This window comes from Stegostoma tigrinum, chromosome 7 (genome assembly GCF_030684315.1).
Source record: "Stegostoma tigrinum isolate sSteTig4 chromosome 7, sSteTig4.hap1, whole genome shotgun sequence".
Classification (NCBI taxonomy): domain Eukaryota; kingdom Metazoa; phylum Chordata; class Chondrichthyes; order Orectolobiformes; family Stegostomatidae; genus Stegostoma; species Stegostoma tigrinum.
In genome coordinates this window covers 42774315-42918493 of record NC_081360.1, presented here as the reverse complement: position 1 = coordinate 42918493, position 144179 = coordinate 42774315, and the positions used below count along the sequence as shown (strand labels likewise).

The window sequence follows — 144179 nt, the reverse complement described above, 5'->3', positions numbered from 1 at the left end:
GCAATAGGAGAATTAGAAATTACAATGTGAGACAGTGGTTTGTGGAGCAACCCCGAGTTGGAGTTCAGCGGTAAGTGACGAGACATTGGGGTCTTCTTGGAGCGAGCGTAAAATCCAACATGGGGAAACTTTAACAAGCTCAGTAATCCAGGCTGTAAAAGCAAGAAGATAAAAAAAATTACTTGCAGCTGAAATAAAGCAATGCTACCACAATGAGTGAACATCACCTGAGACAGTGAAAGGAATCAAAGTATGGGACCATGAAGGAAGTATTAATCTGAGGTTTCAGACTTTGGAAGATTGTGAAACCAATAATTGAAAGGTTAATGTTTTTGGCAGGTTAAACAATGTGCAGACCTGGTCCAAAGACGTTTGTGTGATCTTTCTCAGGCCACAGTGAAGGTGGAGGATCCTTTATAAAAAGTCAAGAGAAAATAAGGAACCATTTACGTGAACCATGAAGTGCAAGCATTGAACAGCAAAATTAGATTAGAAATCATTTATTTAAGCCACAGGGAGTGGGATTCATACTGAGAAGCTGTGTAAAAAGACTACACATGAGGGAAGTGCATCTGGCTACAGCTCCCGGGATCCGTATTAGGGAGCTGGAGCTGGATGCACTAAGGATCATCTGAGATGCTCAGCACATTGTAGGTAAGAAATTTAGTGAAGTGGTCAAACCTCAGGCACGGGCAGAGAGTATCTGGGTGACCACCAGGAAAGGCAAAGGAAGTAGCCAGAGAATGCAGGAATGCCCTGTGGCCAATTCCCCTGGAAAACAAGTGTACCGTTTTATATACAGTCGGGGTGGATGACCGTTCAGGGGAAAGTGGCAGTAGCCACTGTGGCACCGCAACTGGCTCTGGGGTGTAGCAGGGAAGGGTAAAAGTAAACAGAACCTTCGTGAAAGGAGACTCGACAGTTAGGGGGACAAACAGGAGATTCTGTGACCGCAAGCGGGAATCCAGGATTGTGTGTTGCTTACTGTGAACCAGGGTTCAGGATGTCTCGGAGCGGCTGCAGAATGTTCTCAAGGGGGAAGGTGAGCAGCCAGAAGTCATTGTGCACTTTAGCTCAAATGGCATAGGTAGAAATAGGGATGAGGTCCTACAGAGTGATTATAGAAAGTGAGGAAAAATGTTAAAAACCAGGAGGTCGACTGTGGTAATCTCCAGATTACTTCCAGCGCCATGTGCTATTGAGGGTTAGAACAGGAGGATATGGCAGATGAATGCATAGCTAAAGAGTTGGTGCAGGGGGGAGGGATTAAGATTCTGGTATTATTGCAATCTGGGGCAGAGGTGACCTGTTCAAGAGGGACGTGTTCCACTTGAACTGGAGGGGGACCAATACCCTGGTGGGTAGATTTGCTCGTGCTACAAGGGAGGATTTAAACTAGATTAGTAGGGCGGCACAGTGGCTCAGTGGTTAGCAGTGCAGCCTCACAGCGCCAGGGACCCAGGTTCGATTCCATCCTCGGGTAACTGTCTGTGCGGAGTTTGCACATTCTCCCCGTGTCTGCGTGGGTTTCCTCCAACAGTCCAAATATGTGCAGGCTAGGTAAATCGACCATGCTAAATTGCCCATAGTGTTCAGGAGTGTGTGGGCTATACGGGGAATGGGTTTGGGTGGGATGCTCCAAAGGATGGTGTGGACTTGTTGGGCCGAAGGGCCTGTTTCCACACTGTAGGGAATCTAATCTAAAGTAGGGGGTTGGGATCCTCAACAGCAGGGAGGCAAGTCTGAGGCTGGATGGAGATTCAATAATCAGATATAGCAAGTTGAAGAGACAGGCCAGGCTGGAACAGGGCAGGGAGCAAGGAATGCCCATTGGATTAAATTGCATCTATTCCAATGCATGAGGCCTGACAGGTAAGGCTGATGAATTCAGGGTGTGGATGAGGCTTGGATATTATAGCCATTACAGAAACATGGCTAAGGGAGGGACAGGACTTGCAGCTTTATATGCCAGGGTACCTGTGCTTTAGGCGGTACGGAGGTGGAGGAAAGAGGGGAGGGGGAGTTGCATTTTTGATTAAGGGGGGTACCACAGCAGTAATCAAAGATTAAATAACTGAGGGACCATCCAGTGAGCTTTGTGGGTGGAGCACAGAAATAAGATAGGGATGGTGACATTATTGGGGTTGCACTATAGGCCCCCAAATAGTCAACAGGAATTAGAGGGACAAATGTGCAGGGTGACTGGGGAGATTTGCAGGAGAGATAGGGTTGTCATAGTGAGGGATTTCAATATGCCTGACACAGACTGCCATTGTGGTAAGACCGTAGATGGAATGGAATTTGTGAAATGGGTTTGGGAAAGTTTCCTCAAAGTAGTATGTAGAGGGTCCTACTCAGGAAGGGTTGAAACCCTATCCACCCTTGGGAAATAGTGCAGAACAGGTAACAGTGGGGGAGTGCTTTGGGACAGTGACCATAGTTCTAATAGTTTTAAAATCGTCATGGAGAGGGATAAAACTGGTTGACAGGTTCAAGCCCTAAATTGCGACAAGGTGAACTTTGATGGAATTAGGCAGGAGCTTGCAGGGGTGGTTTGGAGTAGATTGTTTACAGGCAAAGGGACCTCCGGCAAATGGGAGGCCTTTAAAAGTGTGATAGCTAGAGTTCAAGGTCTTGACATGATCCTGTGAGCGTGAATGGCAACGTTGGCACAAGTAGGGAATCCTGAATGACAAGAGATATTGAGGCTTTGATCAGAAAATAGGAGGAGGCATGGCTCAGGAGCAGGCAGCTGGGATCAAGGGAATCCCTGGAGGTATATAGGGGATACAGGAGTTTATTGAAGAAGGAAATCAAGAGGGCGATAAGGGGGCACGAGGTAGTTTGGTCTGAGAAGATTAGAGTAAATCCAAAGAGATTCTTTAAGTATATTGAAGGAAAAAGAATAACTAGAGAGAGAATAGGACCCCTCAAGGACCAAACATGTATGTGTGGAAGTACAGAAGATGGGCATGGTCCTCAATGAATATTTCTCCTCTGTGTTTACTGTGGAGAAAGATATGAAGACTTGGGAGCTTGGGGAAGTTAGTGACGATATCTTGGGCACAACCCATATCACAGTAGAGGAAGTGTTGGAAGTATTAGAATGTATGAAAGTGGATAAATCTCCTGGTCCTGACCAGATATATCCCAGAACCCTGCAAGAGGCTAGGAAGAAATTGCAAGGACCCTGGCTGATATATTTGCATCATCGTTAGCCAGGGGTGAGGTCCTGGAAGATTGGAGGGTAGCAAATATCGTGCCCTTAGTCGAAAAACCTGGGAATTATAGACCAGTAAGCCTAACATCTGTGGTAAGTGTATTACTTGAGAAGTTTCCGAGGGCTAAGATATGCATACATTTGGAAAGATAAGGTTTGATTATGTATAGTTAGCATGGCTTTGTGTGTGGGACATTATGCCTTACAATTTTGTTAGAGTTCTTTGATGAGTGACCAGGAAGGTTGATGAGGACAGACCAGTAGACACAGTCTGTATGGATTTCAGTAAGGCCTTTGATAAGGTTCCACATGGTAGGCTGTTCTGGAAGGTTAGATTGCATGGAATCCAGGGAGAGCTGGCAAATTGAATACAGAATTGGCTTGATGGTAGGAAACAGAGAGTATGATGTTTGTTGGACTGGAGGCCCATGACTATTGGTGTGTCCCAGGGGTCTGTGCTGGGTCCATTGTTGTTACTTATCAATATCAATGATTTGAATGAGAATGTACAAGACATGATTAGTAATTTTGGGGATGGCACTAAAATAGGCAGTATCATGATCATTGAAGAAGGTTATCACAAATTGCCACAGGATCTTGTTCAGCTGGGGAAGTGGGCCAAGAAGTGGCAAATGGAGTTTAATATAGATAAGTGTGAGGTGTAGCATTTTGGAAAGTCAAATCAAGGTAGTGGTTTCATGATGAATGGTAGGGCCTTAAGGAGTGTAGTGGACAAGAGGGACCTTGGAGTTTTCACACACTATACTCTGAAAGTGGGGTCATAGGGCAGTTAAGAAGTCTTTTATCACACTGGCCTTCATCAGTCAGGGCAGTGAGTCTAGAAGTTGGGAAGTTATGTTGTAGTTGTGCAGGACATTGGTGAGACTGCATTTGGAGTATTGTGTTCAGTTTTGGTCATCTTGCTTTCAGAAGTATGTTATTAAACTGGAAAGAGTGCAGAAGAAATTTACGAGGATGTTGCCAGAACTCAAGGGACTGAGTTGTAGGGAGAGGTTGGACAAGTGAGGACTATTTTCTTTAGAGTGTAGGAGACCGAGGGGAGAGTTTACAGAGGTGTATAAGATCATGAGAGGTATGGACAGGGTGTATGCACTCAGTCTTTTTCCTAGGGTTGGGGAATCATGGACTAGAGGGCATCTGTTTAAGGTAAGAAGGGAAAGAATACACGGGAACCTGAGGGGCAACTTTTTTACACGGAGGGTGGCATGTATATGGAATGAGCTGCCAGCGGAAGTGGTTGAGGTGGGTTCATTAACAACATTTAAAGGGCATTTGGATGAATGCATGGATTGGAAAGGCTCAGAAGGATATGTGCCAAATGCAGGGAAATGAGGTTAGCGTGGATGGACATTTTGGACGGCATGGATCTGTTTGGGCCGAAGGGCCTGTTTCCATGCTGTAGGACTCTATGACTGTAGGAACACTATCCCTTGACAGGGAAATGCAGGAATCCTCCATTTTCACTGCAAATATTGGAAAGGTCTCTACTACAGCAGCAAAGAGCCTGAGAACTGCTATTGCTGTGAAAAAAGCCTTTCAAGCAAGCAAAATTTATAATTATAACAAGAATATAGAACAAAAACACTAATAATACACTTTCTGAAGCCATAACCTTTTCAAGCTACCAGTGTGACCAATGTTCGAAGATTCAAGATACTGTCAGAAAAAATTGCTTGTTTTGGAAATTCAGGGTACTGCAAAAAAAAAATCGCCTGTTTCAGCAGGGAATACATCTTTTGCAAAAGGAATCCAAGAGATTAAAGGTCGTTTGGTTTAAAGGGACCAACAGACCTCAGATTGTCAGGAAGAGAATCAGAGACACTGTCATGATGACATTACATTGCTAACGCTCAATGTCAGCATATTGTATGATATGATTGCACTCATTGTTAGGGAAGCGACGGTGTTGCTACCCTTGCATGTGTGGCTGTAAGATCTTGCTGCACATTTGAAAAGGAATTATCTCGCTGTAAAACTCTTTATAACATCCGAAGAATGTTAAACAGCTTGTACAAAAGCAAGTTCTTCATTTTAAAAGTTAGCCCTCTTGGGTCTTGAGTGCAAAATGATTTGGCTTAGATTCAATAGTGATGGTCTCCCAGATTCAATGGAATGCATACATTCATCATGCAGAGGCTCCAGGTGAAGAAGGTCCTTCAAGACAAGTTATGACAGCATTTGGCAGCACACCCAGAACAATACTCACAGTAACAATCACTATCCTTAGGAGGGGAGAGACAAAGATTGGGAAAGTGATTATATATTATACTTGTGTTTATTTTTAATGAAAAAATTGAAGGCATTTGTGCCAATTAACATCAAGCAGAAACTGAATTTGCACTAAATTTTCAATGCAGTTAAGGCCCATCTTGTTGCCCCAAAGAATGGTTAAAATTTTGACTGGAATTCAATAGATACTATATATGATGGAAAGTTGTCATCATTACTGTTTATAACATTTCAAAAAGAGATTCATAAATAGTTTTTCCTGTTTTAGAATTGTGGTATAGGTGAAGACTTCAATTGCAATTTTGGTTGCACTGTCCTTTCTTTCAGATAACTGACACCTAATAGTAAAACATGGTGATGGAGGGGAGGGTAGCCCCAGATGGTGAAACTAGAACTGTAGAAACTGCCCATTTACATTAGAATCTAGTCACTGCTCCCCCTCGGTACATGTGGAATAAAAGAGCAGTTGGTTTGGAAGTATGTTACAAGCTGTTCTATCACCTTAGGGCTGCTGCTGACTGCGTAAATCGTGAAGTGGTTTGCTGTTATGGCTTAGGACCTACTGTGGATTTGCAGACGTGCAATCCACACTCCCCCTACTCTCCAATCCAGTCAGTTTTCTTTTGTATCTTATGAGGGATGCAATTATATTAAAAATGTGGCTACGGTTTGCTGCAAATCATAATGATCCTGCTATATGTGGTTAAAAAGCATTTAAAGAATACAACCAGCCCACATTGAGGAGAAATATCCTTTGTGAACTATATTGGCCAGTCTGTTAAATAATATTACAATGAGCATTGAGGAATTTCATTTACATTATTAGTTTTGAGAAGTTAAGGCAGTTCTCTTTGGAGAAAACAAGGGGATTTGGTAGAATTCTTCAAATGATGAGGAGTCTGGACAGAACTGATAGGAGGAAACTGTTCCTGTTGGTTGGAGGTTCCAGGACAAGACAACACCAATTCAAGGTGATTGGCAAAAAAAAAGGAAAATGAGGAAAAACTTTCTCATGCTGCCAGGATCTCAGATGGAATTCCTTTAACGTGATGGGGTCGGGATCACGTTGAATCATGGCTTTTGAATTGGAGTTGGATAATTATTTGAAAAGCAAATGTGCCATGGGGGAAAGATGAGGGAATGGAGCTAGACAAGGTGTATTTGCATCGGGTGAGCCCGACACAATTGTCTTTTTCTGTGCTGTAATCATTTTATGACTCTATAAATTATTAATGACTGCCTTCAGTCAGTTTGCATTTAATGCAAAGAAAAGCCTGCTTCATGACAATTAGAAACTATGTTGCATTTCTCATGGTGATGGGGTGAAGTACACCCACAATATGATCATGCTTATCCTTATACAAGAGTTATAAATCTGATTACGAGGTATATGACAAAAATGCCAACAACATCAATTATTTTATAACAGTGTGTTAATGGCAACTCCAAGTATCGGGATTGTTCTTCTAAACCCAGCCCAAGTGCAATTTACATAAAAATACTTTTAAAACACAAAGTCATCATAATTAATTACCCTTCCTTACTCAAAATGTCTACCACCTCGAAGGACAAGAGTAGTAGATGCCAGCACTGGAAGTTCCCCTCCAAGTCATACACATTCTGACCTAGAAATGTATCAATATTTCTCCGCTGTTGTTGAGTTAAAATCCTGGAACTGTCATCTTTATAACACAGTGGGTATAGTTGTACCAGATGGACTCCAACAGTTCAAGAAGGCAGCTCACCAATATCTTTGCAAGAGCAAGTAAAGATGGACAATAAATACAGTGCATCATTTAAAAAAAAATGTGTAGTTCATATTTCAACAGTCACACAATGCTCTAAATCAGTTGTATTGCACAGTAGGGACTGAATCTTTCCAGGAATTTTGCTTGTCTCATTTTTTAGAAACTTCCCATGCAGTTGAGTCAATTTCAAATGAGAAAAGCACAGCTGTAACATTCCACGACTGAGTTCACTAATAAACCAGTGTAAATTTAGCTGCAGCTATTAGTGGTCTGCATAAGAAGTTAAATTAACATTTCTTAATTTAGATTATCTACATATGAATTGGTTGGTATTGATTGGCATAAAGCACATTTAAATTAAAAATAAGATGCTATAGCACATAGCAATTAGAGTCAAGGCTTTGAAAAGGCAATAGTATTTTTAAACCAGGGAGCAAGACCTAAGAAATAAATGATATGTATTTCATTCAGTGAATTGATTGCCTTAGCTTAACACGACATCTTGTGGGTGCCTTTATGCTATTTTACAAGAAAATTATGAATATTTTGCTATCAAGGCACATTTGATAATATGAGGCATCAAGGAGACTTAGTAAAATTGAGTTAGGGGAGACATCAGGTGGAATTTTACAGGGGCCTGAGGAATCTGGGTTATAATGAGATTTGTGACCGAATTGCACAAGAGGTATGGGGAGGCCTATCTTGAGATTAAGAGCAACTAATTGTATTTTATGTATTTGCTGAGGGGTGAGGCGAGTTTCTAGCTGGGTAGCAGCAAGTTGCCAATTAAGTCAGCTTAGAACCTATTAAACACCTTACTAAAGCCACATCTCACCATATTAACATTCAGTGGATACCTAGCCATATTAGCTCACTGCATGCTCAAAAGGAGCTCCATGTTGGACACTGGACATCTTACATCTCACTGGGGTACACATTGGAAATAAAATCACATAATTGCCCAAGATTTTATAAAGTATGCAGAATTTCCAAATTATCTGCATTTCAGACCTATGTTGACAGAAAGCTTGGAATAATTTTTTGCACTTAATAAAAATTACCTTTTTAAAACAAGTAAATAGATTTTAGCTCCAGGTCAACAATTATGAAACGTTGGCATACTAGCTATTAGTTAAAACTCCAACTCCCTTATAAATTCCATCTCTACAAGCATTTAAGACCGACACAAAAAATTAGGTGTTATGGGCAGAGAGAAAGACTGGGAAGACATTTCAGGGGTTCCTGACCACAGAGTTTGCTGAAATGATTGAAAGGGACCTAAGGAGAAACTTTTTCACATAGAGGGCGGTTCAAATATGAAATGAACTGTTGGAGGAAGTGGTAGATCCAGGTACAGTTACAATGTTTAAAAGATATCTGGACCGGTACATGAATAGGAAAGGTTTAGTGGGATATACGTTAAAAACAGGCAAGAAGGACTTGTTAGTTTGGGACTCTGATCAGCATAGACAAGTTGGACTGAAGGGCCTGTGTCCATGCTGTACGACTCCATGACTCTATGATTCTTTTACTCATCAGAATGCTGCTCATTCTCCCTTTCTATACACAGTTTCATTCATTTCCAAGAGGGACTGGGCGACTCTTTCACCATTATAAAGGTCTTTGTCTTATTAATTAAAGTCACAACTTACAGCAACTGATGAGGGGAAATAAATTGCCTTTTTTTAAGGCTTGAGTTGTTTCTTACTGCAGAGCAGAAATAGAGTTCCTTTGCTTCCAGAGGTCCCAACTGCTTTGCTAAACCACTATACCACTAAGCTGTTCAACTGTCTGGTAGCCAATCATATAGGTGTTGACAGGCAGAAGACCTTGGCCATTGATAACTGGTCCCTATTCCACAGACCAATCAGCCATTTATTGCCAGCCAAAGCTCCATTCATACACCCCGCTTGGCTCCAACCCATCGACAAGTTTTCCCTCATGACAGTATAAACGGCTCTTACAATGAGTGTCAGGTTGCTCGCTTATAAAGTGTATTGCAATTATTCGACAGTCCTTGTGCTTTTAAAATTTCTGTTCCTATTTCCAAAACTAGTCCAGGGCCTTGGACATGGCCAGACTGACACTTGGGAGCAGTCAGAGACCTCTTATGAAGTGAGGATTTGAATGTCAAGATGCCCACCACCCATCTTGACCCTTTCTGTCCTATTATGGGCTGCTTTCCTCCTGGAATGAGTGAGAGGCAGGTATGAAGGGAGATAAAAGTTGGTGCCACGGCTGTTGCTTTTGAAGCAGTTGGTGAGTGAATAGGCAGCAGTGAGAGGCAATGCAGGGTTAGTAGCGCCTGGGGTTGGGATGACAATGAGTGTGGGAACATGTTGTGGGTAATAGTGAGAATGGTGGAGTTGAGCCCTGGTGTGATGTAGGTATAGTTGCAGAGATAGAGTGAGTGTGAGGTATCGGAAAAAAGATATGTAAATGGAGTGCAGAAGGTTATTGACCTTCTTCCAGTGTTGAGTGCATTCCTCCAAATAACTGAGATTGCACTGGCTCAGGTGGCAACCTCTAACCAGGCTGGCAGGACCTAGTGTCATGGTCTGTGCTGGTCCTGGCAGAAGCCGTCTTCCTGCCTAAGCACCATCCCATCCAGCAGGACGTGCAGATTGCTGCCATCAAAGTGGGCATCAAATTTCCCTTATTTGATATGTACGGAACAAATGTCAGGAACTGTGCAATGCTGCTCCAGACCTATCTGTGTGCACAACAGGCATTTTAAAGATTGTGCCAACACCGAGGATGCCAGCTAATTTCAGGATATACCACATTCTTCAAAGAATGGTGCGTGGTCAAGTGGGTTTTGAATCAAATGAGACAAATCCAATGGGTGTCGCAGGTCATTAATGAAACAAGTTTGGCAAGATATGGCAATAAATTTCATTGGACTTAGCAATGAAAATATCTCAAAAAACCTGACTCAGCTCACACTTATCCAAGGCAAGTGTGATTCAACTCACTGTTAAAATGATTGAGTCATACCTAGCACGAAGGAACCTGTTGAAGATCTGTGGATGCCAATCATTTCAGCTCTCAGGACAGCATCTCATGAGTTCTTACAAAATGCATCCTAGGTCCAACTAACTATGACTGTTTTATCACGAGATTTGCTGTGACTACAAAGTATTCACCTTCTTTCAGAATTCCCCAGATAATGCACTGGATCGTTCCTGCATGCAACAAGACCCGGACATTATCCAAACTTGGACTGATAAACAGCGTGGAATATTCATGCCACTCAAGCTCTAACAAGAGAGCTTAATCACCTCCCCTTGGTATTCACTAGCATCACCTTAACAGACCCCTCCACCACCATTAATCTGAGGTCACCATTAATTGAAATTGAACTGAACCAGCCAAATACGTGTCATGATAATTGAAGTAGATACAAATAATTTGCTTTGATCCTCAGGAACTAGAGGAGCCTTGTTATAAGATATGGATTTTTTTTACCATTATGTAAAAAAGCTAATACTTCCTTTAGATTTCCAAACTAGTAAAATGTGATGCTGAAATACAAATTATAATATTTTTATGATTTTGAAGAGATTGTTTGTGAATGACTTCAGATGATTTTCATGTCATACAGCCTTATTCCAAGAATGTTTCATGTTCAGTAATTGTACACATTGCTTATTTACATTAATTGCCTGTAAACTTTAATGCCTGTACGACAATCAATTTCAATACTTCTTAAGCCAAGCAACTTCTGTATGTTCCAAAATAAGCAGAGTTAAGCAATTATGATTTGAAGCTGTAATTGTAAAGTAAGTATAGGAACAAAATCTTTTCAAGTTGGTGTTTAGATTTCCACAAACAAAACAGCTTTGAAGACAAAAAGCTTATTTCAATGATAAGCCTCCAGAAAGTACTTTCTCACAGGAAGTCAGAGGTTCATTATTGTGCAGAAAGTGTTGTCACGAAAACGTATGACCTACATTGTACAAATCAGCACTTGTCCAGCTCCAACAACACTCAATTATCAATGCCAACCGGAATAAAGTCCACTTTTTTTGTCATCCATTCACAGCCTTCAACAATCACTTCTTTCAGCGTTGACGTACTTTGGCTGCAATGTGTAGTACGTACAAGATGCACTGCAACAACTCATCACAGTTTCTTCAATAGCACCCCTCAACCGTACAGTCCGCACCACTGAAACACACAAGGAAAGAAGTGCAATAAGAACACCATCACCCTCAAATCAATACTGTCAGGGTTTGAACACTTCACTGCCCCTTCAGTGTAGTGAGATCAAACCCCTGGAGTTACTTGTTCCACAACATTGTGGAAGCTGTCTCACACACAGACCGCAGTCATTCACGAATAAGGTGTACTACCATCTTATGCACAATGAAAGTTGTACGAATTTGTTAAAAGGTATTTCACTGAGGTGAAAGTGGTTGAGACAGTGTAAGATGGCAGCAGAGAATGACACAAAAGCAATGGTGATACCACCATCTTCCAGGGATTTCCTGCTCCGTGTTATACTGCCCCACGCCTCTCATACTTGGTCAGCAATTCTTTACTCCCACACATCACCTCATATAATTTCACCAAGGACTGTCTGGGCTTTGGGGGATGCAGGGGTGGTGGAATTAGAGATTGTTTGCATTTAAAGCTAGCCTGCACTTCTTAAAGGGAGATATGTTCCAAAAATTAGCAGGCAACTTTGAAGAAATCATATTGGATGGACTTGAAATTTTAACTCTATTTGTTAGTCCACACATGCTGCCAGACCTGTTACATTTCTCCTGCATTTTCTGTTTTTATCTGCAAGCTGATATGATGTACAAGCTGCTGCTGGCTTTCCACTCACTGCAGTTCCCTCATGTCAAATCTCTTCTCTGTATTTATGCTTTCTGGTGGCCTTGAAATGCCTGCAAGTGAGGCAGTGCTGCCTGAGGGTTAAGGCTCAGAGTTAAAGCAAATCTTTGAGAAGGAAGAATTTGAGAAGAATTTGCATTTGGCAGTGCTTAATAAACAAACCTTAATGCTATATCAATGTCAAAGAGATTTCCCAGATGATTACTCTGTCTGCACCTCATTCAGAAACAGAGTTTGCAGCAACCATGCCTCACAAGAAAGTACGCACAAATCATATCTGCAGTGTCCAAGCAGGGCAAGGGCTATGTCACTGGTGTTCAATTCTAGCCTCGGGCGACTGTCTGTGTAGAGTTTGCACATTCTCCCTGTGTCTGCATGGGTTTCCTCCGGGTGCTCCGGTTTCCTCCAACAGTCCAAAGATGTGCAGGCTTGTTGGATCGACCATGCTAAATTGCCTGTAGTGCTCAGGGGTGTGTGGGTTATAGGGGGATGGGTCTGGGTGGGATGCTTCAAAGGGCAGTGTGGACTTGTTGGGCCGAAGGGCCTGTTTCCAAACTGTAGGGAATCTAATCTAGTCTAATCTAATCTTACCTGACAGTATAACCTCACGCTACTTATCGTTCACACGATGGTCCCAAACTTCTCAAATTTTCACTCTGGAATCATACGAAGTCTGATGCATTAAAACAAGATCACATCAGGATTACAAGATAATAAAGTGTGGGGCTGGATGAACACAGCAGGCTGAGCAGGATCATCTTAGGAGCACAAAAGCTGATGTTTTGGGCCTAGACCCTTCATCAGAGAGGGGGATGGGGAGAGGGTTCTGAAATAAATAGGGAGAGAGGAGGAGGCGGACCGAAGATGGATAGAGGAGAAAATAGGTGGAGAGGACAGTATAGGTGGGCAGGAAGGGAGGGGATAGGCCAGTCCGGGGAGGACGGACAGGTCAAGGGGGCAGGATGAGGTTAGTAGGTTGGAAATGGAAGTGCGGCTTGAAGTGGGAGGAGGGGATAGGTGAGAGGAAGAACAGGTTAGGGAGGTGGGGACGAGCTAGACTGGTTTTGGGATGCAGTGGGGGGAGGGGAGATTTTGAAGCTTGTGAAGTCCACATTGATACCATTGGGCTACAGGGTTCCCGAGCGGAATGTGAGTTGCTGTTCCTGCAACCTTAGGGTGGCATCATTGTGGCACTGCAGGAGGCCCAGGATGGACATGTCGTCTAAGGAATAGGAGGGGGAGGTAAAATGGTTCTCGACTGGGAGGTGCAGTTGTTTATTGCGAACCAAGCGAAGGTGTTCTGCAAAGCAGTCCCCAAGCCTCCGCTTGGTTTCCCCAATGTAGAGGAAGCCACACCGGGTACAGTGGATGCAGTATACTACCTTGGCAGATGTGCAGGTGAACATCTGCTTAATATGGGAAGTCATCTTGGGGCCTGGGGGTGAGGGTGGGGTGTGGTGGGGTTGGAGGGGAGTGTGGAGCGGACAAGGGAGTCACGGAGAGAGTGGTCTCTCCAGAAGGCAGACAAGGGTGGAGATGGAAAAAATGTCTTGGGTAGTGGGGTCGGATTGTAGATGGCGGAAGTGTTGGAGGCTGATGTGTTGTATCCAGAAGTTGGTGGGGTGGTATGTGAGGATGAGGGGGATTCTCTTAGGGCGGTTACTTAGGGCGGGGTGTGAGGGACGTGTTGCGGGAAATGCGGGAGACATGGTTGAAGGCGTTCTCGACCACTGCGGGAGGGAAGTTGCAGTCCTTGAAGAACGTGGACATTTGGGATGTGCGGGAGTGGAATGCCTCATCCTGGGAGCAGATGTGGCGGAGGCGAAGGAATTGGGAATAGGGGATGGAATTTTTGCAGGAGGGTGGGTGGAAGGAGGTGTATTCCAGGTAGCTGTGGGAGTCGGTGAGCTTGAAATGGACATCAGTTTCTAGCTGGTTGCCTGAGATGGAAACAGAGAGGTCCAGGAAGGTGAGGGATGTGTTGGAGATGGCCCAGGTGAACTCGAGGTTGGGGTGGAAGGTGAACCCTTGGGAACCCTGCAGCCCAATGGTATCAATGTGGACTTCACAAGCTTCAAAATCTCCCCTCCCCCCACTGCATCCGAAAACCAGCCCAGCTTGTCCCCTCCCCCCACTGCATCACAAAAGCAGCCCAGATCGTCCCCACCTCCCTAACCTGTTCTTCCTCTCACCTATCTCCTCCTCCCACCTCAAGCCGCACCTCCATTTCCTACCTACTAACCTCGTCCAGCCACCTTGACCTGTCCATCCGCCCCGGACTGACCTATCCCCTCCCTACCTCCCCACCTATACTGTCCTCTCCACCTATCTTCTCCTTTATCCATCTTCGGTCCGCCTCCCCCTCTCTCCCTATTTATTTCAGAACCCTCTCACCGTCCCCCTCTCTGATGAAGGGTCTAGGCCTGAAATGTCAGCTTTTGTGCGCCTAAGATGCTGCTTGGCCTGCTGTTTTCATCCAGCTTCACACTTTGCTATCTTGGATTCTCTAGCATCTGCAGTTCCCATCATCTCTGATCACTTCAGGATTACGTTTAGAAGTGCTGATCTAGTTGCAAAGGAGTAGAATCCTTTGCTGTTTTGCTCATCTCCCCACTCAGATGTGATATCTAATGACCTATGTGCATGCTTTCAATGGTTTTCATGCATCATTGGGAATTTAGCTTTCCCGACAAAGTCTCATACTGACTCCTTCTGCTTCAAAGAAAGGTATGAATTAATTCCTGTCCACCGTAGCTTAGGACCTCAATGACCTTCCAGACACTGCAATGGATAGCCAGCTGCAAAGTTGGTCATATTGCTGGCTGCAGCCTGGAAAAGTTTGTTAGTGTTGAAGTTGAAGATCACTATAATTGCGAAGACCGCCAGTGACAGCCCTTGCCCTGCTTGGACACTGCAGGTATGATTTGTGCGTACTTTCTTGTGAGGCATGGTTGCTGCAAACTCTGTTTCTGAAGAGGTGCAGACAGAGTAATCATCTGGGGAATCTCTTTGACATTGATATAGCATTAAGGTTTGTTTATTAAGCACTGCCAAGTACAAATTCCAGGCTGTAGCCAATGTAACATTCCCTGCCAAACAAGTTCTGATCGTTTTACATTCTAACAGCATGTGTGTCTTGAACACATGCACGTGGTGTTCTGAAGAAGGGCTACTGGACCTGAAATGCTAACTCTGCTATCTCACCATGGATGCTGCCAGACCTGCTGAGTTTTTCAGCAATTTCTGTTTTGTTTCTAATTTCCAGCTTCCAGTTTGTTTTTTTTCAAAAAATAGCATCGCAAATGTTTCTCTTAATAAGCATTCCTGATGAGTTTCATCAGGATAAGGTTAGGTAACATATGCTGCCATAAGAAACAGAAGTATATGGGTAGAGCAAGGCCTGCAACTATACATAAGAGCATGTGGTCAGATGTGGAGGGATCAGTCACATGGAAGCATGTGGGAAAAGTGTACCACGGGGTTCATCCTTACAAAAAACCAAGGGAACACAAAGTCCTGATTCGATCATACTTGGAATACTGTGAGCTGTTCTGAGCATAATACTTTAAAAAGGATATCTTGCACTTGAAGGCCAGGCAAGATAGATTTACCAGGACCGAACGAGACCCTAAGGATTAAATTAAAATACAAGTGATCAGGCAAACTAACCTTGAATTTCCTGGAATTAGGGCTTATCATGAAAGGTAATGGAAACTTGAAACTCTCATAAAGATCAGTTGGTGCTGTGTCGACTGTCAATTTTAAATCTGAGATTAACAAATTTCTGCCAACCAAAAGTATTAAAGGCTAAGGTTATGAGTATATGGAGTCAGCCATGAACTCGTTTAATGGTGAAACAGGCTCAAAAGACTGTTACTCTGTTGCTATGCACGCTGTTGGCCTCAGTGTTAATTTTTTAAAGACATTGAAGGTAAAGGGTGAGAGTTTACTATGGTGCATGGTAATCTATTGAATTTCATTGTAAAGGCTCCCTTGATAATTGTATCCGAGGGCAACCATGCCTTTGCAACTGTATCCCAGTAGTCAATGCATTAAAGAGAGGAGTTGGCAGTAAAATCAGAAGAACAAAGCATTTTAAAAAATGATGGGCTTGTGGTCAAACTTACCTCCCTACTACTCTGATAAATATTTGTTCTTATATTAAGCAGTTGTCTTATTTATTTCACTTCGTTCAAATAGAAAATGGATTTGTTCCTGTAAATAAGAAAAATAAGATCTTTCTTTTCAAACATTAGAAACAATAATTGCACTGTTTAGCATATCAGTAACTTTGGTAACAATCTTTCATTTACAAATCTTTTAGGAGGACAAATTAAAAATACATGGAGAAAAGGTAAATTTTTGACTAAAAAGATGGAGACCATAACTTCCATGTAATTGAAAACAATAAGCTAAATTATGAAAATCAATCAGCCAATATATTGTACATTTCAGACTATGCCTCACAAACTAAAAGTTACTTAAATTCCACGATTGTAAAGTATAATAAGAGGCAAAGCAATGTTATGCAACAACACATTTTTCAAAAATATATTTTTAGTTTCATGATGTCACGAGTTCTTCTCACATCTTTTCTAATTAACTGCCTGTTAATGCATTGTATAGGGCAGGATTTTGAATTCAGTGTGAGGAACCCTGACACCTAAAGCATTTCTGTATCCTGACCAATATGAAATAAGTGACTTTTTAAAAATTTATTCATGTTGATGTGGGCAACAATGTCCAGGTTAGCATTTATTGCATATCCTAATTGCCCTGGAGAAGGTGATGGTGAGCTGACTTCTTGAATTACTGCAGTTCCTGCAATTTAGGGACAGCCAAAGTGCTGTTAGGAAAGGAGCTACAGGATTTTGATCCAGTGATAATGAATGAACAGTGATAAACCACCAAGTCAGGATGGCATTTCAGAGATAATAGGAACTGCAGATGCTGGAGAATCTGAGATAACAAAGTGTGGAGCTGGATGAACACAGCAGGCCAAGCAGCATCTTAGGAGCACAAAAGCTGACGTTTCGGGCCCAGACTTTTGTGCTCCTAAGATGCTGCTTGACCTGCTGTGTTCATCCAGCTCCACACTTTGTTATGTCTTAAGTCAGGATAGTGTTTGTCTTGAAGAAGAGCATGTAGGTCGTGGTGTTCCCATGCATCTGTTGCCCTTGTCTTCCTCAATGTTAATTGTTGTGGGTTTGGACGGTGTTTATTGGTGGAGCCTTGGTGACTTGCTGCAGTGCATCTTGTAGATGGTACACATGGCAGACATTGTATGTTGGTGCACAGAATGAATGTCAAACGTGATGGATTGGGATCCAATCAAATGGGCTACTTTATCTTGGAAGGTGTAAAGTTTCTTATGTGTTGTTGATATTGCATTCATCCAGAAAAGCAGAAAGCATTTTGTTGCATTCCTGACTATGGTGAACAGTAAGTGAGTTGCTTACATGTTCTCTGACTGCTCTTGCAGCAATAGTATTTATATGGCTGGTCCATTTCAGTTTCTGCTCTATAGTCTCCCCAGGATATTGATTGTGGAGGATTTCGTGATGGTAATGTTAATGAACATCAAGAGCAATGGTTCAATTCTGTCTTGTTGGAGATGATCATAGTCTGACAGTGGAGGGGTGCGATTGTTACTTAGTATGTCATTGGGCTGGAGGGATGCTCAGCTGAAGGTATCAGACCCTACCTGGGCATTAAAACTGTTTCTGGAGGGCGATTGTCAAAGGCAGAGGGCAAATATGACTGAACACTCAATTGTCTTACTGAATAGAAAGTGTAAAAACATAGAAAGTAGGGGCATGAGTTTGGGTCCACTCAGTCTGCTCAGCCATTCATTATGATCATGTCGGATCATTCAACTTTGTATCCTGCTGAAGCTTTCTCCCCAGACCATTCGATTCCTTTAGCTCTAAGAACTATCTTTAACTCATTTTGTGAAAACGTTCAGTGTTTTGGCCTCGACATTTTCTGTGCTAGAGGATTCCACAGACTCACCATTCACTGGGTGAGGAGCAGATAGGAGAGCAGAGAACCAGGAATCCCTGCTCAACATCTTGTCAAATGCCTAGCTATTGGATACTAATACGGCCTGCTGAAATAATGGGTGTTTCATAGTACAGCTCAAATCCCTCAGAATTTCCCTTTCCTCTAAAAAGACTTCAAATCAGCAACAACAGTCAATTATGGCTGCCAATTATGCACAAGACATTTTTACTTTCAGCTTTGAGAATTTCATTCTGTCCTGCTCCAGTTTAAGAGCCAGTCTACTGGAGGACAGAGGTTTGCTAGCTCCATCTGCCCTCACTTTGAAAATTACAGCAAATTCTAGGGGCATCAGCAAGCTAACATGCCATTCAGACATTCTATTTTCAAAGTGTACTCACACCCAACATGGCCCTCAGAGGCACTTAAAACCTCAGGTTGTTCTTTCCATGCCCTTACAAATAAAAATTGTATCTTTAGGATGTTTTTGGACGCAGTGCATATCTGTGTAAATAACTCTTGTACTTTTGCTATTTTTAACTAAGAGATATGTTGCATTTAGGTTTCTTATTTAATATTTTACATATAAACAGACAATGTAATCTTTTAAGATTTTGTTGCAGGAGGATTTTCTGTGTTTCTCAGAGTTACAGATAACATTTTGCCAGACCAAAGGAAGCTACAAAAGGATATTGATAACATCAGGGACAGAGATAAAAATTGATGCATTTTCATTTAAAAATGAGCACTCTGAATAAAGAGTGAGAGAGGTTTGTTCGTACAGAACACTAATGGCAGTGCATCATTTGCCAAGACTTTACTTTGAGAGGTTACTGAAAGTTGAGAGAAGATAATGCACTGTTTCACAAGATGTTGGCTAGAATCAGAAAATATTAATGGAAACAAAGACTTAAAATGGAAGCCTTTCATTAGAAAAAACACATAATAAAGGACGTGATACAGTGTTTAAAGTTATAAATGGATACAAGACAGTATTTGAACCAAACGGTTTATATTTGGCTCTGTGTCCTGAACATTGATGAGAATGTATTGGCCTTGGGAAGAAATACAGTGTACACTGATACTCAACTTCAAGGATTAAATTATGAAGTCAGGTTGAATAGGCTTGAATTCCTTCATATATTGAAAATTATTTGGGAAACTAATTGAAGTGTTTGAGACCAATAGGGTATTTGGATAGATTTTAGTGTTTCTATTGGATTAATTTTATATTTATACGAATTCTTGCATTCTGTGCATCCTCGCACAATGTATTCAAACTCCATGTATCTTTTGTAGAACTTGTGTAACTTCCATATGCATTTACACACTTTACTTACTCTACATCTCAGGACCTGTTTTTGGACCCCGAACACTCTCAAGAACCCTCCTTTATAACTTGCACAGTTTGAGCAAACCCTGTAGATCCTTACACTATTTTGCACTCAACTCACATCCGTTAAGACTTGCACACACTTCTGACTCTCATTGCAATCTGGTACATTCCCCCTTAAAGCCTATTGCATACATTTGTAAGATCCTTTACACTGCCTAAATACCCTATGTGATCAGAAGCCTACCTCAGGAAATGTAGGGAGACTATCCTGTAGGCCAACATTTGACCTAGTATGATACCAAGCAGCCTAGCAAAACTGGAGTCAATGGGAATCAGAGGGAAAAACCCTGCTGGTTGGAGTTATACCAAGAACAAAAGGAAGGTAGTTGTGGTTGTTGGAGGAGGTCAATCATTTTAGGCACAGGACATCATTGACAGAGTTCCTAAAGGGGTAGTCCCTAAATTCTGAGGATTACAGCACTTAAAGAAGATACCCTATCACCTTGTTCTTAAACAAAAACAGAAATTACTGGAGAAACTCAGCAGGCCTGGCAGCATTTGAGGGAAGAAAACAGAGTTAATATTTCGAGTCTGGTGACTCTTCATCAGAATCTCCTTCTTAATGTTAGTGACGGATGGGTAATTAATGCTGGCCTGATCAGCAGTGCACACATCTCATAAACAAGTAAAAGGAAAAATCCCTTGAACTTTTCCATCACAAATTTAATAGCTATTCTATACAGTTATTCCATTTAGTTTAATATTTCTTGTGGGTTCATTTCATACTAAAACGAATACACAGAATACAGTGTAATCTCTTGACTCATCTTTGGCCTAGGGTGCTGCAATACAGAGTGACCATGATCTCTGGTCATGTGATGACACCTTGACCTCTGGCCTATCTGCAAAATGATGTCTTAAAGCATAATCGCTTTAACAGCGTCAATACCAAATTTTATATCGCCGATCCAATTTCATATTCATTAATATATTTATCTAACAATTTCAGTTCTGACATTTTAAATACTCAACATCTTTTTAAGGGAAGAAATTTCAGATTTTCATTATCCTTGACATGAAAAACTGCTCCTGAAATTATTCAGAATCGTCAAACTCTCATTTAAATGATGCAGCTCTCTATTTTGGAATCCTCTATCAGAAGAAGCAGTTTCTCTCTAACTACCCTAACAAATCATGTAATCATAACTCCTCAAAATTTCACCTCGTAATATTAATGATCACTGAGTTACTTGTTTAAATCTAACCCTGCACCCAATTCTTAGATCCAGTACTTCCTCAATCATTTTGCCCCGGTTAACTCTTGCACACTTCTTTCCTTTCAACTATGTGCAGATTCCTCAATGAATTAATAAATCAAATCTGGAACGCCTGGCTCTCAAATTATATTTTTGTTGGCAGAGGTTAAAACTGAGCCAACGGATTGTCATTTACTGCCACTTCAATTATTTTATAAGTGAAAATAACTTCAAAATATTAGAACATGAGGATACAATAATAAAAATATATCCAGAACAGAAACATCTTCACCGATTAAACTGAAATTTTGTCAAAAGAAAAACAAATTTAAAATGCTGAAAGCAAGTAACATGCTAAATGGCATTTTTGGAGATGATCAAAAAGGCAACATTTCAAGTCTGTCAACCCTTCATCAGAGCTGGAAGAGCTCATTGAAAACCTGTATTTATAAGGGATTAGAATGAAGACATAGCAGAGGAGAAATCACAACACGTACTGGAAGAGAAAAAACACTGACATGTGCTGTATTGCCATGGACAACAGAAGCCAGCCAAATGGCTGAAGTGATTTATACATGAGAATTTGTATGTTCATTCTTTCACGTGCAGGCAGCCTGAAGGCAGCTCCTTGGCTCCCTGTCTGCTGACACTTCATCCAGAGTCATTTCCTTTGCAGTTTTTGTCAGTGGTTGCTTACTATTGGCTTCCTCTGTTAGAGTAGGACTAGAAGTCAGGTCAAAAGTTTACCCCAGACAGAATGGCGATCAAATCCAGTCTGTTGGAATTATTGTGAAGCACATCGTAGCTGACTAAGCTAATTGACTTTCTAAGCATGAGAATATATTTGGTAGTAGAATAAAAGAGATGGATGTTAATGGTTTAATTCTATATTTTTCAATTACTTACTGCCATAGAAGTTATCTATTTAACAGCAAGTTGTTATATGTTAAATAATTTAACCTTTTGATCTAATTTTTCTCCTTTGTTTCCATACAAAGCAATAGATTCGTAGGGAATATCCACATAGTGAATATGTGTATCATAGAAAGTAATAGACACATTGGAAACCATGATTGAAATGTTAGTTCAGATTTGTTGCTTTCTGTTCAGAATGAAAGATGTTCTATTCCCACTTTCAGCTGCTCTATACAATGTCAGGAAGTCATATGCTGCAATACCTGGCTGACAACAGTGCTGTTTCGGTTTGGAACGTGGGGTGTGATGCCACTAATTGTGTGTCCATGGCATAACATAGCTTTTTACATCGATGTGGCATAATTAGTCTCTCTGGTGTATTTACTGCCACAGTTAGTATCATTTTATTGCTTAATAAAATACCAGCAGTCACTCTCCTGCACAATTATTTATGCTATCTTCCCCATGGCATTAATCAGCAGCACAATAATCAAACCCAGCTGTCAAAGGATTTTCAGAAGACAAAAATGACATCTGACTGGGGAGATCTTTAAGAAATAAAGGAGGGGTACAATCCTGCAGGATTTATGGATTGTGAATTTATTTTATCTGCTGGAAAATTCCGCATGGGTTTCGATTTTAAAGGTACATGCTGTAAGGGTGGATAAGGGGAGAACACACAGGCTGCCACGAAGCATAACCTCAGTGAAGTGCTGCTTTTAGCCATGAAAAATGCTAGGTGGAATTTTCCCCTCCCTGGACATGCGGAGAGAGGTGACAAAAAAAGGGGAAATAATTGGACAAATAAAATAACTGCACAGAGGCCAGCATTCCATCACCAAGACCCCCTTTATTTCCTTGTGCACAATTGATTAGTTATGGCCATCCAGCTCTGAGAAAGTTGCCTGAGCTGAGGAGATTCTAATCTCCTGGTTATACCTTTCTTTCCTCCAACAGACCACTACCAGGAAAAACACCCATGTGACCAAAGAACCAGCATCAAGCAGAACCCCTAGGGATCTCCTTTTTATGAGTAAATAGCTTTATTAATAGTCCACCCACTAGAAAAAACACCCATGTGACCAAAGAACCAGTAGCAAGCAGAGCCCCCTGGGGGCAATGCCTATGCGAGTGAAAAGGTGAAGGGGTGGATAGGGGTCTAAACAAAATGGAATTAGAGAAGGAAAGAAAACACTCCACAGCCCGCGGTGCCCATCTCTCCCAAAAGATATCGAGAGAATTGGTGGGCGCTGTGTGCTCCTTGTCCAGGGACACCCGCGCACGGGCGTAGTCAGCCATAATAACCCCTCCACCACCCACTGCCTGCACCTATTAATGGCCCAGCTTGGCCAGGCCCAGGAGCAGACATACGAGGAGATCCCCTGTCTTACCCACTGCCCTCCGCGCCGGGTGCCCAAAGACCTGGAGCGTGGGGCTGAAGTGCAACCAGAAACACAAAAGGAGACCTTTAAGATAACTGGAAAGGGAGTACAAATGCCCACACCCAATGTATACATGGTCCATGGACTCTGCAGCATTACAAAACAAACAGTTGGGTTGGGAGAGCGTGAACCACCACAATGTGCACTTACAAGGGACTGCTGCGTGCAACATCCTCCCCCTCAGATCCCCGAGGGAAAGAGGGAGCACTCCTAAATAGAGAGCCCTCCACTGGGGATCCGTGCTGCCTGGTGGCAATGGGCACACCAAGGTGTGCCTGGGCGGTGGATGAAGGAGAAGAGGTGGATGGTGTGCAACAGCAGTTTGTACAGGGCCCGCTGTTTTGCATTTTTAAAAGATACAAAAGTAAAATTCCGGAATTGGCTCAGGTTGTGGGGCATAGGCTCCTAGGGGAGGTACTGGACCCTGGGACTAACGTGAAATTCCATCTGAGCAGGGGAGTGCACAGACAGGATTCGACCATACTGCTGAGCATCCTTCAACTGGTGCACAACATCGGATCCGAGCACTGCTGCGTTAAGGCGTTGAATGACGGTGGCTGTGAACCAGATGTCTACCGCAGCCCTGCACGCCAATTCTCCTGGTTACACTGGTCAGCCAGGGCTTTCCTGATTGGCTCAGGGTAACAACCTGAGTCACTGACCTCATCATCAATGAGGTCAACCTGGTTCCAATCACTACAACCCTACCCCCACCCAAAGTCTGGGGATGTGGACCTCATGTAGCATCTCCTGCGATGTTTTCACTTCAAGTCCTGTTCCTCTGATTCATTTTCTGACACAGGAGGCTTGTACTGGACTGTAGCCCTCTCTTGTGTCCAGAGTGTCTTGGGGGAGTTTCCTTCTCTTCTTCTGGTAGCAACAATATTGAGGCTGCATCCAGCTTAGCCTCTGAGGTTTGCTTGACACTAGATGGAGGGAGAGAACCCATGGTTTTTGACAGGCCTTCTAGCTATTTTGAGGGCCAGTTATGCACTGCCCCTGCCCTGTTTGTGAGCTAACAGCTTTCAGGTGATCCCCCTGTGTTTGTTCAGGATTGTGTCACCTACCCAAACTTTGTAAGTGACGGGACCTGACCTCACATCAACCTCACCTTGTACCCATCCGGGGCCATTCCCCTGGTTCCAGCACCAAACTTTGTCCCCTGAATTAAACAGTCCCTCTCACTTACTGGCAGCATGCTTATGGTATTGGTGTTTCTGCTGTTGATTCACATTCCCCCCATGTCTAAACCAAGGAAAGACCTGAGCCCTGGTGCAGACTTGGTAGACGAGGCTCCTTTGATCACCCTCAGTTCATCTTCCAAAGGGTGTACCATGGATTTGTTGATTCTGTAACCCAATAGGTCACATCGGATGTCTGGGACATCCATTTTTCCTTCTAAGATGTACGCCTCAGAAGGGAAGTGTTTAAGCACTATGTCTTAGTTCTCTAAGTGCTCTTTATTGACCTTCCAAGTTATTAGCACGTCATCCAGATAAATGGCAACCTGGGGTAGCCCTTGTAAAATGTTCTCCGTGGTCCGCTGGAAAAGGGTGCAGGCTGATGATACCCCAAATGAGAGTCTTGCGTATTAGTATAAACCCTATGGGTACTACTTGTAGCATATTTCTGGGACTCCTCATCCAGTCACAATTGGAGGTAGGCATGGCTCATGTCTAGCTTTGTACAGGACAGCCCCTCTGCCAACTTTTTGGGTATTGGGTATTTACCCCGCTACAAGAAGCTGTTTCCAATTTGTGTAAAATCCCCACAAAGGCAAAATGAGCAGTCAGGTTTCACAATTGGTATGAACGGTGCTGCCCATTCCACAAGCTGCAGTGGTTTGATGATTCCTTCACCTTCCAGCCTCCTGATTTCTCCCTCTACCTATCCCACGAGGCAAATGGCATTGGGTGGGCCTTGCAAAGTCATGCAATTGCTCCCAGGTCAACGTGTGAAGTGGCTTTGAACCCTCTGATAGTCCCAAGCCCTTCCTGAAATACTCCTCAGTATTCCACTAGGACTTCACTGAGGCAGCCATTTTCTATTCTAAAATAGTTGAGCCAATCCAGGTGAATCTTTCTCAGCCAATCCTGTCCCAATAGGCTTGGGCCCGAGCCTTTTACTAAAGTCAGTGGGAGCTGCACCAACTGCTTCTCATCGGAGACCGGAACTGAAGTCGCTCCCTTAATCTGCAACGGTTCCCCAGTGTATGTTCTCAGTCTGGCTGAGATCCTGCTCAAACTTAAAGGTTGGAGACCCAAGTGAATCTTGTTAAAGACCAATTCTGCAACCACAGATACAGCTGTGGCAGTATTGACCCAATGGGAACTGGGTGACCATTTAACCAAACATTCATTTTAATCAGTGGTAATGGGAACTGCAGATGCTGGAGAATCCAAGATAATAAAATGTGAGGCTGGATGAACACAGCAGGCCCAGCAGCATCTCAGGAGCACAAAAGCTGATGTTTCAGGCCTAGACCCTTCATCAGAGAGGGGGATGGGGTGAGGGTTCTGGAATAAATAGGGAGAGAGGGGGAGGCGGACCGAAGACGGAGAGAAAAGAAGATAGGTGGAGAGGAGAGTATAGGTGGGGAGGTAGGGAGGGGATAGGTCAGTCCAAAGAAGACGGACAGGTCAAGGAGGTGGGATGAGGTTAGTAGATAGGAGATGGAGGTGCGGCTTGGGGTGGGAGGAAGGGATGGGTGAGAGGAAGAACAGGTTAGGGAGGCAGAGACAGGTTGGACTGGTTTTGGGATGCAGTGGGTGGAGGGGAAGAGCTGGTCTGGTTGTGTGGTGCATTGCGGGGAGGGGACGAACTGGGCTGGTTTTGGGATGCAGTGGGGGAAGGGGAGATTTTGAAGCTGGTGAAGTCCACATTGATACCATTGGGCTTCAGGGTTCCCAAGCGGAATATGAGTTGCTGTTCCTGCAACCTTTGGGTGGCATCATTGTGGCACTGCAGGAGGCCCATGATGGACATGTCATCTAAAGAATGGGAGGTGGAGTGGAAATGGTTTGCGACTGGGAGGTGTAGTTGTTTATTGCGAACCGAGCGGAGGTGTTCTGCAAAGCAGTCCCCAAGCCTCCGCTTGGTTTCCCCAATGTAGACGAAGCCACACCTGGTACAATGGATGCAGTATACCACATTGGCAGATGTGCAGGTGAACCTCTGCTTATTATGGAAAGTCATCTTGGGGCCTGGGATAGGGGTGAGGGAGGAGGTGTGGGAGCAAGTGTAGCATTTCCTGCGGTTCCAGGGGAAGGTGCCGGGTGTGGTGGGGTTGGAGGGCAGCGTGGAGCGAACAAGGGAGTCACGGAGAGAATGGTCTCTCCGGAAAGCAGACAAGGGTGGGGATGGAAAAATGTCTTGGGTGGCGGGGTCGGATTGCAGATGGTGGAAGTGTCGGAGGATGATGCGTTGTATCTGGAGGTTGGTGGGTTGGTGTGTGAGAACGAGGGGGATCCTCTTTGGGCAGTTGTGGCGGGGGCGGGGTGTGAGGGATGTGTTGCGTGAAATGCGGGAGACGCGGTCAAGGGCGTTCCCGACCACTGCAGGGGTAAAGTTGCGGTCTTTGAAGTACTTGGACATCTGGGATGTGAGGGAGTGGAATGCCTCATCGTGGGAGCAAATGCGGCGGAGGCGGAGGAATTGGGAATAGGGGATGGAATTTTTGCAGGAGGGTGGGTGGGTAGAGGTGTATTCTAGGTAGCTGTGGGAGTCGGTGAGCTTGAAATGGACATCAGTTACAAGCTGGTTGCCTGAGATGGAGACTGAGAAGTCCAGGAAGGTGAGGGATGTGCTGGAGATGGCCCAGGTGAACTGAAGGTTGTGGTGGAAGGTGTTGGTGAAGTGGATGAACTGTTCGAGCTCCTCTGGAGAGTAAGAGGCGCCGCCGATACAGTCATCAATGTAACAGAGGAAGAGGTGGGGTTTGGGGCCTGTGTAGGTGCGGAAGAGGGACTGTACCACGTAACCTACAAAGAGGCAGACATAGTTGGGGCCCATGCGGGTGCCCATGGCCACCCCCTTTGTCTGTAGGAAGTGGGAGGAATCGAAAGAGAGGTTGTTGAGGGTGAGGACGAGTTCGGCTAGGCGGATGAGGGTGTCGGTGGAGGGGGACTGGTCGGGGCTGCGGGACAAGAAGAAGCGGAGGGCCTTGAGGCCATCTGCATGCGGAATACAGGTGTATAGGGACTGGACATCCATGGTGAAAATGCGGTGTTGGGGGCCAGGGAATTGGAAGTCCTGGAGGAGGTGGAGGGCGTGGGTGGTGTCACGGATGTAGATAGGGAGTTCCTGGACCAAAGGGGAGAAAATGGATTCCAGATAGGTGGAGATGAGTTCGGTGGGGCAGGAACAGGCTGAGACAATGGGTCGACCAGGGCAGGCAGGTTTGTGGATTTTGGGAAGGAGATAGAAGCGGGCTGTGCGGGGTTGGGGAACAATGAGGTTGGAGGCTGTGGGTGGGAGCTTCCCTGAGGTGATGAGGTCATGAATGGTGTTGGAGATGATGGTTTGGTGCTTGGGTGTGGGGTCATGATCGAGGGGGCGGTAGGAGGTGGTGTCGGAGAGTTGGCGGCTGGCCTCGGCGATGTAGAGGTCAGTGTGCCATACTACCACTGCGCCAGTTCTGATTTGGATGTTGCTGAACGATTTCATTGTTCCAACCCACAGGTAGGAGGACATCCCAGGGTGTGCACTCTCCTGGGTAGCAGCCTACAAGTTTTCTTACTCAAGTTAGGCCTTGTAGGACTCCTTTGTCGTCTCGAGTGCCTATGCCAGTGACAACTGCAATGGTTCACCAGCACATGTCCTGAAGAATGTTTTAACCACTTTTCCAAGGCTTGGCCTCATTGTGGGGCTCTGCTGTGGGCTGGGCCTGGGGTCCCTCCGCTCCGACTATGCCCTGCATGAGGCTCTGTGATTGCCAGCACTTTAGTGGTGTTTCCCCAAGCTCAGTCGACCAGGTGAGGGTATCCACTTCCATTGGGATGCCCTGTAGTTCCCGTGCTCCACGCTGTTTTTTCTAATGACAAAGCCCAGTTGTGGTGCCAGTTTGAAGCCCAGTTGGGCTTCAGCCAATAGGTGCTTCTGCACAGTTACAGGTTATCAAACCGTCTCTCAGCTTGTCATTCAGGGTCATTCCATAGCCACATGCCTCTGCCAGTCGTCTCAACCTCATCAAAAATCCGAATACGAGTTCCACCGGTACTGTAACAGCTGAATAAAATGGATAAAGTCCCAGAATTACGGGAGATTTGGAGCCATAATATTTCTTAGCCAACTGCGTCAACTTTGATAACGTTTTAGCATCTGGTGCCCCTGGGAAGGTTAAGCCCCTTGTAACCAAGAATGCTACGGGTCGACAAGCAGTCAGAAGGATTACTTGTTGGTTTTCATCTTCCACGATGACATTTGCCTGGAAAAAGTATCGCATTCTTTCCACATACTGGGAACAGTCTTCAACAGCAGGATCAAATGAGTTAAGCTTCCTAAATAAAGGCATGATGCCAGACATGCTTACCCCAACTCTAAGATGACTGTACGAAGCAAACGTTCTTCAGGCACGTCCTGTTTTTCTCTTGTCACTGAAATAATTGCACAGAGGCTGGTATTCTGTCACCAAGTTACCTTTTATTTACTTGTGCACAGTGTAGTGGCTATGGTCAGCCAGCTCAGAGTCAGTACCCTGAACTGAAGAGACCTAATCTTCTGTTTTTTTTAAATTTCCTTCACACAGCATTTTCAGCCTACACACGTGGACCATTTTCGGCCTATGCATGCAGAGCATTTTTGGCCTATACGTGAAAAGCATCTACAGCTCACTCATGCAGAGCATCTCTGGCCCACACACACAAAGCATTTTTGGCTTACATGTGGCGTTTTCAGCCTACACATGGTGTTTTTGGCCATCACACGGCACTGTTGGCCTACACCCCATGCAATTGACCCACAGACGGAAGCCCAGTCCGAGGCTTACATGCTGAAACAATGACACTGAGGCTGGGTCCTGTCACAAAGTCACCATTTACTTTCCTAGTACACCAGAACATTGGCTGTTCTCAGGGCCAGTCCCAGTGGCCTCAATTGAAGAGATGGAATCTCCTGGTTATATTTTCCTTCCTTTTTATGACATTTCCACCACCAGGAAAAGCACCCATGTGGCCGGTGAACCAGTATGCTTATGTGAAAAAAATGTGAAGGGGAGGTTAGGGATCAAATCCGAATAGAGTTAGAGGGTGCCTATCTCTTCTCCTGGTTATACATATATATATATACTTTCCCTTTTTTCTCTTTTTTGTACTTTTTTTGGAGATTCTAATCTCATGGTTATATTGGTCAGCCAGGGCTTTCCTGACTGGCCCAGGTTAACAACCCCAATCAACGATCTCATAGTCAACAAGATCACCCTGGTTCCAATCACTACAACAAATTTGCCCTGAGTACAAACCTGCCAACCTTTTGCTATCTCTACAATTATACTCTGTGCAATTTTCTCGATGAGCCACAAATTAAGGCCATGAAGTCAATTAATGACCCAACTGGGAAACCTTTGTGACCTGTCTGTCAAGGTTGAGGGGATGGGTCGGGGAGACTGTGTGGAGAGTGCTTCCAGTTGCTCAAACCCAGAAACATTTGGAGGGACGGATGGCGAGGAAGATGTTGACCTCTTGTAGTCACCCCCTGTCCTTTCCTCTGATGTCCCTGATATCCCTCTCCTCAACATCCTATGAGAAAAAGGGGAAGAAAGAACTTACCTTCTCGCCACTGTATCCCCTCTAGAATAAGCATCAACTGGTGATTGGTTGGCAGCCTCTGGCATGGCTTTGCCAAGGTACCAGATAGGGTATGATACCTACCTGTCTGTCAATGAATTACCTTCATGCCAACTCCAGCTGTTGCCTTGCTGCTGGTCAGTTGCAGTTGCAATGCTTACTTCGTAACCCTCCTCTCGTCTTATAATTTCTGGAAGCTTAAACCTCTCTCAAGAAATGCACATGTGCAGACCACTCGCTTTGCTACTTCTGCACACCTCATGACAACTGTGGATCAGAAGATGGCATGTCTCTCAGTTGTGTACTCAGCTGATTGAATAACATGGCTATGATGGGCTCCCCACTGTGTTACTGCCTCCTCCTAGCTGGCCTGTTTCAAATCCATCATTTGGGCAACCGTTGTGGTCTATCCCTTAATGAACTGACAAGCTCATTAACAGACTTAATTCATCATTCCTCAGAGTTAGGTGGATTGCTGGGTTTGCCTTCCTCTCTCATGACTGTCGGAATGATCCTGGGATACAGGCCAGAGCCCATCAAATGATGTGCTCACTTGTCTCATTTGGCCAGCACAGTCTTTCCCCAAATGTTTGACAGAGTTTACAATATATCACTCTTTTCCATAATAAATCTCACCTCTTACATTCTCCTCATGTTGACAGCTGTGCATGGATGTAATCATACATGCAATTAAAAATCTGTTCTAAGTACTTCCTGAATAACTCAAGTTGACAGTCTCAAATCATTTTGTGATCAATAAGAAATCATGGCGAATAAAGCTTCAAATATCCCATCAGAAAAACTAATTAAACTGTCTTATTTAGAGAAACCAGAATGATGTTGAATTGAATTGGTAATGTTACAGCCTCACAAAGGGGACCGTGAGTTCTTTTGAAAGGTTAGCATTCAGGTGCTGTATGTTATTAACAGCAGAAAGAAGAGTCTTTGCTGTTAACCATGCTCTGACCTGCAAAATTATTACTGCAAATTGCTACAAAGCAGTTCACTCCCTTGTACTTCACTGCCATGAATATTTATGTCAGTTTCTTTGATTGAATTTTGGCAAAGTTCAATTTAAAACCAAAAGAATTTTGTTTAAATTCTTAAACTTAGTGATGTCATTTTGTTACACTGATCATAGAAATTTGGCCTGTCAGATAATTGGAGGTTCAATTTTTCCGACAATAATTGGCCTTCATATGAGCTCAACGGGAAGCAATTAATGAGTGGCAGGTCCAAAGCCTGAAAAGGGGACTCAAGGAACTCTGCAGTGGAGATGTCTGGCTGAAACACCTGACAAATAAACTGAAAATCTTTTGCTACAAAAATCAAGTCTGGAATAACTACACTTCCAAACCTTCTTCAGATTAATCAAAGAGATGGGATGAGATGCCTTAGCTAAACACAAAATAGGTTTTAAAAACTGAATTGAATTGAGACACTTTCTAGAATAGACATATAGAGATACACTTGTTGGAGAGGGACTAAGAAATAGGTGTTAAAATGGGAGCCTTATATGAACAAGGGAAGTGTAGTGTATCATGAACAACTATAACAAAAGAAGTAAATATATTTCATCCAGAACATTTTGATCTTGTCACAATCTACAGAACAGACTAGATTTGAATGGACACAGCTCCCTGGACAGTTTGTCCTGTGTGACAGGAAGAGAAGTACAAACAAAACGGAGGCCACAGAATAAGGTGTCTATAGATCACTGATAGGTATCAGAAGATTGTGGGCTCTCACATGAGCACACTTCGTACCACCTGGGAAGAAGTAGTGGCAACCTAGAAATGAGAGACAGAGACTACAGTGGCATCAGGCATGACAGGTAGGAAAGAAGATGAAGGGAAGTGTGTAAGGCAAAGCAAGAAGAAGAATAATTAAAATATGAGCTGGGACATGTGGAAGAATGGAGATGCAGGCACAGCCCAATGACTGAAAACCAAAAGAATTAAATAACACTCGCTCAGATTGATCAAAGTGGGGGGATGTGATGAAGCAAGTTGGTTGAATTCAAAAACTGATGAAAACCTGAATTGTCTTCTCATTGGAATAAATATATTACATTGATCTCTGATGGAATGATATAGCATCCGTGTAATGTCACCTAATTTGAAAAGCATCATTCTCCGAAGAAAGAAAATAACTAAGAAAAAAATGGTCACAATAAATGTAGAAAGCCCCCATACAGTTATACAGGAATTAATGTTCAGATCTACCAGTAACCGCAGCTGTCAGAGTGAAGCAAGTCATGTGCATTCTGAGGTCAGCTGGTCATGTAGGACTGAGCTGGTTCCTGAAAGAATTCCAGTCTTCAGGCCTACCACTAACTCTTGCTGCTTTGCCTTGGTCTTTATTAGCCAAGGGCAGTTCATCTTTCTTTTCAAGTCTTTCCTTTTGATCAGTGTTATGAAGTATCTGCTGAAATATCTGCCATTGCTCATTCACTGACTTTCCCTTTAGTCTAATTTCCCAGCCAGCTTTAGACAATTCTCTCTTCATACCTCTGTAATTGCCTTATTTAAGTTGAGGACATTGGTTTGAGACACAAGTTGCTCTCACTCGAGCTGAAATTAAAATTCTATCAAGTTGTTATTGCTAATGTCTAGAGGTTCCTGAACTACAGGATCTTTTACTAATCCTACCTCATTGCAAATTATTTGATTTAAAATAACCAACTCCTGGATTGATCATGCAACGTACTGTTCTAAGAAATAATCTCTAATGAATTCTACAAATTTGTTTTTCATGTAACCTTTGCTCATCTGATTTGTCCCTTCAATTTGCAGATTAAAATCACCATGACAATTGATTACATGCCTTCTTATGTACCTCCATTATTTCTGATTTACACTTTGTCCTACGTTGAGGAAACTCTTCTGTGACCTATAGGTGACTCCCACTCATGACTTCTCTCCCTTGCTATTCCCTATTTCCACCCTGACTTCACATCATGAACTATTGCATCCATGCCACTATTCACCACCACACTTATAGTATCCTTTATTAACAAAGCTATCTCATATGCCTTTCCTTCTTACTTATTTTTGTGCAGCATCAGATACCCTTGAACATTGAGTTCCCTGTCCTGATGCAACCAATGTTCCCTCGAAGCTATGCACAACCTTTGGGAAGCTCTGCTCACATCAGTTGAAGTGCCAATGAACAGCTCACACTTCCAGAAGATGCTGCTGTACATAAGCCTCAAAGGCCCATGCAGCAGTGTGAAAAAATTATAGGGAACATTGCCTGTAGTCATGTCTCTGTAATAGCTACCAAGCCATGCCATTTTATCGAGTTCTATTTGTGCTATCTACTCATCTGTCTTGTTACAAATGTGAGAATTTAGATGAAGAGCCTTAAATGTTTAATTTTTATGATTCTTAATTTATTTTGGTTCTAATTTCATCTGTATTCTTTTACTTTTATTTCCTGCCCCTTCCTGTCACAGATCAATATTCAATTAGGAGCAATTATTTTTGAATGTCAAAACGAGATTACCAAGTTTTAGACTTTACAGAGAAGCAAACCTAAATAGGATCCCAAAACATGAACTGAAATAATGAAATCCAATGGAGTAATGGGAGTTGAAGCATCTCAGTTACTTTGGGTGTGGGCTTTTACTGACCTCAAGTTTTCAGTTGTAGTTCTTATTTTGTCTTTTCAGTTTTTTTGGGGACTATTTCAAATCTCTTGAAACGGTTTGTCAGCTTTTCTGAGTTGTATACATTAGCAGGTTTGAGGATTAATAATTATTTTCAGCAATATCTCAGTTATCCTCCAAACATTGACATTGTGGCTCTGGCCTTCTTAATACTGAGAATTGTTCTCCTTTCTATGGACATAACTTATCTGCAGAGTTTCTTTCAGAACTGGATGCCAAAACTTTCCTCTTTGGGAAACCACCCTACATTTTCTTTGGGGGCTGACATTACCTCTCTCAATAATTTGATAAGTCAAGTAAGCTGGCAATTTTTATACAAGAGCTAGAAATATAACACAAGAAGTTACAAATTGAAAGCACCAAAAGGGCCGTGATAGCTAGAGAGGAATTAAGCAGCTTATCACCAATGTGTGTTGACAAGCTTCCTTTGTATACCATAGCCAAGTACAATAAACAAGATAACAAATTGGGATGACTGTTAACATACACCCCATGGTTGTGAATACAAATCACACTGTCTCATCAGTTAAGTAACATAATGGCAATGCCATCTCTGACCCCATTGAGATGAACAGAATGTTTGCCAACTACTAGACCTTGCCATTTATATTGAAATCCCATGCCAATCCAACCTCCTCCTCCTCCAAGTTCTTCTGAGAAAGCACTCAGTTGCCAAATTTCCCAGTGAGATCCATCTGGCAATAAGATGCCTTCAATCTGGAAAAGTTCCAAGGGCTGCTGAATTTTATGATGCCTTTTAATGCCTTCTTCTGAAATCACTCCAATCTTACCTCTTCCACCTATTCCCGATACTACAAATCAAGGTCCCAGCAGAATAACTCGAAGATAAGTGGTATAAAGGCATCTTTCTCAGAATGGCAGCAGATGACTGGTGATGTCCAGTAGGGGTCAGTGTGGTGATCACAACTATTCACATAGAACATAGAACATAGAACAGTACAGCACAGAACAGGCCCTTCAGCCCACAATGTTGTGCCGACCATTGATCCTCATGTATGCACCCTCAAATTTCTGTGACCATATACATGTCCAGCAGTCTCTTAAATGACCCCAATGACCTTGCTTCCTCAACTGCTGCTGGCAACGCATTCCATGCTCTCACAACTCTCTGCGTAAAGAACCTGCCTCTGACATCCCCTCGATACTTTCCACCAACCAGCTTAAAACTATGACCCCTCGTGCTAGCCATTTCTGCCCTGATACATGAACAATTTGGACAAAGAAACTGAGGGCATTTTTGGTGAGTTTGCAGATGACAAAAGATAGCTGGAGGGACAGGCAATATTGGGGAAGCGTGGAGGCTTGGACAGCCTAGGAGTGTGTGTAAAGAAGTGGCAGATGAAATACAACATGGGAATGTTTGAGGTTATGTACTTTGGTAGGAAGAATAGACATAGACTACTTTTCTAAATGGGGAAAGGCCTCATAAATCTGAAACACAATGACATTTGGGACGCCTAGTTCAGTATCCTCTCAAGGTTAGGATGTAGGTTCAGTTGGTAGTTAGGAAGGCAAGTGCAACATTAGTATTCATTTTGAAAGGGCTAGAATACAAGATGTGCTCCTGATGCTGTATAAGGATGTGATCAGACTTCATTTAAAATATTGAGAGTGGTTTTGGGCCCGAAGGAAGGATGTGCTGGCTTTGGAGAGAGTCCAGAGGAGGTTCACATGATTGATCCCGGGGATGAAGGACATGTCATATGAGGAGTGATTGAGGATCGTGGCTCTGTACTTGATGGAGTTTATGAGGATGAAGGGGGATCTGACTGAAACTTATGGAATACTGAGAGGTCTAGATAGATTGGATGTGGAGAAGATTTTTGCACTAAAAGGAAAGATGGAGGACCTGAGGACACAGCCTCCGAGTGAAGGGATGACCTTTCAGAACTGAGATGAGGAATTTCTTCAAACAGAGGGTGCTGAAGCAGAAGGCTATGGAGGCAAAGTCATTGAGTGTATTTAAGACAGAGACAAATAGGTTCTTGACTAGTAAGGGGATCAAGGGTTATGGGGAAAAGACAGAGAATGAGGTTGAGAAATGCATCAGCCATGAATGAATGGCAGAACAAACCCAATGGGCCAAATGGCATAACTGTCCTCCTGTACCTTATGGTCTTACTGTGCACAGCAGGTAATATTTCAAAATGAATATTCCTTTCTAGTTGTCCAATATTGAAATCAAGAAGTTGTTCATGTTTTCATGAGTTATGACCCCAGGCCAGCGTATGTTAGAACTAGATGAGAGCAATGTCATAGGTGCATGGTCGGTAATGAGCTGAGCTTCCCAAGATACAGTGAGAAAACCTGTTAGGCCTGGTGGCGAAAAATCCTCAAAAAGGAAGACACAATTTGCATTATGACAAAACATTCAGCCCATGGGAATTTTTAACATTCACTCCAAGAGAAAGATTTGCCACAGTTTAATGTTTCATTCTGTGAGACTTCCATGGTATGTCAGATTACATACTGAATTTCAACTGAAACACATGACCCTATGTCATGGAGGTGTAAGTGAGTCAAGTTGACACCTTCAAAGTATCTAGCTGAATGTTTGTTGGGCTTATTCGCTGCAGGCAGTTGAGCTCCACTGCATACATATACATGGCAATACATTGTATTGATTGTAAGGCAGTTTGATTCTCCCTGCAATTGATGTGGTTGAATTGTATCCCATTTGCAGCAATTGATTGTTAGTGTCTGCCTGGGATGGTGGAATTACCAGATGGTCTTGGGGCATATTCTTTGAGACTCACATACCACAGAAGACCCACTCCACCAACCCTACCCCTGCCAACCCTATACCAAACCAGCCTCCGACGAACAACAATCGATTCAACAACTATGTGCAATCCATAAACAATCAGTAACAATAGCACGTGCACCCATGTGTTCAAAATCTACCATAGCTTGGGAAAACAAAAATGTGAAAGGCAGTGGAAAGTCCGGAAAATGTAATGATTAAAAACAAAGAATGGAAAGGATTGTTACAACTGAGTTGTAAAGGAATGGGGTTTAAATAAATTGGAAAGGTACATCAGCATTCAATAACAGATCTTAGGTATTTGATAAAAATGGCTTTAATAAGTGATTGAGATCAATTCACAGTAGAAGCTAATGGAAAATGAAGGGAAGTTCAGTATATATTTAATGAATAAACCAATGACGTATTTGTAATTCAAAGATGAAGAAACACATTAATGAGGGATAGCCAGCTTGAATTTAATAACAAACTTTATTTAACTAACCTGATTGAGTGTTTCAATAAAGTGACATAGCAGACAGGTGAAGGTCATGAAACAGATGTATTTACATATGGGGAGAATCAAATCACATGTGACCGGGTCTAGTGGTGCTAAGGGAGAGTCTCTATGTATGGGATCCAGTCTCATTTTCCTTGGAGGTATGTCTCACAGGTTGATTGGAAATCATTTTTTTTTCAAAAGGCATTTAATAAGGCACCCTACAGCAGACTTATTCAGGAAATAGAAGCATGGTATTAAAGGGATAGCGATAACTTGGGTATATATAATTTGCTTAAGGCCAAGAGGCAAAGGGAGCAGTGAATTGAGTCATAGCACTATAGTAATCATGTCATGTAACGTTAGGACTCATAGGTGTTAATATTGGTCCATTTCTTGGTTTTATATATATTGAATTGGGCATAGGGTGAACAGTTTTGAACTTTGTGGATGATATGAAACTTGGCAACAGAAAGTAAATGAACAGGATTAAACCAACTTTCAGAGCATAGACTGGTAAATAAACAGGCTCATGGCAGATGCAATTTAACATGGTTAAGTGTGAATGATGCACTTTGGACACAACTGAAGAGGCAGTATAATCTAAGTAGCATTATACCAAGCAGGAAGTAAAGGCAGCAGGAATTGAGGCTGTATATTTCCAAATCATTGAAGGTGGCAGTACAAGTTAAAAGGCCTTGAAGAAAACATATGGGATAGTTTACTTTGTAAGTAATTGAATGAAAAAACAAAGAAGTCACGCTATTGCTTTATAACACATTGCTTAGGTCTTGGCTCAAGTATTGTGTACAATTCTGGGAACCACACTTGCAATAGATGTCAAGACCAGGGTGAATATAGGGGAAGTTTGCAACAGTGCATATTTGTATAATGTCTTTCATGTAATAAAATATCCCAATTGTCATCCCAGAACTGTTCAACAAAATTTGACATTAGGCCCCTTTCTAAACAAAGTATTTTATGGGTGTGGATGTCACCAGCTATTTCCAATCCTTTAAAAAACTATCAGGGTAGATGAAAAGAAATATTTTTCTAAAAAAACTGATTTTCAGAAATATCTTAAAGGAGGAAAGAGAGAGAGGCAAAGAGGTTTACGGGAGGAATTGCAGAACTTAGAACAGTGACAGCTAAAAATAAGGCCACCAGTGGTGGAATGATTAATAGGGAATAGTCAGGAATCCAGAGTTGGAAGAATACAAAAATCTCAGATTGTCGTAGGGTGCAAGAGGATATTTCAGGGATAGGAAGAGTGAGAACATGAAGGGATTTGAAAACAAGGATGAAAATTTGAGAATGCCCATTAGATTAATATCAAGGACTTCAGTTATGTTGAGATTGCAGAATTGATCTCTTTAGATTGAAGGGATAAAGGGGACCTAATAGGGAGATTCAATGTTAGAACAGGTTTTTACACATCAAGTAGGAACTATTTACTCTATCAAATCAGGCATAGGCAGGGTGGTAGAATTAAATAATAAGTAAATGAAGCAGAGTGGAAATAAGGTGAAATCATTTCCCACTGAGAGTTGTTATGATTTGAAGACACTAGTTGAAAGGGTTGCAGAAGTTAAATTTCAAAGCAACTTGCAGAAGGCACTGTATGTGCACTTGATGAGAACAAATTAACCAAGTAACGAGAAAAAGCTGAGCTCTGGGTCACGTGTAGATGGACCTTTCAAAGGCAAATTCCAGCAAAGACACAATGGATTGAATGGCCCCTTTCTGTGCTCTCCTGTACTGAGATGCTGTTGGTTGAAAGTGATGTAATGTGCCATTGACAATGTGATCAAGAAGCACATTTGATCTAAACCTGCTCACTTTTGGGTTTATCAGGACTGATTGGCTCCAATCCGCATTACAGGTGGGGTTCAGACATGAAGAAGAATTACATTCTCGAAGTGAGGTGAGAGCGAGAGCGAGAGCGAGAGCCCTTGATATCAAGGTCACAATTGAATGAACATCTAACTAAGAAGCCAGTAACATTGAATTCAATGTGAATCTGGGGACAAACTCTCTGTTGGTTGAAGTCATATCTAGAACAAAGGAAGATGGTTGTTGGAAGTCAGCCATCTCAGCACAGGGCCACCTTTGCAGGAGTTCCTCAGGACTGCAGCCTAGGCCCAACTATCTCCAACCATTGTGGGAAAGGTTGCAAATGATTCAGTTTCATTTACAACTTCTCACTACGTAGCAGTCTGTGACAGCCTGGATAACATTCATAGTTGACTTATAAGGGGCAAGTAATTCCAAGCAGTTATAGAGAATATAACAAAAAAAACTGAAAGAACTGCAGATGCTAGAAATCTGAAAGAAAAATAGAAATTGCTGGAAAACCTCAGCAGATTTGGCAGCATTTGTTGAGCGAAATCAGCGTTGATGTTTTGGGTCGAGTGACCAGTCTTCAGAACTGACCCTTCTTCACGATCTATGAAGCACACGTCAGGACAGAACAGAGATGGAATGTTCCCTGTGGAAGTATTTGTTCAATACTTTTATCTTCCGCACTTTTCTCCCAGTTCTCCTGGACATCATCATCAACATTTGGCTGAGGTCATGTGATGCTTGGCCATCCATTCATTGGCCTGGCCATTACTGTTAGAAGGTATGGTGAGTTGTAGAACAACAGACACAACTTCACCCAAGTGAATTTGTTTAAGACATTTGTGAGTAGAAAAATGTGCTCAGTGATCTTACTGCTGGGTTAGTGGAAATCCTAAAATCCATAGCAAGGGGTCCCATGTTGGGGTGAAATCACCTCTCTGTTTTGGCCAAAATATACCTCTCATAATTGATAGCCATATCAATATCAGCAGCAGGTCAGGCCAGTCAGCTTTTCTCTCACCTGGTTTCCCGCTTCATCATGGGCTGCTGCCAACACAACACTTGAGGCTGTTGGGAAGGATGAGTTGCTTCATCTTTCATCTCTCTTTCTCTCTCTGTCTCTCAGTGAATTGGAGTCAGATGCTACCCTTGACTTGAGGCATGGCCATGACATCAGTGACAAATCCTTCCAGCCAGACAGTGGTTAGTTCCTCCTGTGGTCAGCATTTACATGACTTTATTCTGACCTGTACCAGATCAGTTGGCATGACCTTTCAAGAGCTGTGATGGTGCAGTGATATTAGGGTTCACATTAATACACTTTGAGTATGAGGAGCAGAGTCAAAGGCTCCTGTGCCCCATTTGCCAACCTCAGAATGTACTGCTCTTTGCAGTTACCACACATGTCTTCTAAGGAGGTGTCTTACCTTGTTTGGCGCCAACACCGCATATTTGTTTTAATATAATTATGGAGAGGGACAAAACTGGTCCACAGGTTCAAGTACAAAATTGAGGCAAGGCAAATTTTTGATGGAATTAGACAGGAGCTTGCAGGGGTTGATTGGAGTAGTTTGTTTGCAGGCAAAGGGACCTCTGGCAAGTGAGAGGCCTTTAAAAGTGCGATAGCTAGAGTTCAAGGCATATATGTTCCTGTGACAGTGAAGGGGAATGTATGCAGAAATAAGGAAGCCTGGATGACAAAAGATATTGAGGCTTTGACCAGAAAAACAGGAGGAGGCATGGCTCAGGAGCAGGCAGCTGGGATCAAGAGAAACCCTGGACGTTTATAGGGAATACAGGAGTTTACTGAAGAAGGAAATCAGCAGGGCAAAAGATGGTTTTGACTGAGAACATTAGGGTGAAACCAAAGAAATTCTTCATGCATGTTAAGGGAAATAGAATAACAAGAGAGAGAATAGGACCCCTCAAGGGCTAAGGTGAACATGTACATGTGGAACCGCAGGAGATGGGTCAGGTCCTCAATGAATATTTCTCCTCTGTGTTTACCATGGAGAAAGACGTGAAGACTCGGATACATGGGGAAGTTAGTGATGATATCTTGGGGATAGTCCATAACACAGTAGGGGAAGTGTCGGAAGTATTAGATTGAATGAAAGTGGATAAATTTCCTGGTTCTGACTGGATATATCCAAGAACCCTACAAGATGTTACAGACAAAATTGCGGGGTCCTTGGCTGATGTATTTGCATCATCAGGTGAGATCCCAGAAAACTGGAGGGTAGCAAATATCATGCCCTTAGTCAAAAAGGGCTGCAAAGAAAAAAATGGGATTGATAGACCAGTGAGCTTAACATCTGTAGTAGGTAAGTTACTTGAGAAGGTTCTGAGAGATAAGATATTTATTTTGAAAGCCTAGGTTTGATTAGGAGTAGTCAGCATAGCTTCATGTGTGGGAGATTATGCCTCACAAATTTGTTAGAGTTCTTTGATGAAGTGACCAGGAAGGCTGATGAGGACAGACCAGTAGACACAGTTTGCATGGATTCCAGTAAGGCCTTTGATAAGGTTAGACCATAAGACCATAAGACATAAGAGTGGAAGTAAGGCCATTCGGCCCATCAAGTCCACTCCGCCATTTAAATCTTGGCTGATGGGCATTTCAACTCCACTTCCCTGCACTCTCCCCGTAGCCCTTGATTCCTTCTGAGATCAAGAATTTGTTGATCTCTGCCTTGAAGGCACCCAACGTCCCGGCCTCCGCTGCACTCCATGGTCATGAATTCCACAAGCCCACCACTCTCTGGCTGAAGAAATGTCATCTCATTTCAGTTTTGAATTTACCCCCTGTAATTTTAAGGCTGTGCCCATGGGTTCTAGTCTCCCCACCTAACGGAAACAACTTCCTAGCATTCACCTTTTCTAAACCATACATTATCTTATAAGTTCCTATTAGATCTCCCCTCAACCTTCTAAACTCTAATGAGTACAATCCCAATGGTTCCACATGGTAGATTGCTCTGGAAGGTTAGATCGCATGGAATCCAGGGAAAGCTGGCAAATTGGATACAGAATTGGCTCAACAGTAGGAAGCAGAGCTTCCACTGTGGAAGGAAGCTTGTTGGACTGGAAGCCAGTGTCTAGTGATATGCCTCAGGGGTCCGTGCTGGGCCCATTGCTGTTTGTTATCTATATCAATAATTTGGATGGCAATGTACAAGGCATGATTAGTAAGTTTGTGGATGATGCTAAAATAGGCAGTATCGTGGACAGTGAGGAAGGTTATTAAAAATTGCAACAGGATCTTGATCAGTTGGGGAAGTGGGCTGAGAAATGGCAAATGGAGTTTAATATAGATAAGTGTAAGATGTTGCATTTTAGAAAGTCAAATCAAGGTAGGAGTTTCATAGTGAATGGTAGTGCCTTAAGAAGTGTAGTGAAACAGAGGGACCTTGGAGTCCAGGTGCACATTTCTCTGGAAGTGGAGTCACAGGTAGATAAGGCAGTGAAGAAGGCTTTTAGCACACTGATCTTCATCAGTCAGCACACTGAGTATAGAAGTTGGGAAGTATGTTGTAGTTGTACAGGACATCGGTGAAGTTGCACTTGGAGTATTGTGTTCAGTTTTGGTCACTTTGCTATAGGAAGGATGTTATTAAACTGGAAAGAAATTTACATGGATGTTGCCATAACTCAAGGGACTGAGTTATAGGGAGAGATTGGATAAGTTAGGGCTTTTTTTCTTCAGAGCGTAGGAGGCTGAGGGGAGATCTTATAGAGGTGTTTCAGGTCATGAGAGGCATGGATAGGGTGAATGCACTCAGTCTTTTTCCCAGGATTGGGGTATCACAGACCAAAGAGCATCATTTAAGGTAAGAGGTTAAAGAATACATAGGAACCTGACGGGCGACTTTTTTACACAGAGGGTGATATGCATGTGGAATGAGTTGCACTTGAAGTGTTTGAGGCAGGCACATTAATAACATTTAACATTTGGACGAATACAATGATACAAAACGTTTAGAAGGATATGGGCCAAGTGCATGGAAATAGGGTTAGCATGGATGAACATTTTAGTTGGAATGGACTAGTTTGAGCTGAAGGGCTTGTCTTCGTGCTATGGGATTGCATAGCAAATGTGGTTCCCCTGTTCAAGAAGGGGAGTAGAGACAACCCTGGTAATTATAGACCAGTGAGCCATACCTCAGTTGTTGGTAAATTGTTGGAAAAGGTTATAAGAGATAGGATTTATAATCATCTAGAAAAGAATAAATTGATTAGGGACAGTCAGCACGGTTTTGTGAAGGGAAGGTTGTGCCTCACAAACCTTATTGAGTTCTTTGAGAAGGTGACCAAACAGGTAGATGAGAGTAAACCGGTTGATGTGGTGTATATGGATTTCAGCAAGGCGTTTGATAAGGTTCCCCATAATAGGCTATTGTACAAAATGCAGAGGAATGGGATTGTGGGAGATATAGCAGTTTGGATTGGAAATTGGCTTGCTGAAAGAAGACAGAGCGTGGTAGTTGATGGGAAATGTTCATCCTGGAGACCAGTTACTAGTGGTGTACCGCAAGGGTCGGTGTTGGGTCCACTGCTGTTTGTCATTTTTATAAATGATCTGGATGAGGGTGTAGAAGGATGGGTTAGTAAATTTGCAGACGACACTAAGGTCGGTGGAGTTGTGGATAGTGACGAAGGATGCTGTAGGTTGCAGAGAGACATAGATAAGCTGCAGAGCTGGGCTGAGAGGTAGCAAATGGAGTTTAATGCAGACAAGTGTGAGGTGATGCACATTGGTAGGAGTAACCAGAAGGCAAAGTACTGGGCTAATGGTAAGATTCTTGGTAGTGTAGGTGAGCAGAGAGATCTCGGTGTCCATGTACACAGATCCTTGAAAGTTGCCACCCAGGTTGACAGGGCTGTTAAGAAGGCATACAGTGTTTTAGCTTTTATTAATAGAGGGATCGAGTTCCGGAACCAAGAGGTTATGGTGAAGCTGTACAAAACTCTGGTGTGGCCACACTTGGAGTATTGCGTACAGTTCTGGTCACCGCATTATAAGAAGGATGTGGAAGCTTTGGAAAGGGTGCAGAGGAGATTTACTATGATGTTGCCTGGTCTGGAGGGAAGGTCTTACGAGGAAAGGCTGAGGGACTTGAGGCTGTTTTTGTTAGAGAGAAGAAGGTTGAGAGGTGACTTAATTGAGACATATAAAATAATCAGAGGGTTAGATAGGGTGGATAGGGAGACCCTTTATCCTAGGATGGTGACGGTGAGCATGAGGGGGCATAGCTTTAAATTGAGAGGTGAAAGATATAGGACAGATGTCAGAGGTAGTTTCTTTACTCAGAGAGTAGTAAGGGAATGGAACGCTTTGCCTGCAGTGGTAGTAGATTCACCAACTTTCGGTACATTTAAGTCATCATTGGATAAGCATATGGACGTACATGGAATAGTGTAGGTTAGATAGGCTTCAGATCCAAATGACAGGTCGGCACAACATCGAGGGTTGAAGGGCCTGTACTGTGCTGTAATGTTCTATGTTCTATGTTCTATGACTCTATCATCACAGATATTCACAGTTTCCTTACTTCCACTGATGTATGAATAGGACCATGAACCTCAGCTATGAATAGTTTGATTGAAGACAGATAAGGAAAGTTAGATGTTGCCATGTTAGGAGATGTCCAACCTCTGTGAAGCAGAGACCTGAGTAAGAGAAGGGACATCAATCAACTCACACCCATCAGCAAGATGATTTTGAAAAAAAAACTAGTAATGGTCGACACCTAGATAACAAGGTGTGGAGCTGGATGAACACATCAGGCCAAGCGGCATTTTAGGAGCAGGAAAGCTGACGTTTCAGGCCCAGACCGCTGACACCTGTATCAATTAGGCATAATGTTTCAATGTTGACTTATTCGCACTGTCTGTAGGACAAATCCTATCATCCTACATTAGACTGAGCTTCTTCCTGAAGGAACTTGGCCAATCTGGCTTTCAGCAAGACACCCAGCTATTTAACATCAGATGAGAAAGGAAGACCATTGTACTGGATGGGTCTCTTTGTTTTATTGCAGTGGGTGGTTGTGCTTGATGAGAGCTCTCTTGTTTTAAGTGCCCAGTCCAATTATAATCCAACACAGCTTTAGCGTGCCCTTTGGAAAGAATTGGGTCATGCGGATTACTGTGGAGATGGGACAGCAAGGACTGGATCTGTGCTTATTGTGCAACAATCAGTTCCATCTCCTTCTTGGGCCTGAGATCTATATCATTTGTTTCCAGATCAATTCTAAGATTCTACGATTCTATGACTTCTTTGAACATTTGTATTTCATTCCAGCATTTCATGGCAGGCTTTCCCAAGCGAGATTTTCCATCGCAAATGCCTCTTGCTGGTTTACATTGAGGTCCCTGGATGCCATAAGAAACTAAGAAACAGGAGCAGGAGTAGGCAAGCTGGCCCTTCGAGCCTGCTGCACCATTCTGTGAGATCATGCTCATCTTCTCATGGACTTAGCTCCACTTAACTGCTTGCTCAGCGTAACCCTTAATTACTTTACTGTTCAAAAATCTATCTATCTTTGCCTTAACAACCATGATCAGCTCTGAACTTCAATCCAATCTTTGCTTGCTAGATCATTGTGTTTTTGGTCTTTCTTTGAATCTGTCCATGATGTGGAGGTGCCGGTGTCGGACTGAGGTGGGCAAGTTCAAAAATCACACGACACCAGGTTGTAGTCCAACAGGTTGTTCAATCTGTCCAGCTTCCTTCCTGTTTGACAAGTGGAATATCTGATTTGGGTACCACTTCCTTCCTCCATAACACCAAGGGATTCACATGGGGAGCCTTTTTATGGGTTTGACCAAAAGGTCCAATTTCCACCAAAGGATGCCTGAGCACCCAATCGTCCTAGAATAGCTTCAGCCTTCCTCACCAACTTTGCCAGTTTCATTTCCTCAACCCCATGCTCCATCAAAGCTAACCTTGTCCACCATGACTTGCATGTGCTGTGGAATTCTGTCAACTGTGGCTGTGATGTAACATGAAATTTGGATACATGGATAGCCCAAATATCATTGTTTCTTACATTAGCACCAGATGATTGCAAATTTGAAGGTAATTCAGGTTAATTTGGGAAGGCACGTTGTTTATGTGGCATCAGGTGTGCAGTTTATGTTTAGTTAGGAAATCCTCTGTCTGTCTGATTCTTCTCTTCATCGGCCTCCTTTCCCCAAGAACAACTTTCCTTCAGGGAGGAACCATTCGACTGCTTGAGCAGCCCTGCTCGCTGCTCTGCCTGAACATCATCACTGGCTGTTGGAGGTTCTGGCACACTGCCAAGGTCAGAAACGTAACACAACATCTCCAAAGACATTCTAATTTCAAAAATAAAGTGTCTTCAAAATGAGAGAAAATGGGAACTGCAGATGCTGTCTCAGTGCTCCTGAGATGCTGCTTGGCCTGCTGTGTTCATCCAGCTTCACACTTTATTATCTTGTCTTCAAAATGACCTATCTGTCAAGTTGGGTGCTGTTCCTTTTAAAATAAGATTAGTTCAGGGCGCATCCTACAGGTCGACGCTTTGTTCTTTGCAGAATGATGGATGAACTTATTGCTTGGCCCAAATAAGGTCATTCAGCATCACATTAGCCAACAGATTGGGTATCATCCTTCGTTTGTTTCCAGGACATGGTAGGTTGCTGGGACAAAACCCTGGAACTCCCTTCCAAACATTACTGGGTATACCTTGCCACCAGGGTCTTCCGCATTTCAAGCAGATGTCTTATCACCAGCTTCAATAAGGCAAGTAGGGATGAGCAATGTTGCAGCCAGCAACTCCCATTTCCCAGGAACAAAAAAAAGAAAAATGCAACGGCACCAATATGGGCACCATTCTCAAGAAGGCTGACTGTGTGGGCTGTGCTGAAAGCAGTTGGTGGCATGACACTCTCATTCAGAATGCTAATGCATTAGAAACCAAGTTAGTGCCCTTCGAATGCAGGATACAGCTCAAGAACAGAAATAAATGCCTCAGAAAGTATCAGGGGAAATTTTAAGCAGAAACTTCTCTATTTTCAGTGCATTATTACTTATTATGGTACATTGCAAATTACAAATGGTGAGCAAAGATTATGGATCCAGACACAGAAGCTGTGCTTTGAGTAAACAGTTTTGTTGTATAAAATTGCTTCACTTAATATTGAGTCTAAGCGTGACTCTCGTCTGCAGTAAATTTTGATCCACTTTGCACTGGTTGAACCATGAGTTGCAATTTTAGCAATGACTACAATTACACAATGCACCAAATCAAGTATTTGGTATAATTGTACCTTTGATTCCATAAGAAGCAATCTATATTAACGTATTTATAACTGATATTCATTAATTGGAATAAGTACGTGAAGTAATGCTAGGGTGTAATTTTTTGTGTTGAAAAATAATGATTCTTAAGTGAATAATAAGATTGCAATGTCATATGTTTCTGGTAAAGGGAGGTTTCGTAGAACATAGAACATTACAGCACAATACAGGCCCTTCGGCCCTCGATGTTGTGCCGACCTGTCATACCGATCTCAAGCCCATCGAACCTACGCTATTCCATGTACATCCATATGCTTATCCAATGACGACTTAAATGTACCTAAAGTTGGCGAATCTACTACCATTGCAGGCAAAGCGTTCCATTCCCTTACTACTCTCTGAGTAAAGGAACTACCTCTGACATCTGTCCTATATCTTTCACCCCTCAATTTAAAGCTATGCCCCCTCGTGCTCGCCGTCAACATCCTAGGAAAAAGGCTCTCCCTATCCACCCTATCTAACCCTCTGATTATTTTATTTCCTTTTTAAATTTAGGTTAACATAAGATGTGAACTCAAAGCCAGTTGATTTTGTGGTTTTCCATCATGTGTCTTACCTCGGCAAATTTGAATTCCCGTAAATGACATTGTAGATATAGTGGTGTAAATAGGATTTTGCTTTTAGTTATTTAGTTTACTGCTGAGCAAATCCAAACTAATTAATTCAAACTAAATAGAATTTGAAAATGTATTTTGAAGTGATCTTAAGTCAAGATCAATCACGACTAGTTTTCATACATGTAATGAATTGATTGCTGCAGCGTAAATGACATGTTGAACAAGTCTGAACAAGTCTACAAATTGCTTTATAACAAAGTAATTAAATTAATAGTGTATGAAACCCTGTTACAGTTACACTCAAACTAATAGGTTGATAGGTGGTACCAAGCTGGGACAATTAAATTAGGTACTGAGAAGTATGTATTTGCTGACAGTCAATCAGCTAAAAATTAATGTGCTTTGTTAATAAGAGAGCATTGTACGATGCTTATGAGGAGTAGACCTTAAAATATATGACCACCAGGTGGCACTGTCTAGATGCAAACAGAGAAACATTTCTCACATTATGTGCTTGTTTTGTCATGTTCCTCCTCAATTTGAAAATGCTATCCACAAGGGCCTTTAAATGCTTCCTGAGGGATATCATTGTGCCTGCAGTTTAGCAGTCAAATACTGACATAAAATAGATGCTGCACATCACAACAGCTGTTAAGTGCTCTGATATGGTGGTGTTGTGACTTTTGAAAATTCCCTGTTACTCAATAATTTTAATTGCCGAAGGTAATCTATGTGGAAATATTTGTTTTTATGCCCTATATCTATGTAATCTCCTGATTTTTAGGAAGGAAAGATGATAAAATTATTTAAATTACATGTACAACGGACTTCTCAAAACAGATTTCAATTTTGATCACTTCTGTTATGTTCAAGTTTCAGTTTGATTTAATTTCAGTCAGTTTACTAGAAGCATTTAAATCACCATTTGTTCTCGGTTGCGGTGGTTTGATGTTGTGAAATGGTGAGGGGGCTGGGGCAAGTCCGATTGGATGGCACTTCCAATCGGTGCTTGTTTTACGAATTTACATTCTGGATCAGATTTCAATGATCTTTATTTTATAATTGAGTTCCAGCAGTGTGTATGGCTTTGCAACTGATCCAGGTGGAAATGCTTCTCAGCATGATGGTACAAGCTCATCACATCCAACTCCATTTTGATTTAGTCCTCTCCCTACTCCCCACCCTGACTTTTTTGATGTCAGCATTGCCCTTAGCAGACTTTACTGGTTAATTTACAATTAGACACGCGAGTGTTTTCCTGGTAGTGGAAAAATATACAGTATTAAGTCTATTCACAACAGTACCTTTTCTTTCTGCCTCACAATACACACAAGCTCATCCCAATAATGCTCCAGTGGGTTTTTTTAAAATTCATTTTTGTGAGCGTCGCTGGCTGCCAGCATTTATTGCCCGTGCCTAGTTGCCTTGAGATGATCGTGGTGAGCTGTCTTCTTGAACCGCTGCAGTCCACCTGCTGTGGGTTGACCCACAATGCCAAGAGGGAGGGAATTCCAGGATTTTGACCCAGCAACAGTGAAAGAACAGCGATATATTTCCAAATCAGGATGCTAAGTGTCTTGGAGGTCAACTTGAAAGTAATGATTCCTTTGTGTGTGCTGCTCTTGTCCTTCTAGATGGAAGTGGTCTTGGGTTTGGAAAGTGCTGAGTGAGGATCTTTGGTGAATTTCCGTGGTAATCTTGTAGATAGTACACGCTGCTGTTCCCAAGTTATGGTGGTGGAGGGATTGGATGCTTGAGGATGTAATGCCAATCAAGTGGGTTGCTTTGTCCTGAATGGTGTCAAACATCTAGAGTATTGTTGAAGCTGCACCTATCCAGGAAAGTGGAGACTATTACATCACACTCCTGCCTTGTGTCTCATAGATGGTGGACAGGCCAGAGGGAGCCAGGAGGTGTGTTACTCAGTCCAGTATTCCTAGCCTCTGTTCTGCTTTTGTAGCTAATATGTTTACGTGGTGAGTCAGGTTGAGTTTCTCACCCCAGAATGTTGATAGTGGGGGATTCCTTGATGGTAACACCATTGAATGTCAAGGTATGGTGGTTAGATTGTCTCATAATGGTGATGGTAATAGTCTGGCATTTGTGTGGCATGAATGTCACTTGCCACTTATCAGCCCAAGCCTGAATATTGTCCAGATCTTATTGCATTTTGACACGGACTGCTTCAGTGTCTGAGGAGTCACGAATGGTGCTGAACATTGTGCAATCATCGGCAAATATCCCTACTTCTGACCATATGATCGAGGGAAGGTCACTGCTGAAGCAGCTGAAGACAGTTGGGCCTAGCACACATTACCCTGCAGAACTCCTGAGGAGATGTCCTGGAGCTGAGATGACTGACCTCCAATGACCATAATCATTTTCCTATGTACCACACATGACTCTAACCACCAGAGGATTTGCCTCCAATATGCTTGATTTCAATTTTGCTTGGGCTCCTTGATGCCATCCTTGGTCGAATGCAACCTCCAACACCAATGGCAGTTTCTGTCACCTCACGTCTAGAATTCAGATCTTTTGTTTATGTTTGAATCAAGGCTGAAGTGAGGTCAGGAGTAGAATGCCCTGGCGGATCCCAATCTGAGTGTCACTGAGCAGGTTATTGCTGAGCAGGTGTTGCTTGATAGCTTCTTCCATCACTTTATTGATGATCATGAGTAGACTGATGAGGTTGTAATTGGCCAGATTGGATTTGTCCTACTTTTTGTGTACAGGACATACCCGGGCAATTTTCCACGTTGTTGGATAATTGTCAGTGTGCAACTGTACTGGACGAGCTTGGCTAAAGGAGTGGCAAGTTCTGGACCATAGGTTTTCAGTACTACTGCTGGAAAGTTGTTAGAACCTGTAACCTTTTCAGTATCCAGTGTCTTGATATTTTCTTGCTATCATGTGGATTGATTGAATTGGCTGAAGACTGGAATCTGTAAGGTTGGGGACCATTGGAGGAGGCTGAGATGGATCACCCACTTGGCATTTCTGGCGAAGGTAGCTGCAAAAGCTTCAGCCTTATCTTTTGCAATGGGCTCTCCCATCACTGAGGATGGGGATATTTGTGGCGCCTCCTCCTCCAGCGAGTTGTTTAATTGTCCACTACCATTCACGACTGGATGTGGCAGGACTGCAGAGCTTAGGTCTGATCCGTTAGTTGTGGGATTGCACTATCACTTGCTGCTTTCGCTGTTTGGCGTGCAAGTAGTCTAGTTTGGTGTCTTCACCAGGTTGACACAACATCTTCATGTATATCTGGTGCTGCTCTTAGCATGCTCTCCTGCACCCTCCACTGAACCAGGGTTGATCCCCTGGCCTGATGGTACTGGTTGAGTGGGGATATGCCAGACCATGAGTTTACAGATTGTGCTGGAGTAGAATTTTACGGCTGTTGACAGCTCAGAGCACCTCCTGGATGCTAGTCTTGAGATGCTAGATCTGTTCAAAGTCTTTCCCATTCAGCAGTGATGGTAGAGCCCCTAACTCTGGACCAGGAGGTCCAGGTTAAAGCCCCAACTGCTGCAGAGGTGTTTAATCATGTCTATGAACAGGTTGATTAGAAAATATCTACAGCTCATTCCAGTGCTATTGCCTTTTAAATCATAGATCTTGGTTCTGAGGTCTGCTGTCTGTCGTGATCTAAAAACTCCCACAGGTTGTAGCATTTACGTCAGCGATACCTGAAGTAAACTCAGTGATTTTTTTTGTTTGGGAGCAAGTGTGCCTTCATATTCATTAGCTGGGGTCATTGTTTGTCATTTTGTAAAACACTTAGCGATTGTTCACTGATGGTATCAGAAATACTTACAGTGATAAATGAAAGTCTTGTCCTTTTCACCTTGATTTTTTTATAAATGGCCATATGAGCAGAATCCAGCTTGGAAGAAAGGGAGCAGGCAGAAGGTGAAATATTTCAGAAACAACATGAAGTGAAAATGGATGGAGTAGTAAATTTGCACTTCTCTGTCATCCTCATTGTCCTTTCAGGGACATATGAAGCTATCATTATGATAGAGAAATGTGACATGATTATGCTCGTAGCCATTGGAGAGTACCATCTGGACAATCAATGTCAGATTCAAGCAACACCATCCTGTCATTTTTTTTCCCTGAAACTTTGTAGCAGAAGGTGTAGGAGAGATCTTATAATCATTTGTCTGGATTTCCATTGCTTTTGGCAAAGATCACAACCAGTGCTAGTTTTGCGAACTTTTTGCATGAAGGCTAATTAGGTTCACTTTACTCACAGGCAGCAGCAGCTAAAAATGACAATAAAGCAACAGATCTAAGCATTTCCCAATGCATCAAGTTAAAGAGGAATCTCTTCATAAGATATTATTTTCTATCCTAAGGATTATGATACAAGAACGCAATTTAAAATGTGTGATGACAATGATGTAATGGATTGTTGATGCTTCTATAATTTTAGAAGAGCAAATAAGATAGGTAATACACTGTGGGCAGACTTGGATGGATACAGCAGAGTAAATTTCTACCATTTAATCAAAATTGGCTGAACCTCTGATGTATTGTTGCATTTGACACCTTCCCCTGAAATGTCTGGGCTTAAAATATATAAGGAGTGACTTTGATAGTCAGAAGTGAGGTAAAAGAGAAAACAGGTTTTATTTACATTAGAAGTACAACATGGAGAGCTTTTTGGTAACGCCTGCTCCATGCCACCTTAGATACTTGAGTTTGGAGTACATGTCTTCAGCCTACTTCCAAACTCAATTGATTTTTGAGGCATAGACTGGAGACCAGTTCAAAAGCAGGCCATGTTTACTCGTCTAATTGTGTTCTTCTTAGCTTATTATAAATGGTTTTGAAGACGCTCCATGTGCACTGCTTGCTCATCCACAGCTGCCACCTTATGAGGCTCAAGCCTCTGGTTCTGTTAGGACTGGTCATTCCATTTTTCTCTTCTTCTCCTCCGCTCCCTGCTCAACCTCAGTAGTGCTCAAGGTAGCACAGTGGCAATGTCACTGGACCGATAACCCAGTAATCCAGTTTGATGTTTTGGGAACACAGCTTTGAAACCCACCACAGTAGATGGTGACATTTGAATTCAGTAGAAATCTGGAATTATAAGCTACCTAATGGCAACCATGTAACCACTGTTGATCGTTGAAGGAATCCATCTGGTTCACTGATGTCCTTCAGAGGAGGAAACTCTTATCCTTACCTGGTCCAACTTACACACTGACAGCGGAAACATGGCATGTGGCTGACTCATAACTGCCTCCTGGGAAATTAGCGACGGGCAGTAAATGCTGGCCTAGCCAGCAACACTCATGTTCCATGAATGAATACAATAAAATGTTGCTGGGTTAAGTTGGTTAAATTCCTGGCATGGAAGTATTGATCTGTGAAGGAACATGAAGAATAAGATGCTTGCCATGTTAGATTTTGACATAGTCAAAATACTGCTTGGGCCCTTATCAGGTTGCTCATGAGTGAAAATCTGCCCTGCATTTACAGCTACATGGTAAGACATTCTCCAAAACTCTTCACTTCTTTACCTTTTCCACATCCTGCAATGAGCAAAATACTTTTAACCTTAATCGTTATCTTGCTTTCCATATATGTGGCAATTAGCTCAGTCTGATTTGCTGTGGCCAACATTCTCCTCTGATAAGCCGAAAATTCTGTGAACTTACAGCCTACGTAATGGTTTCTCTTCTGTGTCCTTCAGTTTCAGATTCAGGGGCCTATGAATGTTCCTGTACAGCTGTATGTGGAATTAAGCACTCCACCCCTGCAACATCACCACCACTGCTGGTCAGACTTAGTCTTTCATCTCAGAGTTAAATAAATCCTGTGACATGATTGGATGTTGGTTTCGGAGTTCGTTAGAGCTTATTCACCTTCATTCCATAGTGCATGCTCCTCTTGAATGCTAAGGCCTTAAATCAATTCTCACCCAGTTGCATATTCCAGTTTCCATTTCAAATCTCTAAGTTAGGTAAATTTGGCATGTGCAGAAACACACACAAACACATCTCAGGCTCTCCTGTTTGAAACTGCACTTCCTTTACCAGGCCTTCTTTCGCAAGATGGTGAAGGAGACACAGCTGAAACGTAGCTTCTTCGTTTGATTCATTCACCACCTCTGCAGTGATCACTGAGCCTTAGAGTCATCCAGCACAGAAATAGACCCTTCAACCCAACTCATCCATGCCTACCAAGTTTTCCCAAAATAAACAAGTCCCATTTGCCTGCATTTGGCCCATATCGCTCTAAACCTATCTTATTCATGTGCCTGTCCAAATGTTTTTTAAATGTTGCAACTGTACCTGTAACTACCACTTCCTCTGGCCATTCATTCCACATATGAATCACCCCCTGTGTCAAAAAGTTGCCGTCAGATCCATTTAAAATCTTTCTCCTCTCACCTTAGAATTATACCTCTAGTTTTGAACGCCCCTCCCCTAGGGAAAAAGACCTTTGCTATTCATCTTGTCTATGTCTCTAATGATTTAATAAACTTCCATAAGGTCACCAGCCAACCTCCTATGCTTCAGGGAAATAAGTCCAAGCCTGTCCGGCCTCTCCCTGTAACTCAAACCTTCTCGTCACTCTTGAAAATTTTTTCTGCATCCTTTCCAATTTAATAATATCCTTCCCAAAGCAGAGTGACAAGAACTGTACACAGTACTTCAAATGTGGCCTCACCAGTGTCCTGTACATTGCAACATGACGTCCTAACTCCTATGCTCAATGCTTTGACTGATGAAGGCAACCGTGCCAAATGCTTTCTTCACCACCGTGTCTAACTGAGATGCTATTTTCAAGGAACTGTGTACCTGAAGCCCTATGTCCTTCCATTCGACAACACTCCACAGAGCCCTACCATTAACTGTATAAGTCCTGCCCTGGTTTGTCTTACCAAACTGCAACAACTCACATTTATCCAAATTAATCTGTTACAATTCCCCAGGTCGGTGTGCAAGTCACCTTCGACAATTAATGCTGCCTCTAACACATTATTTCTTCCAAGAAACTAGTTATCAGATCAGTGCAGAGCTGGTGAACTTTTAATTAAGTCATCCGGCCCCTTGTAAAGTCTATCCATTGGTGCTCATATTTTGTGTTTTTGGAGAATAGTTTTCCTATCTGCACAACATGAGTTAAGCAATACAATTCTTTATCTACATGGGCTCAACAATCTAGCTAATATAACTTGGATGTTTAAGCCATCTTCCGATTAAAAATTTAACAGGTCAGTGTTCTTTTGAGGAAACTAGAGTGACTTGACTGTATCTCATTACTAGGAGACAAAACAACTGCAGACGATGGAAAACAGCCCACTGGTGTATCGCTGGTGAAGCACAGCAGGTCAGACAGCATCCAAGGAGCAGGAGAGTCGATGTTTCGGGCCGAAACCCTTTGCCAAGGCTCTTATCTCATTACTAAGTCAACTTCCTGATGCTGATAACAGCGATGTTTATGTACTTAATTAATAGTGCTGAATTTTCTGGAGAACTAACGAGCAATTCATACATGCTACTGGCATTGTTAGTGTGCAAATAGCCTAGACATTTCGTGGCAAGGAAGAGATATATCATGAGTTGACAATCACTACAAATTCTTGAACTATTTTTTTGACTCTTCTGTGGGTCTGATACGAACCACTCACTGTCAATTTGCACTCATGTTTCAATCTATTTATGAATTTCCACCTGTTTGTGAAATATGAGGACCCTGTTGATGTCGACTTTCAGTCTCTATTTTTCTCTCTCTCAATCCAATCTTTCTCTTTGTCTTTTTATTTCACCCTCTTTATTTAAATTATAACTCTAACTTATTTCCTTCATTCTGCCTCTATTTAATTCTCCATTCTTAAAACTGCTGAACAAAGAAACGGGCTTGCTTTGCACCATTGTTCTCTAAAATGCAATGTTGATGTCACTGTACTGTACACAATTTCCACTTCCTACAATTTGCAGTGCACCGGATGTTCAAGCTGAAAGCAAGGAGAAAGATTCTAACAGGGTCAGCAAGTATGAAATGCCCCATTGTAGAAAATTCTGGGCCCTTATCTCTCTATATTAACCTACATCTTATTGGACACCAATACAACAATACATTTCAGCATGCTGAAAGACGTATGGTTTGTCACAATTTTTATTCATATTTTTAAATTACTTTGCAATTATTTTAATGAGCAAAAGCATGCAGCAGTTACCATTAAGAAAACTGGAATCAACTCTAGTTTGTATTCTTGCTAACGTTGTTGAGGGGATAATTATTGCAATAAAAACTTCCAGTCTATAAATCCTGAATAAAAGTTTTATAGCAGGAACCTGTCAGGACCATATTTTCATGTTGCATTCTGCAAAAAGGTTATGTTTTGGTTATTCTAATGTTAGTGCAGAAACTTTGTCTTCACCCAAGGATAACATCAAACCAGGTAGCTAGACAGTATATTGGTGTTCATAAATTCAGATGTAATCTTAGAAAAACAGAGTTAAAATCATTGGCATGCTCATGCAAGCTGGCTCCATGTTTATGAACAATGTCAACAAAAAGAAATAAGAGGCCAGGGATCAAAGCTTGGAAAGACAGTTAAATGGCCATATGAGGAGTGGTTGGAAAGGAAATATGTAGTTTGATATGAGGGAGGAGTGGAGAAATGGGTTTCGTGCCAAGGAGTTGGGCCAGAGAATGTGATGATGAATGAGAATGGAATCCTTGACAGGCCAAACTCTGAAGAAAAAGAAAGGACAAGAATGGAGAACAAAACACAGTCGCACTTAGAACCTCGAATTTAAAGGAACACACTTTTCATTTTAATTCAAGGGACTATGCACACCAAAATCAAGATATACCCCGTGTGCTACCTCTCTTTCCCCTCATGTCTGGAATGGACAGGGACTTCATAATCCACGGGGATATAGTCTACTTGGCATGATCTGAGTTCAAGGCTTTTACTTCATTCGACATTGATGTGGATGAATTTAAGACAGGCATTGCTTGAAAATATTTTAATTGCTTGAAGCTTGCTATTCTATTAATCTCCTCCTGTTCGACACAAACTAATAGTTTATTAGGTTAGAGAGCTGCTTCCTTTTCTGTAAAAGGTCATATGATGAATTGTAAATTCTATGACCTTGTGCAACTTCTCTGACTTTGAATAGGAATATCATCCTTCTCAAATGACTTCATAAGCAAACATCTAAATATAATTATCTTAAACTTATTCCAGGGCAACAGCCTGCAGACTTGTTGAAGGATAATGAAAGGACTGAAATGTGGTCCAATAACTGGGTCAGAGAGGAGTAGCAGGCCGTTTCCTTTTTGCTAATTGTCTAATTAATCTATGAAATGGTGTTATCCTGCAGAGAATAAACTCTGTGGCTGATCAAACAAGGTGCTGACAAAAATATTATCCACCTGTTTTCATAAGCAAGGATGGATGTCCTTCCAGTACAGCTGCATGAAGGACAATAAATTCCTGTTGGTGATCAAAGGAAAATGCACCATCTGATACCTCTGATGCCTGTAGTTTGGAGGAAAGAGGGGGTTAAAACATGACCCATTTCCATGCATAACACACTGGTTCAGTTAGCATCAACCTGTCCGAACCCAGCAGATTTCTAGGTGATAATAAAATGTGAGGCTGGATGAACACAGCAGGCCAAGCAGCATCCCAGGAGCACAAAAGCTGACGTTTTGGGCCTAGACCCTTCATCAGAGAGGGGGATGGGGAGAGGGCTCTGGAATAAATAGGGAGAGAGGGGGAGGCGGACCGAAGATGTAGAGAAAAGAAGATAGGTGGAGAGGACAGTATAGGTGGGGAGGTAGGGAGGGGATAGGTCAGTCCAGGGAAGACGGACAGGTCAAGGAAGTGACCTATCCCCTCCCTACCTCCCCACCTATACTCTCCTCTCCACCTATCTTCTTTTCTCTCCATCTTCGGTCCGCCTCCCCCTCTCTCCCTATTTATTCCAGAACCCTCTCCCCATCCCCCTCTCTGATGAAGGGTCTAGGCCCGAAACGTCAGCTTTTGTGCTCCTGGGATGCTGCTTGGCCTGCTGTGTTCATCCAGCCTCACATTTTATTATCTTGGATTCTCCAGCATCTGCAGTGCCCATTATCACTGATACAGATTTCTAAGTGAGTCAGCATTACAATAAACCTCTTTATCATATTACTGGCTTCTTTAGATACATTTCGTGAGTGCAGCAAAATGAAATTAATCTTCCATAAACTAACTTGATCAATTAATCTGTCCTCCTCAAGAATCTTCCCTTGGCTAATTCACACTCACTTTATCACTGCCAATGCAGAGTGACATCACCAAGATGAATGGACTACCACTCTGAATCAATAGATCTACCCCCTTCCTAAGTTACTAGGCCTACATCCTGTGTGGGCTTCCTACTCCATCATTGTGGACACCTTCTCAGTTTTGCAGCTTCAGCACTACCACTAACAGTTCTTCCATTCACTTTCGCCTCACTCAATTCCTCTCTTTGTCTCATTGCAGTAGCAAATGTTTCATAACTGGGCAGAAAGGACGATGTTTGTTTCTCACACCCTGAGGAGCGATAAATGGCTGTAGAGGATTGTGATTGGTATTGCTCAGATGTTGAGAACTTCATGTTGAGGCAACCCAGGAAGGTTCAATGCGCTGTGCTGCTGTCCCATTACCTTCACTGTGAATGTGTTCTAGGATGCTGAGGAATGTATTGCTATTGCACAACAATGGCCTCTCTTCTTGAGCAGGCATCAGCAACACCCTTGCCCCCTCTGCCTGAAGGGACCAGCTCCTTCTCCCCTTCAGAGGAAGAAGCCACAGGTCCCTCAGAGGTTATACCAGCAAGGCTTTCTCCTGCATTCTCCATCAGCACAGAGACATGTGCCTCAACAGGTTATTTTTCTCATTTGGATTCAAGTGCACTATATAATGATTGAGGTTGAAGTTGTTGGTTGGTTCGCCAAGCTGACTGGTTTTCATGCGAATGTTTTGTATCCCTTCTAAGTGACATTGTCAGTGCTGTGTAGCCTCTGTTGAAACACTGTTGTTCTATCCCACTCTGGATTTATATGGTCTGGTCTGTCATGGTCTGTCAGCCTTGTTTCCAACTTTGAACTGTAGTGGTATGTAGATGGGGTCTACTTCAAAGAACAAAGAACAAAGAAAATTACAGCACAGGAACAGGCCCTTCGGCCCTCTAAGCCTGCACCGATCCAGATCTTCTATCTAAACCTGTCACCTATTCTCCAAGGATCTGTATCCCTCTGCTCCCTGACCATTCATGTATCTGTCTAGACACGTCTTAAATGATGCTATGAGTCCGCCTGCACCATGTCCTCTGCAAAAGCATTCCAGGCTCCCACCACCCTCTGTGTAAAAAATTTTCCACACATATCTCCTTTAAACTTTTCCCCTCTCACCTTAAAATTGTGATCCCTAGTAATTGAGCCACCCACTCTGAGGAAAAAGCTTCTTGCTGTCCACCCTATCTATACCTCTCATGATTTTATCGACCTCAATCAGGTCTCCCCTCAACCTCCGTCTTTCTAACTTAAATAATCCTAATTCACTCAACCTCTCTTCATAGCTAGCATCCTCCATACCAGGCAACATCCTGGTGAACCTTCTCTGCACCCTCTCCAAAGCATCCACAGCCTTTTGAGTTGTTGTTCCTGCAACCTACGCTGGTAATGTGGCGACCAGAACTGTACACATTATTCCAAATGTAGTCAAACCTATTGCAACATGACCTGCCAACTCTTGTATTCAATACCCTGTCGATGAATGAAAGCATACCGTATGCCTTCTTGACCACTCTATTGAACTGCATTGCCACGTTCAGATAACAATATACCTGAACACCCATCAGTTTTCCGCAGGGCGTTTCCATTTACAATATAGTTCGCTCTTGAATTGGATCTTCCAAAATGCATCACTTCGTGTTTGCCTGAATTGAAGTCCACCTGCCATCTCTCCACCCAACTCTCCAATCTATCTATATTCTGCTGCATTCTCTGACAGTCCCCTTCACTATCTGCTACTCCACCAATCTTAGTGTCATCTGCAAACTTGCTAATGAGACCATTGATACCTTCCTCCGGATCATTTCTGTATATCACAAACAACAGTGGTCCCAACACGGATCCCTGTGGAACACCACTGGTCACAGTTCTCCATTTTGGGAAACTCCATTCCACTACAACTCGCTGTCTCCTGTTGCCCAGCCAGTTCTCTATCCATCTAGCTAGTACAACCTGGACCCCATGCAACTTCACTTTCTCCATCAGCCTACCATGGGGAACCTTACCAAACAGGTTACTGAAATCCATGTATATGACATTTACAGCCCTTCCCTCATCTATCAACTTTGTCACTTCCTCCAAGAATTCTATCAAATTGGTAAGACATGACCTTCCCTGCACAAAACCATGCCGCCTTTCACTAATAAACCCATTTTCGTCCAAATGTAAATAGATAATATCCCTCAGTATCTTCTCCAGCAGCTTCCCCACCACTGATGTCAGGCTCACCATCCTATAATTACCTGAATTATCCTTGCTACCCTTCAGAAACAAAGGGACAGCATTGGCAATTCTCCAGCCCTCCAGGACCTCACCCGTGTTCAAAGATATAAGTTAAGGCCCCAGCACTATCCTCACGCACGTCCCTCAATAACCTGGGACAGATCCCATCCGGACTTGTCCACCTTAATGCCTTTTAGAATACCCAACACTTCCCCCTCCTTATGCTGACTTGACTTAGAGTAATCAAACATCTATCCCTAACTACAACGTCTGTCATGTCCCTCTCCTCGGTGAATACCGATGCAAATTACTCATTAAGAATCTAACTCATTTTCTCTGACTCCTCATATAACTTCCCTCCTTTGTCCTTGAGTGGGCCAACTCTTTCTCTAGTCACCCTCTTGCTCCTTGTGTATGAATAAAAGGCTTTGGGATTTTCATTAACCTTGCTTGTAAAAGATATTTCATGACCCATTTTAGCCCTCTTATTTCCTCATTTCAGATTGGTCCTACTTTCCCGATATTCCTCCAAACTTCATCTGTTTTCAGTCACCTAGACCTTATGTATGCTTCCTTTTTCCTCTTTTCGAGTCTCACAATTTCATCCATGGTTCTCTAATCATGCCCTGTCTATCCCTCATTTTCACAGAGACATGTCTCTCCTGCACTCTAATCAACCTCTCTTTAAAAGCCTTCCACATATCAAATGTGGATTTACCCTCAGACAGCTGCTCCCAATCCACGTTTGCCAGCTCCTGTCGAATCTTGCTGTAGTTGGCCTTCCCCCCATTCAGCACTCTTCCTTTAGGACCACTCTCGTCTTTGTCCATCAGTATTCTAAAGCATGCAGAATTGTGATCACTCTTCCCAATGTAATCCCCTACTGAAAATTCAACTATCTGGTGTGTTCATTCCCCAACATGAGGTCCAGTATGGCCCCTTCCCAAGTTGGACTATTTACATACTGCCCTTGAAAACCCTCCTGGATGCTCCTTACAAATTCTACTCACTCTAAACCCCTAACACTAAGTTAATTCCAGCCAATGTAGGGAAACTTAAAATCTCCCATCACCACCACCCTGTTGCTCCGACATCTTTCCATAATCTGTCTACATATTTGTACTTCTATCTCACGCTCGCTATTGGGAGGCCTGTCGTACAGCCATAACATTGTTACTGCACCCCTCGTATTTTGGAGTTCTGCCCATATTGCCTCACTGCTCGAGTCCTCCATAGTGCCTTCCTTCAGCACAGCTGTGATATTCTCTTTGACCAGTAATGTAACTACTCCACCCCTTTTACCTCCCTCTCTATCCCACCTGAAACATCTGTATCCTGGGATATTTAGTTGCCAATCTTGCCCTTCCCTCAGCCAAGTCTCAGTAACAGCAATAACATCATACTCCCAGGTACTAATCCTAGCCCTAAGTTCATCTGCCTTACCTACTACACTTCTCGCATTAAAACAAATGCACCACAGACCACCTGTCCCTTTGCGTTCATCATCTACTCTCTGCCTACTCTTCCCCTTAGTCATACTGACTTCATTATCTAGTTCCTTACAGGCTTCATTTACTATCTCCTTCCTGCCCACTAACCTCCTCATTTGGTTCCCATCCCCCTGCCTCATTGGTTTAAACCCTCCCCAACAGCGTTAGCAAAAGCAATCCTTAGGACATGTTCAACATGTTTGTTAATTGCAACAGGCACACTTCATCAGTTTCTCTCAAAGATGAATGAACCCACACCCGCAATGAGCATGACAAATGTGATATATAAAATACCATGCAGCAACTGCGAGAAACACTATGTAGGACAGACGAGCAGGAAACTCGCTACCAGGATACGTGAACACCAACTTGCAGCAAAACGACATGACCGACTCTCCCTCATTTTAATACACTCCAACATAGAAGGACATCAATTTGATTGGGACAAAGTTACGGTACTAGGGCAAGTGAGACAAAGACAATCACAAGAATTCCTGGAAGCCCGGTTTAACCAACATGTTGAAGTATGGCCAGGTGCAGCAGAATGTGGCTGCTGGAAATGCGTATGGACCTGCAGGGACTTTCTCACTGCAGGAACTGATGCCCAGCCTTAGTGACATGGTGAGGGTGGGGTGACATGGGCCTTGAAACTCACTCCATGGTGCTCTTTCCTGTCATTGAGGCAGAATGGGTGATAGGCAGAGGACGAACCACACGCCCAGGGCTCCCAGAAGTTTCCTGTCAGTGCATTTCAGAGGTGCCCAGCCACCCCACCTGAAGAGGTTTCAGCTGAGGAAGGTGATTAATATCTGTTCAGGACATCCACAGCATATCTAGCCGAAATATCCCAGGGTCATTGCTCAACTTGTCCAAAAGAGTCCACTGCAGAGTGTGCTGTCTTCACCTTAACTACAGACCCGACTGCGCAGAGATGAAATGGGAGGGTCAGGAAAAGTAAATGCTCTGAGGACACACAGGTAGACGTTATATCATTGCAAATTGACTTTCACTTCTGTGAGTATATACATGCACTTTTAATCATCACTTCTGACTATCATTATAGCTGTAGGACTTTGTTCAGTGGCTGCCATTGTTAGAGTTAAGTAGCCTTTTCATAGATTCTAAGGATGATAGAAGTTATATTGTGGAGGCAATGCTCACAGTGTAAAGCATCCCCAACAGCAGCAAATGTTAGGAATCCTTTAACCCTTATGTTCATGAGGATAGCAAAGACTTAGCATTTTAACAACAGGTTACAGAGGCCATTTAAGCACCTTGTAACTGTGCCTTGCCTATAGTCATGTTCTACAAATATAGCCACTTTGTGAGTGTGTGTACATGGAAATTCTTGCATACATCCTTCTCTGGAGCTTCCTGCTAAGCATTTAACAATGGAACACACAATCATTCAAGGAGGGCTTTGGACTAATAATCAATTAACATCTCAGCTCTGCCTCATGGTACAAACATGTCCATTCCACTCCAACAAGCACAAATGGAAACTTGTGTTGGCAGCCACATTTCCTTACTTGTTCTGAAGTTGAGTTTCAGTCGAGATGAAATTTATCAAGTTCATGCTCCTGTGACTAAGTTATATCCTTTGCCTGATTGCCAAAATATTCCACCTAGCCTTTACCTTGCATTTTGTATTGCTGTCCTTGGTAATTCTATTACCTTTCATTCCCATCTAATCATTTTCTTTGATGGTTAATATCCCCAGTTTTTTCCTTCAAACCTTAACTTTTACTACCGTTTCCATGGTTTGGGATCTACTGTCCACACATGAAAGCCAATGTGGTGTGAAAGACCCTCCCTCCCTGGGAGTCACATATAGGGCCCTGGGTCCTCCTATGTGTACGAGTGAGCAAAAAATCCCTGTCATTTAGAATACTAGACCAAAACCCTGGATTTTTTAACAGAACTTTTAAACCAAATAAGAAAGGTAGATGGGCTAATTTCTGGAATACACAGTCACGGGAATAGTTGTCTAGAACCATGGTTTAGTCAGAAATCCTATTGGCCCTAGAGGAACAATGAACCAGACCTAAGACAACAACCTCAGACACCATGGGCTCTTCAGAGATACCAAGGCATTCAACTCCAATTAATATTTGTTAGCAGAAATACTGGACCTTACACTAAATCAAAACACATTTACACCACTCTAAGCTATCAGGAAGCCAATTCTGTTCAAAGGGCACAACAGAAACGCTATGCATAAGACAGATTTGTGAGATGATAATGGAGCACACAGTCGGTATAACTGCTGGCCCTGATCGCGGAAAGAGAGAGAGAGAGCCATCCCGGAAGCTACCGACAGAAAAGGGATTCCAGACAGCTACTCTCCCTGAGAACTATCTGTACCGCTATCTCTCTGAAACTTATCTACACAGGGCTGTTCAGTTCCAGGGGGACCAATGGCAAACGACCACGACCAGCAGGTCTAATGACCGACGACTTCTGAAAGCCACCGACATGACTGTCAAGGATTCAAACACATCCTGAGGTGAAAAGCGGCTCATAACACCACCACAAAGTAAGAAAACCCAAGTTCTCAAACGAGACTGAACACTGTCCAAAGTCCTCAATGAAGCACAAGCTACTGCAAGTGGGAACAACCAGCTGTATTTCAAAATGGTGTTTATTCCAAGTGGTGAGCCTATTTCCTCAAGACCCATAGTGTCCAGCCAAGCTATCAGGGAAGGGAAGGTGGGCTGGTGATAGTGCAGGGCACCCCAAGATCAGGAAGTCCGATTGAAGTGTCTGTGTTTGAAACTACTATTTAGTTTCTCATAGTAATTAGCCTGTGTTAAGTTAATTACTGATAGTGTCAGCTTCACTGTTTTGGATTGGCCTTTTTAACTCTTGTGTTTTTATTTACTTTTGTTTTATTTCCCTGTTTATCACTTCTGCCATTTTTTATTTTTTCTGATATACTCATCTGTGCATTTACTAAACGCAGAGATTCTTTGCCCTGAAACACCTGTCTACTGTCTTCTTCACTTCATATTCCTAAATTACGTCCAGTGTCAGAACCAGGGATCTGGGGATGATTTGAACCTAAAAATCAGCAGATTACTGATCGTAAACCAGAATCCCTACATATGCTGTATCAAATTCCATCCACATATTTGGGAAGGGTCTAGGTCCGAAATGTCAGCCTTCCTGCTCCTCTGATGCTCCTTGGCCTGCTGTGTTCATCCAGGTTTACACCTTATTATCTCATATTTGGGGTTGAGCACATTCACTGTCATTGACACCTCAGTATCACAACATAATGCAGCACATCCTCGGACTTGAGTTTTCCCAATTCCTATAACAGGAAATGGACTGCTCCCTCATAAGGCCCTTTGGCATATACTTACCTGTGAACTTCAGGCTGGTTGTGCTTGGCTTGAAAACTGACAATGGCTCAATGCCCAGAGAGCAAGAACACAGATCCCTGGAACACAGTCACACAGGGAGGCAATGGCCTAGTGGTGTTTTTGCTGGACAGTTAATCCACAGAACCAGATAACGTTCTGGGGATGAAGGTTCAAATCCTACCACAGCTGATGGTGGAATTTGAATTCAATAATATATCTGGAATCAAGAATCTAATGACCATGAATCCATTGTCAATTGCTGGAAAAACCCACCTGGTTCATGAATGGCACTTAGGGAAGGAAGTTGCCATCCTTACCTGGTTTGGCCTATATGTGACTCCAGACCAATGACAATGTGGTTGACTCTTAGCTGCCCTCTGGGCAATTAGGGATGGGCAATAAATGCTGCCTAGCCGGCAATGACCTCATCCTGTTAATGAATGAAGAAGAAAAAAGGTGCCTGACAGACTTTGGCCCAACCCCGATTGAAATCAAACAATGCCCTTAACTGAGTGCTGCAGCAACTCTGACTGACCACAGTTACCTTTCACCCTACTAAGGCCTAGTCTCCTTTCACTTTCAGACATGCTGTTTCGGCTGAAGCACATGCAGTGTGTTTGCCACACCAGCTGCTGGCACGTGCTGCATGTGTGACCTTCATATAGCTGGGTGCAATACAGCAACACGCCTCCCCTTGAACCGTTCATTGCTGGCAACCAGGTCAAGCTTTCTGCCCTTTTGTCTGCACTAAAAGTCAAGGCAAACAAGAGATCCCATGAGCCTCCAAGTAAGTGCCAAATCAGTTAGTACGAAAGAAACAAAGGAAATGTCAAAAAAGGTGTCCTGTGCAGATGCATGAGATGGGGATGTGACCTGTGCACAGATTGACCTGGTGTGAGCATTGCCACGTGAGCTATCCATATGCTTCAAGGTGCAGTGGTGAAGTGTATTATGAGTTGTCCAAAATCAACCAGGATGATGTGGCACGGTTGGTGTTTTGCCAATGCCAACTTCCATGGATGAAGATGGCTGCTGTCTGTTGAGCATTCAATGAGATGTTGGTGAATGGACTTTAAGATGGAAACCCAGTGAACAAATCAGCCGAGTAATCAGCCCTGAATTCCAGTGGATTTCTTGGCAGTGCCTGAGGGAATTGTGAGATACATATAAATTCGGCAAGATTAGTTAATAATGAGATACTAATGCAATGCAGAGAAATAAAGTAGTTGCCACTTATTAGCAAAATTCAGAACTCATCATTGAAACACGAAGGGGATTTTATTTTCTTGGATTCGGAACCAGATTTTTCCATTCTCTGCATATCTCCTGAAGTTCCTGCCCATTGTCCATGTAATGTCTGGAACATTTTGGACCTAAGATCTCAACTGAAAATACATATATTTGTCACCTTTTGAGATCGGTTGAATCACTGCATTGTGAATCTTTTACCAAATTGATACCACAGTCTGAAGAAGTGCCTAGACCCGAAACATCAGCTTTCCTGCTCCTCTAATGCTGCTTGTCCTGCTGTGTTCATTCAGCTCTGCACCTTGTTATTCACAAACTTAGATTTGTTGATTACCGCACAGATGATTTAGTGAAACAGTTACCGCTGAATTGTGTTAGCATCAACCTTTTCTTCTTTGTCTCACTGTAGCTTCACTAACGGTGCTGCTCATACTCCAGGACTGGAAAACAAGGTTAGTATACCACATTGACCTTGCTTGCCATGTTGAACTTGGGAACATAGTGTGAAAGCTGTTTGAACAAGCACAGCAGTCACAATCAGACAAGAGCAAAAGTTCACTTAGTTTTGTTATGAGAGTCAAGTTTCAAAAGAGAATATATCAAATTAGTATGATTGGAAATGTTCACAGTTAGAGATGAAAGTGAAACAGAGGTCATGAATGCACTTCAGAGAAAACTGATGAGTAGTTTTATTTAGTACAGATGGTGAAAGGAAAAGACTAAATTTAACAGTTTTCTGGTTAAGTGTTGTAAAACAAGACAGCAGGAGGTTACTGATGCTTCGCTAAGGCTTTTCTTCAAGTAGTAATGAGGTGCATCAGTAGATACAACACATTCATTACTAAACTGTTGAGTTTGAGATAATTTTAGTGGTGTCTTGAGTAACAGCAGATGGGTGAATATTAATGTATTTTTCAACATTACCTTATTTGAATATTACTGATCCATTACGTTAATGTCAATGCTGTTTCTAACTATGGCCATTCGATACTTTTTTTGCAACATTGTCTGCCAATAAATTTGTGACTTTCTCCTTGGGCAGAAGTCACATCATATTTCAACGTTTTTTTAAAGATCAGCTTCCAAATGGAACGTGTGAAGTTCAAGAAAAAACCTCTGCAGACTGGGAAAGAAATTAACAGTGGGTGAAGGGACAAAGAGCTAACGACTAGCCCCCAGTTATTAAGAGAAGTTTGCTGAGTTTAATAACCTCAAGGCTACAGATAAGGAAGATGAAGAAAGTGGTTATCTCAATGAAGCAACAAATGTTCTTAGTGTAAAAGAATTTGATTGTATCAAAGGTGACAAAAAGACTGGAACTGACCACATATGGACAAACACAAGTAAATGGCAGACATGAAATTGCAAAGGTGCATGAATCTTGAAATTAAGAAGTGGAATGCTGGAAAAACACAGTAAGTTTACCAGTCCCAAGATTAAGAAAAAACAAATAAATGAATTAACAGCCACTGATAATTCTTCCAGAAAAGCTTGTAAGAAATTAAACATTTGTTAACAAAATGGAACTTAATTAATTCAGTTGGAAAGAAGCCCATCAAATCATTACATGGATCTTTATTTTTAAGTCACATGTCCTTGATGTGTGACTTGTCTAACACTAGAGCTGTAGCAGCAGATGCTTCATCATGAAAAAATAAAATTAAAACATTTCAAATTGAAAAGCAGAGAAGTAATATTGTATTGCCTCTGTTTGTGATCCATTTTAATGAGATTTTGGAGACACCAATGGAAATTAAAACAAAGTATTTACCAATTTACAGAAAACTCCAGTATTTGTGAAGTAACTGTAGAAAGTTATACGATGACTGGAACGCCCTGCAGTCATTGACCACTTCCCCTCTCTGACTCTGGGCTGCGGTTCCTTCAGAACTGTGCCCTGCTTGACCAGAACCAAGACTGTCAATCAGACCAGCTTTCAGACTGAGAACCTATTTTAAAAAATAACATGCTGGGTTTAAAAGCCCTCCTGAAATCCACCGGTACACAGACTGTTGACCCCCTGCCTACTATCACTTAGAAATCAATCATAGTTTATATCAAGTCCTAATCTCTTGCTGCTACATAATGCCACGACAGTACATCCACCCCATCTAATATTGAGTTTTGTCTTTCTATCAGAAAGAGTGCAAGACACAGGCAAGCTGCTGAACCTGATGGCATTTTGCCCAGGGCAGGGGAATGCCAAATAACCTGTCACTATTTGATGTGAAAGGTAAATGTTGGCCACGTGTAGATGTAATTAGTTAGTAGGATGATAGTCCATAAAATGCACCGGATATTTTCACTGGAAAAATCAAGGTTGCTACATTTTCAGTCAGTACAAATGGGTAATAGTAGATTACCCTTAATGTTGCTCACGAATTGTCTTGCATTTAAGCCAAACATAGACATACACGGGAATTCCAAGAGTCATGGTTCTCCACCCATACTTCAATCAACAAACATATAGAATTGGACCCCATGTACAAAGCCATAGAGATCAAAACCGGAAATGAGAGTACTCACCATGATGGACTGGACAATATGAATTCCAAGTGGAGTAGAATAACATCATGTCATCGGAGCCTTCACTGATGATGTCACCTAGCATGGTGACAAAACATCTGAACAAAAGCAACCCAGCTCGGCAAGCAAGTCAACAACCCCATCCACAACCCGAGCTACAGATCTTTGCCAAAACTTTAAATGAGCAACGAGGGTCCATGGGGGTATAGGATGACATGGTGGAATGTGCAGTAATGTGGATTGGGTGGAGGGTATGAAATGGATGGGGCATGTTAAAGTGTGTGGGCTATGAGGGGTATAAGCTAAAGGACATTTGACGTTTTATTTGGTTGCGATTGCTGACACCAGTAAAAGGATTGAATTACACGTATGCAAGGGCCTATTAAACAGTCCGTATTACACTAGCAGGTTTTGTAGCTACCTCTGACCTTTTCTCCTGGGTTGTTTATCCAAGCGGTCACCCCACCTGCTGTAGGATTAAAATATTTTTCAATCATTAATTATCTTCTCTCGAATAAGTGAGGAATTAAATTAGTTCCTGCTTAATTCTAGCCAATGTAGGATGCTTATGCGCCATGTGACCAACACATCTTGTAACCAACCCTTAGTTGAAAGATGACATCCTACTCCACTTATTTTTCAAGCACAGAACAAGAACATGCAGCCTTTTGAAGGTGAATGAGGAAGCTTACCTCGTTTAACATCATTGAATGCTTATCAAGCATCCGCCACTAACATTATCAGAGGAAAGCTGAAAAGACATATTGTGTGGAGAGTTAAATAGATAATTAACAGCCATGTTCTACTTGGGATAGTTTTAATCCATAGTGTTTTAGAGAGAGAGAAAGAGAAGCAAGCACATTTTGCTAAATATATTACTTGAATAAAAACTAAGTTTGGTAGTAATGTGATTAATTTGTGGCTGTATAGTTCTTTACTCAAGATTGTACCAACTGAATGCACACACGGATTGTCATCCTCCATTTGTGTTTTATGCTTATGTGTATAGTTTTTAAATACTATCTACTTTGTAATCTTCTATTCTAGTTTTATCCTGTTTAACTTTAAGGTTATATGAAACTACATCACTTATTTTAGAAAAAAGTGATTCTTCCAGGTACTAATAGGAAGTTGTCAAAATACAGTTCTAAGGAGATGACTTCTAAAAAGAAATAGTCTTTGATGGGATGTTTGATTTGACGAGAGCCTCTCACCAATTAAGTCAGATTCAATGAACTTAGGGTCTTTGTCAAGAGGACATGATAGCATATAACCTCTGATACTGAACTCGTAAGTAAAGATGATATCATATGATCTTATTATTTTAGTGAGAAACTATAAAAATAACGGAAACCAAGATGAAGAGGATGTTCTCACGAACAATTGGCATCTTAGGAAACCAGTCAACAGACAGTATGCTTATGGGTAACTTTCAAGTAAATCAGGAATTCCCCACCCACTGTGGTTGGCAGAGCCCTCAACAGCATCTGACCTGTGCTTGCACCCTTGCCCTTTCCCATCATACAACAGCATGATTGGGTTCCCCTTGACTTCAATTTTCATCCCACCTGCCACTGCATTTAAAGGATCATCCTCTGCCATTCAGACAACTCCAGCAGAACACCACCACCAAATACATCTTCCTGGAATTCCCCCTGTCAGAATTTTGCAGGAACTGTTCCCTTTGGGGCACTCTTGTCCATTCCTCAATCACCAACACCACACCCCGCCGTCCCATAGCACCTTCCCATGTACCCGCAAAAGGTGCAACACCTGCCCCTTCACCTCCCCCCTACCCACCATCCGAGGGCCTAAACAATCATTCCAGGTGAAGCACCATTTTACCTGTACTTCCAATCTGGTCTATTGCAGTCACTGCATCCAATGTGGCTTACTCTACATTGGAGAAACCAAACACAGAGTGGTTGACTGTTTTGCAGAACACCTCCAGTCTCTGCACAAGCATGACCCCAACCTTCCCATGGCTGGTCATTTTAACACAGCGCCCTGCTCACATGCCCACTTGTCTGTTCTTGGCATGCTGCAATGCTTCAGTTAATCTCAGCGCAAACTGGAGGAACAACATCTCATCTTCAGACAAGGCACTTTACAGCCTTCTGGACTTCATATAATATTGAGTTCAGATTGGGAATCCACTCCAATTTCTTCCCTTTCTCTCAGCTTTACTAGATGTATTCTCTGTCACCATGTCTTCTCTCCTCTCCCCCAATTCTAGTGCAACTGCCTGTTCTTTCTAGGCTGGCAGTTAGACACACCATTGTTCTGCCATTTTCACATTCCAATAACTTAATTGGCACTACCAATGTTCTTTCTCCTCCAGCACTCCACGTCTCCATCAACAATTGCAGAAATGCTACCCTCTGCATCTGATGAAGTGTCCCCTGGACGCGAAATATTAGCTTGTTCTTTCTCCATGGATGCTGCCCGACCCATTGTAATCTCCAGCATTTTTTGTTTTTGTTGGGCATACACTGTTTAGCTGACCAGAGATTGATCATGGAATGTTTCTGCACTAAAAGGTTAATTAGATTTCAGAAGGTATTCGATATTCAGAAGGTAACAATCGATAATGGTTAGTAAGTTTTAATAAGGCCTGGTTTCTAAAACATAGCATACAGAAGAAAAGTCAAAAGGAGGATAACAGAATATTGGAAGAAATGACACCCTGTCAACTGAAAGTTGAGATCCAGTATTCCATTGTGAATTGTAAGTGCCAACTCTTTTGTATTCGTTTAATAAACTGAGTAGTTGCTATGAAACTTGTGAAAATGTACTTGTCTGTGGATTGTGCATTGTAACTTGAAAACCTTTCAACTGGCTGTCTGAACTCAGTCAACAATTGAATTTAAGTGAACCCCAAAATCTTAGACATCCTCCTCTGCAGCACAAAATATCTTGCCTCCATCATTTTGTCCTGAACCAGATGAGTGAAGCTGGAAATTTTCTCAATATCTATTACTAACAATCCCACTATATTTTTTCTTTCACTGTGTGGCCTGCTGAGGCCCATGCATGGCAGCTGTGTCTGGAAGTGGAAGCCATGTATCAACATGCCAATTGGTTTGAGAGGGAACAGAGTCTGTTACCCACTTCTAGGATGAAAGTCCAGATCAAGAATGCTTGCAAGCCATTGAAATGCTCACAAAGCTTTTAAAAAGCCATTCAAGAAAGCACTTAAAAAACATTGCCCCTCTTGCATTCTCTTCAAACTGTCAATCAAAGTCAATGAAATTCCCAATTAAATCACTACTTCTGTCTAAATAAACATGCAGGCATTGAGAAATGGTTTCAATAATGAACAAATAGTTGTAATGTAATAAATCAGCCAATCAAACAAAAATAGCAGAGCCTGTTTTGGAAATGTGTGTACAAACCCCTGCCAAGAGGTGTTCATCAGTAAATCTTGGAGCTCCTCCAAACATTCATACTGATGCCATCTGGCAACTGTATCCATAAAAGTAAGCTAAACAGATGGCCAGATGGATGGAGGCATGAAAATCAGGCCAAAATCTGTCATGAACCATAGCAATCTGGCAGCTGCATAAATGTAAGTTTAATGACCAATTGCATCAAATAACATTTCTTGACATATTTGATATAACCTTCATGCAGGAATTGGCACAACATGATTAATATAGCTGAACATGGGCTTAATTCAAAAACAATCATTTTAATTCAAGTCAGTTTTGCATTTGTGCATAACTGGAGTATAAATTACTCAAAATTACTTTTAAAAACAATATGTTAGTTAGATTTACAATAACAAGTCACCTAGCAAGTTTTTAAAAATCAAAAACTTGTTTTAAAAACATAGCAAAGTACCCAAACCCTAACATAACCAGCTTACATTCACCTTGAAAGCATGCAAGTGAGTGCACTCAGTGGAAATCCCCAATGGTGATTAATCCATTCTAGCAGACGAGGCTAGATTTGTAGGTGCAGTCAGAGAAATTTATTGCCCATCATTAACTGCCATGGAGAAGGCTTGTGGTGAGCTGCCTTCTTAAACTGCTGCAGTCAAAAATGTGCTGTAGGTTGACCTCTAATACCGTTGGGGAAGAAATTCTGGGATTTTGACCCAGGAAAAGTGAAAGAGCAGTGACATATTTCAAAATTGCGATGAGTTGTGTCGTGGACGGGAACTTCCAGTTGCTGGTGTTCTTATGTACCTGCTGCCTTTCTCTTTCAAGGCTGTAGAAGTTACGTAGGTTTCATAGATTTTATTTTTCTTTATTCATTCACAGGATGAGGGCACCGCTAAATAATCAGCATTTGTTGCCCATCCCTAATTGCCCAGAGGGCAGTTAAGAGTCAACCTTTAATTGACTGTAAATCGACTTGTAGTCACATGTAGCTCAGACCAGGTAAGGATGGCAACTTCGTTTCCTAAAGGACATTAGTGAACCAGATTGGTTTTTCCGACAATCAACAATGGATTCATGGTCATCATTAGATTCTTCATTCCAGATATTTATTGAATTCAAATTCCGCCATCTGCTGTGGTGGGATTTGACCCCGGACCCCAGAACATTACCTGGGTCTCTGGATTAACAGTCCAGCGATAATACCACCAGGCCATTCCCTCCCCAGGTGATGTTTTAGGAGCCTTGGAAAGTTGTTACAGATCATTTTGTCAATGATGCACACTGCTGTCAATGTCATCATTGAAAGAAGGAAATAATGTTGGTGGTGATAGGAGTGATATCAGCCAAACAAGCTGCTTTGGCCTGGATGGTATCAAGATTCTTGAGTGTTTGTCGGATTTGCACTCATCAGTACAGGTGGACACTATTCTATTACAATCCTGATTTGTGCCTTGAAGGCAATGCCCAGGCTTTCAGTTCAGCACTGCATTAAGTTAGTTGAACTCTCAAACTCTTTGTTACTTCCAATGAATTGGAATGAATTTCGTGAATTTGTTTGTTCATCTTTAAGTTGTTGCTAGGCAGACTTAGGCTCCAGAAGTTCTGGATGATTGAAAGGGCTTGGTTTCATTTTGGAGCTAAGGGCTTCCCATTTCGCTGGATAGCTTTTTATTCACACTTGTACTTGTTTAACTTGATGGGCAGTCTCTAAGGTTTGAAGTTCTTATCTAACTATATCAAGTTCATGTTGATGTTCCTTTTACATGACTGTAACTGTATGGTGCATCCAATTGGCTCATGCATCTTGCATCCTGCCTAAAGCTTCAAAGTTCATGTATTTGAATAGGAGCTGTGAGCCCTCTTTCTTGCATGATTGAAGATTGCTTTCTAGCTTTATTGTCTAAAACATCTCAGCTATTGATGTAATTTTTCTGGTTGTAGGACATTTTGAAGTTTCACTTGTTTCCACCTGTGACAGAACTGTTATAAGGTCTTCTTCCTTCCTCCCTGTAATGGTTCAGCTTTCAAGACAGAGAGGAATTTCTTCATCTATCTGTGGTTATAGGTTTTGTTGCTGTTGGCACATCTCTCTGGTAGATGCTGTGAGATAAGTAGACAATTTTACCACTGTTTTACCTTCTTTAACAAAGGGTTGACTCTCTGAATGAGAAAATAGAGACTTCCTGAACAGAGCCACTTGAATTCAAGAGCTCAGGAAGGTTTAAGGTTACTGTCTTCACCACATCAGCTATACAATTGGTAGGCTCCATCTCTGTCACTGTATCCTACTCCTATCCGAGTGCTTATTACTTCCCAAGCCAAGAAGCTCTCTGATTTATGATACCATTGCAGTCACTGTGACTAGTTGCTTTTGTTGGAAGCTTGCTGTGTTCCCTGATGTCGGCTTTTTGAGCATTCACATGGGTTTATCCTCTCCATGGTTTGCTGTTGAGATGGGCCTTTAAGTCAAACACTCACTTGTTCCTGTTGTTGCTGAACTTACTTTCAAGTAGCTTCACCAGTTCTGTGGTCAGACTGTGGGATAATCTGGTTTTTTCACCTGTTGTACAATTGTTGGTGGGCTTTGCGTCAAATTACACTTTCCATCAGTTCCATTGATTTGTTCACTGCTGCTACAATGTAATAGGGCGGGGGTCCATCATCGATTGACAAACTTTATTAAACATAATTATTTATAAAGCATTTCAAGTTAGGCATCTTCTGAACCATCTAGACTCTGGCTCCAGTTTCATGTGATCGGACCTGACTGTGACATAAGCCCCTTCCTACATGCTCAGCAGCTATTCTTATAGGAAGGTATAAATAATATCTTCTAACATGATGCTTTTTAAGCTACCACAAAAGATCACTGAAATCTGATTCTCTCAAAATGCAATTTGTGCTTAAAATTACATGGTGTATTGTGCTGGTTACATTAATTTCGCATGAATTATGGTGAAAACTAACACAACTGAGCAGAGTCTCTAAATGCTAGTCTTCAAGAGACTGTTGATCAAATGCACTATTTTAGACATCCTGCCTGAAAATAATGACTGAGATTGATACAATATTGCAGTATTTCTAGGCTCCAGGATGAGCAGATCAATAATCCACTTATTAGAGAATTTATTTTCTCTCATTGCAGGCCATGACCTGGGGTCACCCCAAGCTGCACAGCATCCTGACTGGTAGGGAGTTAGTTTAGGTCTTTGTGGAGTGGTATCTTCCCAGTCATAGTCATAGAGTTATACAGCACTGAAACAAACCCTTCACTTCAACTCGTCCGCATCGACCAGACCCCTAACCTGACCTAGGCCCATTTGCCAGCATTTAACCTACAGCCCTCTAAACTCTTCCTCTTCATATACCATCCGGGTTTGCTGCCAGGAAGCAAAGGATTGGTAAAAGGACTGCCAGAAACTAAGCACCTGGGTACTCGAAAAAGATGCAGCAGTGAGTTTAACACCAAGTTTTTTTTTAAAAGGAAGGAAGAACCGCAGATGAGGAAAGAATTCACTGTCACATCTCTTCTAGGTATGGCCACCTTGAAGATGTTGTGCTCCTCTCTGCAGCAGGACTTATGTTCCAATCTTTTTTCTTGTTCATTGTCATTCATTTACTCCTTATCCCCTCCCCCCAACCCATTTTCTGCATCAAAACTCATGTTTTACAAGCTATCATCAGTTCTGAAGAACTGGACACTGGTGCTGGAATGTTAACTCTGATTTCTCTTCATAGATGCTGCCAGACCTCCTGAGTTTTTCCAGCAACTTCTGTTCATGTTTCTGATTTACAACATCTTCAGTTCTTTCAGTTTTTTTTTGTAAATTGGACATGTCGTTTACATGAAGCAGGGGCTGCCTGCCAGAGCACTCTTTGAAACATTAAGCTGTCCTCCTCTTGTAGATACCATTTACAGTCAATGTCCTGAATCCTAGCCTCATCTTTGTCCTCAGAGGATTGATATTGATCCCACAATTTTGTCAATATCCAGGACTTTCTCCCTTTGTCAACTCAGCACAACATTCCACAGTCATGTGGGACACCCATACTGGCCGGTACTACAGACCTATGCCAGAGGGATCTAGCTATCAAAATCTTGTCTTCAGGAGATCTACAATCTGTTCTACCAACACTGTTGAGAAAAGTTGCACCTTTATTCCACATTTATTTGTACATTTCTTGCAGGTCATAAACCACTTATCTTCTCACAGCCATCCCTATATGAATTGATGATTTTAGAAAGAGGTAGGCACCTATCAATATTTAACTTGTTGTGGAAGCTCCCAAGGTATCTAGTACATGCCTCCAAAATGTGGATTTGATGGCCATAAATTAGTTGAACTTCAAAGGATTGGAATGCATGGCTCCGCATTAGTGCTACAAGTTCTATATATTCAACGATATAGATAGAGACCTGGCTGTCACAATGTGAAACAGCTTGTCAGGAACATGCAAGTCCTGGCTGTCCCTCATCTCCAAAGTATGTGCTTGAAGTCCTGAAAAAATGGCAGAGACAGGCTGAAGCAAGAATGATGATGTTGTCATGCCGGTGCTTTGCTCGTGCTGAGTTGTGTGGATGATGGTCCAGGAAGACCATGGCCATTGACCACGAGGAACCTTATGTAGAAGAAACAGTTCCATGTAAACAGAAGGTCAGTAGCTGACACATTCTGTGAGCTGCAATGGATGCTGATGAGACAAGTTCAGAATTACCTGCTCTGTAAGTCCGAGTCAAGTATTTTTTCAAAGATCCTGACTTGCAGAGAAGAAGATTGGAGTATGATGTTAGTATGGTGAGTTGGACTAAAAATAAGGTATAAATTCATAGAAATCAGCTTCTCAGTATCTGATAGCGACATTCTGAACTTGCCAATTAAGGTATGAGGACTCAATCATGACAGATTTTCTCAACATTGGGAATCTGAATTTTGCACTCAACACCTTGAGTTATTTTACTTGCCATTGTTCTCACCACATCAGAGACGTGAAAGTTCCACACTTTATGTGGTCCAGTATCACATTTTTTTTAATGACCCCATGAAGCACCTTGGGCATTTTATTATTTCACATAAATAAAATGTGCTTTTGTGTCACTAGCCAGGAAAATGACGTGGATTACGAAATGTAACCTAGTATTGTGAAAAAAACCACGATGGAACTGTCAGTCAACTAATTTAGCTACCCGTGAATTTGAAAAAATTTCATTACTGATGCCAGGAGTGTAGACCTTGGCATGCTAAGTGTCTAGGCACTGTGTAAAGAAAGTGTTATGATGAAACATCACATTAGCTTATACATTTTCAACATTATTCAGGTATTTTGACAGTTTCTCAATTTTAACACCTAACCTGTCAATTTGATTGCAAGCACTTCGAATTTCCTTCTAAAAAGGTGAGAATTATGTCTTCAATATGACCTGTTGGAGGTGCAAATGAACAGTAGCATAGCATTACCAAAAATTGCAATAATTATTGCAATAGTTACAACATACGGATAAAAAGGACTGATGCATTTTGATTGAAGTCTACTGGCAGTGTGAAACTTTACAGTTGTACAGACTGAGAACCATTAATGGGAAGGTTGTGTCTCAACTAGAAAATTGAAATTGTAAACATTGGGCACGTCAGATGATTTGGACAAAGCAATCCATAACTCTTCTACTACTCGTGTATTGAATAATGAAATGAATTGCTGTAGGAAAAGATTTACGTTCTAGAAGACCTTTAAAAATTTATTGTAATCCCCAGAAAACGGTCTTGACATGAACACTGAAGCAATGTTATTAGACTGTAGCACATGGATGATGAAGACTTCTTCAGTAACACAAAACGGAGATTATATTCTTACAATTTTAAATGGAACTGTTGCCTAAAATTAACAAATCCTTTGAATTTTTGGGAACTGCCAGTCACACAGGACTTAAAATAACATCAGAATTAGCCTGGTCCAAAAATGATCACCAAATCACTGTCGGCAGAAATCAATATTGAACTCGATCGGGATTAAAATTGCAATTAGGAGGTAGGTATGTTCTACTATGTCAGAAGTGCTGGAATATCATGTTGGACTTCTGTTGGAGGTAATGCAGGAACACCTTGTTAGAAATAAATTTTATTAGCATTCCTACATTTCTTTTCAGCATTGACTTGGTTCCCCTGACACCAAAATGTATTAGGAGATCAAATGTATTAAGAACGTCTATCACAGTCATGGTCAATTGGCCACAAGCTGCAAGTTAAGAGTGGAATGTATTTAAAAAGCAGTTGAATTGTTCATTGATCTAAACTTTGAGGCTGTAATAATATCTTTGTCTTATTTTGCACACCGTAATAGGTCACTTAAATAAATATCAAGAATTTCATCATCAATGGCAAATAATGGCCCTTGGAAACAATAGTGATGAGTTTTAATGTACTTCAGAATTTAAGATGTTTATAATTTGAAGTTATTTGAGTAGATTACTGATAATTCAAGTATTTGGCTTGCTCTCATCTGTTCTCTGGGTTCCCTAAACTCAGGCGTCCAAGGGTTTCTGATTTGGCAAAATGAGGCGAGAATCAACTTGCTGTAATGGCTTTATACTGGCCTATGTGCATTGGAGATATAAGCCAATCTCATCCTTTGTAGGAAACCCTGCAGCTCTACTTGAGGAGCAGAGTTTCAGTGAACTGAATTTCTTCACCTTTGTGATTGAGAAAGTACGTTTCCTATGGCAGTGAGTAGGGAAATTGGCTTCATTTTCATTTCAAAACTTTTTATTATGATTAAAATCATTCTGTAGTTTGTGATTTTGAGTGCATTGCTTGACATTTTGCTGTTCTGTCAAAACGAGACATACAGGGTATATTTTTCTATTTCATTAATTTGCTCCAACAACAGCAAATATGCCAAAGTCTTGGCAAGTTTCCATACTTTGGGCAATGTTCCTAAACTTGCAATAAGGAAAATAACTGAAGGCTTTGGCATCATCTTAAACTTCCTGTGAACAGAAATGCCTTTCTGCCAGTGGGAGTGGGCAGCCAAAAAATGGCAACCAGATGGCCGCATGTTGGCTACTTCAAGAACATCACAGTTACAGCTCCTTTGTAATGCCACAGTGTCTCCATCAGTTTCCCAAGCCTCCAGGTTATTTATGTAACTGAAAGAAAATGTTTCACTCAAAACACAGTCATATAACTTCCAACAAATTATTGGTAAATGATTGTAAAAGCTATTTTATTTTAATAATGCTGATTAGGAGATGAATTGTAAAGCATTGATGACCAATATAATGCAATGTCAGCTGCATAATTGTTTCTTCCTATTCTCAACTCTGTTTCTTCTCCTCTTATTCAGCCTCTTCCCAGTGCACCCATGACTCTCTCAATGCCCTCCATAGTTTCCAGTCTTTGGCCTAACTGTCTCCTTGTCATCATTGATTTCCAAACTTTCTACACTTGCACCACCGTGATTGTCTTAAGCATCTCTGCCTACCTCTTGAATGCAGGCCCAAATATTCACCATCTACCACAATCTCCTTTACCGGGCTGAACATTTTCTCACAATGAACGACAACTCCTTCAAGCCCACTAGCATCCTTCAGATAAAAATTGTTGAATGGGTAACAGCACTAATTTTAGCTATGCCTCTTATTATGTGGAATACTCTTTGTTTCATGTCCTCATCTGGGAGACTGATATCTGCTTTGTTGCTTTTTCCTACTTGTGTTTTGAAATGGGAAAAAAATCATATTTGCTTTCAATTTTCGTCCTTCTGTCACCTTTACTGGTCTATCACTTACACTTGTCTTCATCAGTTGTTGTCTCCATTTCTGAGGAAAAGCCTTTTAACCAATATTCAGTAAACAAACAAAAAAAAAATCAGAACTGCAAATGCTGGAAATCTGCAATAAAAACAGAAATTGCTGGAGAAACTCAGCAGGTCTGGCAGCAGCATCCTAGAAGAGAAAATAGAGTTAGCTTTTCAGTCCAGTGACCCGTCTTCAGAATTAGCTCCCGTAAAGCATAATGGCAATATCACACAGTACAATGGAAGGCATCATCAATGTGAAGATGCGATTTTGTCTCCACAAAGAATGTGCACTAGTCACTCCTACAAACATTATTGTGGAAGATGTGTTTACTACAGGTGGATACTTGAATGAGTTCCAAGAACATGTTTCTCTCTTGCTAGTTCCCTTAGCACTTGTTGCAGGCTCAGTCTAAAAGCTACTTCATTTAGGACTTGACCAAAGTGGTCTGTAGTCAAGTTTCTGAGCCCTTCTTGGTGATGGACATTGCAGTTCCCAACAAGGAGTACATTCTGGTTCATTACTATCCTCAGTGCATTGTCCATGCAGCATTCAACATAGGGAAGAACTGATTCATCAACTGAGGTAGGGAGGAGGACTCATTGTAGGGGTGCATTGTAGTGGTGATCAACAGGAGGTTTTCTTGCTCATGTTGGACATAATGGCATGAGACATCATGGGGTCCAGAGCCAATAGTGAAAACTCCCAGGGCAGTTCCTCCAGACTGTTTAACATTGTCCTGGTGGTGGAAGTGCATTCACAGGGACGGTGATTGATAGGATGTTGTCTGAAAGCCATGATTCCATGAGAAGGATGATGTCAGGCTTATTTTTTGATCGGTCTGTAGATTTGTTCTAATTTAGGACCACACCACCATATCTTAGCAAAAAAGACTTTGCAGGGTTGACAGGGTGGTTGTGCTGTTGACAGTTCCAATGCCTTGTTTAATGCCAGGCATTCCATCCAGTTTTGATCCATTTATCAGACTTTGTAATAGCTTGATACATCTGAGTGGCTCTCTTGGCCATTTCAGAAGGCATTTATGAGTCAACCACATTGCTGTAGATCTGGAGTCACATGTGGGCCAGACCAGATAACAATGGCAGATTTTACTTCCTTAATGGACATTTAGGGAACCAGATGGAATTTTAGATAATCAGCAATATTTTCATGGTTTTCACTGCATGAGCTTTTAATTGAAGCATTGAATTTACATTTTGCCATTTGGTGATAATTGAACTTATTCCTCCAGAACATTTGTCTGGGTCTTTGCATTGCTAATCCAGTGATGATACCACTGCCAGTGTCTCCTCTTCTCTAAATATCACCTATTCATTGAAAAAAGGAATGCACCTGAATCTACATGCACTACCATTTGCAATTACCCAAAATACATGGTCAACAAAGGAAGTTTTCATTCATGAACAATATTTGTGTCCATTCTATTCAGTCATACTCTTGCCAGTCTAAGGAAATGCGCCCCATACATAACTTCTAAAGCATTCCTGACTTTTGGTGGCATCTATACCATAGCTGTTTTTTTGGTATCTGCTTGGGGCAATGTTTCTTCTCTGGAGTGTGTTGTTCCCTTAGTAAGTACTTAAGCTTGACGAAGGAAGATGCTTGTTTTTCAGATTCAATGTTGCTGCTGATTTGATGATTTCCAGATCATGTTGAGCTGCTCCTTTTCATTGAATCTAGAAGATGTTAAACTATGTCAGTATCCCCCAACTTTATTCAGAGGGAGTGCAGTTCTTGATAGCATGTTGGTAATGAACATCAACTCCCCTTGCTTGCATGTCACATCCAGATAATATCTCTGCAAACAAAGTAACATTCTTTCCAGATACAAAAACAAATGTTACTGGAAAAGCTCAGCAAGTCTGGCAGCATCTGTGAAGTGAATTCAGAGTAAACGTTTCAGGACTAGTAACCCTTTCACAGAATGGTCACCAGACCTGAAATGTTAACTCTGATTTTTCTTCACAAATACTGCCAGATCTGTTGAGCTTTTCAGTGACTTATGTTTTGTTTCTGATTTACAGCATCCACAGTTCTTTTGGTTTTTCTTTCCAGATACTTTGAAGCTGATAGAAGCAATTTGAAATAGTTTCTTTCAAGTGGTTTGCAGTCAAACTCCACTCTCACTTTGTCTTTCCCCAATAGGTATTGATTGAAACGCTCACAAAGACAATAATACTCTTTCTCAATCTGTGTGTAAGTAGCATGACTCAGTCTGTGTTCGTTCCCTGGATGCAAATGTAACTGGTTGATCTTGCTGCATCTGAGTTCCTGTCATCACACTACATGGTGAGTTCTTCATTGAAACTGTAATACCTCAACACTGATGTTGTCTTCAGTAACTGTTTGATTCTAATAAAGGCTGCTTCTTGTTCAGTGCCCAAGTCTGACTGCATGCACCTGGCAGTAGCTAACATAGAAGTTCACACTCTGATAACAAATTAGGGAAGAATTTTGCAAAATAATTCACAAATCAAATGAATCATTGCACTGCTTTAACATCTGTTTGTTGCAGCACCTCTGCTACAGCTCTCACCTTATCAAGATCTAAGTGAAATCATTTGGCTGTCAGCATGTGACCTATGTACTTGATGTCAGGTATCTTCAATTCCAGTTTTTCTTGTTCAGCTTCAGGAGCATCTGGTGAGCTCCTCTCATAGTCACACTAGATTCTGATTGCAGTCTGTGTTAGTTTCTTCCAATGTGTCTCTACACACATAGACCATACAATAGTTTTTGCTCAAGAAAAATCACTGACTATATCATACTGGCTGCATTTAATACTTTCTGAAGCTGTGAAAGTTCCAAATGACATGTGCAACCATCTGTATCTTGGAATTAGAATTAGAATTAGCTTTATTGTCACACGTACCCACATGAGTACACATAGAAATTGTTGCTTATGGCATCATCTAAGACACAAAGGTCCCTAGGTACAGCTTTTTAAGTTACTGTTCTTGGAAAAATAGAGAAGTGAAAAAGTCCAACATTGCAGACTTTGGAATAAATTATAAAATGGAGGAAAAAAGTTCAGAATTCAGAAATTTTTCTGACTCAGTCTATGCTGATACCCAGCCTCCAGCCCGCACAGGGCCTTGACTCTGGGCTGCAATGGGCTTCACCTCAGGGTGGTCACGAGGCCGGGAGATTGCTCTGCAATCACCTTGAGACCAGAAGCCCACCCTGTGGCCATGCCAGGCCGAGAAACCACCACGTACTGGCCGATGACGTTGATGCTGGACCACTTGGAGAGGGCTATGCCAGGCCGAGAGAATACTACATTGGGCAAAGAGGACTGCATGCTGGACTGGCAGACTGCCATGCCGGGCCAAGAGACTGCCATGCTGGACCGGTGCTGAGACTGGGAGCTCCAAAGCCGAGACCTCTGAAAAAGCAAGACTGGAGGCCAGGAGCTCTGAGGCCAGGAGATTGGAGACTGTGAGGTCCAAGGCTAAGAAGAGAGAAGAGGAAGAAGAAAAGACAAAAGATAAAGAACAAGAGGAAGATAACAAAGGAACAGAAGGAGCTGATGAGCTCCAGCTGAAGAGACCTCCTTTGCCACCATCTTGTACCACAGATCTGTATCTCCGTAAAGGCATCCTGAATGTAATTATGAAGTTACTGCATTCGAACAGCTTCACAGATCAGTAATCAGGGCTAGTAAAGTCTTATCCTTGGCAAGTCATGGCAAAGTTTCCTCAATGGTTGGTATAGGGTAGTGAGGTCTCTTCAAAGCTTAATTGAAATCATTTAGATTGAAGTGAACTCTGTTTTCCAGATTTCTTCTTCATTGCTATCTTGCTGCCAAACCAGTCTGAAGGAGTTGTCATCCTTGATTACTTCTTTAGATGTAATTCTTCTTTCTTGCCTTTCAGGCCTGGACTTCAGGGCAGCTAGAATTCTCATCAACAGGTGCAAAGTTGGTATCACACTTTTATTTTCCTCAAATGATATTCAGCAGGCGGACATGCAGGACCTATAAAAACATCTGCAAAATATTACAAGTCTTTTCTGGCATGTTTAGGGATATGGGTCCAAGCTTTACACTTACTTCAGCTGAGATGAGTTGATTTATCTTCACATCTATTATCCTAAACTCAGGATCTTCATTCTTCACTTTGGCCATAAGATGTAGGAACAGAAGCAGGCCATTCAACCCTTTGCATCTGCTCTCTTGTTCAGTGAAATCATGGCTGATCTCATAATTCTCAATTCCACTATTCTGCATTTTCTCTGTAACTCTTGATTCTATTACTAGGTAAAAATTTGTCTCAATCTTGAATATTCTTAATAATTCAGCAGCCCTCTGCAGCAAAGAATTCCATGATTCACTATCCTCAGAAGAAACTCCTCATCACCTTTTGTGATCCCTTATTTTGAGATTATGTGTTCTCAAAAACTTTCCCACAAGGGGAAACAACCTTTCTTGTCAAATCTGTTAAGAATCACACATATTTCAATAAGGTCACCCCTCACTCTTCCATATTCTAATGAGTACAGGCCCAACCTACTCGACTTCTGCTCTTGAGGGACTCTGATCATGCTTGGTATCAATCAAGTGAACCATCTCAGGATTGCCTCCAATGCCAGTAGATCTTTAATTAGATAAGGGACACAAAACTGTTCACAGTATTCCACTTGTGGACTGAATAATACCCTGTATAGTTTTGGAAAAACTTCCCTACTTTTATACTCCATTTTCCTTTCAAATAAATGACAACATTCCATTTGCCTTTCCCATTATACACTGAACTTATATGTTAGCTTTTTGTGATTCATGGTGAAGGATTCCCAAATCCCTCTGCTCTATAGCCTTCTGCAAATTTCCTAATTTGAATAGTATTCAGTTCCTTTAGTTTACATTACATTATGCTTATGTTATCTTTATTTATGTATTGTGTATATGTAATATCAATAAGATACTCTTCTTCGATTATAATACTCTATTCAAGTCCAACACAAAATGCTGAGATAAATAGGTTTTAATAAACATCTACTCCTGGAAATCCAAATCAATGTCTTCCCATTGCATTGACCCCACAACTTTAGTTGCCCACTTGGGATGTATTTTGCTCCATCACATAACCTCAAACATACCTGTGAGGGCTATGTTGTCTGATCACCATCATCAGACACTTCCCACAGATCTGTGAAGCTCATGAAATTATAAGAAGCACCTGTATCTTTCTGACGTTTCCCATTCACTTGATGCTTTCCTTCTGCAGTCAACATTCTCACAGGCACAAACCATTTATCTCCTTCAGATCTGATGATGACAAGCTGTTGATTGATGTACAGTGAGTTTTTAGAATCATGGTCTGATATCACAAAAGCAGAATTTTTACAGCTATTGCTTTGCCTCTTCTTAGGTAAACACTCATGCTAAATGATTCAGCTTATTGCAGTTAGAGCATTAATTTTCACATGAAGGCCATGCCTTCACTCTATGTGTCTTATGTCCTCCATAATACATATATTTCCATTATGTTCCTGTTTGGCCTGAACTGTATCTCAGTCTAATGTCTGTTCTCCAACTAATACACTCCAGCAGGTAATTGACATTCTGTGTATGCCAATAGTTTTCTTGAGTGTAAATTTCTCTTCCCTCAGCAGATGTGCTCTCATGATTGGATTTCACATACTAATTCAACCCTATCGCTGCTGAGACAGTCTTTCAATTGTCTAAATTCACAAGTGTAGGCTAGATATCCGCATTTTTATATGCTGATCAAATAAATCTGTCTTGTATCATTGTTCATTCCACAGCAACAAGAACGGGAGAGTTCACAGCGATTTTACTCACCCAACATTTCAAACCTATGGCATACTGTCATCATTCTTCAATGTTGTTAAAGAGTCATAGAGACTTACAGCACAGAAAGAGGCTGTTTGACCCATAGTGTCTGCACTGGTCAGAAACAACACCAAACTATTCAAAGATAGTAGGAACTGCAGATGCTGGAGAATCTGAGATAACATTGTGGAGCTGGATGAACACAGCAGGCCAAGCAGCATCAGAGGAGCAGGAAATCTGACGTTTTGGGTCTAGACCCGATTTCTGATTAGAGATGATTTCTGAAGAAGGATTTAGGCCCGAAACGTCAGCCTCCCTGTTCCTCTGATGCTGCTTGGCCTGCCGTGTTCATCCAGCTCTACACCTTGTTATGCCAAACTATTTAAAACCCATTTTCCAGCATTTGAATCTTTGTATGCCTTGACATCACACGTACATATATAAATAGTTCTTATATATTATGTGGGTTTCTGCCTCTACCATCTTATAGGCAGTGTGTTCAAGATACTTATCGCCCTCTGGGTCATAAAAGCTTTTCCTTACATCTTTTCTCAACCTGCTGCCCATTACCTCAGATCTATGCCCCGGTCACTTATCTCTTTATTGAGGGGAAATGTTTCTTCCTCTCTCCCCTATCAATGCCTCTCATAATTTTACCCATCTCAACCTCCTCAGCCGTAAGAAAAATAACCCAAGTCTTTCCAAACTCAATTCATAAGTGAAACACACCAGCCCAGGCAACACCATGGTACATCTCTTCTGCACCATCTCCAGTGTTATCTCATTCCTCCAATAATGAGGATTCCAGAATTGTGCACAAAGTCTATCTGTGGTCTAACCCTTCATATTGTTCCTGCTCTTAAAATCTATGCCTTGACTAATAAAGCCAAGGACCCTATATGCTTTCTTAACCATTTTATCCACCCATTCTGATGCCTAGAGGTATCAGTGTACAGGTGTACCAAAGGTTCCTCTGATCCTTGATGCTTCCCACGGCCTGACTATTCATCAGCTATTCCATGCCTTGTTTGCCCTGCTGAAGTGAATCACCTCACCTTTATTCAGATTAAATTCCATCTGCCACTGATCAACTCATATGACCTGCCCTTCAATATCCTCTTGTAATCTAAGGCTATCCTCCTATTTACCGTCCCAGCAATTTTTGTATCATCTGTGAATGTAATGACCAAACCTCATATATTCAAATCTAAGTCGTTTTTTAAACCACAAACAGGAAGGGCGTCAATACTGACCCAATTAGAAAAACATCCCTCAACCATCACCTCAGCCAGTATGCGAATTAAACATGTGCTGTCTGTGTCACCCCAGCAGACAACCAACTGAGCTAAACTGCTAGAAAAGTAAAATGCAGCAAATTATTTTCAATTGAATTATGAGTTAGGAAAAGGGCATGCAGGCTGGAATTGATTAAAAAAAGTCAGTTGTCGTACTCATTTCACACCAAAAGATCATTAAATGCTGTCTCCACTTCTTTATTCAGGTTTATAACCATAGATTCACTTAAGAGCCATGCTATTTGATGTTACAATTGGAAGTCTTCCAGGTATTCCTGGATATATGAACTGAGATGGATCACATGGTCTTCCTGAAGCTCAATAGTCTTGTAATTTTTTGGTCCTGGAACCTCTATAAATCCGTCTAAATAAGGGTTTTGCAGGAAACAGTGAAAGGGGGAAAATGGTCTGTCATATCGCTTTGCACAATAAAGAGGACCTGGTTAGAGAATTGTTTTTTTAAGTGGATTTCAAAGAGATGTCCTCAGAGGCCACTTGTGAGCTTTTCAATTACTGATGAGAGAATGCAAAGATGTAACAGCCTAGACTCCTGGATCTCAACGTGAAAAACAGTCGTAACTGATTCGTATCTGCAAATTGCAGCGAAATTAAGAACATCAGTGATATTATCACTTATGTGAACATGGCACATGTGGCTGCCGTGAAGACAATGAACATCTGACTTTGAAGTGATGTTTTGAATACAAGGCAGTGATGTGTATCCCCTCCAGCACCCAAGATATGTGTCAGTGTAAAAAAAAAATCTGTGGAGAGACGCAGCTGAGAGACTTTCTATGCAAACTTAAAATGACACACCACATCACATTATAAATAAGAAGACTTGATGGTTTTAAGTGTGACACAGCCCCTGGCTCCCTCAGCAGTCTTGCTGAAAATTCAGAGCAACATCACCTACTTGTAGCAGTGTGGTTTTTCCATTTCCTTCTGGCTTTGTGGATTGGGATCAATAATTAGCATTAACTTACTGACAGTTTCAAGTGGCTGGCGCGTCCTGTTACAAATTATGTTTTATCTGCTGAAATATGTTTCTGTATTGGTTCTTAAATACAGTCATTTCATTCTCAGCTCTAGGCTTTGTCCAGTAACAAGTATCAGAAGCTTATCTCTGTCCCAAAATATGTATCTTCAATATGTGTGTGTATTTCTTTTGCTTCCAAATTGTCATTAAACAAAATATATATTTCTCTTTAAATTAACCTAAAATAAAATCTGAGCATCTTACTCTGTTGCGCCTTTTTGTTTGTGACTGATTTCCTGAGCAGGAGGGATGATGTCCTCGTGGCATAATTGCTGAACTGTTAATCCAGAGACCCAGATGACATTCTGGGTTTGAATCCTGCCATGGCAGATAAATATCTGGAATTCAGAATCTAATGATGACCAGGAATCCATCGTTGATTGTTGCGGGGAGGAACCCATTTGGTTCACTAATGCACTTTAGGAAAGGAAATTGCCATCCTTACCTGGTCTGGTGTACATGAGACTCCAGACCTGTAGCAATGTTGTTGACTCTGAACTGCCCTCTGGGCAATTAGGGATGGGCAGTAAAGCTAGCTATGGATGTGTTCTTCCCATGATTAAATAAAGCAAGATTTCCAACTCTTCCTAAGTGCTACGTAATAAGGGCAGTTCATGCACCAGATATTTCCTACTTATAAAAATGTTAAATAATAAGAAAAGTTTGTTCATTTTATGAATTTAAATTGCAACAGTAAGAAATCCAGCAAAAAGCTTGAAGTATCTACTTCCTATATTTTTGGTAACTTGAATTTCCTGAAGCACAGAGGGGTGGCATGGTGGCACAGTGGTTAGCACTGCTGCCTCACAAGGTCAGTGACCGAGGTTCGATTTCAGCCTCGGGCAACTGAAATTGCATGTTCGCCCAGTGTCTTCATGGGTTTCCTCCAGGTGCTATGGTTCCTCCTACAGTCCAAATATGTGCAGGGAAGGTGGATTGACCATGCTAAATTGTCCAGTAGTGTTCAGGGATATATAGATTAGGAGGGTTTATAGGGGGTTGGGTCTGGGTGGGATGCTCTGAGGGTCAGTGTGGACTTGATGGGCTGAAGGACCTATTTCCACACTGTAGAGATTCTATGATCTATGACCGAATAGAGGATATGAAGGGACTAATTGAGTCTGGACATGATGTAAGTGTGGATCCAATTTCATTAATGGAATGGTTGAGGTTAAAGCAGTGTAATGCAGGTTGAATCAGGAGACTATTTCTTTGGTTTTGGGCCTAACCTTTTTGACAAATATTGTGCTATCTTTTGTTCATTCATGGGTTTTGATGGATTTTCGTGGCTAGGGCAACGTTTATTGTCCATCCCGAACTGACCTTTGGAAGATACTTGTGATTTGCCTTCTTGAACTGCTGCAGACATTGAGGTGGAGGGACATTTACAGTGTTGTTTAAAAGCGTGTTCAGGAGGATGACTCTACAACAAGGAAGGATGGTTGGTGATTTATAGTGAAACTTGTGGATGGATCTGTTCTCATGCTTCTGCTGCCCTTGTCCCTCCAGGTTTAGAAGGTGCATTTGAAGGAACATTGGTGAATTACTGCAAAGTATGTTACACTGCCATTGTGTGTCAGCGTTGGAGGGAGTGCATGTTGGAGGTGTTGGATGGGGTGCCAATCAAGAAGGCTATTTCATCCTGAATGATGTCAAGCTTCTTGAGTCCTGTTAGAGCTATACTAATCAGGATGAGTGGACAGTATTATTCCATACCCCTGACTTGTAGATAATGGATAGATATTGAGGAGACAGGAGGTGAAATACTTACCTACTGCAACGAGTATTTACCACAGTGAATGGAGCCGTGTACCTCTGTTCTTATTGAACAACACACTAAAGTCTTAAATTATTGGCTTAGCCTGAGTAAATGGTCAGGCAAGGAGCACAGATTAAGGTTTGGAGGGTGAATTATATTGTGTTTTGAATTCATTCTGAATTCTGTGTCATTTTGTCTCCTGGAATGCTGTCACATATCAGGAGCAATGTATCAAATATTCATTATTTTGTGCTGTCAGCATTTTACTAGTAACTTTCAAAGGTGCATCAATTGATTAGTTATCAGGGGAAACCCCCACTACTGTATGTAAAAAATGTCACACAAAGGCACACAGCCTTAGAGGTTATGCAAACAATGATTTCACCAACCTGACCTGGCCTTCTGTCAGCTACACTTGATTACATAAGTGCTAGCTTTTGAGCATGAACTATAAAACTAACAACTGAATTGCATAGAACAGTCACTACTTAAATGGCAATAGCTTCAGTAAAAATTGTGTCAAAGCCTTTTACTGTTTGGAGACAGAGTTGACCCAGAAGGGCTGTGTGTCATTTTGTGGTGGAGCGGATGGGTGGGACAGAAGATGGACTATATGTTCAGTACACAGTTTTGGAGATATTTAGGTTTGGATTTTGACACATCAAGCGCCCTGCGTTATGTATTTTTTTTTAATCATTCATTGGGCAGGTACATAAATGGGAAAGGTTTAGTGGGATATGGGCCAAACACAGGCAAATGAGACTTGTTCAGTTTGGGAAACCTGGTCAGCATGGATAAGATGGGCTGAAGGGTCTGTTTTCGTGCAGTATGCCTCTATAACTCAATGAAAGAGCAGCAATCAGTGATACAGTGCACTGGCATCACATCAGACTAAGTTTCAGTAGAACTTAAGTCAAATGTCGGGTTATTAAATCCAAGTGTTGTGTCTTGATCAATGCCAGGCTGAGTGGAATCCCGAGGAATTACCTTTTGAACCTTCCATCATTGATAACCCTTCAAGGTTACAGAGTGCATGTAGTCTGCAAAGTTGCCCTAAAATACTTGAGCATTCTCTGGGACAGTGGTGAACCTGCAAGAGTCAGCACTTTTTTAACCAGTTTTTCTCAGTTGACCAGTGTGCTCTGAGGGAGACTAGACATGTGAGTTTCCATTGTATAACGGCCAGCCCTGAATGGCAATGTGCCATGTGTAAAGGTGATTCACGGAAGGAAGCTTTCCCTGCTTCGTTGCTGATACCATACGCACACCCACCTTGTGAGCCAACATAGAACATAGAACTGTACAGCACAGTATAGGCCCTTCGGCCCACAATGTTGTACTGAAATTTTACCCCAATCCTAAGGTCCATCTAACCTCCACCCCTACCTTATACTATCATCCATATGCCAATCTAATAGCCGCTTAAATGCCCCTAATGAGGCCGACTCCACTACCCTCTCCGGCAATGCATTCCATGCCCCGACCACTCTCTGAGTAAAGAATCTACCTCTGACATCCCCCCTATATCTACCTCCACTCACTTTAAAACTAAGCTTCCTGTAATAGCTACTTCCACCTTAGGAAAATGTGTCTGGCTGTCCACTCTTTCTATACCTCTGATCATTTTATACACATCTATCAAGTCACTTCTCATCCTTCATTGTTCTAAAGAGAAAAGCCCTAGCTCTCTCAACCTTTCCTCATAAGACCGCCCCTTCATTCCAGGCAACATCCTGGTAAATCTGCTCTGCACCTTTTCCAAAGCTTCCAAATCTTTCCTGTAATGAGGCGACCAGAACTGGACACAATATTGTAGCCAAACCAGGCTTTTGTACAGCTGGAGCATAACTTCACGGTGCTTGAACTGAATCCGTCCATTAATGAAAGCCAACACACCGTATGCCATCTTAACAAATCTGTCCACCTGGGTGGCAGCTTTCAGGGAACTGTGAACATGAACCCCAAGATCCCTCTGCTCCTGCACACTGCCAAGGATCTTTCTGTTAACCCTGTACCCTGCTTTCAAGTTTGTCCTTCCAAAATGACTCACCTCACACTTTTCAGGGTTAAACTCCATCTGCCGCTTCTCAGCCCAGCTCTGCATCCCATCAATGTCCCTTTGTAATCTAGAACAGCCCTCTGCACTATTCACAACTCGCCCCACCTTCGTGTCGTCCATGAACTTGCTAATCCACCCTTCCACACCTTCATCCAAATCATTTTTTAAAAAAATCACAAATAGAACAGGGCCCAGAACAGATCCTTGTGGTACACTACTCATAACTGAGCACTATGTTGAATATTTTTCTTCTGCTATCACCCTTTGTCTTCTAAGCATCAGCCAATTCTGAGTCCAATCTGCCACAATTCTCCCTGTCCCATGCCTCCTTACTTTCTGCATGAGCCTACCATGGGGAACATTATCAAACACTTACTTAAACCCATGTATACCACATCCACTGCTCTACGGTCATCTATGTGTTTGGTCCCCTCTTCAAAGAATTCAATAAGGTTTGTGAGGCATGATCTACCCTTTACAAATCCATGCTGACTATCACAAATCAAACTGTGCCTATCCAAGTGATCATGAATCCTGTCTCTCTGAGCCCTCTCCAATAATTTGCCCACCACTGACGTCAGACTAACTGGCCTGTAATTTCCGTGGTTATCCCTATTCCCTTTTCTAAAGACATTTTGAATGATGTTTGCCTCTCTCCAATCTTCCGGCACCATACCCATGGACTGTGAGGATGAAAAGATCATCGCCAAAAGCCCTGCGGTCTTTTCCCTCGCTTCCCATAGAATCCTTGGATAAATCCCATCAGGCCCGGGAGACTTATCTATCTTCAACTTCCTCAAAATTCCTAGTACACCTTCCTTATTAACATCGACCTCCTCTAGCCTACCAGGCTGTTTCACACTGTCCTCCACTACAACTAGGTCCCACTCAGTTGTGAATATCCAAGAAAAGTATTCATTAAGGACCTCTCCTATCTCTTTAGGCTCCATGCACAAATTCCCTTTACAATCCTTGATCGGCCCTACCATTTCTCTGTTCATTCTCTTATGTATAAAAAGCCTTGGAGTCTTTCTTGATCCTACCTGCCAAGGTTTTCTCATGCCCCCTTATAGCTCTCCTAAGCCTTTTCTTCAGCTCCTTCCTGGATAACTTGTATCCCTCTCGTGCCTTTTCTGATCCTTGTTTCCTAAACCTTATATAAGCATCCTTCTTCCTCTTAAGCAGTCATTCGACCTCTCTCGGGAACGAAAGCTCCCTCACTCGACCACATCTTGCCTGCCTGCTAGGTCTGTAAAAAAACCCCAACAAAGTGACTGCTCCTTTTTTGTTCCTGATCTCAACCCAAACTGAGGCTGTAGATATCTAATTTTCGAACTGTCGTTCAGGAGCTGCTGTACTAGCCCTGACTAGCAATGCCACTCTCCTGCCTCTTTTACCACCCTCCCTATTTCTTTTAAAGCATCTAAGTCCCAGAACTTCCAACAACCATTCCAGTCCCTGAATTACCCAAGTTTCTGTTATGGCCACAACATCATAGTTCCAAATACTGACCCATGCTTTAAGTTCATCTGCCTTATTTCTGACACTTCTAGCATTGACGTGTACACACTTCAAACCATCCCTTTGTCCACAGTTACACTCCATTGACTGAATTTCTTTATTAACAAGCTCACTCCCTGTTGTGTCTGTTGGAAAGCTGAATACCTCATCCTCTGAATTACAAATCTGGTTCCCCACGTCCTGCCAATCTACTTTAAACCATCCCATGGAGTTCGAGCAAACCTTTGTACCCTTCTGGTTCAGGTGCAACCCGTCCTTCCTGTGCAGGTCCTACCTTCCCCAGAATGTGCTCAAATTATCCACATAATGGAAGCCCTCCCTCCCACACCAGCCCTGTAACCATGTGTTTAGCTGCACTCTCTCCCAAATTATGGAATGATGTGAGCAGGCCATGTCGCAGCATGACTACACATTGCGTTTAGCTTCAGTATTGTCCACATTAAAATGCAACACCTTTGCTGCAGTCCTCTAGGTCACAGTTCAAGTATCGCTGATACTGAGCACTATTTGCAGTCAAGGAGCAAGTTGTTTGTGAGCAATGCTTGGCCATTTCAGCTTTTATTGTCATGGAATATCTAAAAAGGCTGTTCTTCTTCCACACGATTGTGACTCAGTCAGATCCAATCGCAAAAATTAAAGTACAGCAAGTATTTTAACGCTGCAACTAAACATATATTTTCAAAAGTGAAAGGCTCTTTAGAAAGAGGTTTCATCCATGCCATCCACGAGCCTTCATTTTTTTTTTCCTTTTGAGCCTTCTCCATCTTGCCCTGTCATTGATACTGAGCATCGAAGTGCTTCTGGCAAACCTGCCTGATATTCCTCTGCTTGCATCTGCAGTTTGCACACTTCTGCCTGAGGCTGAGCAGGTACCTCGCATCACCCAAGGGGTCAGCCGCTTCATCCTCAAAGGTAGAGGTGGAGCTGAGGGTGTCCAGTGCTGGCCTTTCTAGGGAGGTTCACAGGGTGAGGAACCTGGTGGCAATCACCACGGTGCCTGCTGATCTTTGACCTCTCAGCTCAGTAGTGTGACAAATTATCCTACAATGAACCAAAGGAAAACATTCAGCAGCATAGAAGTGGGAGCGGGACACGTGGTGAGGATTCTCCAGCGAGTGAGGAGCAAATGCAAAGGAGAAAAGACATCAGCAGCTTGGAAGGATAATGTGGGTGATTGACGTGATGCAAGAAATGCTGAGGGCTGTAATCTGTGAGTCTCGGTGAGGGGTAGGAGTGTAGTTAGTGACACACCCCTTATGAAGAACAGAAGACCATTCACCTGCCTCTGGAACTACAGGAATCCTACTTCACTCAGGACTCAGCATTGACCCCCAGCTGCAATCTACATCCAGGCTGACTTGGTCTGGTGATATAACCTCCTGTGGAACTCTACCAGGATAGGAAATAGCGTATTCTTCACCAACACGTCCACCAACACCAACAGGTCTCTGTCAGTAAAACAGGGAGCTAGCTTTCCTTTCTTCAGGCCAATGTCTTCAATGTTGAGGCTTGAACACCACAGTGAGAAGTCCTGCTTAGGACTTGAACATCTAAAGTGCTGTGCAATTGAGCATAATAATGGCACCAAAGACACACATGCTGAAGGGTTTTAAGAGTTGCAAAGACTGCCTCTCCAGCCAATCAATTCCCCAAGAAATGCACCCAACAGCCCAATTTCATAATTAGTGAACTGAAGAGCAGACGCTTGGGTGAGAGAATGTACCTGGTCCTATTGTGGACTGAATGCCCGTGGACAGAATCATCCCAACTCCTGGACCATGGCAATAATGGCAAGCCCATTGGGAAAATATGGCAAGATCAGAAAAATTAGATTCTGGATGTCAAGGAAGAAGTCCAATTTAGCAAGCAAGTTTTGAACTGCAAGATGAGACTGTCACTAATGAGTGGTGAGAAACCTATGTTCATCCAGTCACGTGTCATAAATACCTAATCTCGCCCTATCGTTACGCAGATTCCTATTCGCTCACATACTGGATAGAAACTAGATGGAGACAACTCCCAATATGGAAGTCAGACTGGGTAGCCCCAGCTCACCATTGGCTCATCTGTGCCTCCATCTTGAACAGCAGTCACTAACATCTAGGAGTATGCCTCACAGAAAGTGACTGCCTGCACATCTGTTGCTCAAAGGTCAGCAACAGACATGCATCAGCCTCATCACATCCTCATGGCACTCACTTGGAACATCACTTCAGTACTTTGCTTTGCAATAATGCTACCGTCATTCATGGTGGAACAGGTACTCGATTCCTGGATTGGACAAGGGAACATCACAGGGCTCTTAGCATTTTTTAAAACTCTTCCGCACTTTACACAGACTTGGATGCTCACAGCTTCTCTGCCTTGCCTTGCCTCTATGTGCTTTTTGTGCCTCATTCGAACTTACAGGCTCACAATCCTTCTGTCTGTGTCACCTTGTGCAGCCGCAAAGTCAGGCAGCTTGTCACAGTTGTCAGTGGTGATCAGCCAAGACATGTTGCTGTATCTCACTGTGCTATGTCCATTCTGTACCTACACCATATGCCAGCAGCACATGCAGCAAACATACTGAATCTGCTTCAACCAAAAGGCCTTGTCTCAAAGTCTAAGGGGAGTAGCCTTCAGTCAGGTCAAAGGAGACAGCCTTCAGTCTAGCGGTATTGGTGCAATGACTCAAGGGCATTTTCTAATATGAGACTGGAAATTTTGACATGACCAATGGCTTTTTGAGTGTCCAGCATCAGGGTAGTCTGCATTTCTACAGTATGAGGCATGGGACTGTCGGTGCTGCAGGAACAGTTTAGCAGCCCAGGCATTCATGGTAAGTTAGTTGGGAAGCTGCAGAGAGATCTGTCAGGGGTCTGTTCATTCATCAGTCAGGGCTGATGCTCTGAGTCAGCTAGCGGGGTCGGTCAGCCAGTCGGGGGGCCTGTCCACTGAATGTTCATCAGGGTTATCACAGGCACTTTACTGCGGAAGTGAGTTGAGGGAGCAAATAGAATCACAGTGTCATAAAGCTGTAACAGCACGGAAACAGGCCCTTCGCTCCAACTCGTCCATGCTGACCTGATATCCTAAATAACTCTAGCCCCATTTGTCAGCATTTGGTCCATATCACTCCAAACCGTTCCTATTCATGTATCTGTCCAGATGCCTTTTAAATGCTGTAGTTGTACCAGCCTCCACCACTTCCTCTGGCAGCTCATTCCATCCACACATCACCCTCTATGTGAAAACGTTGTCCTGTAGCTCTCTTTTAAATTTTTCCCCTCTCACCTTAAACCTATGCCCTCTAGTTTTGGACTCTCTCACTGTGGGGTAAAGATCATGTCTATTTACCAAATCCGTGCCTCTCATGATTTTGTAAACCTCGATAAGGTCACCCCTCAACCTCCGACGCTCCAGGACAAATATCCGCAATCTTTTGCTCAACCCCTCCAACCCTGGCAACATCCTTGTGAATCTTTTCTGAACCCTTTCTAGTTTCACAATATCCTTTCTATTTCAGGGAGAACAGAATTGCAGGCAGTATTTCAAAAGTGACCTAACCAATGACGTGTACAGTTGCAACATGACCTCACAACTTCTGTGCTCAATGTACTGACCAATGTACTGAAGGCAAACATACCAGACACCTTCTTCACTATCCTATCTACCTGTGACTCCACATTCAAGAAACAATGAGGCTACTCTGCAAGGTCTCTTTGATCAGCTACACTCCTCAGGACCTTCCCATTAAATCTATAAGTCCTGCCCTGATCTGCCTTTCCAAAATGCAGCACCTCACATTTATCTAATTTAAATTTTTATCTAAACTGCCACTCCTCAGCCATTGGCCCATCTGATCAAGATCCCATTGTACTCTTCGCTGTCCACTCTATCTCCAATTTTGGTGTCATCTGCAAAATTACTAACCATACCTCCTATGTTCTCATCCATATCATTTATATACATGACACATGACAAAAAGCAGTGGACCCCCCCCCAACTGATCCTTATGGCACACTGCTGGTCACAGGCCTCCAACCTGAAAAACAACCCTTCTCCACCACTCTTTGTCCACTTCCTTTGAGCCTGTTCTGTATTCGAATGGCTAGTTCTCCCTGTATTCCATATGATCGAACGTTGCTAAACAGTCTACCATGAGGAATATAGTCAAATGCCTTACCAAGGCCCATATAGATCACATCCACCACTCTACCATCATCAATCCTCTTTGTTACTTCTTCAAAAAACTCAGTCAAGTTAGTGAGACATGATTTCCCACACAAAGCCATGTTGACGATCCCTAATTGTATCAATGATAATGGGAACTGCAGATGCTGGAGAATCCAAGATAACGAAGTGTGGAGCTGGATGAACACAGCAGGCCAAGCAGCATCTCAGGAGCACAAAAGCTGACATTTTGGGCCTAGACTCTTCATCAGAGAGCCTCTCTGATGAAGGGTCTAGGCCCGAAACATTCAGCCTCTCTGATGAAGGGTCTAGGCCCGAAACATCAGCTTTTGTGCTCCTGAGATGCTGTTTGGCCTGCTGTGTTCATCCAGCTCCACACTTTGTTATCTTGACTATCCCTAATCTGTCTTTCTCTTTCCAAACATGCATAAATCCTGATTCTCCAACAAATTACCCCCCACAAATGTCAAGCTCACTGGTCTATAGTTCCTTGGCTTTTCCTTACTGCCTTTCTCAAATAGTGGTACCATGTTAGTCAACCTCCAATCTTCTGGCACCTCACCTGTGGATACTGATGATATAAATGCCTCAGCAAGGGGCCCAGCAATCGCTTCCCTAGCTTCCCACAAAATCCTAGGGTACACTTGATCAGGTCCTCGGGATTTATCCACCTTATGCATTTTAAACCAACGAGCACCTCATCCTCTATAATATGAACATTTTCCAATATGCCACTCTCTATTTCCCCGTGCCCTATATCTTCCATATCCTTTTCCGCAGTAAACATTGATGCAAAATATTCATTTAGCATCTCCCCCATCTCCTGCAATTCCACAAATAGGCAGCCTTGCTGATTTTTAACAGGCGCATTTCTCTCCCTAGTTACACTTCTGTCCTTAATGTATTTGTAGAGTCCCTTTGGATTGCCCTGAATGCTATATGTCAGAACTGTCTCATGTCCCCTCCTTGCCCTCCTGGTTTTCCTCTTGAGTATACTCCTATTGCCTTTACACATTTCTAGGGATTCACTCGATCTCTGCTGTCTATGCCTGACATATGCTTCTTTCATTTTCTTGAACAAAACCTCAATTTCCAGCATTCACTGCATCTACAAGCCTTACCATTCACCTTAACAGTAGCATACTGTCTCTGGGATCTCATTATCTAATTTTTGAAAGCTTCCCATTCCAACCGTACCTTTATCTGCGAACATCTGCCTCCAATCAGCTTTTGAAAGTTCTTGCCTTCTTCTAGTTTAGAACTTTAACTTTTAGATCTGGCCTATCCTTTTCCAACTCTGTTTTAAAACTAATAGAATTGTGGTCACTGCTCCCAAAGTGCTACCTACTGACATCTCAGTCACCTGCTCTGCCTTATTTCCCAAGAGTAGGTCAAGTCTTGCATCTTCTTGAGTAGGTACATCCACCTGTGGGGCGGCACAGTGGCTCAATGGTTAGCACTGCAGCCCCAGGGACCTGGGTTCGACCTCACCTTCGGGCAACTGTCTGTGTGGAGTTTGCATGTTCTCCCCGTGAATGTGCGGATTTCCTCTGGATGCTCCAATTTCTTCCCACAGTCCAAAGATGTGCAGTGTAGGTGGATTGGCCATGCTAAATTGCCCATGGTGTCCAGGGATGATTAAATTAGGTGGGTTATAGGGGGATGAGTCTTGGTGGAATGCTCTGTGTGTCAGTGTGGACTTGTTGGGCCAAAGAGCAGTTTCCACACTGTTGGGATTCTCTCCCATTCTATTCTATTCACATTGCAAACCAGAACATTTTCTTGTACACCCTTAACAACTTCCTCTCCATCCAAGCCCTTAACACTATGGAAGTCCCAGTCAACGTTTGGAAAGTTAAAATCCCCCACCATAACCCCCCTATTATTCTTACAGATAAATGAGATTTCCTTACAAATTTGTTTATCAATTTCCTGCTACCTGCTGGGGGAGTCTATAATACAGTCCCAATAAGGTGATCATCCCTTTCTTATTTCTCAGTTCTATCCAAATAACTTCCCTAGATGAATTCCCAGGAATATCCTCCCTAAGTGCAGTTGTAATGTTATCCCTAAGCAAAAATGCCATTCCCCCTCCTCTCCTGCAGCCCTTCCTATTCTTCCAATAGCTTTAATCCCTGGAAAATTAAGCTGCCAGTCCTGTCCATCCCTGAGCCACATCTCTGTGATTGGTATGTTCTGAAGAAGGGTCCTGACCTGAAACATTGACTTTCCTTCTCTTTTGATGCTGCTTGAACTGCTGCGCTTCTCCAGCTCCACACTGTATTGACTTTGACTCCAGCAGTTCTTGGTAACTTCAAGTAAGTTGTAGGTGCTGGAGACAGCAGGCTGGAATGAAATTGGGAAATAATTGTGCTAGAGGAATCTCAACATATAAGGGTGGATGATAAGAGGGCATTAGAGAGTAAGGGGTACCGTGGTGGTTAATGATGATCGCAACTACCCTGACTTCAATAAGGGGGCATGCAGAACCAGGTTCGGCATGACTAAACTGTTTCAGTGTCTCAAAGCGTTAAATGGAAAGGTTTACAGTTAAGTAAGTAGGCTGGGTAGGAATGTGGGGAAAGATCAAAGCAAATGGGGTTGACAGGGAGAAAAGAAATGAAGATAAAGGTTTGGAGAGGTCACCTTTGATTGAGAAGCTGAATATGTGATTTACTCCATGAAGTGAGACTTTTGTCACCTTCCTCACTGAAAAGGCAAACGGAAATGAAAATGGCTGGAGTGCATGGAGTAAGTGTATCATACTCTGAGAGAGGGGAGTGCATTGGTATGCAATGTGAGACCTTTCAAAGGCAGTAGCATAAAACAGTCACCACACTGTGTAGGAGAAAGACATTTCTGTATCAAAGTGGTGTGTATGAACGTCTTACATTGACCTACTTTGCCGATTAAAATTCCTGGCCACAGGAATTTTGACATCATTCAACATTACAGATCAACTCTATTAATGGTTGTGAGGCACAAGCAATGTTTTACGGGTGGCAAGATTTACCCCAGTAACTAAAGTGGGTCTTCCCAACCTCTAACGTGATCGCAGGGATAAGCCAATGAACTATGTCACACACTGAGGGGTTTGTTCCCAAGCTGGCCGATTCCCCCAGCCTGTGTGTGACTCGTCAAGCCCTGTAACTCATCATGCATGGATAATTTGGGCAGAAGGGCTTGCTTCAATGCTGTATGAATCAATGACTCTGTAAGGCATGTGGAAACTGTGTGGAATGTCATCATCTGAGCTGTTCACTGCAAGTGGATGGTCAAATATTAGGTACTTGGGAGGTCAGCCATTGCTCTTACCTTTTATCTTGATAGAATGATCACGTGGCAATTCTTGACAGTCTGAGAACTCTACAGTTTAAGATGAGGGGGGGATATGGGTGGGGGCTGGCTGAGCAACATATCAAAAATGGCTGCAATCAAATAAACACAATGGCTAATGTAAGGGAGTGAGGCCCGAGGCTTGGTGTGCATATGTCTGTGATGTGGACAGTAAAGGGAGAGGGAACTATGAAATGGGGGATAGAGAGTTGTGAGGGGTGCTATGAATGTGTTCGGGGAGGAAAGGGTGTATGGGCTCAATCATCATCCTGCATCTGACCTCTCCCTTCATTACCCTCACTCCTGCCCCACACCCATGGTATGATGTCATTGGAATTCCACATGATAATGTGGGTGTTTCCATATTGGTGCATCTGTCTAGTTTATGAGTACATCAACCGATTGTGGAACAGGATTTTCCTCGAGAACCTCCAAGCTGCAATATTGTCTGGTACATTTTCAAATTAGTACTATAGATTGATAGTAAGTTTCTCATTATAATTATAAAGTTGCCATTGAAGCAGTTAAAGATAAACACAAGTTTTAAAGATGTGAATAACTGACATTTCTGTGTGAGTCTCTGTAGTGGTTTAAGTCCTGTCATTCTTCAAATACACAGAAGTAGGGGTGTGTTCAAGCAACTGAACTTAATGCATTTCCTATTAAAAGTGTCACTGAACAATACCATTTAATACTATGCAAATAGGGTTAAATTATATAAGCACAGTGGGATAGCTAGTGAGATTTACCAACTCTGCAGGGTGTATCTAGCAAACGGCAGGGAATTGCAGTTTACTTTCTCACTCATCACTGAAAGTGAAATATCTGTGGTGAAATTAGGAAACAAGACAATAAAAGCAGAAATAATATATTGATTTTCATTTCGAAAATATGTCATGTTAAATGAATTTATAACCCAATGTAATCTTTCTTTTGGAATTAGTTAAATTGTGTAATGTAGTGGAAGGAAACAAAAAAAACATGATTTAGGTTTCTTTTCATCTATATTGCTACTAAAGCTGGTAATTCACAGCAAAGCATTTTGTAATATCCAAACTCAAATATTAGTTACTTCAAAAGCAGACAAGACTCTTTTTTTACAGTTTTTTTTTGAACCTCAACATGTCCATGCAAAAACATGGGTCAAGCATGGCTTCAATTCTTCACTTCACTGAGTTTTCAATGTCGATAGAAGAATTAGAAAGGACAGTCACCATGGCTTGCTGTCCTCCTTCACAGGGCCAGCTGAAGAGCAGCATGGTCAGAGCAGGCTGCCTTATTGCAGGAGTCAGCTGGCCCAGCAAGATCTGTAATCATACATATTTTGGAATAACCTGACCATTAAAATATTGAAGTCAAAATTTAGTTGCATGTTTGACAGTTGAAACTGGATGCTGAAGAAATGAGCTCCAGCAAAACAAATTCACTTTTCTGGTTCTTGACAAAATGTGTTGAATTCTTGTGATATTACAAAGTTCTTTTCAAAAATAAATATTTAAAGCAGCATTAGGAGACATATCTGGGTGAGAGCCCTACTCCCACTCTGGCATCTGTGTCCTCAGCTACCTGATGAAGCTCAGTGGGAGCTCCAAGAAAATGCTGTCTTCAGATGAGGTGTTGTACACTGTTGCAAATTTCACAAACAAAAATTGATACTGATGCTGCTCTTGCCATTTACACCTCCCCTCCTTCGACCCATCTTCTGGTTTGTGTTCCACTATCATTCAGAAAATCTGAAGAAGGGTCTAGGCCAGCAACATCAGCTTTCCTGCCCTTCTGATGCTGCTTGGCCTGCAGTGTTCATCCATCTCTACACCTTGTTATCTCAAGTTGAGAAGGACAGTCCTTCGTGGTAACCTCAGCTGGTATGGAATTGAAACCATGCTATTACCAACTCTGCCATCCAAGCTGACCTGTGATAATGAAGGAAACCAGAAGACAAGCCATAAATATACCATTGTTACATAAATACTATCTTTAAGTTATTTGCCATTGGACATGAAAAATTCAGTTAGAGGGCATGTCAAAAGCAGTTGAAAACAAGGGAGGAGTGTTTAAAATGAAAATCAAATTGACCAGTGCTAAAATCATTATCAAGTCTTACAGCATTTGTCATATAATTATGGACGTGCCTGCTGTGGCACCATGTTGTAAAACTGTCCAGTCTGCCCACCTAAATACACAGGCACTTCAAAGATACACGTTACTGTTATGAAAATAATCATTGTCGCCCTACCGAAGACTACTGGTCTGGTTAGCACTGCACAGCCAGATTTATAAGTCATGATGTCCTGCACAAGATCTACATAGCACAGCCAAAGCTATAAGTTGTGTCCTTTGGATAGGCCCTTATGACAAGTTAGAATGGTACAATGTAAACAATAGCAGATTGCAATAGCAGATAGTTAAAAAATGAGTGACAATAGATTACCATGATTGAGAGATAAATATGGGTAACAGAAATGTTTTTATTAAGAAATTTATGAAATAAATGAAGAACAGTAGGAACAGAACACAATAAAAATAAAATGAACAGCAACCTGGTAGATATCTAAATAAGTATGTTGGTTTGTTCTTCACTGTGGAAATAGCCCCTGGCATGCTAAGAAATCTATGCTTACTTTCTCTCCCTCTGTCCCCCTCACTATACCCTCCTCCAACCCCTTTCCCTTGCCTCCTCTCATCAAAAGGAAGCAAGTTGTTTTTTCTTAAGAAATTTTGGGTCTCCAAAAGAAGGGAGGACATTTCTTTGCATCTTAGGGCTGGGGGACTATAATAACCTTTTTGCCTCCTCTCTTGTTGGATGTGTGCATCAGTGGTACCATTGCAAAAGGTTCTCAGTGGCAGTGAAGGGATAACAATACAATTCCAAGTCAAGGTGCAACATGATTTGGAGAGGAATTTGCAGGTGATAGTGTATCGGCAGTCCTTGTCCCCCTGGGTGATTGAATTTACAAATCATATGCAGTTTTGGATTAAAAATAATTGAATCAAAGAATGATTAATAGCTGAACGATATTTAATTATTGTGATAAATTTCAACGGTAGCTAAAATATTGAAATATCTTTTCATGCTGTGTAAGTCTCCTAGAAAACTTACTTTCATTCTCTAGGGATTTTGATTTAGAATATTAATTTGAAACATTCTAAATTTCAGCATTTTATCATGCTACAAATCTCAAAGAATGTACATGAGTGTATGACAAATTGGTTTTGAAGAGTCATTGCCTGAATTCAGCTTGAAACACATTGTGGGAGTGTTGGTTTGCATCGTCAGTGAAAGGTCTGATTTATTCCCTGTTATCTCTGCCAGAAGATATGCAATGTTGTGTTCAGAAAGAGACCACTCATTGTGATATTTTGTTGAATTCTTGCAGTGTGTGGGTGTTTGATGGGCCTGGTGCTTCCTTTCTTGATTTATTTAACGTTTAAGAAGAAAACATCTGGCTGCGACGGCAATGTACTGAAAACTCCAAGCCAGAACTGTGGGAGATATGAATGCTCAAACTGCGGTATTATCGGGGGCGTTGGTAAATTATGTACTTAATGATCAACATCTGAAACCTTGAGCCTAGTCAGACAACAGAAAGGCAGAAATCATTTTCAGAAAACTTTCTGGATGGAAATCCCACAATGGTGAAAATACCAATTTCAAAGACCTTATCAGAATTTTTAATATAGCTTTAGAAGTTAAGAATATTTATCAGGATTTTATGATTTGGTGTCTGTTTATTTCTTGCTTTTCTTGGTGTGGGAGTGTTGGGAAGGGCTTGCATTTAATAGCCACCCCCTATTGTTTGAAAAAGAAGTTGTAGCAAAATAACTATATAAGAACATAGAAATTAATTGAACTACAATTCACACTCTGCGATAATTCAAAGTATAAAGGCAAACAGCAGACAAAAAATTATGATGTCAGAAGTGAAGATTACATTGACATCGATAAGAACAGAAGAGGTTCGAGGCACTGATGAAGCAATAACAGAACAAGCTAAAAGCCCTCAAAAATGCAATTGATAACAGAAATTGTGAATAAATACATACCGAAATGTACACGGCAAGTGACATGAGGTATTCATTATTCGTTAAGATGCCCAAGAACTCTAAAGCAATGGACTACAATTATTATAGAGCTAAGAGCTTAATGAGCAATCTCATTAATGTAATTCTGAAAATCATAATAGAAAGGAATAACAAAATATTTGCAGCATAGATTGATGAAACAAAAAATGGATTTAGACCTGGACTAGGAAAAGGAGAGAGAATATCTAACCTAAGGACAATTTTGGATAAATATCGGGAAGCAAACAAGAATTTTTACATACGCTTCAAAGACTATGAAAAGAATGCATCGTCATGTTCATAGTCTAAAACTTAAACAAGTTGCTGAAATGTGACAGTGGCAGTAAAGTTGCGAGGTATATCTGAAGCTTATATTGAGACGAAGTAGAAAGCATTGAGGTGAGAAGATAAATGCTCAGATATGTTTCAAGTGAAGAGAGTGCCACAATGCTGTGCATTGTCGGCAATACCGTTCAATCTGTAACCAAAGTGTACAGAGGTAGATAAAGGGGTAGATGTTGGAGTTAAGAACATGGCAAGCTTGTAGAAAACTGACGATGAAGCACATCTTACAGAATTAGAAGAAGTGCAACAAAATGTTGTACATCAGGAAAAATATAGCAGTTTAGAATATGAATTAAATATGTACACCACAAAGACAAAAATGTTACAGCCAAAAGTTATAGAGTGAAGACCTAACTGGTTGGCTGTCATTTTGAAAAGGTTATCAAAATATAGTAAATGTAATACCAAAATGAGAAGGATGGAGATAACCAAAACTTAGAAGGATGAAGGATTTGCTAACAACAAGAAAGGTCAAGCTGGAAGCAATAAAAAATAAATAAGAAGCCAAATTCCATTGACTTTTATAGGCCTCAGAAAGCCGAACAATAATAAAAACCTGTGGAAGAAAATAGAAATGTGGATGTTAAGATGCATGTTATAAAATCCACATATACAGTGTAAGACAAGACAAGAAAACATTTGAATTGCAAGAGCAAAAAGACCTCTTAAAAAGTGATGCCAAGAAAAGAAAATGTCAGTATATTGGACATTTAATCAGAGCTGATAAACTGCAGCAATCTCTTCCAGAGGAGAAAATGATGGGCAGCAGAAAGGAGGGTTAGCCTAGGCAAGTGGAATGATTGACATCACAGAGCAATAGCAAATGAGCTACAGCAGATGTGTTAGAATGGTGCAAGACAGTGGAGTGTCAAAGTTCATTGCAGCAATTGTCATTGTAGAAGTAGCTAGAGAAGGACAGGAACTTTGGAATATTTTGGTCACTGTCTCTTTAACCATGGCTGTTTGTGGGGGAAAGGTATTCCTCAGTACTGCTAGGGAAGGATTGTGTGATGTTGTCCCAGCTACAATAAAAACTTAGTTAGGATAGTACATGATTTGGACATGAAATAGTGGTTAATAGTGTTACCATGTATCTGCTGCCTTTATCCTTCTAAAGAAATATTTGCATTTATGCAATGCTTTCCATGACCACTGGATGTCTCAAAGCACTTTATAGCCAATGAAGTTATGTTGAAGTGTAGCCACTTTTGTCAAGTACGAAGCAAAGCAGCCAATTTGTGCACAAGACATTCCGATAAATACAATGTGTAAGTAACCAGGTAAACTGTTTTAGTTATGTTGCTTGAGGAATAATTATTGTCCAAAATACTGGACTGATTCAGTTCTCTTCTTTGAAATAATGCTGAAAGATATTATACATCCACCCCAGCAGGCAAATAAGGCATTGATTTCATGTATTATCCAAAAGACAGCACCTGCAATAATGCAGCACTCCTTTGATATTGCAATAGAGCGTCAGCCATGACTATTCAAACTCTGAAATAAGATTTGAAACCAGCCTCGGCCTCCCATGGTGCCCTTGGAAGTTTCACAAGTTCTGGTTTGCATTTGGCTCGCATTTGCTTCTTCAGATCTCTTTCTCTTTGCTCTTCTCCACTTTTTTCTTTTCCCTCTTTATTTTATATATGCCAGAGTGTTAATGCACACAAGCAAAAGACATTTTTCCCACTATCAGAACAACCATGATATTTGCCTCTTTTAAGTCATTACCACTATACGGAATATCATTGAGATATCAATGTTCAATTTTCAAGGACAAGTGGCATGTGCAAATTGCATTAGACCAGCATTTGAACCCTAAGCTCATCCACTTGCAAATGGACAATGGAAGGATAGTAAATAAAATGTTGCTGGAGTTTGCAAATTATTGTTTCATGTATTTGCCTCTTCAAGGTCCCAGCATGCAGCAAATATAGATCTGTCTCTTTTGATGAACAAACTGACAGTGATTTCACGAAACACATGCAATGTCCAAACCATTTTCCAGTTGCAGTTAGGGTGTAGTGAATAGCAAGTGATGCAGAGAACATACTTCATGAGGACTGACCTCTGCCTCTTTATCAGGTAACCCCATCCCCTGGATGTTCTGTTTAACCTTGCACTGTGCCAACAGCATATTTCCAACTATTACTCCCATATGGAAAACCACTGTATTGAATTTGTCTCCAGCTTTCACATTACATCTTACTGATGCCCACCATGGTCCTCTACACTCCCTGAGTGGAGACCTTGGTGGAGGTCACTATCAATAACTTGCCTTGCAGATATTTGTCCAAAAATGTTCATGGGTTGAATATTCCTTCTTCTTGTTCCTGCGCCACTTTAATTCTGATTTTGAAAAACTCTGGCCTCCTGATAACATAGTGCACAGATTCATGGTGTTTAGCGGATTACATTGTAGTGCCTACTTTATGCCTTCAGTACTACCACTTCTGGACCAGCCCACATATTCGGTTCAACATTTGTAATAATGTTCTTTGTTCTCCAGTCTTTTAGGCTCTCACTCTATTATCTGCTTCAGAGCCTTGACCACTGAAAAAGTCTGGCAGTAAACTGGTTTGGTATTCTTCTGAATCTGTCTGTTGGCCTTATATCCTTGGCATGTTGATGACCAGTTTCACAAAACAAAGTTTATTTGCAATCATGTCATCTTGTGTTGTGAATTTTGCTCGTAGGCAAAAAATCTTGTTTCAACTTAACTTTAGCATTTGCACCTGTTAAGCAAGGCTGAATTTGACCCTTCATTATAATAATGGGCAATTTTGCCTTTTGCTCTTTTTAAGTGACTGGAGCTATCACTCTTTTGATAATACAGATTTTCTCTACTACATAAATAACCTTTTAATTCTTTGCATGATTTCTCCAACCAATTGTGACTCAAATTTTGACAATGTAGCAACTTAGGAATATTGTTGCCTGATGCCTTCATGTCAAACTCTATGTGCGTTGGGCCTCCAAAGTTATTTGGAATGCATTGCACTATGAAGTTTCATTAGACATACTTGCGCTTCTTGTTGTATGGCTCTTAACTGACTCCTCATCAACCTGCTGCTGTTCAACACAATTAGCAATGACTTCCTTCCAATAGCATTACCTTCTTCCAACATGTGTGATGAGATGACAATTCTTCTTGTATCTGTCACACTCTGTTCACAGTGAAGTGAACAGGTGGCCTAAGCATCAGAAACAGGACTTTGTAACAGCCTCTGCTGAGGTCTTCAGTTTAGTTGGGGTCAAACCATTGATCCCTGCAGAACCTCACTGGTCACTGGGTGCCAATCAGAAAATGACCCATCTATTCCTAAGATAATAAAATGTGAGGCTGGATGGACACAGCAGGCCAAGCAGCATCTCAGGAGCACAAAAGCTGACGTTTCGGGCCTAGACCCTTCATCAGAGAGGGGGATGGGGGGAGGGAACTGGAATAAATAGGGAGAGAGGGGGACGCGGACCGAAGATGGAGAGTAAAGAAGATAGGTGGAGAGAGTGTAGGTGGGGAGGTAGGGAGGGGATAGGTCAGTCCAGGGAAGACGGACAGGTCAAGGAGGTGGGATGAGGTTAGTAGGTAGCGGGGGGTGCGGCTTGGGGTGGGAGGAAGGGATGGGTGAGAGGAAGAACAGGTTAGGGAGGCAGAGACAGGTTGGACTGGTTTTGGGATGCAGTGGGTGGGGGGGAAGAGCTGGGCTGGTTGTGTGGTGCAGTGGGGGGAGGGACGAACTAGGCTGGTTGAGGGATGCAGTAGGGGAAGGGGAGATTTTGAAACTGGTGAAGTCCACATTGATACCATATGGCTGCAGGGTTCCTAGGCGGAATATGAGTTGCTGTTCCTGCAACCTTCGGGTGGCATCATTGTGGCAGTGCAGGAGGCCCATGATGGACATGTCATCAAGAGAATGGGAGGGGGAGTGGAAATGGTTTGCGACTGGGAGGTGCAGTTGTTTTTTGCGAACTGAGCGGAGGTGTTCTGCAAAGCGGTCCCCAAGCCTCCGCTTGGTTTCCCCAATGTAGAGGAAGCCGCACCGGGTACAGTGGATGCAGTATACCACATTGGCAGATGTGCAGGTGAACCTCTGCTTGATGTGGAATGTCATCTTGGGGCCTGGGATGGGGGTGAGGGAGGAGGTGTGGGGACAAGTGTAGCATTTCCTGCGGTTGCAGGGGAAGGTGCCGGGTGTGGTGGGGTTGGAGGGCAGTGTGGAGCGAACAAGGGAGTCACGGAGAGAGTGGTCTCTCCGGAAAGCAGACAGGGGAGGGGATGGAAAAATGTCTTGGGTGGTGGGGTCGGATTGTAAATGGCGGAAGTGTCGGAGGATCTTTGTTTTCCTGTAGGGCAACCAGTTCTCTATCCATGTCAGTACATGACTCCTTGTCCCATTCACTTTAATTTCACATGCTAATCTCTCATGCTGAACCTTGTCTGAAAGTTGATTGAACCATAACCACTGGAGCGACTGATCAATTCTACTGGTTACGTCCTTAAAAGCTTCCAATAAATGAATCAAGCATGACTTCCCTTTCAGAAACCCATGCTGACCTTATCCAATCCTATCACTGTTCTCCAGGTGTTGTGCCATTAAATCTGTGTGTTCTGTTAATGTGAATTGGTTGTAATGCAATTGATGAATAATGGTTAACAAAGTGTGTAGCTGGATGAACACAGCAGGCCAAGCAGCATCTCACGAGCACAAAAGCTGACGTTTCCGGCCTAAACCCTTCATCAGAGAGGGGGATGGGGAGAGGGTTCTGAAATAAATAGGGAGAGAGGGGGAGGCGGACCGAAGATGGATAGAGGAGAAAATAGGTGGAGAGGAGAGTATGGGTGGGGAGGTGGGGAGGGGATAGGTCAGTCCAGGGAGGACGGACAGGTCAAGGAGGCGGGATGAGGTTGGTAGGTGGGAAATGGAGGTGCGGCTTGAGGTGGGAGGAGGGCATAGGTGAGAGGAAGAACAGGTTAGGGAGGCGGGGATGAGCTGGGCTGGTTTTGTGATGCAGTGGGGGGAAGGGGAGATTTTGAAGCTTGTGAAGTCCACATTGATACCATTGGGCTGCATCATGGGCCTCCTGCAGTGCCACAATGATGCCACCCGAAGGTTGCAGAAACAGCAACTCATATTCCGCTTGGGAACCCTGCAGCCCAATGGTATCAATGTGGACTTCACAAGCTTCAAAATCTTCCCCTCCCCCACTGCACCCTAAAACCAGCCCAGCTTGTTCCCTCCCCCCACTGCATCACAAAACCAGCCCAGCTCATCCCCGCTTCCCTAACCTGTTCTTCCTCTCACCTATCCCCTCCTCCCACCTCAAGCCGCTCCTCCATTTCCCACCTACCTACCTCATCCCGCCTCCTTGACCTGTCCGTCCTCCCCAGATTGACCTATCCCCTCCCCACCTCCCCACCTATACTCTCCTCTCCACCTATCTTCTCCTCTATCCATCTTCGGTCCGCCTCCCCCTCTCTCCCTATTTATTTCAGAACCCTCTCCCCATCCCCCTTTTCTATTGAAGAGTGTAGGCCCGAAACGTCAGCTTTTGTGCTCGTGAGATGCTGCTTGGCCTGCTGTGTTCATCCAGCTTCACACTTTGTTATCTTGGATTCTTCAGCATCTGCAGTTCCCATTATCTCTGATGAATAATGTACGCTGTTTGGATAATGCAAACTTTCTGTTGTGCAATGTAGCGATTTTCTATGGTGATTTTCTATAGCGTGACATCACATAAGAATGCAACTATCGCATTATAGGAGAACTGCCTGTATCAATGTTAGGCTAATCGGCCAATAATTCCCTCTTTTCTCTTTACCTCTTTTTTTAAATAGTGGGTGTACATTAGCTACTCTGCAAATGACAGGAGTTGTTTAAGAATTTCTATGGATTGTAACTAATGTGACTATAGGCAAATGAAGAGCCAAAAAATAATTAAAGTGTGATCGGAAGCTTTAAAATATAAAGAGAAATATGCAGCAGAAATTAGAACCAGATTAAGTAATAATGGTAGAAATATCAAAGATTAAGGTTCATCCTATCTGATTACATGAAGCATTTATAACAAGACAAATTGATGGCATACATAGAACTAAATAAGAATATAGAACATGGAACTGTACAGCACAGGAATGGGCCCTTCGGCTCACAATGTTGTGCTGAACACGATGCCAAATTAAACTAAACCCTTCTGCCTGCCCTTGGTCAATATCCTTCCATACCTTGTATATTCATGTGCTTATCTAAAAGTCCCTTAAATGCCCCTATCGTATTTGCCTCCACCACCAGCCTGGCAGCGCATTCCAGACGCCTACGACTCTCTGTGTGAAAAACCTGACCCTCATGTCTCCTTTGAAATTTACCCCCCTCACCTTAAATGCATGGCCCCGAGTATTAGACATTTCTAATCTGGGAAAAAGATTCTGACCACCAACTATGCATCCCAGAACTTTATAGAATTCTGTCAAGTCTCCTGTCAGCCTCCACCTGTCCGGAGAAAACAACCCAAATTTTTCTAGCCGCTCCTGACAGCTCATACCCTCCAATCCAGGCGGCATCCTGGTAAACCTCTTCTACACACTGTCCAAAGCCTCCACATCCTTCCTGTAATGTGGTGACCAGAACTGAGTGCAATATTCCAAGTGTGGCCATAATCAAAGTCTTATAAGCTGCAACATGACATCCTGATTCTTGTACTCAATGCCCCAAACAATAAAGCAAGCATGCCATACACCTCCTTTACCACTGTATCTCCTTGCATAGCCACTTTCAGGGAGCTATAGATTTGAACCTCAAGATCCATCTATACGTCAATGTTGTTCAGAGTCCTGACATTAACTGTATAATTTTCCTTAACATTTTATCTCCCAAATTGCAGCACTTCACATTTACCAGGATTAAACTCTATTCACCATTTCTCCGCCCATATCTGCAACTGATCTGTACCCTGCTATATCCTTTGACAACTTACTACACTATCTGCAACTCTAATGATTTCCGTATCATCTGCAAACTTACTAACCTACCCATCATCCAAGTCACTTATATTTATCACAAACACCAGAGGTGTCAGTACAGGTCCCTGTGGAAAACCACTAGTCACTGATCTCTAGCCTGAAAAACACCCTTCCGCCACTACCCTCTGCCTTCTCTGGGCAAGTCAATTCTGAATCCACATGGCCAAGTTACCACAGATCCCATACATCGTAATCTTCTGGATGAGCCTACCATGAGGGGCTTGTTGAAAGCCTTACTAAAATCCATGTAAACAATAGCTACTGTTCTAGCCTCCTCAATCATCTTCATCACCACCTCAAAAAATTCAATCAAGTTAGTAAGACATGACCTGCCTCACGTAAAGCCATGCTGACTGTCTTTTATTAGGCTGCGCTTTTCCAAACACATGTAAATCCTATTCCCAAGAATTCTCTGCAATAGCTTGCCAGCAACGAATGTAAGACTCACCGATCTATAGTTTCCTGGATTATCCATATTTCCCTTCTTGAAATTAATATCGCTTGATAGCTATTCCAGATGCATAGTTGCAGTGTGACCAGGACTGGGTATTTGATATTCAAGAACACTCAACATTACAGAAAAATAAGAAAAAAGGAAAACCAGGTGGTGTAGCTTTGTTAATAAAGATGCATTTTTAACTAGATATTACTGGCATCATCAAGATCACCTATTTTCACCTCTACAACATTACCTGACTTCATCATTTTTTATGCTTTTATTACCTCTAGACTTGCATATTCCAATATGTGCCTGTTGGTGTCTCACATTCTACCCTATTCCCTAAGGTCACAGTCATCAAAAACTCCCCTGCGCACATCTTAGCTCAAATCAATCCCTTCCGTTTCCAACACCATGCATGCTGATTGCATTAGCTCTGATCGAGCAGCATATTAATCCCAGAATTCTCATCCTTTTTTCAATTTCTTCTATGCTCTTGCTGTCCTCGCCTTTATCTCTGAAATCACTTTCAGCTCTATAACTGTCAGAGATATCCTCACATTGATTCTGGCCGCTTGAGCTAGTGATGGAGTTTAATTTGGATAAATGTGAGGAATTTCATTTTGGTAAAACACACAAGGGCAAGGCTTATACAGTTAATGGTAGGGCCCTGGGTAGTGTGGTAGAACAGAGAGACCTAGGAGTTCAGGTACATAACTCTTTGAAATTTCTGTCACATGTGGACAGGGTGGTGAAGAAGATGTTTAGCATGCTTGCCTTCATTGCTCAGATTGTTGAATATAAGATTTGGGAAGTCATGCTGAGGTGATACAGGATGTTTTTGAGGAGTCTTCTGGAGCACTGTGTCCAGTTCTGGATGCCCTGTTATGTGAGGGATATTATTAAACTGGAGAGGGTTCAAAAAAAAAATCCAGGATGTTGCTGGGAATGGAGGGTTTTAGTTTTAAAAATAGGCTGGATGGGCTGGGACTTCTATCACTCGGGCATGGGAGGTAGGGGGGGTGGCCTTATAAAGATTTATAAAATCATGATGTGCTTGATAAGGTGAATAGCAAAGGTCTTTTCCCGAAGGTGAGGGAGTTCAAAAGTAGAGGGCACATTTTTAAGCTGAAAGGGGAAAGATTTAGAAAGGAAATGAGGGGCAACTTTTTTATGCAGAGTGACGTTAGTATGTGGAATGAACTGCCAGACGAAGTTGTGGATGCAGGTACAGTTACAATATTTAAAAGATATCTGGATAAATATATGAATAGGAAGGGTTTGGGGGGATGTGGGTCAAACACAGGCAAGTAGGATTAGTTTAGTTTGGGAACATGGCCAGCATGTGTTGGTCAGACTGAAGAGTCTGTTTCTGTGCTGTATGGCTTTATGACTCTATGAGTCGCATTTTTGCTTTATGATACCATGAAATACCCTGGTATGTTTTACTACATTAAAGGCACTAAATAAATATAGACGGTGGTAGGTTTCATCTGTTTCACACAGCCAGGTGTCAGATCAACCTGATTTCAGAATTCTGCTTTTGTTCTTGTTGCAATGTGCTGGGAACTGCATTGCATCCATGTGAAAGCTTTAAGGAAATAATGGGTAAAATTAACAGCGTTGTTGGAAATGTCTGCTCATTAATTTGCAAAGCAGCAAGACATTGTAAATCACGGTAATATTAATTTCTGTTGAAAACCATGGCACACACTCAAACAGGTAGAAGACAGACTTTTTTTTGACTGATCAGTTTACTCAGCTGCAGCATGTCGACTTCAACAGTCCATTGGTGGTTGTTAACTCCAATTTCTCCAATCTGCAAACTTGTAGACACTACATTCAGTTCCTTTATGTAAATCATTAACGTATATTGTGCATAGCTTGGATCCAAGCATTGTTCCCTGCAGTACCCCACTGTCATGGATACCTTGGAGTTGGTAAATCTGGATTCCAGTAATGCAGAGTGGAAATACCTAATGTTCCACAGGCCTTTACATATTTTGCCAAAGGGCGGATGGATTCCCTCAACAAGAAATGCTTAATTCTATGCCACTGAAAAGGCATGTTCCACTGTATGGATTTTTCAAGTTTCTGATAGACAAGTGAGCAGACTTTGTATCCAGGGCACATTTGAAACAATGTATTCTTAGGCATCCTCCTGAGGGCTCTGCTACTGTAGGTGCTTGTCGGCAGTCAGTTCCAGTCACTCCAACTGAAATTAAAAGATGGCAGAAGGCCCTGGATATTGCAAAGGCTCTGGGGCCCGATGACATTCCAGCAATTATGCAGTAGATACATTCTACAGAACCCGCATTCCTAACCAAGCTGTTTCAGTAGACCCAAAACACTGACATTTATCTGACAGAGCAAAAAATTGCCAAGGTATTGGCCCCACCAGAAATAAGACAAATCCGACACAGCAAATTACTAGAGATAACAAGGTATAGAGCTGGATGAACACAGTGGGTCAGGCAGCATCAGAGGAGCAGGAGGACATCTCAGGCCTGAAGGGTCTAGGTCAGAAATGTCAGCTTTCCTGCTGCCTGGCCTGCTGTGTTCATCCAGCTCTACACCTTATTATCTCAGATTCTCCAATATCCGCAGTTCCTACTATCTCTGACAGCAAATTACGACCGTATCAGTCTACTCTTGGTCATCAACAAAGTGGTATCACTTCCGCAGCAATCACCTGCTCACTAATGCACAGTTTGCTTCTGCCAGGGCCACTCAGCTCCTGGCAATAAAAGCAAAATACTGTGGACATTCAGATCTGAAATAAAAAGAAAATACTATGGAAGAGTCATTTCAAATTTGAAATGTTAACTCTGATTCTGTCTCTACAAATGCTGCCTAATCTGTTGAGTTTTTCCAGCATTCACTGTATTACGCATAAACATACGCTATTTTTAATTCCAAAATATGTTGTTTTAAAACGAAGATTGGGACAGAAAAATGACAGATTTAAATTCACTGACTTGCAAAGTCCTATGTGGCCCCTAATGGAATATTGTACATGTAAATTTCCAGGGAAACTTCAAATAGTGAGAAACTTAACAAGAAGAGATTTATGAGGGGATGACTCTTTTGTCTCCTCCTGGCAGAGAGCCACACCCTGCAGATTTACCTGTTTTACTCTCTAAAAATACACAAGGACAAGAAGTTAGCTTTAAGTTGAAGTGGATTAGTGGTTCTGAACACTTTGGTGCGTATCAGCCCATTTTTGAGTGTTAGCATGCTGTGAATGTCACAGTCAAAGAGCTAATTATTTGATCAAGCAATCAGTCCTGAAGTGGAAGGTGTGCCTGACAAATTCAGTAAAATTCTTTGAGGAGATAACAAGCAGAATAAATAAAGGGGAAATAGTGGATATGATAATTTGATCATCAATGGAGCATCAATGGAGAGAGAACCAGAGTCAGCATTTTCAGTTCAATGCGACTCTCCTTCAGAACTCTGTGAAGCAAACTTGCTTTTGCTCGAATGTCTATAAATACTTTGGAATTCTGATTAATTATCTCAACACTTCACCTGCAGGGCAAATGAAAACATAGCCATTCTCATTTCATTAACGAGCCGTAAAATGAAAAAAAAACACATAAAACAACAGATGCACTCACATTTATTCCTCAATCAGTATTAACTTTTTATTTCATTCAGGAGCGACACAATGACACAGTGGTTAGCACCGCTGCCTCACAGTGCCAGAAACCTAGGTCCAATTCCAGCCTCTGGTGACTGTCTATGTGGAGTTTGCAGGTTCTCCCCGTGTCTGTGTGGGTTTCCTTTGGGTGCTCCAGTTTCCTCCGGGTGCTCCAGTTTCCTCCTACAGTCCAAAGTTGTGCAGGTTATGTGGATTGGCTATGCTAAATTGCCCATAGTGTCTCGGGTGGGAAATGCAGGGATAGGGTAGGGTGTTCGTCTGGGTGGGATGCTCTTTGGAGGGTCAATGTGGACTCAATGAGCCAAATGGCCTACTTCTACCCTGTAGGGATTCTACGATTTCTAACTGGGTCTCTTTAAGTTCTGAACAGGGCATCTGCAGTCACGCTCAATTTCTTAACTAGTTCCAACAGAATATCTTAGTGTTCTGAATCTTAAATAACGCCACAAAAGTTACTGTAGTTACTGTAAAGTTAATGAGTTGTGGTCAGTATAGACTGTGGTCTCTCCGTAACCATTCCAGATATATCACAGAATCCCTACAGTACGAAAGGAGGCCATTGACCCTACAGAGTCCATACCAACCCTCTGAAGAACATCCTACCCAGACCCACTCGCATACCCTATCCCTGTAACCCCACATTAACCATGGCTAATCCACCTATACTGCACGTCTTTGGTTTCTGGGAGGAGTTGAACCCGGGTCCTTGGCATTGAGAGACAGCAGTGCCAACCACTATGCCACTGTACTGCGTTAAAAAATCTTAAAGCATTTGAGAGATGATAATAAGCCAAGAATTTCCTTCTTTACAGTGGATATTTTGAGGAGAAAGACATAGAAACTAGGTAACTTGAGGAAATAATTAATGACATCTTGCAAAGTGTCCACATTACAGAAGAGAAAGCACTGTAGATCTTAAAATGCCTAAAGATATATCAATCCCCAGGCCCTGATCAGGTGTATTCCAGAACACCCTGGGAACTAGAGAATTGATTGTAGGTCCCTTGCAAAGATATTTGTATTGTTAACAACCATGGCTGAGGAACCAGAAGACTGTATGGTATCAAATGTTGTGTCATTATTTAAGAAAGGCTACAAAGAAAAGCCAAGTAGCTATACACCTGTGAGCCTGATGTCAGTGGTAGGTAAGTTGTTGGAGGAGATTCTGAAAGACAGGGTTTGCATACATTTGGAAAGGCAAGGACTGATTGGAGGTAGTCAGCATGGCTTTGTACATGGGAAATAACATCTTACTAACTTGATTGAGTTTTTTTTGAACAAGTGACCAAGAAGATACACGAAGGGAAAGTGATAGACATTGTGCATGGATTTTAGCAATATCTTCAACAGGGTTCCACATGGTAGATTGGTTAGTAAGGTTAGATCACATGGAATCCAGGGAGAGCAAACTAATTAGATACAGAATTGGCTTGATGATAGGAGACACGGGATGATGGTAAAGGGTTATGTTGCAGAGTGGAAGCCTTGACCAATGGTGTGGCGCAAGGATTAATGCTGGATCCACTGTTATTCATCATTTATATAAACAATTTGGAGGAGCATATAGGCTGCATGGTTAGTGAGTTTGTGGATGACACTAAAATTAGGGTTTAGTGGACAGTGAAGAAGGTTAACTAAGAGTACAACAGGATCTTAATCAGCGAGGTCAATGGATTGAGAAGTGGCATTTGGAGTTTAATTTAGTTAAATTCAAGGTGTTGCATTTTGGTAAGACAAACCAGGGCAGGACTTACACAGTTAATATTAGGGTCCTGGGCAGTGTTATCGAACTGAGAGGCCTAGGAGTGCAGGTACATAATTCCGTGAAAGTGGAGTCGCACGTGGACAGGGTGATGAAGAAGGCATTTGGCACACTTGTTTTCATTGGTTAGAACATTGAATGTAGGAGTTGGGATGTCATGTTGTGGTCGCACATCATATTAGTGAGGTCACCTTTAGAGTACTGTGTACAATTCTGTTTGCCCTGCTAAGGAAGGATGCTATTAAACTGGAAAGGATGTAAGGAAGATTTATCAGGATGTTGCCTGGACTGAAGATTTTGAGTTTTGAGTTTTGAGGAGAGGCTGGATAGGCTGGGATTTTCTTTCCATGGAAGATGGGAGGCTGAGGGGTGACCTTATAGACAGTAAAGAAGGTTATCTAAAATTACAAAGAGATTTTAATCGATTGGTTCAATGGGCTGAGGAGTGTCAGATGGAGTTTAATTTGGATAACCACAAGGTATTGAATTTTGGTGAAATAAACAAGGGCAGGAATTGTACAATTAAAAACAGGGGCCTGGGTAGTGTTGTAGAACAAAGAGGCCCAAGGGTTCAGGTATATAATTCTTTGAAATGTGTGTTACATGTAGCCAGGGTGGTTAACAAAGTGTTTAACATGATTGCCTTCATTGCTTAGACCTCTGAGTATGTTAAGGACTTTATGTTGACATTGTACAGGATGTTGGTGAGCTCTCTTCTGGAGTACTGTGTCCAGTCTGGTTGCCCTGTTATAGGAAGGATATTATCAAGCTGGATAGGGTTCAGAAAAGATTTACCAGGATGCTGCCGGGAATAGAAGATTTGAGTTACAGGGAAAGTCTGGATAAGCTGGAACTTTGTTTCACTGGACCATAGAAAGCTGAAGAGTTGGCCTTAGGGGTTTTCAAAATCATGAGGCTTATAGATAAGGTGAATGGCAGTTGGCTTTTCCCTAGGATGGACGATTTCAAGCCTAACGGGCATATTTTAAGGTGAGAGGAGAAAGATTTAAAAAGGACATGAGGGGCAATGTTTTAACACAGAAAGTGGTTCGTGCATGGAATGGGCTTCCTGAGGAAGTGGTATATGAGTGTACACTTACAAAGTTTAAGAAAAATTTGGATAAGTACATGAATAAGAAATGTTTGGAGGGATGTAGGCTAAGTGCAGGCAGATTTAGTTTGGGATTATGGCAGGCATGGGCTGGTTGATCCAAAGGGTCTGCTTTCATGCTGTATGGCTTTGTGAACCTATGACTGTATGAAGGACATAGATGAGGTGAATAATCGAAGTCTTTTCCCCATGATAGGGAAGTCCAAAACTAAATGGTGTAAGTACAAAGTGAGAAGGGAAAGACTTAAAAGGAACCTGAGGGGCAACTATTTCACATAGAAGGTGGTGCATTTGGAATGTGCTGCCAATGGAAGTGGTAGAGACGAGTACCATTACAACATTTAAAACATATTTGGAGAGGCACATGAATAGGAAAGGTTTAGAGAGGCAAATTGGTCTAGCTCAGCTAAGGATACCTGGTCAGCATGGATGAGTTGCACTGAAGAATCTGTTTCTGTGCTGCATGACTCCATGATTCTATGACACTGAGCCAAATCAGAACTGAACCAGTCTTATAAATGCTGTAGCTCCAAGATCAACCCAACTGCTAGGAATTTTAATGATGATATCTCACCTTCTGTCTCTGAAAGCAGGATTTCAATATGCAAGACTCAAGTCAGATGTTTGTTAGAATACTCTCCACTTGACTGGATGAGTGCAGGTTCAACAAGCAAGTGCTACACAGTCTAAGACAAAACTTTCCTGGATGCTGTCTGACTGGATGCGCTTTTCCAGCTACCTCCTGTAGTGGTGCACACTGCAGTGACTTACCAAGACTCCTTTCACATTGGCTTTCAAATCCACAACCTCTACCACCTCGAAAAACAAGGGCACCGTTTGCAAGGGCACAATGCTTCCTTCAACACTTCTCTCCAACACGACTGTGAAATGAAACTGTATGACTGTTCCTACATTGTCATTGTTTCAAAGTCCTTGGACTCCCTTCCTAACAGCAGTATAAGGGTTCCTCCTGCAGTGTGCTTTGAGAAGGAGGCTCACCAGCACCATCTCACGTGTAATTAGGATTCCATGATGAACATTGCCAGCAGGCAAAGTCACTGTGGATCTGATCTTTGTTGCCTCTGTCTTCTCTGAGGATCTTTTGAGGATTTTTTTTGGCATCTTGCAAATGGTAACATTGCCCCTCATCCTACAGATTACTGATGCCCTCTTTGCTAGAGCTGGACAGCAGACTAATTGAATATGACAGGTATATAATTGGTAAGGTTCTGTAGTCATTGTTGGATTTTACTGCAGGTGCATCATCAATGGAACTCATATAGCCTTCAAGGTATGACAGCAACTAATCTATGAAAATCATCAACAGGAAGGACTTCCCTTCTCACTGCATCTAACTCAAATAGAGGAAGAGATTCCTTCACGTGTGCACTCACTTCCTTGGTATCTGCCACGTTCTCTTCAGCATTTGTCCTTCGAGGCTGCCTCAGGTCTTCACTCCAATCCCCAATGTGCATGGAGAGATCTTATGGGGAAAGGAATATCCCCTTAAGTGATTTCTACTGATCTCTCTGCAGGGTACCCAGGCTCAGAAATGACCAGTGGCACTTTCTTCCCAAGAGAACGACTGAGCAGATTATCAAGCTTTGGAAGAAACGGCTGTGGGGGCTGGAATGGTTGAGTGGTGCCTTCCAATTTTCTCTTGGATTACTTCAGTTTTGACACGGTGCACTGCTGTATTTATGAGGACATTGAGGTCCTGGAAGGAAACCATTCATCAGGAAAGGAGCAAGAGGTGAAAGAGAAGGAAGTTTTGAATATAAAGGGAAATGCAAAAAAAGATTGCCACCTCTGAAGCAAAACAAGCTGGTTTAGCCACAGCATGGATTATAAAAAGCTTGTGATGTTGTCACGACATGTGTGGCCTCCTGATTCAGGAACAATTCGAGTGGGTCGCTCTGACCCAGGTTGTGGGGCATGGCATTGGAGGAAATCTGAGATAACTGTGCTGGCACCTGCTATGGACAATGCAACTTGGAACAACTAAATGTTTACTGTCAATGATGGCAACGTATTTGTCTCGAGGTTTACTACTTACCTTTTCACAACCTCAAATCATTTTGTTGTCATGGCATCATACTGGACTTGAAACGTTAACTCTATATCTCTCTGCATCAATGCTGCCAGGCCTGTTGAGTTTCTTCAACATTTCCTGTTTGCTTCAGATTTCTAACGTCTGCTGTATTTTGTTTTTATATCTTTTTGAATTGTATGCCACACTAAACTGAGCTGGTGGTGCAGTCTGATTGTGTTATATATGAAAAAGAATGTTGTTCCCACATTTTTTCATCTCAGATGTAGCAGAAAACATATCAAGATTGCTATAGGTAACACAAAGTTTGTTTTTTTTGCAAATTTTTGTTTGAAACTATATGTAAAGAGTATCCTATAGTAAAAAATGTTTTAAAAATGTCAGCTTTTGTGCTCCTGAGATGCTGCTTGGCCTGCTGCGTTCATCCAGCTTCACACTTTGTTATCTTGGATTCTCCAGCATCTGCAGTTTCCATTATCACTAAATGAAGTTGCATTGGATACACCAATGGCAACATCAAGAATGTAGCATCAGTTAATAACTAAGTTGATTGTAAAATAATGTTAGTTGGATTCAATAAAACATGCTAAACTTGTCATGTTTGAGTAACTATGGAATTCAAAGGTCAACTTATTGCCAGTGAATGCTAACCATTTGTATTTCATCTTGTTCTACTTCACTGCTACTTTTCAAATAAACTCTGCAAATATATTATAATCATTAGACCACAGATTAGACGAATGACTGATTCAAACTGAACCAGATTCTTTACAAATACTGATCTTTGCATCTACTCATTTATTATATTTATATTTTTAAATTATGTTTCTAAGAATCAAACAATAATGATTGTGTATACATGGTATTCCTTCTTATAATTCAAACACAATTTAGTAAAACTTCAGTGATGCTGTATTGTACCCCACCAGTAATTACAATGCTATCAGGCTGTACTATCAGGGTTCCATTTATCAACACTGTCTCACTTGAAGCTATAGCTTGATAATTAGCCATCAGGGCTAAATCCAAAAATAAACACATACATTAACGAACTGTTCTATTTTTACTTTACTGGTAAACTGCTCACTAAAATTAATTTTATTTTCCCATATTTGATTATTTTATCTATGATTGTGCTTGACAATTAAAAAATGAAATTGTTGCATTACATTGATATGCCTGCTAATTTGTGTGTAAATTGTAACTTTGGTTGTCTCACTCGTTTCTATTGCATGCCATATTTGTAAGTAATAAGTTTAGTTGTTATATTTCAATACTTTCTATATTATCAGTCGGATGTCTAGACAATCGTAGCTACCTACTGTAAGGAAAAATGGACCAGATTTTCTGAGGAATGGAAATCATTCTCTTTGTTACATTAAGAAAGACCTCTGCATTTCTGATTCAAGATTCTGATCAGCGCCCCTTCAGACATGCAGAGCTTACTTTAAATCTGACAGGTTTCTCATAATACAGGATAGTCAGGGCAAACGACACTTCATTTTACAAAGCAGTGAAAGTGAAGTGCTGTGGATGCTGAAAATCTGAAACAAAAACAATCAGATCACTTCTTCAGTTCCAAAAAAGGATGAGATTGAAATTGAAATTTTAACTGTGTTTCTCTCTCCACAGGTGCTGCCAGATTCTCCAGCAATCTCTGCTTCTCAGAACAACAGCAGCCATATTCTGTAATTTTTGCAGACAGCTTCTTTGACAGCTCCAGAGAAAGGATAAATACGTAAGGTCATTGTGAATTTAGGTTACCAGGAGGGTAGGTTCCAGATGGGTAAGGGTACGGGTGCAAGGTTGATAAAATGCCAAGTAAATAATGTGCTTGGTAGGTAATGTGCCATTGCCCAAGGTGGGAAGGGGGCCAGTTAAGTGATGGGAGATTCCGAATAGGTCAGGGCGATGTCACATCCAGTAGATATTTTCGGTGGGTACAGGGGATTTATCCAGTGGAATCTTCAATTTCCCTGACAATTCCCCGAAATTGTGTTATGTCGGGAATTCTGCAGTCTCCCCACGTGCAACTCTCATCTCTGTGGAAGAAATGAAATCTGAGTCATTATTTTCTGTGGGTTCTTTTTTCTCACATAGCTAGGGTTTATTGTGAATACTGCCACTAAGTGATGCAGTGATGCAAATGGGCACAGATATAGCTTGGCAGTGGAACGGTAGCTGCCTGGAACAAAGTTGGCACTGGCCATATAATCACAAAGCCCCGAGTGTCAGCTCACTGAAAACAATGGTCATTTCACTTCCCACTGCAATGATATTAAAAAAAATTCAGTTTGAAATCTAAAACCTTGTGCAAAGAAATAGCTCCCTGATTTAATGGACACTTTCTGTTCTTGTGTGTCCCAATTATTGGAAAGGGGCTAGCTTCATGCTGCACACTGCCCTTCTGTGAATGATCTCCTGTCAGATTAATGGGTTTCTACTTCATGTACATTTAAGAACCTTGAAGGAATGTGATGAGGTGCCTGTGTCACTGAGTGTGGGGAGCTTTCCCATTCATAGAAGGAAAGCTCATCACAGCAAACATGCAGTTCATGGCATTTGTACAGGTGCGAGAGCATCCTAGTGAAGAAGACTGAGTCTCAGCGATGTTATATCACTGGCACATTCCTGCATACTCTGGCGACCATTTTGTCAGTCATTTGGATTCAGAGTAATTTCTCCCTTCCCAGCTCCTCAAAGCAAGAGTCAACAATGAAAAAGTCGTCTTCATTGATACTAGTGCCTCAAGGAACAGTTTCAATCAAGTCTGATGAGAAATTCAGAAATAAATTCAAGCAATGCTTGCCAATATTGGAATATTTTGTTCAGTAAATGCACACTTTTCATTAGTAGCAGGTAAGTTGTTGCATTCAATCTTGAACTTTCAAGAAAAGGTTAATGATTGCCTGCTGCACGTGTGAATTTTATGGCACATTGTGGTTGGAAAAATAGATGGTGGGCCATAAATTAGGGCACTGGACCATTCAGCCTGACACCATCACCCAAAATAGTCTTCTGCCTCCTCCCATTTCAGTCTTCAGAGTTCCCTCCACGAAACCCTAGTCCACAGTTCAAAAGTCCCCAACACCATTTCCTCATTCTACCGTTCCTTACCATGCAAGTGCAGCATTTGCAGAACCTCCCTTTCTATCATCTAGGGCACCAAAATTCCTCCTAAGTGAAACATGATTTATTTGTACCTTTTAAATGGCTTAATATCCTTTATTTGTGACTCAAATGCACTCCATAACTTCGGTGAGACCAGACACCAAATTAGGTAATCACGTTATTCGACATCTCCATTCAGTCTTCAAGCATAATGCTGAACTTTGGCCAGCTGTCATTTTAATTCTCTGTTCTATTTCTATTTTGACATCTGTGTCCAAGGCCTTCTGCATGGTTTCAGCGAAACTCTACAGAAACTTAAGGAACATCACTATATTTTTCAAATATAGACTCTACATTGTTTTCCACAATTTCATAACACAACCAGTGCCATATACATCATAACCATATTTTCAAGCAGCAACTATTCATGGAATCATCGAATTTCTGCAGTATGGTAGGAGGCCATTCGGCCCATTGAGTCCACACTGATCCTCCCAAAGAGCTTCCCACCCAGACCCAACCCCTATCCTATCCCTGTAACCCTGCATTTCCCATGGTTGATCCACCTAGTCTGCACATCCCTGGACACGATGGGTAATTTAGCATGGTTAATCCACCAACCTGCACATCTTTGGCCAGTGGGAGGAAACTGGAGAACCCGATTCGTTCCTATTGGTAATGATTCTACTCTTGGCATTTACACATCCTCTGGACCTATCCTTAGTGTTTTTCACTTGTCCATTGATATCCCTTTTGCCTTTCTCCGACATCTTTTTGGTCATTTTAATCCGTCCCTCCTGTACTTTCGCAGACCTTCCCTCTTCCACTGCTACTGTAATTGCATAAAATCTATTCCATCTGTAACTTTTACCAATTCTGATGCAAGGTCATTGACCTAAAATTCTAACCCTTTTTTTTGTCAGCAGAAGCTGCTTAACTGGCTTAGTGTGTCCAGATTTACAGCTTCTGGAATTTTTTAATCTTTTGACTGTGTGCTTTATTGTTTATGAAATAAACAGTAGTTTTGTTTGCCATCTGTTCTATTGTATTATTTAGTTTTCTGTTGCTTGGGGCTATAAATCTTGATGCATTCCAACAATATACAAAAGCTGTACAACTTTTAATAAATAAATACAGACTCATTGGTAGCATAAATAGCAGAATGGGAGCTTGATATTTACATATTGTCATATTCTCGAGCTATAAAGAATTTTTCTATTTGAAAATATATGTTGTCAAATTGGTAAATTGTTGCACATCTGGATAAATTTAAAACAAAATCAATTGCTGTCAACAGATGGAGAATACCTACAAAAAGACTAAAGACAAAAGCGAAAGAATATAGGATGGCATGATAGCATGGTAATTAGCACTGCTGTCTTGCAGTACCAGGGAACTGGGTTTGATTCTATAAATTACAAGGTTTGAGGAAATGTTGTAGTGATAGTTGCTCTAAGAAGTACAGCATTGAGCTGAACATTTTTTTTATATCCTGTTCACATGCCTTCAAGTCAAACTAAGTCGTACCTCTATCTGCTTAGTATGAGATAAGTTATGGATCTTAGGATAAACACACTTCCTTCTTTCTTGCAGGAGACACTAGTTTAGAACAACTGGGGAACTCACACCACCTGTGTACATCGTGTTCGTTCTGGAAGAAACTATTACCGATATTATGGAAAATAGTTACTTCAGGAACATCATTACTAATGTGGATAGTGAGCATGTTCTGCATTATTTTGACCATCTCATTGTTTTTTCTTCCTCACTGGTATTTCACCCTTACACCCTGCGTATGACAAGGGCAATTGTTTTCAGCAATCACTCATGTCTGTCTGCGTATGCTTTACCAACAACGTTCCTTTCCTATTAGATCCTGAAAGACGAGAGGGTACAGAGGGAGGAGGCGAGGATATCTCTCCAAGGTCACATTGTTATGATCAAGGCTGGATGTGTGTACCGTTGCTCTGGTCCCATTACTCCACAGTGACCTTTCCTCAGAACTCAACGTTAACTCTGTTTTTTCTATCACAGAGGCTGCCAGACTTACTGAGCTTTTCTAGCATCTTTGTTTATATAAGACTATAGCAAGTCTTAAACAATAAGATTGATCAACAACATTACTTAATAAATACAGTTACTGGTTTATTATCGTAAGAAAACTTGCTCAATAAAGATGCAAAAAAACTGGCTGACCGAAAAAGTCAGAACTACAGCAGTATAAATGTTTCTCCCTCTAAAGACCAACAACACAAAAATGTATACGTACATCCTTCAGGGAAAAAACAGACTGTTCTGCAGAGATTAACTTCCCAAAAAACACTTTGGTCAATAAGTTATGCTTGAAGGTCAAAGGATAAAGCATTTGTTGCTGTTACTTTCAAGCTGATGTGGTGAAGTCACGAATCATGCAACTTTGTCTCTAACCTTTGCAGACTCAATTTGCTCATGAAACACAATCTTGAGTTGTTCCTTCAATCACTCCTTCAAAACAGTAAATAGGTTTCACACACTGAATTCAACAAGTTTATTTTCTTTCAGAGACTTGAGAAATCAGATGTGCAGTTTTTTTTTAAGAATCTCTACTTCAACTTAATTTCTTCTTAGCAGCCTTCTCTCCACCGAATCAGATAAAGTAAGAATCTCTTCATTCAGCCACTATTTGGAACAGCCCTTGCAGAGATTGAGAGCAAATCACTGTTTGTATATCCAGAGTGAACTTCCAATAATCTGTTAAAAAAAAAACAAAAAGCAAAACAACTGCAGATGCTGTAAATCAGGAACAAAAACAAAGATGCTAGAAAAGCTCAGTAGGTCTGGCAGACCCTCGACCCGAAACATTAACTTTGTTTTGTTCCCTTCATAGATGCTGCCAGACCTGCTGAGCTTTTCCAGAAACCTGTGTTTTTGCTTCAATAATCTCTTTTAAAGATACCACTCTGAGTGTTTCCTCAAGGCTTCAAATAAATCCATTTTCCACAATCCTTTAATGAAGTCCACTAAGCAATATTAAATATAAAATATATAATACTTGTGTAACAACATAAATATGTAAACAGCACAGCTATAATTTCACCTCTATTATCAGACAATAATAAATTTAGAAACCGAAAGAACTGCAGATGTTGTAAATCAGGAACAAAAACAGAAGCTGCTGGAGAAACTCAGCAGGTCTGGCAGCATCTGTGAAGAAAAAAAATCAGAGTCAACGTTTCAGGTCCAGTGACCCTCCCTCAGAACAGTTCTGAGAAAGGGTCACTGAACCCTAAACATTAATAACTAATTTAGGCCCAACTAACATTCACCATATGGTTAGGCATTTATCCTTTTGGAGTTCACATTGGTTTCTGAGTTTGTTTACGTAATAACAGTGAAAATGAGTGGGGTTTTATAGGCGTGTGAGCTCTGTGGATTATGGTGAGAGTTATGGAACACTCAGGTGAGACATTTTGCGAAACCTATCCTGACTCAGAAACATCTTGTGTCACCTTTCATTTTTGCTGAGCAGTGAGGCACGCTTTTCACTAGGTGTCAGTGAGTTGCCAATTCAGGGGATTATTGCTCATTAAATACATTTTTAATACCCAAATCATCTCACTAATCTTCCACTTCCTACTTTACCAGTTACCGAAAAAGCTAGACATTAAGGAAACCCGATGTGGAAATTAGAGCAGCTACCTGGTGATCTCAGCTTGTTGCTGGCTGTGCGAAACCACAGCCAAACAGCAACCCAGGGCACCATCAAAACGTCCAACTCACACACAGCCCTTACCCACAGACACTGGCAATCGATATCATGACCAACGTTTCCTCTGAATTGTACACCTGCACATGTGCCACAGCTGTTTTGACTTTCCATGCATGGCGATGAGCATGCTGGCATGGATTACAACATGGGCATCTGCTTCTGGAAGTCTCTGCTGTCCATGTACAAAAAGGAGAAGTTAGAGGGAAGCTGCTCACGACCATCAAGCAATCTCTCTGATCCAGCTGCAGGCTGCTCATGAGGCAAGCCTTACAATTTTCAGGGTACCCCAGTAACTAAAATTGAGAAACCCATAGCAGGGATACTTTGTGTGTATGGACAGGCTCCCAGCTCACAGACTGGACCAGAATGCATCTCAGGACCGCTCACTTGTTTTCACAGCACTTGCATGTTTTTGAGCCTAACTGTAGGCTTGCACCATCCATGCCTCACCATGCTTGTTCACACCCTGGTACTTCAACCATTGCCACAGGCTCTCAGTAATACCAAATTGATCTTTGTGTCGACAAATAGATCGGTTGCTTGTCAGGTAGGGATCTGTTTAGTAGCGGAGGATGTCCAGGGTGTTGCTGCGATGGCAGAGATTGAAGTACTGCACACTGAGATGTCAATTGAGCAACTACACTGTTTGCCAGCTCCCTGTACTGTACGTTATCAAACCAAGTGAACATTTTGGAACTGAGTGGGGCTAATTCTCAGTCAAGTCAAGAGGGCCACCACTATCAATCTGGTGTTGCCAGTATAGTCAGCTATGGGCACAGACTGCACAGTGTACAGGGGCTTGAGCACAGTAGGTCATATGTTTAAGCTGGTCACAATCAGGAGACCTGTGCGCCAGCAGACTGGGCACTGGGCAGCGGTCAGTTCTGTAAGTGGTGGCCAAGAGAATAATCAGTCAGGGAGCTGCACAGACAGTGGTCAGGGTATAGTCAGTTTGGTCCAGTGGCTGTGGGTCAAAGTAGGTCAGAAGGTTGGGACAAATACTGTTCCTGGGGGATACATTCAGCAGTCCCTAATGTGGGGGGTGGGGGCCAGTGAAGGAATCACTGCCAAAAGGTTTGGGGAGCCAAGTCTGTGAAAGCAGGGTGGTGGTTGGAAGCAAAGACATTTGTGGAGGTAGGAACAAAGGTGGTGGTGGGGGACATCATAAGGTGTATGAAGGTAACGCAATGGTGTCAGAGGGCGTGGCAGACTTTGGGAGGGTGAATTATTGACAGTGACCACCACCATGGCCTCCAAAGGACCAGTGTGGAGGAGCAAGGTGGGGATCTTTAAGGTGGAAAGTCAGAGTTCAGGGGTGGGAAGGATAGTTATAGACCAAGTTTAATAGAGTAGATCGGCACATAGTGGGAATCGGCTGTTGAAATAGCATGATGTAAAAGCGAAAATGGGTGTTCTGGGAAGTATCTGCTGACTAGTCACAGCCTAGTTTCCATCATGAGATGCGTTTAATTATTTTTGGATTTGTAAGAAATAATAAATTGATTCTCAATTCTTCTTTTGCCTCTACGATATTCATATCAACTCCTGCCATTCTTTCTCTCTCTTTATTGGAAACTTTCTAGAAATGAATGCTACACATAATATTACATAGAACATTACAGCACAGTACAGGTCCTTCGGCCCTCGATGTTGTGCCGACCTGTCATACCGATCTGAAGCCCATCTAACCTACACTATTCCATATACATCCATATGCTTATCCAATGACGACTTCAATGTACTTAAAGTTGGCAAATCTACTACCATTGCAGGCAAAGCGTTCCATTCCCTTACTACTCTCTGAGTAAAGAAACTACCTCTGACATCTGCCCTCTATCTTTCACCTCTCAATTTAAAGCTATGCCCCCTCGTGCTCGCTGTCACCGTCCTAGGAAAAAGGGTCTCCCTATCCACCCTATCTAACCCTCTGATTATTTTATATGTCTCAATTAAGTCACCTCTCAACCTTCTTCTCTCTAATGAAAACAGCCTCAAGTCTCTCAGCCTTTCCTCGTAAGACCTTACCTCCATACCAAGCAACATCCTAGTAAATCTCCTCTGCACACTTTCCAAAGCTTCCACATCCTTCTTATAATACGGTAACCAGAACTGTACGCAATACTCCAAGTGCGGCCGCACCAGAGTTTTGTACAGCTGCAGCATAACCTCTTGGTTCCGGAACTCGATCCCTCTATTAATAAAAGCTAAAACACTGTATGCCTTCTAACAGCCCTGTCAACCTGGATGGCAACTTTCAAGGATCTGTGTACATGGACAGCGAGATCTCTCTGCTCATCTAAACTACCAAGAATCTTACCATTAGCCCAGTACTTTGCATTCTGGTTACTCCTACCAAAGTACATCACCTCACACTTGTCTGCATTAAACTCCATTTGCCACCTCTCAGCCCAACTCTGCAGCTTATCTATGTCTCTCTGCAACCTACAGCATCCTTCGTCACTATCCACAACTCCACCGACCTTCGTGTCGTCTGCAAATTTACTAACCCATCCTTCTATGCCCTCATCCAGGTCATTTATAAAAATGACAAACAGCAGTGGACCCAACACCGACCCTTGCGGTACACCACTAGTAACTGGTCTCCAGGATGAACATTTCCCATCAACTACCACCCTCTGTCTTCTTTCAGCAAGCCAATTTCCGATCCAAACTGCTATATCTCCCACAATCCCATTCCTCCGCATTTTGTACAATAGCCTACTATGGGGAACCTTATCGAACGCCTTGCTGAAATCCATATACACCACATCAACTGGTTTACTCTCATCTACCTGTTTGGTCACCTTCTCAAAGAACTCAATAAGGTTTGTGAGGCATGACCTACCCTTCACAAAACCATGCTGACTATCCCTAAACAATTTATTCTTTTCTAGATTATTATAACTCCTATCTCTTATAACCTTTTCCAACACTTTACCAACAACTGAGGTAAGGCTCACTGGTCTATAATTACCAGGGTTGTCTCTACTCCCCTTCTTGAACAGGGGAACCACATTTGTTATCCTCCAATCGTCTGGCACTATTCTTGTAGACAATGACGAGTTAAAGATCAATGCCAAAGGCTCGGCAATCTCCTCCCTGGCTTCCCAGAGGATCCTAAGATAAATCCCATCTGGCCCAGGGGACTTATCCATCTTCACACTCTGTAGGATTTCTAATACCTCTTCCTTGTGAACCTCAATCCCACCTAGTCTAGTAGCCTGTATCTCAGTATTCTCCTCAGCAACATTGTCGTTTTCTAGAGTGAATACTGTCGAAAAATATTCATTTAGTGCTTCCCCTATCTCCTCTGACTCCACACACAACGTCTCACTACTATCCTTGATTGGCCCTAATCCTACTTTCATCATTCTTTTATTCCTTAAATACCTGTGGAAAGCCTTAGGGTTTACCCTGATCCTATCCGCCAACAACGTTTCATGTCTCCTCCTGGCTCTTCTGAGCTCTCTCTTTATCAAGCAATATACAATGCCAATAAGCAGATCAGGTTCCTCAGTACCATTGGTGTAGTGAAGGGCCATGACTCAATTAACGACTTATTGGATGCTCCAATGAGGATAGCCCTGATACTTTGAGCTTTATGAACACCAATTAACTCTGAAAGAAAAACTGCCCAAGGTACCTCTTACATAAATCCACCTCCTGGCTTTATATATACTTTGAGATGCTGAGAAACATTCCAAGTAGCCGTTGAATTAAATACTCTGATCTTCACTTTCCCATTCAAAATTTTCATGTGATATTTTAACCTCAGGTTTGAATTGTGTGAGAAATGAAAGCACAGATCTTAATGGAGGTGGCACCAGAGGGTAGAACCCAACCTGCCCACAGGAAGGAGGTTGGTCCCTGAAACATAAAAAGGCTGCGTGACTTAGATTTTATCTTGCTTCTGTGTTCAAACATGGTTGGCAAGGTTTCGTAACAATCAGAAAACCTGCCAGCTATAGAAGGAAGAGGGTTATTATATGATTGCCTTTCCAGCACTGCTCTTGGTCCATGAGGAGAAGTGCCTCTGGAACGTTACTGAAGGCCTCAACAAAGTGGCCCCTGGATGCTCTCCATCCAGGGAACTGTCCCAGTGTAGTCGGTGAAGTGGGCAGTGTTAAGTCACGTCAGGCTGGCAGCAGCAATCCAGCGAATAATGTAGCATCAGTCAGGGAGCTGCAAGCACAGCACTCAGAGATCTGGTCAGTCAGGTCTAGAGGCTGCTTGTTAAAGTCGGTAGGACTGGGGCTCATGGAGTTCTGGGAGTATATCTATTGATTATTTAGGCAGTTTTCAGGAATGGAATGGCAGGCGTAGCAGGAGGCTCATTGCTGAGAGGTGTGGGGGTCTCAAAGGAGAGACATTTACAGCAATGGAGATAAGCAGGGTGGCAAGGGTAAGCCTCAAGGTAAATGGGGGGAATATGCAGAACAAATGGAAGGTCATGGTGGGTTACAGAAGGGGGTGTTAGTGACAGAGGCTATCACCTCTGGCCTCCACAAAGGGAACATAGAAGAGCAGATTGGTCATCTTTAAGATATAACACCAATATAACTGGGGAGAATGGAGGATAACAATAGGCAAAGTTCAATGTGGTGGCTCTTCACATGGGCTAGTGAGGAATGAATCAAAATAGGCTCCTGGGGTAAAGTGAGATAAAAGGGCACAGGAAAACTTTAGGCAGGGTTGCCTCGCAACCAGGCAGGGCCCAGTGTTGATTGTGTGCACTGTGATCTGCCATCATTTGCTATTCTCTAGATGCTGAGTGCTATTAAAGTATGGCTGGGACAATATCAAAGTAGGCAAACTCTGTGTCAGGTTCACGTGTGAAAGTGTGAAATCTATGTTCAATGGACACCCTGGACATGGAAGGAATATATGAAAAAGCCATTTGCCACCCTGGCTACATTTAATTTGCATTCATTTCATCATCCATTTGCTAAGCATGCAGAGTGAAGGCGTTTAGGAGTCAGATGCTGATCAAAGGCAATTTGCAACATGCCTTTGGTGCTTGAAAGTTGAACATTGGTATCTCAATAATTTTGAAGTAGACAATAATTACATTACTAAAGGTCAATGCTGGCCAAAAGTTTGCCATTATTCATGCACCTTCCTCGGGAGCAATGGGAGCCACACATCATCTCTTCCTTATCTGTTATGTAAGTACAATGATGATCTGCACTGAATGCAGTGAGGAGTTTAACATTTGCTATGGTCTGGGGTAGATAATGTATCAGCGTGCTGCTGGTCCTCCCTTTTCAATGTTTTGTGGTGTCACTCAGCTGGCATGGAGCCTTCACCAAGTTGCTGCCCATGCTGAACTGGAAGGTGGATGGCTGGTGGAGACATGATCCTCACTTTCAAGGTGCAGTAAGTCTGTGTGGAGAGGCATGATCAGCCAACATCAGCACAGAATGCCATTGGTGATTCTTCTGAGATCTGAGAACCTCTTTCACCCCTTCTGCTCCCAATTTATGGTCATTTCCACCAAGGGTCCTGGGCTTATTTGGTGGTAGGATATTGGTTATTATGGCTGCCTTCCTAAGAAGGAGAAGACAGATGCAGGAAGATCAGGCCCAAAGCCAAGTCCAGGAGAGGCAGCAATCCAGCATGGAGGGGGAGGAGCACCCAGCATAGGGAGAGGTTGCAGATGCAGGATTCCCACAGGGTGCATGGGATGTGCAGGAGGCCAAGAGTTTGTTGGCCCTGACTCCATTTCCTGGAAATGGGTAAGGCGCAGTGTCAACACGGGTTCTGTATAGCCCAGGACCCTGTGACAGAACTTTGCTGGATGTGGAGCATGACCTGAGAGCTGCAGGAGTGAGAGGCCATCCTCTCCCTGTCACCATGACAGTGTTGCCACTCTAGCGTTTTTTGCCACTATCTCCATCCACAGAGTGATGAGTGATCTATGTGGGATCTGTCAATTGTGCAGCCATTAGTGCATCAGAACAGTGACCGATACCATCTATGTAAGGTCATTGCCAGTTCATTTGTTAACCTGTGATGATAGAAGGCGAAGGCCTCATGGTATTGTTGCTAGATTAGTCATCCCAGGACCTGGGTTTGAATCCTTCAACGGCAGATGATGGAATTTGAATTCAATAAAAAAATCTAAAATTGAGGGTCTTAATGATCACCATGATTCCATTGTCGATTGTCATAAAAACCCAACTGTTTCACTAATGTCCTTTAGAGAAGGAAACTGCCATCTTTACCTGGCCTACATGTGACTCTAGATCCACAATAATGTGGTGAACTCTTGACCACCCTCTGGGCAATTAGGGATGCGCAATAAATGCCAGCCAAGCCAGCGACACCTTCATCCTGTGAATGAATAATAAGTAAAAAGGTCATTGTTGCAGCTTGGATAGAAAGATTCAGAAACATAACAAAATAAAAGCAAAATATTGCAGATGGAAATCTGACATGAAAAAACAAAGTGTCAGAGAAATTCAGTAGTTCTGGCAGTGTCGGTGGGGAGAGAAATCAAGTTAATGAGCAAGTCTCTTCATAACTCCGCATTTGGGATTTGGGAACATAGCTGTCTTCCCTCAGTGTAGGGTGCCATTGTTCACACATATGTGGCACAAAACTATGCCACAAAACTGTGGAGGTTATCAACAGGAAAGAGTGCCATTCCATTAATATAAAACAAAGAATTGTGAATGCGAGAGATCTGAAAACACATAAAAACAGAACTTGCCAGAGAAACTCAGTAGAATCACAGGACTCAAAACATTAACTCGGTTTCTCTCTCCACAGATGCTGTCAGACCTGCTGAGTTTCTCCAGCAATTCCTGTTTTTTGTGTGTTCCATTCCATTAATGTTTGGTTGATCACTATAGAACTTCTTGCAGGTATGTGCCCACTACCCTGGTAGCTGCCCCAGCTCTTACATCCTGGAGCATCCTCATGGACCTGGTGCATTTGGGCCCAGGGCTTTATGAGGCTAGTTACTGTGGGACTTGGGTTAACTATGGTGACCACGGCTTATGACACAATTGCACAACTCTCTGACTGATGCAGAGAGCAGATACAATGCTGCCCATTCCTCGACCAGGGTCATGGTGAAGCAGATGGTAGATCTGCTGAAGATGCAGCTCTGCCTCTTGAGTATGATGCCAAAATCTGGATGGCATTAGTCAGGGCAAATTTCAACCTCTAATCACTTTGTTTCCTTTTGCTTTTGCTTTTGGTATCTGGAAATAAAAACTCATGTCTGGAACGGTCCAACTTCATACTCCTATGTAATGTTCCCCTACTGGATAATGAGAAGTTATGGATCACAATGGGAAGTGGAGGTAAGGTATCTTTGACTTACACGTTCAGACAGAATGTGGACCTAGACAGGTAAATTGAGTAGTGTGGTGGCTAAACAGTGACTAAGGTGAGAGAATGGGGTTGTATGTGTGAGAGACTGTCAGCCATACCAGCTATGTGCTGTGGACAATGTGGCTTGGTGCCATGATGTTGAGGGTAAGGTGCAACAGCGGATTGCCAAAACTTGTCTGAGTGCATAGTAGCTTTGCAAAGATAGCATAGGTGTAAGAGATGTTGGTCTTTTGATGGATATTTATTGAGAAGCAAGTTAATCTCTGAATGAAGTGGTAAGATAGGGCTGGAATTGGACTTGATGGATTCCATAGGGGAATTAATATGATGGATTTGGTAAGATATGGCAAGAAAACTTACTATGCCCCGTGGTGAAGACAACACAGTGTGGAATAGTGTGGAGCTAGAGGAACACTACAGGTCAGGCAGCATCAGAGGGGCAGGAAAGTTGACGTTTCAGGTCAGAACCCTTCTTCAAAAATGTAAAATGCTCATTTCTGAAGATGGGTCCCAACCAGAACCATCAACTTTCCTGCTCCTCTGATGCACCTGGCCTGCTGTGTTCCTCCAGCTCCACACTGTGTGGTCTCTGACTCCAGCATCTACTATCTCCAAATGATTTATGCTCCTTGATGGAAATCTCTTCACTTGGACTTATACAAAAAGAATGTAAAGTTCAGCCAAAAATGTCAATCTATTCTTCTTAACCAGTAATGTGTTAACGATACAGAGTCTCCATATACTAATCAAATAATGGGTTTCTTACAGATCTTAGGTAGCCAGATAGTTTGCATCCAAGTGTATAGCTGATTTTTCTCTGATGAACACATGGGACTTAATTGTATCAATCATTTTTGTGGTTAACAGCATTTTGAGGTCTCTATCACCTGATCTCAGGTAAATGGCAATTTGCACATCAGTGGGCCTTAATGGCAGCACACAACTGCCAATTTGCAGGTTTGTGTTTCCAACTGAGTGCTTAATATTGGTATAATACATATTCTCAAAACTTTCTCCTGATCCTCAAAATCTTAGCAAATAAGAGCCTTATTTATTCACTAATTAAAGATCCTAACAGACAATAATTGATTCAAAGATGAGCACATGGTATATCTGCATTAAGTTGTCTGGTGTTGGGTCATTTTGACTTAAAGCTATATCTTTTCAGGGATTTTTGTCAGTGTTGTAGATTTATATTAAAGTAACTTCACGTCAGGTGTGATGTAAGGCTGGCATCTCCCCCTCCTCAACAACTCCCCCATTCTTCCTATGTTGCTTTTGAACTGGGTGTTGGTTAGCTCAGTTGGTTTGATGGTTGACTGGTTTGTTCTGAAGAGTGATATTGACAGCATGGGTTCCGTTCCTGCACCATCTGAGGTCACCATAAAGGACTTTCCTTCTCACCTTCCCTTCGTGCCTGATGTGTGGTGACCCTCAGCTTAAACCACCACCACTTGTCTCTCTGAGGAAAAGTCCCAAGACCAAAAATGTTAATTTGGCTGTCCCCTTCACAGATGCTGCCAGACATGCTGAGCTTTGTTTTTGTTCACCGTTCGCCTCTCTCTCTCTCTCTGTAATAATCTGGTAAGTTGGTTTTGAATTTTTACTACGCAAATGTGATTCCATGCTTGGAGTGTATGTTAGGATGAGGGAAGTGGACAATGGAATAGACAGACATGAAGAGAGGCAGCCAGTGGGATGATTGACTTTTGGGAGAAGCAGACATTGGGCGGGTTATCACCACCTGGGAGGGTCAGCCCAGCAAGTCAGTGAACACAATCTATGGTGACCTCAAGAATCAACGAATGAGAGATATGCAAGAGGGGCAGGAAATTAGGAAGAATTAACAAATTTCTTCAGTATTTTAAGTTCTTTTTTAAAGTTATTTCATTGACAAATATATTGATCAATATATGGTATTTAATCTGACGGAATATAGTATTTTAATATTTTTATCCTGATGGAAGCAGCCCTGCAGTAGCTAAATAAAGCTTCAATATTTGTTGTAATCGTAATATAATGTGATTGGTTGCAATGATTTTCTTAATTTTTTTGTTTAATGTTACTTTTTTCAGTAATGCAACAACTCTAAGCAAAGAATTTCTGCACATATTTGATAATTGGGGTGTCAATGAGATTATCTCTTTTTATTTCAGGAAACTAATTTCGAAGTTAAATAGTGATAGCATGACGTACCGATTAGTGCTGTGTAGAAATTTGACGTAAAATACAACATAAATTGTTCTGAAAATATGAAACATAGATACAATAATTTTACCACAAGGTATTTTTAATGCCGCAATGTCTTGATGTAGCAATAATCAACCAATGGAAATATATTCAGAGGACAATCATTATTAAGAATTGTTGGGGGGTGGGGGTTGGAGGGCGTGGAACCTGCCATCTGCCAACTTTTGTTGAGTCATTTATGAACAAGCTGGTTCATAATGAGAGACATCATATTCCAGTCATGAACACATCCTTCTGCTTAGCTAGTGTTATTTCTTAATGCGCATATGCTCCTCACTTGTACCATTGAAATGACATTAGCAACTCATTTTAAACACTGCATTAAAAAACTTTTCATTGGAATATTATTTCATTTTCTTCACTTGAGGACTTTGCAATTTATACTGTCTTGTGTTTAAATGAAGAATCCTGGAATTATCATTGAAATTATTGGGAAGGCTACCTCAACTACCAACCAGAATGTCAGCTGCATAGGAAATACTCCTTCTGTATTCAAACAACAATTGCTTCTGCCCTTTGTTTTCACATCAGGAATTAACTCATCGATGGTCTCACCTTTTCTACTGAAGAAGATGTTCAGTTGAATGTAAACAGTGCTTGCTAAGGGCAAAAGATTAAACACACTGATTCCAAAAACTTACCATGCTGATTAGAACCTGTGGGCTTTGGAAGGAGAGTTTACTAATTCACACTTATTTGATTAGAGAGATCAGACAATATATGGCTTAAATTACAAAATGAAATGTTAGATATGCAGAACCATTTGCAGCAGGAATTAATTGATGGTTAGTACACTTGACATAATTAGAAACACAATTTGTAAAATAACTTCATGTAAGACAGTATTCCCAGGAACCCATTTCTCTTTTATTCCAAAAATATGACTGCCTAGTTCTTCTATTCATAAATCTAATCCAGTACTTTGTTTTCTATATAAGACACATATATATATATATATTGATGCAAGCACAAGTTTACATGTAAGTCTAAAAACAAGCCTCAGCATTCTATGCCTATCCATTTACTGTTAAGATATTGCTCCTCATTAACAGCATTGTATAGAATCTGGGTTAATTGTCAGTGTCACTAATAATGGAGGTAATCATGTCACTATCAGTGAGTCAACACGCACCATATTGAACAGCAGGAGGAGGTTGGGGATTGTAGGGACAGTCATATCAGTTTGATAATGGTATCATCGGACATTAGTCTCAATTCAATAGGAAGCATTGAAGCTTGAGAACAATCAAAAGAAAAAGATATATGAATCGTTTGACAGAACTGCACAACTTTATCATTTTGTGTAATTAGGCTCAAGGAACTTTGGATCAGAATTTCCATTAATATTACATCATGAAATTTTAGTTTGATGATTCTAGAGGGGGAGAAGTTGCGAAGACACCCCATTTCCGTTTCAATGTTGTATATGTGGGACTTCTTCGCAAAGATCCATTCTCAATTAGGAATCTTTAAATTTGAAACAAGTATTGACCTTGAAACACTTAGTTTACAAAATTAACCTTCTTAAAAACATTTAATGTTGTGTGACTCCTCAGGCTGTAACTCGAAGTTGTTGAATATTTACTGATAGCTAAAGTAGTGGGGATTTGTTAAACTTGGGTGATAATTGCTGCATCGTCCACTGTTTCAAATATATTCCAAGAAGAAATCTAAAGTAATTATAGCTGATGAAGAGGGCCAAAGTATTTTTTAGGCAAAGGCAAAAGCAAAATCATTTCATTTCCAATCTGACATTGTGAAATCACAATCCTGAGACTAAAATAAACAATGACAATATATTAAAAAGAATTGGCAGGTAAGAACAATTTTGTTCGACTCGACAAATTGTTGTTACAAAGTAATGGAGTCTGTGGCATATTCAGTTTCCAGTTATGATAGTGACATTAGATTCATCTTAATACACAGGTTGAAGAAAGACTAACAACACTTGAGAGTTCAGAAGACTTGGAGACAACAAGGACTGCAGGTGCTGGAAGCCAGCGTCTGTAGGTGTGAAGCTGGAGCAGTACAGAAGGTTAGACAGCATCAGAGGTCAATGTTTCCGGCCAAAACCCTTTGTCAGGTGAAGGGTTTCAGCCCAAAACATTGACTTACCTGCTCCTCGGATGCTGTCCGACCTGCTGAGATTTCAGAAGAGCTGATTTTAAGGCTGCAAAGCAAATGATATCGCAAAACTATAAGGAAACATACATTTTGAATGTGTTTAATAATGTACTAAAGGAGGCATGCATTAAATAAATGCAACTTTTAGAGAAGATAAATTGGAAAGGTAACCTATAAATCATGACAATATGTAATCATAAACAAAATGTTCTCATAATACACACCAGGAAATGGACTTATTGAACTTTGCAGCAGTGGGATAGAAGCCCCCAGGGAGGAGGGGGGTAATGGGAGGGTTTGTGCTCACCCTGTCACCCTGATGTTGTGATATTAGGGAAAAAATTAGTGATGACTTTGCTGCTATGATATGGCAGGACCTGAAATGAGCCTGCTGACTCGATAATTAAAATGAACTTGGATAGATCTGCATGTGATTTTAGGTGAAATATTCAATTTAACTGAAATCCAACACTGGAACCAGAGATCTTCAGATCGCCAACCAGTTCAAGCTAGCAGCAATGAGGCGACACCTCCTCAGTGCTGCCTGTGATAGTCAGCCATTGTGAGATTGTTAATTAGTTTAGAAGGTGAAGAGTTTAAAGCAGAGGCAAATGTCAGTTAGCAACAGGAAACCTCTATGGTTAGCTGATTAAGGAGGTAGGCTCTCTATAAGGGTTGCAGGGTGGCTTCAGTATATGTTTAAAGCGGAAAAGCAGAAGTATGATTGAAGACAAAGCTGATTCCAAGCTAGCATATTAGAAGGTGAGAAACCAGTTCTCATGGGACTGGCAAATCCAATCTTCATGGATTATCCCAAGTAGGAGAATGAGGAAGAGTGAAGCTGCCTACAGATCAATTGCAGCAATAGCAAGAGAAGTCTAAAGCATGGGAATACTGGAGAAGGGAGCATAGGGCCATGCCATTGCCGTTCACATAAAGAAAGACCTCTCTGCTGGAGTGAGCATAATCAAACACCGTACAACGGTTTGCAAATTTCCAAGCAAAATCATCAGTGAAAACTTTTATCTCAGGGGAGGCAATCACCAACTCATGCTGTAGGATGAGCTATGATTTATGGGCTTCATTTCCAATCCCATGGCATTAAGATAATTTCCATGGCCACCGCCCACACCCCCAGCAAAAGCAGATCATTTGGAATGTGTATGGTTACTGTTTGAATGAAAGATGAAAGCTTGATTATTATTTCTGATTCCCAGTTGTTGTCTGACCTGCCAAGTTTCTCCAGCAATTTCTGTTTATGATTTGGATTTCCAGCATCTACAGTTCTTTGTTTCTTTTGCAGGATGAGGAACCACTTGCCCCAGAGGTATGGGATATGGAGAGATATGTAAGGGAGCCCTAGTATGTTCTCAGACATTTCTGCTTTCTGTAACCCTGAAGCACTTTCAGTGTCAATATGAAAATGTAACCACGTGTCAACTTCATTCAGCCCGCAGTTCATTACCAAGCTCCTTGCTTTACAATATACACTATCACATCTGAGGAGCTGACCAAATACAACCAGCTCCTATACTACCAGTTGACTGAAAGAGTATGGTTATAGCTTATTAGGTGACAGCAATTGCATTTTTGAACATAGAACATAGAACAATACAGTGCAGAACAGGCCCTTTGGCCCTCGATGTTGCGCCGACGTATGAACTAATCTAAGCCCCTCCCCCTACACTATCCCATCATCATCCATATGCTTATCCAAGGACCATTTAAATGCCCCTAATGTGGCTGAGTTAACTACATTGGCAGGTAGGGCGTTCCACACCCTTACCACTTTCTGATTAAAGAACCTGCCTCTGACATCTGTCTTTAATCTATCACCCCTCAATTTGTAGCTATGCCCCCTTGTACAAGCTGAAGTCATCATCCTCGGAAAAAACTCTCACTTAGACTCCTTCTGTCAAATGAGAACAGACCCAAGTCCCTCAGCCTTTCTTCATAGGGCCTGAGCTCCAGACCAGGCAACATCCTGGTAAATCTCCTCTGCACCTTACCCAATGCTTCGACATTCTTCCTGTAATGGGGAGACCAGAACAGCACGCAATATTCCAAATGAGGCCGCACTAGCATTTTGTACAGTTGCAGCATGACATCATGACTCCGGAACTCAATCCATCTCCCAATAAAACCTGACACACTGTAAGCCTTCTTAACAGCACTATCAACCTGGGTGGCAACTTTCAGGGATCTATGTACATAGACACCAAGATCCCTCTGCACATCCACACTACCAAGAATCTTTTCATTGACCCAGTATTCTGCCATCCTATTATTCCTCCCAAAGTGAATCACCTCACACTTATCCGTATTAAACTCCATTTGCCACCTTTCAGCCCAGTTCTGCAGTTTATCCAAGTCTCCCTGCAACCTGCAACATTCTTCCACACTGTCCACCACTCCACCAACTTCAGTGTCATGTGCAAACTTACTAACCCATCCACCTATGCCTGAGTCCAAGTCATTTATAAAAATGACAAACAGCAGTGGTCCCAAAACATATCCTTGAGGCACACCACTAGTAACTGGACTCCAGGCTGAATATTTTCCATCAACCACCACTCGTTGCCTTCTTACAGAAAACCAGTTTCTAATCCAAACTGCTAAATCTCCCTCAATCCCGTGCCTCTGTATTTTCTCCAATAGCCTACCATGTGGAACTTTATCAAAGGCTTTACTGAAGTCCATATACACCATGTCAACTGCCCTTCCCTCATCCACATGCTTGGTCACCTTCTCAAAAAACTCAATGAGGTTTGTGAGACACGACCTCCCCTTGACGAATCCATGCTGACTATCTCCAATCAAATTGTTGCTTGCTAGATGATTATAAATTCTATCTCTTATAATCCTTTCCAAAACTTTTCCTACAACAGACGTAAGGCTCACAGGTTTATAATTACCTGGGTCATCCCTACTGCCCTTCTTGAACAAGGGCACAACATTTGCAATCCTCCAGTCCTCTGGTACTAAACCTGTAGACAATGAGGACTCAAAGATCAAGGCCAAAGGCTCCACCACCTCCTCCCTAGCTTCCCAGAGAATTTTCAACCAGCAATAGTGACTTTTAGAAAACTTGTTCATGGAATGTCGGTGTCGCTCAGTATTTATTGCCCAGCCCAAATTGCTCAGACAGTAGTCAAGAGTCAACCATGTTGTTGAGGATCTGAAGTCACTCTTCGAATAGACAAGCTAAAGATGTCAGTTTTCCTTCCCCAAAAGGCATTAGCAAATCAGATGGTCTTTTTGCAACTATCAACAGTGGTTGCCTGGTTACTATTAGACTAGTTTTTAATCCCAGATTATTCACTGAATTCACATTTCACCATCTCTCTTTGTGTGATTTGAACCCATGTTCCTAGAACATTAACCTGGAGAATCTGGATTACTAGCCCAGTGGCTTTCTATTAAACCACCACCTTTGGGTGACTTAGATTGATTGACCCTGCTCTGTCAGACATTTAAGCACCCTGTTGACCCCAAGTATGCCTAAATTGTCTTCTGATATGCATACAAATGAGCTGTAGGTGTGTGATCTTCAGGAAGTGAGTGGTATGGAGGACTCACCCTACAGGAAGCTGAAGTGAAGATAAACTGCTGATTAAGCTGTCATTGGACTGGGATGACCTTGGCATCTGTCTTTTAGCTGCTTGAGGCCTGGAAGTCGCCAGCAATCTGAGGGGCTTCTACACAAGACATCATGATTACTGGAGGCAGTGAACACTTTGGCTAAAGGGGTGAGGATCCAATGTCCAAATTCTGAGTGTCCTGAACATCTTTCTGAAGTGCTGAGACCTACACGAGAGATTAAGGGCATCATATCGCCCTTACAAACCATACCTCATGTGGATCTCCAGATGTGCAGTGGTACAGACTTAAGCTCAAAGCTTCTTCGACTCTATTGGGTCTCCAATCTTGCAATCCACAATTGATTGGATGCCAGGATAAGAATAGAAAGATTTGCCATGGTTTGTATTCACTTACTCCTTGTTACTGGGTGCTCATTTCTCCTGCAGTACAAGGAAGGACACAAATTCTGGTACAGCACATAATGACAGCCCCTTGGCCCATGCTGGGACAACCTGAAACCCTCATGTTTGCAGTTGTCTCAAGGAATGTGAGAGGGTGAGCAAAATAATTGGCTGTCATCGAGATGCCACAATGCACAAGAAGGGCTACACTGTTTACTCATCATCCTGACACTTCTTAAAATCTAATTGCGTAAAATCCGCGTAGTCTAATATCTCGTATAAATAGCATTTAATATTGTTTTACAATGCTCCTAAGATGCATTTTGAGACATTTCACTAAGTTTAAAGGTGGTGTATAATCGCAAGATGACATTGGTTCTAAAGTTCATAAGATGC

At 42.0% G+C, this 144179-nt stretch overlaps 1 long non-coding RNA gene across 1 annotated transcript; it reads left to right on the top strand.

Annotated features, from left to right (window-relative positions):
- Window positions 1-66480: 66480 nt before the first annotated feature.
- On the top strand, window positions 66481-121160 carry LOC132209817 (uncharacterized). The gene is made up of 3 exons (XR_009445937.1): window positions 66481-66523; window positions 71230-71324; window positions 120434-121160. It is a non-coding gene; the product is annotated as an uncharacterized LOC132209817 (long non-coding RNA).
- Window positions 121161-144179: the final 23019 nt, after the last annotated feature.